Below are 144179 nucleotides of genomic sequence, written 5' to 3'. Positions count from 1 at the left end.
GGCAGTAGCAGGATCCTCTCTCACCTCTGAGGAAGTGCTTAGGACCCCTCGGGGGATGTCCACCAGCCAGCTTAGGCCTGCTCCCCGGGGCGGGCCTAAACTGGCTGGCGGACATCCCCCAAGGGGTCCCAGACTGTGAGAAGGCACAGTGCATGAATGTCAGTGATCCCTGGACTCTTTCCATTGGATGAAGATAAACAGTGCTTCCCAAATGTAAAGCATAATAAAAATCGTTTTTATTATAGTGAATGTTATTGTCTCAGACAAAAGAGAAATCTTTAATAGCCCATTAGTATAACTTCAGATTTTACTCAAAGATGGAAATCAAATACAGGCATTTCTGCAGGATATGCAGAATTGAAATCTTAGGTCAAACTACTGTGTACCTTGGCCAAGAACAGAAAGATGGTTTTGAATTCATTATGGATTTCAAACTATTATTGACTTTGTAAAATGTAAACCATTTAGAACAAATAATAAATCCCTAGTGGTCTAATATTTTGTCCATTATTTGCTTTTCTCCTTTTCTAGGCTTTGGGGAATGCTTCCAGACAGATATCAGCATGGGAAAATGAAAAAATCTGATGGAAAGACACCAAACCACTTTGTTCAAATCACCTCAGGCAGCTGCTGATGAGGTGGCTTAATAAGAAGATGCAGATTTTGCTAACCTGGGTCTCCACTTATTCCATGAAGTAAACAGGAGAAAAACTTGGGTACATGGAATATTTAATTGCTTCAGGCAGAGTCCTAAATGCTTTTTTAAAAAAATATGCAAAGGGAGGAGATAAATAGTGATGGAAGAAAACTTGACTTGGGGTAGTAAGTACACAATACAATTTACAGATGATGTATTACAGAATTGTACCTCTGAAACCTATATACTTTTATTAACCAATATCACCTCAATAAATTAAATTACAAATAAATAAAAGGTATTATTTGGAGTGTTTTTAAAGAGATTTCCCTTTTAAATATATAAGCACATAATTTTAACAAAGGAAAAAAAAGTTTACAGCACAATGTTACTTAACAGAAAATATTCACATCTTCTCTCATGGCCTCCAGTCCAGGCGAGCTCTCATTCTAGCTTTTCCTACTGTGTGTCTTTTCCCCTCTCAGTGAACCTTCTAGACTTTACTTTCTTTTTCTGTTTGCCTACTATGCACCAGGTACTTTATATACACTATCTCATTAAGCCAATGTTGGAAAACAAAATGTTAAGCCCTTTCCTGATCTGTTCATACTTCTTTTTTCTTTCCCCAAGTAGTGAATGAGATTGGGATATACAACCCAATACTTAGGTTTGAATCTCAAATTCACCACTTTTTATCCTTGTGCAAGCTACATAATTATGTATCTGAGTCTCAGTTCCCCCACAAGTGTATAGAAGCAGTATTCCTTGCTTGAGCCTAATTCATTCTCACTCTAGGATGTTTCTGGAAGGATTCACTAGTGGAAGGGGATGATTCTGCATTCAGTAGGCTTCCACCTGACAGACCTCTGGAGGGCAGCTTGGCAAATAGCACAGGGGGTACATTTCTTTCTCTATCACTTTATCTGGAAAAGTGATAGCTGTGCCAATAAAATGCTGAGCAGAGAGATAGGCACTGTCATATGAACTGGAGAAATTTAATGAACTGGCACACTTTTCAGTTAGCTGTAGCAAACATTATTAGCTATTTAACCAACATCCATCCCTTCTAAATACTACCCTGTTTTATGTTTGTCTATGTGGCCATGTGGTTCAGGCAGGTAAACTCTATCTGCTAAAGTGAATGCTGGTTGGTCTCAGCCAGTTATTCAACACTAGCTTAGTGCATGAAATTCGTGCACGAGTAGAGTCCCTAGTGGCTGCCGGCTGCCGGCTGCCAGCTGGGGTCGTCCTTCATTCCGTGCTGCCCCCTGGTGGTCAGCATATATCATAGCGAGTGATGGAACTCACCATCAGTCAAACTCTGGAGGGGACACTTTGCATATTAGGCTTTTATATACACAGATCATACTCTTCACTACTGATGGGTGTGGGCATGAACAAGAGAAAGAATTCAGGCTGATGAGTTATGGGGAGATATCTACTGGGGGCTTCTTCTCATGATAATGATAAGATAAAGACTGGAATAAACATGGTAAAGATGATAGAACGGACTGATGTAAAAACTTAGGTCCCTGAAGCTATCACTATGTTACTTAATCAACTAATCTTATGGGATAACACATGTTCTTTACTGTTTAAGCCACTTGAGTTAGTGTTTTCGGTTATATGCAGCCAAGTGCACCCTAGTTTATACAGAGGGCTTGTGTCTAGTTCCCTCTTTAGCCGTCTCCTGTAGGAATGGAGATGAGATGATTCACTTTTAAGCTCCTAAGAAATCTCTGCTCTTGGCCTGTAGTTGCTGGGAAGGTGAGGAGGTTGGTGATGTGAAATGTAAAGAAAGTGGCTCACATGTGACTAACCCAGAGGTCTATCTATGAGTTTCTTTAGGTGAAATTAGAATACCATTTATATCAGAGAGCGAGCCACCACATTGATCACATGGGGTAAGCTGTGCTTTGAAATAATATTTTATCTCCTCATAGGATTTCAGAATCAGATATACTTGGGTTTAAATTTATTCCATTCTTTTTAGGCAAGTGGCTTAAATTTTTTTGGTTAGTAAAATAATTAATAATATCAACAATAACATTAATAACATCACATAGAATTGCATTGAAGATTGAAATAAAGCAAATAAAGGTAATAGCAAATAGGGTTAAGCCCATAAAAATTCCCAGTATCATCCTAGTTATCATCATTATCACCCCCACTGTTATCATCACCATCGTTATCATCATCCCAAGGCTGAATTTAAACTTATATTCATAAGCAGTTTCTTGAAATGTGGTCAATTTATGGTTCCATTTCTATGGATGATGGTTTATCTTCTTAACAATTAAGACTGGATATACTTTATTAAAAGCTCACTACGTGCTAGACACTGTTCTAAGCCTTGTTTGTACATTATCTCATGAAAACCTCATTACAACTCTGTTATCATGATTACTATTACCACACTTAGTTTAAAGATAAGGAAACAGACACAGAGGTTAATAAACTGTCCCAAGTTTTTATTGTTAGTAGCAGCAGAGCCAGGTTTGAACCTGGGCTGTCAGGCTTCAGAAGTTACACTATACTTGCTGCCTCAGTTAAGAGACGTTATTTACTTAGTGCTTACCATAACTCACTGGTCAAGGGCTTTACAAGTGCTAACCCAGTTAATATCAGTACAGCCATTATGATATAAGTGTTAAGAACTAGGAATGGCCTGAAATTTAACCCTGCTTGTGAGCTAACATGTTAACCTACAACCAATTTTTTTTTTTAATGCTGGTAGAAGATGCTAGATTTCTGACTTAGAGACAAAGAACAATGTATTATTCACAGCAATAGAAGTAGCCAGAATATCAGCATATTTGTGCCAGTTCCCAGAGCAGCACACAGAAGACTAAATGACACCTGAACACGCAGTGAGGTGAGTTACAGGAGATAAACCCTGAGCTTAGGACACTGGAATCCTTTATAATGGACAGTAAATATGCCTACCCTTTGCTCTCTATCATCCAAGGGTATATAAACAGCTTTGAAAAGATAGTCCAAAACAAAGAGTAGTTAGTGTCTGGCTCACAAGATGTGCAGAAACTCAGGAGACCCACAGAGAAACATCTACTGCCAACAGGTACTATTATTTTACAGATGAGAAGATTAAGGCCCACGATTATGTAACTTGCTCAAGGCCACATGGTCAGGCTTGAGTTTCCACTTCACTTCTTCTTTGCTATAGGACCTTGCTTAATGTGTGTATAACCTGCCTATTCCACCTCCTTACTACCTTTACCACAGTGTTTTCCTTCCCCGGCCCACTCTATCTCTTATAACAGCCTATGTGATTTCTCACCTGGATCATTGCACCAGTTTCAAATTGCCTTATTCTTTCTCCCCTGACATCTTTCAGCCATGGTCTCCTTTATAACATGCAAATATGTTTATTTGATTTTCCCATCATTACAATATTTGAATGCCCTCCCCACACAGTGCTTACCATGGCGTGTCAGATCCTTACTCACTGGCCCTTGCCTGTCTTTCTTATGCTCACTCCTGCAGAGTTCATATTCTCTCAAGCTTCCATGTGCTTGCACTGAGGTTCCTTTTCCTGGGCAAGCCCTTCCTCTCCCATGCATCTGGAACTGCTATTGCCATTGTAAGGAATCTCACTATAGCATCTCCTCAATGTAGCTTTGTCAGAATCTCTTCTCAAGAGTCACTGTCCTCCACTTCTGAAGTCTGACTTGGCCTTTCTCAAAATTGAGTGACAAGTTGACTCCTTCAAAAAATGCAGGTAAGAGTGGTTACTTGGGGCAGGGCTAGAGGTGGGAATAGACTGGCATGAGCATAGGGGAAAGTTCCAGGTTGATGGAAATCATTTGTATATTGACTATGATGCTTGGAACAGTTCAGGTCAGTGAGATATAAGCTGAAGTTGTTGGGTGGAACGCCAAGGAAATTTCCTTGAAAAGAGAGTAGACTTAGCTAGAGCATATCCCTTTGCGTCTTGCCTTTTCAAATTATTTCTGCCTGGATATTGAATGCAGTGGTGAAGGTAGAGCAGCCATCTTATCACCAGGAGGCAACAAGCACATGGAAATTGATGGCAGAGCAGAATACAGGAGTCTTGTTCACTGATGGCATCAGAGGGGTCTTTTGAGCATCCTGGAATGGCCTACCTCCAGATGCCACATTTATGCCTAAATTGTTTACGTCATTGCTTTTCAGATTCCAGTCACTTATAGTCAGACACAGTGGCTAACTGACATAACTGAAGTTGTGTGTCTACACTAGTAAAATCCAGAGCATCAGTGAATAATTCCTTCAATCAGTGTACGTCAACCAACTGATTTTCATTCTGAATGATAGCAGTGAAAATCATTTGCTTGCCTAACTCCTGTAATTGACAGAATTTTACCTACCAAACATCCAGGTATTTGCTTTAAGTTTTCTTTTTCCTCTGTTGGTATGCTGCTCAATGGAAATCGGGCCCTCCCCAGTTCCACAGGTGAGACAGGATCTGCTGTAATCAGTTCAGGCCCTGGAGAGTCCCTTTGTTCTTTGTTTTCATATAAAATCTGCCAACTGGAACAAAATAAATCAATAGTGGCTAAACCTGGATGTTCGTCTTTTCAAATTTCTTTGGACCCCTCAAGAAATTTGAAAACAAGAATTAAAGAGATTCTATGAGGAATCCTTATGGGCGCTGAGAGGAGGATTGGAGCTGCCTTGGGCATGGGAGTTGAGAAAAGCATGTTCTTCATTAAGCCTGGCCCTGCCTGCCTCTCCAATTCACCTGCAGGCCCCAGCTCAGTCCCAGGCATGGCAGGAGGGAGGTCTTGGGTCCAGCCAGGTTTGGTGCAGCCCACTTTCATTCCTGGTCAAAAGTCCCACAATCTGCACAACTTGAGATGGGGTCTATTCTGAGGAAAGCTGTTTCCAAATTTCCTCCAAATTAGCAAAGACTCCCGTGCTTTAAAGCCTATCCCTGCTGATTCTGTAAGCAGAGCCTCCTCCTCTCTCTTGCCAACTGGAGGCCACATCAGTTCATTTCTCCTGCCAGCACTGAACCCCTACTCCATGAGGGCCACTCTGCTAAGGCTGGGAACACTGAGAGGAGGGATTCCTGCCCTTTCTTCATAGGCTTCTGGGCTGGTGGAGTGCCCCCAGAGGCCAATCCCAGCCCCACACAGGCAGCTGCTGTGAATCACATTTGTAAAGACTTATGGGGAGACACTGACGCTGATGCTGTCAATCTGGAGGTAGGGAAGGTTGGCATTTTGCGTTTTGACTCCAATCTGAAAGTGAGTCTGATGCAGATCCAGATCTGGGAACCACATTTCTAGGGGACACAGAATCTCCTGGTCTGGCCACATCACTCCAGTCCCTGCTTCCTAAAGCCCACCTTTGTCAGGTCCTCTTCTAGCCTAACTTAAATACAACTATAGCTTCTATTCCTAGAGCCAAATCTGGTCCTAACCATGTTCACAAAGCCCCAGGTGGCAACTGTGGTTTGCAATAAGTCCTCCTTCTCTGTTCTGTTTTATATTGGGCCTTCTCCTCATTTGGGGTAACTCCACCTACCACAGAGATTTCTCTTGTCATGAATATGTTTATCTCATTTATCAAAGAGTGAGCCCTTATAGGCTGCACATCTGTCATATACTTTCTGGTCTTAAAGTTCTTCAGACCAGGTATGACTCGAGCACTGAGTCTGGCACAGTCACTGAAGTTGTCCAAACTGTGGGGTCAGATTTCTAAGTCCTGTGGGGTCAGATTTCTAAGTCCCCTGGGCCTCAGTTGCCACAGTTTCAGTATGAAAAGCTTAGCACAGACCAGGCTTTTAACAATTGTTGACTAAGTAGTAGTTATTGTATTGATAGAATTGGCTATTTCTTTTTTAAATTGTTTTTATTTATTGAATTGAGAGAGAGGGAGAGAGAGAGAAACATCAATTTGTTGTTCCACTTATTTATGCATTCATTGGTTGATTCTCATATGTGCTCTGGGGATAGAATCTGCAACTTTGGTGTATTGGGACAACGTTCTAACCAACTGAGCTACCTGGCCAGGACCTAGAGTTAGTTATTTCTTTTTCTTTTCATCCTTTTTATCTCCTCCCTCTTTGAAAAAAAAAAATCCAGTTGTTGCTGTGAAAAGAATGCAGAGATAGTAATGTGAAGGTGATGTGCAACCTACCGAGGCAGGCATGGTGCAGCCGGCACAGACCACACTCCATGCAATGTCATTACATTTGAAAATGAGACACCATCACAGCATGGGTATGCATTGACATACATGCTTAGATCTTAAGAAGTTATTTGTTTCTCTTTAGCTACAATACAGACAATTTGACTATTCTGATACTATGAACAACGTAGAGGGAGAACTTTACAGCTTCTTTAGAAAGATAACAATATCCATGGTAAATTGAGATAAGCATGTCAAATGGAGATCAATTATGCCGATACTATGCAAATATAAACATATCTAAAACTGCTAAACAGACAGTGGAGCAAGAAGATGTCCCACAGATTTTTGTAACATCAGAACTGGCATCAGCTGGGAGCTTGTCCACAATGCAGAATCCACCTGAGAACTACTGGTTTGAATCTGCATTTGAACAAACCCTGCAGGTGTGCACATTAGCATTTGAAAAGAAGTTGCTATAGAGAACCTTTTAGAAACAATGGCAAGAAGAAGTCTAACATACCGTTTGGCCTCTTTCATAAGCTAACTGTTGTCATGCCCTACTTGGTAGCACTTCCCTCCACACTCAGAAAAGGCTTCCTGTATATCTTGACCTGTGCTTCACCGGTACCCTTAACAAAAGTGGAATCAGTCATTGTTCACATATCCCTGCTCCTTACTATCTTTGGCCACCATGCTTACTTGATTATGAGCTGATATTATGACCATGTGCGATCCATTACCATTTATATCTCCCAATGTAGTAGAAGTAAATAGACTTTCAGCTCATTTGTTCATCAATGATTTCACTGAGTATCCAGGCATTGGGAGATGTCCTGAAGATAAAAAGATGAACAGAAGATGGCCCTTGCTATGCTTGACAAGAAAGGCAGGTGTAAGAAACAGATCATTCCAGTCCAATATGTGGACAAAGTGATGTGGAGCAAAGAGGAGGAAGTGGCTTTAAGCTCCACAGTAAAATTGCTGATGAAGGCCAGCTTTCTTTTCCCTGCTTTGTGGAAAATTAGACCTGAGGAAGCAGCAGATGAAATAAAAAGATCCCCTCTCCTCTGTGTACAACCTTTCTTCTCAGATCAGTACAATTGCTCAACATCTTTATTAACCCTTAGTTCCAGGAACCAAAAGGGATGTCCTTCGGTTTGTTTCCTCCTGAACTGAGATCAATAACTTTCCTGGAATTTATTCTTCCCACAGTTTATCTACTTAACTTTTTCTAAATATGTCACAGCATCTCTATTATAATTAGATCAGAAACAAAGAAATACTGTACACCTTATCGGCAATTTCTGCCAATATTGGGCAATACCGTGGGAGAGATGTTTTGATTAGGCTATTTTCATTACTGAAAACACTGTAGCACAATAAATTAATTCAATGTTGTGCACTTATCTATTAGACACATTACTATAGGAGTATAAAATTGTTAATTATTCATTATCATTGCTCTGATTATTTGTTGTGGCTGATAATTACATTGAATATATTTTATATCAGTAATAACCTTCTGTCTACATTTACAACATGTCGTATCTTGGGGGCTTGTCAAGTTTTTTCCCCAAGCCTTTCCTTTATTAAGACACAGACCTCAGGAGTACATAACCTTTATGTTGAAGGCTGATTTTCTTCTTTCATATAAAGAGCAAATATTATAGATTAATTAATCCAGGATGATTATAATTTAATCACTCTTCCTCTGGCTTCACAAGGGATTCGGCTTTTATTCAGTTGCTCATTCATATTGTTATGATGAATAAGTGCAGTCATAAAATATTTGTGTGCTATGAATTCACAGAACAACTAGCTGCAAACCTGGAGGGGAATGTGTGCCAGTCAGCGCTCACTTGAGTCCCACACCATGTGGCCTCAGCAAATACAAGCTAATGACCCTCAGGTGAGGGGATTTAACCAATGCAGGAGAGCCCGGCCCATAAACCAACTGAATTTGGGGTAGTTCAACTACAACCAAAATATTTCAGTTCCACAAAATTTACCAAGCACCTCTATATACCAGCACTCTGAGAATAAACTGTTTACTAATCATTTGATGTTGGAACCATTATTTAATGTCTTTGTGCCTTGGTTTCCTTATCTGTAAAATGGGATAGTAATAGAACCTCTTTCCCTGGATAGTGAGGACTAAGTGAGTTAACAATAAGTGTTAAGTGCTTTGAATGGAGAGCACTCCATAAACCTAAGCCATGATTATTACTATTACTATTCAGATGCAGTTTCTCTGTAGATGTATAGTGAATAATAACACAATTATTCAGACATAGTGCTCAAAGTCTATTGAAAGGCACAAAGTAGGATGCGGTCAGTTTGCCTGGGGTGGGGCGGATAAGGGAAGACTTTCAAAAGGAGACATTTGGAGATGGCTCACAGAGTGAATATGCTGGGTTGTTTGGGAAGGTCCATGGCGGGAGTCATAGGGGACAGTTAGGAGCTACTCGGAGAAGAGGGAGAGCTGCCCATAAAGGATGAGAAGCTTGTCTTGTATCCATTGGTTATGCTTATATGCATGCATACAAGTCCTTCAGTTGATCTCTTACAGCCCCAAGACACTGTGGCGGGGGGGCAGGTAAAGGCATGTACTGGGAGGTAGGGGAGGCCGGGGGGGTGGGGGAGGTCAATGAGGAAAAAAAAAAAGGAGACACATGTACTACTATTTGTAATACTTCACACAATAAATAAATAAATAAATAAATAAATAAATAAATAAATAAATAAATAAATAAATAGATGAGAAGCTTTTCAGCCACTGCTGGGATGGAGGGAACTGAGTAGTTCACTGGGTCTTCGCTGAACTATTCAGTTCCCTGGAGACTAACCTGGTGGGCTGGCAGCTTGGACTTCATGCTGAAGGCACCGCAGAGCCAGATGCTGGTGAAGGATTTTCAGTAGGGGAGTCACCAATCGGATTAGCATTGTAGGGCTGTCCCTGCAGCAGCCTGGAGTATGGAAGAGAGGGTGGTTGAGAGTCTGTGGAGAGAGAAGCCATGGCAGGATCCAGGCAGGAGCTGCGAGGTCCGAGGGAAGGCAGGGAAGGTGGGCTTGTGGTGAAATTGCACAGAGGCATAACCAACTCCACAGCTGGTCTGAGGATGCCTTCTGAGAAGTCGAGAAGCGTTTGAGTTTGGTTTTAAATAACAGCTATATTACTGGCTGGATGAAGGTGAAGGGCAGGAGGGGAAGGGTTACAGGTGAAAGGTACAGGTGAAAAGAACAACAGCAACAATTCTTATGTGCCCATTGCATGCCAGGTACTACACAAAATATCTACCTCTATTACCTCATTAAGTCCTCACAGAAGCTCAGTGAGGAAAATGCCATTATAACTTCCATATTACAGAGGAAGAAACTGAGGCTCTGGTTACATATCAGGGTCAAAGAGCAAGAACGAGGTAGCTTTGAATCCTGGAACAGTCCCCCTTAATTTCCCTTGTCAGTGAAATGAGTGATGATTCCCAACTCCACAGGGTTTCAGTCCAGGTCTCAGGTGGGAAGCACCAGACCCCCAGACAGGGCTGCTGCCTGGTGGGGAGCTAACTGGAAACCCACTGGGCTTTGGAGCAGCCACGGTTATGGCCCTTTAACTACCGTAGGACGTGACTACTCCTCTGAGGTGAGTGTTCATTCTCCCTAACCAGGAGAAGGCCGGGTCTCTGGCACCAGGGACAGTGCCCTCTGGGCCAGCAGATCGCTGATGCTGATCGGTCTGTGCATTTGAGTGAGAGAGACAGAGGGGACATGAAGGTAGGGTTAAAGGGGGTGGGGATCTCTGGATCATGGTGAGCAAGATCTTTGAGGAGATCTGGGGGCACAAGAAACTCTCCAGCCAAGAAAATATTTGGGGTCCCAGGCTCAGGGCACTGAGGTGAAAGATAGGAGAAGGCAAGTTCAAGTTCCTGCTCTCCCTGGCCCCAGTTTTCTCACATGTCCAGCGGGGTAACTCTTCATTGGACTGTGATGAGGACGAGTGATCACGTTGATTAACTGGTACAGTGACAGGCTGGGGACTCACGTACTGTTAGTTCCCATCTTGGGGAGGGGCTTCGGGCAACCAAGAGCTACCAGGACCTGCACTGGCAGCGAGACCCCCTCCTGCCACACATCCCCCCACCACCACCAGGCAGTGGGGCTGTGACTTGGGCTCCTGGCAAGGGGTGGACCTCCAACAGGAATTTCTACAGGCGTTTGGGGGACACTTTTAAAAGACAGACTGAAAGACATTAATGAGTTTAAAGAGTGCCCTTAACAATCAGCTCTTCACCCTGGCTGCATGCGAGAAATGCCCAGGGAGCTCCTGAACATAGTCATGTCCAGGCTGCACCCCAGAGAGTGGGATTCCTTGCTCTCGAGTGGGCCCAGGCACTGCTATATTTTAAAATCTCCTCAGCAAATTTGAATAACAATAAATAAATAGTCAGTCTGTAAACTATTATTTATTCTAAGAGAGTATGTTTGAATTTGAAGAGGGAAGGTGACATGAAAGAAAGTTCTCTCCTAGAAAAGATGTCACCAATTTTTTAGATCCTTAAGATGGGAAAAATGTAACAAAATATTAGTTATATTGTAGGGTCATTATTATTAGCAACAACACAAAATGTAAAGGCTTTTATGATTTTTGCTTTAGTACTCTTATTAAAACTTAGTATTCTTTTTAAACTGTTCCATGGCACAAAGCACCTGTGGGAAATCTGCCACTGTTCCTTCAGTTATATCTTCTTCTAGCCTGGGTTCTTCATCTGCTTCTTCTTTTTTTTAAATGTATTTTATTAATTTTTTTTACAGAGAGAAAGGGAGAGGGATAGAGAGTTAGAAACATCAATGAGAGAGAAACATCGATCAGCTGCCTCCTGCACACCTCCTACTAGGGATGTGCCCACAACCAAGGCACATGCCCTTGACCGGGATCGAACCTGGGACCCTTCAGTCCACAGGCCAATGCTCTATCCACTGAGCCAAACCTTCTTTGCAGATGCTAATCCTTTTACTGTTTCACTATGAATTAGTAGTAGCAGTGTTTCTGGTGTAGTGTGTTTAAGTAGTTGTGCTATTTCTTTTTTAAAATTTATCTTTATTGTTGAAAGTATTACAGATGTCCCCTTTTACCCCATGGACCACCACCCCCATCTGGAACACTACCCAGCCTTTGACTGCATTAATGTCTGTGTCTATGGGTTATGCATTTGAGTGAGAGGGACTGTTAAGACTGTCAACTGGTTGACCGGTCGCTATGACATACACTGACCACCAGGGGGCAGATGGTCAACACAGGAGCTTTCCCCTGGTGGTCAGTGTGGTCCCACAGCCAACCTCCTGCAGCCAGCCAACCTCCCGTGGTCCCGTCCCCCAGCCGGCTTTATTGACAAAGTGTTATCTTTTTCATTCTCTTCTTAGTTCACTTGTATTTTAGACTGAAAACATAATCCAGCCCCGATTGGGACTGGGTGAGATTGCCTGGATCGGCCCTGATCACTGGCCAGGCTGAGGGACCCCATCTGTGCACAAATTCGTGCACCGGGCCTCTAGTATGCATATAAGTTCTTTGGATAATCTCTTCTTGCCCATCCCACCCCCTGAGATTCATGTGCCATTTCTTTTTACCTTTCTCATGGTTAACCTGAACATGTTTGTATAAATCCTTTATTTATTATATGTAGTTTGGGCTAATCTTTTAGAACCCTTCTTGCTTTTTCTGTCTTCCCTGAGAACTGCATTCTGAGGGCAGAGCATTGCTTACCCATTACTTCTTTGTGGCTCAATAATGCAGAGATGGAGAAAGACAGAGCCTGGTGGCAGTGAAGTGCAGCCCTGGCCAGGAGGTCTGGAGAGCCCTGGCATGACACTCATTGCTTTTCAGAGACCATCTGTTTTTCTTGCCTTGGCCACCACAGAAACTGTCGAGTTTACGTCACAAGAAGGATTCCCTCTCACTGTTTGGTTGCTTTTGGTGAGCTTTTGGCAGGTCTTAACAAAGCAGTTTCAGCTTGTTTCTTTAGGGATTGAGGCACTCTTCTGGGTGAGTCTGTGCTACTGCTTCCTCCATCATCTCAACCTTGGACGAAAAGTCTAGAAGATCTTTAAGGCTCAGGTTAAGAGCCACAGTCCTCACTGGGAGTTGAACTTTAGTCCCAGGGTTCAGGTGAGCAAGGTAGTCTTCCCAGGAAACCAGAGAAAAGGTAAGCAGTGAATAATCATAATTAAAAATTGGGTGAGTATTCAACTTGAGTTTAGCTGTTGGCAGTTATTTAAAATCCTCTAAATTATTAAGTTTGCTATTTTAAAGTAGGAATTATAGTTTAAATAATATTTATGCCTTCACTTTTATGAAGAAATATACTTTAATGGGAAGTACATGTTTGCATAGTTTTTCATCTTGCTTTCTCTCAGTTGCCTGAAGTTAAACTAATCATTTGCATATGAAACTAAAATCAGCCAGCACCTTGTGGAAGCTACCTGAATTGCAACCATATTCCAAACAAACCCTAAATGGTAGTTCCAATGTTTGCTGCACCGTAGAATCACCTTGAGAGCTTTTGAGAAGAACTGTTACCTAGATCCCACTTTAGATTTTTATTTCATTGGTCTGAGGAAACTATCCTCTGGGACTAATTGCTCATGCATTTTTTTAAAATTACAATATAATCCTAAAATGGAACCCACCTGCCTCCTCTTTTTTATTTTTCTCTACTTGACTGGCCTTATTCTCTTCAAACCTCCCCATCCCTCAGTTCTACAGGCTGGCTCTCTCTAACCAGACTCATCTAAAATAGTCAAAGTCCACAATCTTTTTCCCAATCAAAACCCTCATTCTCTTCCAATTTGTGGATCTAATCAGGAATATCTGCATGTTAAATGTGAACACCCAGGAAAAATAGGACCACACATATATGGTCCATTAATTTACAGTCAAAGAGCTAAGAATAGACAATGGGGAAAGGACAGTCCCTTCAATAAATGGTATTAAGAAAAATGGTCAGCCACATACAAAAGAATAAACTGAACAACTATCTTACATAAAAATGAACCACCATACCCCAAAATTAACTCAAAGTAGATTAAAGACTTAACCATAAGGCCTTAAGGCATACAACTGCTAGAAGAATATATGGTAGTAAGCTCATTGACATTGATCTTGGCAATGATTTTTTTGATCAGACACCAAAAGCAAAAGCAACAAAGGCAAAAATAAACCAATGGGACTACATCAAACAAGGAAGTTTCTGCACAGTAAAGGGAATCATCAACAAAATAAAAAATCAACCTACTGAATGGGAGAAAATATTTGAAAATCATAAATCTAAAATATATAAGAAACTCATACTACTCAATAACAATAAAAATCCCAAACAATTCTATTTTTTAAAAAATGGGCAGAAGACCTGAATAGACATTTTTCTAAAGGAGACATACAGATGGCCAACAGGTACATGAAAAGATGCTTAATGTCATTAATCATCAGGGAAATGTAAATGAAAACCACAATGAAAATATCATTTCACACCTGTTAGAATGGCTGCCATAAAAAAGACAAGAAATAGCAAGCATTGGTGAGAATGTGGCAAAAAGCAAACTCTTTGCACTGTTGGTGGGAATGTAATTTGATATAATATGAAATACATTATGGAGATTCCTCAAAAAAATTAAGAATAGAACTACCATATGATATAGCAATTTTACTTCTGGGTATTCATCTGAAGAAAGTAAAAACATTAAGGTAAAACGTTAGATGCATTTCCATTTTCACTGCAATGTGATATATATATATATATATATATATATATATATATATATATATATATGGTGTAATATGCTAATTAGACCGGACAGCTGAGCAGCCTTCTGGAAGTCCTTCCGGACAACCTTTTGGATGAAGCTGAGGCTGCAGCCACCATGGCTGCGAGAAATTGAGGCAGCTGGCAGCTGCCACAGCTGCAAAGGCCTACTCTTACATGAATTTCATGCATTGGGACTCTAGTCCTATCTAATAAAAGAGAAACATGCACATTGACCCTACCTCTGCTGCGCCCACCAGCCAATCAGAGCAAGTATGCAAATTAACCCAACCAAGATGGCGGCAGCCACGGAGCTGGAGTGAGCAGGAGGCTTGGGTTGCCCCCGGCAATGGAGGAAGCCAAGTTTCCCGCCTGCCCTGGTGGGCCCTGGTGGGCCCTGGCCTCCACTCAAGGCTGCAAAGTTTCAATTATAGAAGATAAATAAATCTCAGATACCTGCTTCCAGCTGGCCCTGGCCTCTGCTCAAGGAGGCACTGAAAAAAAAAAGAAAAAAGAAAAAAAGGAGGGGCTGGGAGCTTGGGTAGCCAGGGGCCGTGGCCAGCCTGCAAACAGCCATCAGCCCCTCACCCAAGCTGGCCAGGCACCCCAGTGGGACCCCCACCCTGATCCGGGACACCCTTCAGGGCAAACCAGCCGGCCCCCACCAGGCCTCTATCTATACTAATAAAAGGGTAATATGCTAATTAGACTGGGAAACCTTCCAGGAGACCTTCCAGACATTCTTCTGGACAAAGCCATGGTGGCAGGGCCAAGGTAGAGGTGGTTAGAGGCCAAGAGGGGAGGGCAGTTGTGGGTGATCAGGCTGGTGGGGGGTGGGGCCATTGGGGGTAAGGAGACCAGCAGGGGGGCCAGTTGGGGGTGAGCAGGCTGGCAGGGGAGGCAGTTGGGGGCAAGCACACTGGCACGAGGGGCAGTTGGGGGTGATCAGGCTGGCAGGGGGGATTTGGGGGCAAGCAGGCCGCAGGGGGTGGGGGGGGGGCGAGTAAGCTGGCAGGCAGAGTGGTTAGGGGCAATCAGGCAGGCAGGTGAGCGGTTAGGAGCCAGCAGTCCTGGATTGTGAGAGGGATGTCCAACTGCTGGTTTGGGCCCGATCCCTGTAAACTGGCAGTAGGACATCCTTCAAGGGAGTCTCAGATTGAAGAGGGTACAGGCCAGGCTGAGGAACACCCCCCCCCACCCCCGTGCACAAGTTTCTTGCACAGGGCCACTAGTCTATAAAAATAAAAGTGTAATATGCTAATTAGACCAGACAGCCGAACAACCTTCTGGACGTCCTTCCGGACAAAGCTGTGGTGGCAGGGGCTGAGGCAGAGGCACTAAGGAGTGATCAGGCAGGCAGGCAAGTGGTTAGGGACAATCAGGCAGGCAGGCAGAGGGGTTAGGGGCGATGAGGCAAGCAGGCGAGTGCTTAGGGGCGATCAGGCAGGCAGGCAAGTGGTTAGGCAGGGGTGGGCAAACTTTTTGACTCGAGGGCCACAATGGGTTCTTAAACTGGACCGGAGGGCTGGAACAAAAGCATGGATGGAGTGTTTGTGTGAACTAATATAAATTCAAAGTAAAGGAGCGGAGGGGAGAGCAAGAGAACCCTCCGCTCTTTCGGCTCTGCAAGCTGGATAGAACAGCCGAATGGGCCGGATCTGGCCTGCAGGCCATAGTTTGCCCACGGCTGGGTTAGGGTGATGAGGCAGGCAGGCAGAGTGGTTAAGGGCAATCAGGCAGGCAGGCAGAGTGGTTAGGGGCGATGAGGCAGGCAGGCAAGCAGTCAGAGGCAATCAGGCAGTCAGGAAGAGGAGTTAGGGGTGATGAGGAAGGCAGGCAGAGTGGTTAGGAGCGATGAGGCAGGCAGGCAAGTGGTCAGGGGTAATCAGGCAGGAAGGCAGGCAAGCGGTTAGGAGCCAGCAGTCCCAGATTGCGAGAGGGATGTCCGACTGCTGGTTTAGGTCCGATCCCTAAACTGGCAGTCGGATATTCCCTGAGGGGTCCCTGATTGCAAAAGGGTGCAGATTGGGCTGAGGGACCGCCCCCCATGCATGATTTTCATGCACCAGGCCTCTAATATATATATATATATATATATATATATATATATATATATATATATATATATTCACACACACACAATGGAATATTATTCAGCCATAAAAAATAATAAAATTTTATCATTTTCAACAACATGGATGTTATACTAAGTGAAATAAGTCAGTCAGAATAAAACAAATACCATATGTTCTCTCTTACATGTGAAATTTTCAAACAACAACAACAAAAAAACACAGAGAACAGATTGGAGGTTGCCAGAGGTGTGGGTGGAGATAACAGAAATTAATAAAGGGCATATTAAATATTAAAATAATAGAAATTAAAAATAAAAGTATTCTCAAATTTAAAAAGAAACACATTTGTTTTACCCAGTACTTTCCTAGATTATCAACAGAATCTCCCTTTTCCGAAGCATTTATTAGCACCCTGATAAAAACTGTTTAATAGATAAAAAATGCTTTTCTAGCCCTAGCCAGTTTGGCTCAGTGGATTAAGTGTTGGCCTGTGGACTGAAGGGTCCTGGGTTTGATTCCAGTCAAGAGTATGTACTTAGGTTGCAGGCTCGATCCTAGATATGTGCCTACACTCTCATATCCCGTGGTCCTGCCCATGTGCTGGCCCTGGTCGAGGCGTGTGTTGGAGGCAACCAATCAATGTGTCTCTTTCACATCAATGTGTCTCTTTCTCTGTATCTCCCCCTCCCTTCTATTCTCTCTAAAAATCAGTGGGAAAAAATATCCTTGGATGAGGATTAACAAAAAAAAAGTAAGAAATGCTTTTCTAGATCTTTCACTTGTAAGGCTCTCGTGCCCTGTGGTGCTGCCCATGTGCTGAAAGCAACGCAGAGCCAATGGAATGACAAGGGCTGCGTTCTGGAGTCCTTCCCCCGCACATCCCTGCACATTCACAGGCCTTTCTCTGTCAGGTGTTTTAAATGTTTATTAGTATTTTCAGAGTGAGTGGAGAAGTCATAAAACACACCTAAGCCAGAAAAATCATATAAAAGTTGCTTTACACCCAAGAATGCAGGAATGCAGGCACCTCTGTTTTGAGAAAAATGACTGCTTCTTTTGGCATCATCATCATTGGTCAGTAATAGGGACCTGAGTGTTAGAACTTGTATGACTCGTCACTCATCACGTGATACCTCTCTGTATTTTCCCAAAGAGTTGCTGAGGGTTCCTGAATGAAGAGCAGCTGGAGATGAGAGCCTACTAGTACTGTCTCTTGTCCTTGTTTTCTCCGAGAGAGCAGGTCATGCCTCATCTTTCTTATTCATCCTTCCTTAGCTGTTCTCAGGGCCAAAGGCAGAGCCTGTGCAGACAGGCAACCATCCTATTCTGAGCTTGTCCTCTTTTCTTCTTTCCTATCTTCTCTTTGCCTGAGTACCAACACCAGCACTGGCTTCCCCAACAGGCAACATCAGCACATGCTCTGAGATCTGCAATGCAGAGACCCAAAGGAATGAGGAAAATGCCACTAAAAGTAGAATTTGTTTTTTCAACACCTTAAAAAAATTGTGGGGAAAATCAGAACTGTATTGCATATTTGTACCCTTATTTTATGAGCTAGTATTTTTTAAAATTATTTGTGTGGCACACCATAACCTTTCTTAGTTTTGTCATTGAACACAAGTTGTTAAGACAAAGGAGAGATCAAAGGGGACAAGTGTTACCTAACAAAGACCCCTGAGAGGATACAGATTTGACCATGGCCTTGAGGGATGGGATGAATTTAGACAGAGGCAGAAAAAGCAAATTTAAATCTATCTTCCAACCATTTTGTTTTCCTTTACTTGAAATGCAACTAGAGCAAAATGTGAGGGTCTTACCTGTCAGGCTTGATCTGCTGGCAGCATCACTGCTGTTCTGTGAAGGCCCCAAAGTCCACAACATCTCTCTAGAACTCAGAGAAACATCTGGGCTCTCTGAATTCACATACAGATGAATTCCCCAGCTGATAACAAAGCCCTCATGAAGTCACAGCAGCAAATACTTTGATGCTAATGCATGGGTTGCTTTTAAATCATTAATAACAGTGACAATGCTAATAATGTTCATGGTTGTTTTTTTGGGGGGTGGGGAAAGGGATGGCTCTCAGCTTGCGTCTTCTAATCTGTCATCTGGAGCCTTCTGTTACATATCCCACGGAAGATGATTTTCCCTGCTCCATTTCTCACCTTTGCATCCCAGATGATGGGCATGCTTGCTGGTGGCCCTGGAACCTGGGCCTTGTGGACCTTTCACGCATTGCCTGAGAGCCACAGAAGCTGGGATGGTAGGGAGCTTAGGGGAATAAAAAGATTGTTACAGCGAACACACAAACTGTGATGAAGCAGAGGAGACTGAGCCCCATGCTGATGCTGAAGTGATCATTCTGGGTTAAACCACCATCTACCCAGCCGCAGCCTGAAGCAGAATTAGAAAGCAAGGCAACTTCTTTAGCACTCCTTCCCCAAGCGAACCAGGGCTTCAGTTCCATATGCCATATGCCTTCTCCTGATGGTCTAGACCAGGGGTGAGCAAACTTTTTGATTCAAGGGCCACAATGGGTTCTTAAACTGGACCGGAGGAACGGAACAAAAGCATGGATGGAGTGTTTGTGTGAACTAACATAAATTCAAAGTAAACATCATTACATAAAAGGTATGGTCTTTTTTTATTTCAATAGTTTTATTCATTTCAAACATTTTAACAAGAAGAATGTAAGCACTAATTATTATAATTTGAAACTTCAAAAAAATGGAGGAATCATAGCACAATAACATACCTTATATTGAAGATGGCAAAGGCAAAATAAAATTGCCTAACAAAGGAAAGGTACAAAAGCCTTTCAAATTAAACTTAAATATAATAAAATAATTTAAAACTAAAACAAATAGAAAAGAACAAAATGTGTAAACAGTAAATTAAACATTTTCTTTAGTGCAACTTCCAAATTATGCCCGGGACGTAGATGTAGATGGCAATGTAGACTGGGTTGAAAGGTTTTTGGTCTTTAAAACATCAACTTCAGTGGGAACAGTGTTGTTGGTCTTTTTTTTTAGCTAATGCATCAAAGTCTAGAGTTAGTTTTGTTGTGGCTATTCTCAGGATAGATCTGAGGTGTTCGTCAGTTAAGCTGGATCTGTGAGGGGCTTTGTTGATGTTCATGACGCTAAATGTCTGCTCACAAACATAGGTTGACCCAAACAGCACCAGTATCTTCTGTGCCATCCTCTGGATGTTTGGAAAAGTGGCTTCATTAAGTGAAGCATAAAAGTCTCTTAGTTCAAGAGAGCTGAATTTCTCCTTTAGGACAAAGTCAGACTGAAGATCGATGAGTTCCAATTGCACCTCTTCTGGTGCTGTTTCAGGGTTTTGTGACAAAGGACAGGCCACCAGTTGAAGTGACTAAAAGCTGAAAGTCTTTGTTGTTTTATTAACAAGTCATTGTGATGTACAGAATGTGGGAACAAAAAAAAAATTGTGTTTGAGTAGAGCTCTTAATCTTACCTCAAAAAGGCTCTGATACTGTGCTCTCCAGGGGCGTGTCTCCCTACATCACCATGATAACGTGTCTACACATTCCCAGGGTGATGTCGGGAGACGCGTCCAGGGGCATTACAAGGAGCCTCTGGAAGATTGAGAGGTTGTTCCTTCTACTGAATGGGCGGATATAAATCCACCCACTCAGAAGAAGGAGCTGCGGCCGTGTTTCCATGTTAACACTGCTGCTGGTGAAGGAGCGGAGTGGAGAGCAAGAGAACCCTCCGCTCTTTCAGCTCCGCAGGCCGGATAGAACAGCCGAACGGGCCGGATCCTGCCTACGGGCCGTAGTTTGCCCATGGCTGGTCTAGACTCAGAGTTTTGAGGAGTCCTTCCGGTCATTTAGCTGCAACCTCTCATTACAGGTGGGAGGTACCTTGGTCAAATCAGCACCAAATCCCAGAACTTCCCATCCTGAACTCTTTCCACTATGTCAACTCTATACATTTTTTTTTTTTTTTTTACTTATCTGTAATCTATTTCTAAGGGAAGATAAGTCTTGCAGTTCAAGGTATAATTTACTATTTACTGAGAAATGTAGTTCTTCTGACAACCTTATGTGAAAGGAATTAAGCTCCTATTGTAAAATATGACAAAGCTTCTTAGAGAAGTTATTTCTTGCGCTACATCTTCCATAGGGGGGAACTTTAATGGCAAATGTCAGAAAAATGTGTCACTGACAAAGTGAGCAATTGACAAAGATATAGGCAGCGAAGATGATAAAAAGAATGAAGCCCAGGGAACTTGAGGGGGCCGGGGCACAGAGAGTTGAAGCTGGAAAGTCTGAGAACTAATTCTCACTAAATCATCAGTGAGTTGTTCCACTACACCTGGGGACATTTATCTGGTCTTCTGAAGGGCAGTCCAAAGAAGTCAAAGCTCTACTGGTGGCATCCCAGCCCAGTGGATATCCAGTAAGAAAGATGTTTCCCATAACTCCTTTCTAGCCTGTCTTAGAGCTTCCTCAAGACATGTTTGTTGATACATTTGATCCGAGGCTAAAGGGTCTGGAGATGTCTGATCCTCCGGCAGGTGGGGTGGAGGTCTCAGAGGCCTCCTACCTGTGGATGAATTTTAAGAGACAGCTTAATTGTGGTCAAAGACATAGACTCTAAGGCCAGCTGGTCTGGGTTCAATCTCAGCTCTGTCTTAACAGCCCTGTAGCCTTGGCAAAGCTACTCAGCCACTGTGTGCCTCCATTTCCTCTGCTGCACAGTGGTGACAAAGGGTTTATATATTTAATATAGTGCCTGGTTTATCATAGTGCTAAGTGTGAGCTGCTATTATTATTGTTATTGTTTTTATGTGGTTGATGATGCATTCTCTTTCTTGCTTTCCCACCTCCATCTGCCCATCCCTTTCCTTCCAACCTTTCTTCTCTTCTATACACAGTGAACAAATAATGATCCTTCTATTTAAACAGCATTTTACAGTTTGCTAGTGCTTTTATATACATGATCTCATTTGGCTCTTAGTAGAGGTGTTAACACTTTCCACATTTGAAAATAAGTAAAATAACCCTGAGAAAAATAAATAGACTTACCCAAGTTCACTGTGCCAGCCAGCAGCAAATGAACCAGATCTGGCTTCATACATTCATTTGTTCATTCATTCATTGATATGTTATTCACTCCCGACATTTTTTGAGCATCTGCTCTGTGCGAAGGAATGGGCAAAGTATTGGTGATATGAATATAAGACACATCTTCCTGTCTAGTAGGGAGCGGGGTAATGGCAACAATGTGATGGTGTGAGTCGAAGGCAACACAGGTTACCCTAAAAGCCATATATTAACTAAGGAGGAGGTTGGCAGAGGTTTCAAAGGTATGGGACCCACAAGAGGGTCTGGAAAGATAAGAGAGAAATATCAAACACAGAAGGGAGGAAGGGAACCCCACCTTTCCCTCTCTGCCCTCTCCTGCTCCTCCAACACACATTATACTGTTGGATTGGCAACATCCTTGAGTTAAAAAACAAACAAGCCTGCTGGTACTTGCTGCATACCTCCTAGGTGCCCCGAGTGTTGAGACTCAGTTCACAAGGAGCTCACCATCTACCTCAGGAGTGGAGACCTGAGCAGGGCACGCAATGAGAAAACAAGGGTGCCCAGGATAACAGGTGCTGTGTGCAAGGTGCAGCTGTAAGTGTAAATGGCTCCAGGTGACATGCAAAATTGCCCAAGGGAGAGCAGCCTGCAGAGCATGTCCCTGACTTGTCTCAGGCCCCCATAATGTTACATTAGCTTCCTTTCACACACTACATACTCTGCAAAAGCCCTTTAAACCTGTTATCTGATTTATTTCACCTAAAAATCCTTAAGAGCAGACTGTAGAGAATTAGGAAACTGTGACAAAAAGGGCCAAATAATTTGCCTGACATGACTGAATTAGTTATCAATTGCTGTGCAACAGATTACCTCAAAACTTAGTGCATTGAAACACAATAATCACTTTTATCTCTCGCAGTCTCTGTGGGCCATAGCTCTTTCTGGGCATGGCAGAAATGGCTTATCCCACTCTGCATCACCTGGGGCCTCAAGCTGCAAGACTCAAAGTCCGGGGACCAGATTAATCTGCAGGCCAGCTCACTCACATGTCTGGAGGTGGATCCCACTGCTGGGGCTATTGGTCAGCACATTTATGTGTAGCTTCTCCATGTGGCCTTGGCTCCCTTACAGTACAATGTGGTAACTGGATTCCAAGAGCAAGTGTCCAGACTCCAAAGAGAAAGGCCCAGGTAGAAGCTGTGCCTTTTATGGCTTTCCCTCAGAGGCCAAGTGGCACCACATCAACTACATTCTATTCACTAACACAATTGCGAATGTTCATCCAGGTTCAAGGGAGGAAAACACAGACCCACTTCTCAAGGGTCAATGTGAATTTCACACTAAAGAAGAGCATATAGAATAAAGTATATATTGGACATCTTTGCAAAAACAACCTCCCACAGTGACAAAACTGTCAAATGGCAGGTTGGGGTCCCTTTCTGGATATGGCTGCACAAACAACAACACCAGCTTCCCCTGAAGGAAGACACACTTGTCTGTGGCTGTTTGAGTACCCAGAGGCATGTGCTACAGGCTCTAGAGCTGGGTGATCTACCTCTGATGTGGAGAAGTTAGCCATTCCCTGAGTCTTGTCTTCTTTTGACTTTCTTGTCCCTGAGATTCTGGCCAAAGCTTTCAGATAAATACCCATGACAGAACCCCAAGCTGACAAGGAACAGAAGGATGAGCACTTGGTTTTTCACCTAAACAAGTTTGCCTTTCTGACTTGGTGTTCTTGGGGGACATTCCTAATCTCGTTTCCAGCTGTTTTTGCATTTCTATGCTGCCTATCACCTTTTAGACCCAGATGCGATATGAATTATTCATTTGATTTGGGGCAGGTGCACCCATTTCCTCCCAGGACCCCAGGGGCAAGCATAGGAAATTAATTCACAATGTTTGTAGCTGAAGTCATTTGCAATTTCCACACCAAGGAAGAAATAAACTGAAGATATGGGACTTCAGAAAGCTCAAAGGTGTTGAGAATAGTCATCAGCTTTTCTTCATTGCATTGTACAGATAAAAAGTGGGTACTGATTATCACATGAAAGGTTTATGTTAGGGTTAGGATTAGGAAAGGGCTTCTAAGTCATAGAGGTGGCAAAGCCCCATAATAGTGACTGAGGGGGCCAAAACCGGTTTGGCTCAGTGGATAGAGCGTCGGCCTGAGGACTGAAGGGTCCCGGGTTCGATTCCGGTCAAGGGCATGTACCTTGGTTGCGGGCACATCCCCAGTGGGAGGTGTGCAGGAGGCAGCTGATCGATGTTTCTCTCTCATCGATGTTTCTAACTCTCTATCCCTCTCCCTTCCTCTCTGTAAAATACCAATAAAATATATTTAAAAAAAAAATAGTGACTGAGGGGGTCACAGAAGCTCTTCCTTGGAAATGTAAGACAATGACACAGAGGGGGGTATACCTGTTGAATTCTCAAGGTTCTCCCCAATCTGACTCTTCTATTATTCAATGAGTATTCCAGGATTAATGAGTTGGGGTTCTGACCCTGAAGAGGACAGAGCTGGGGATTTCTTACCCCTGGCCATTATATGAACCAGAAGGGCAAGCATTATAGATGGACATTGACTATAGCACCAACCGTGGACTAACCATCACCATTCTGGATTTCCCAAGAGCCATATGGTTATGAGATGCTCTCTGTATCAGAAACGACATTTATTCTGCCATCATTAACATTTTTGGGAGCTGACTTTCCCTTATTTATTATAAACTTAAAAATATTCTCTAGCATTTCTGACCTTCTAAATGTGACTTCAAACATGGGAAATTTCTCATGAGGGAGGATTGTTCTTGAGTGTAAGAGTAAAATAACTGTAGACTATTAGACCTGGGTGTGGAGAGTAAGTAATTTTTTGATGGTCTCTAGTAAGTCCTCTGAGTTTCCTTAGGATCCCAGGTGCAGGCGAGGGCAGCACATGAATGGGATCCTGCACCAACTAATGTAACTTCTGTTTATCTGTTTTATACACGGAATCAAGGGGTCCTCTTAAAAGAACAAACACTAATCCAATTCCCTTAATATACAGGAGACAAGGTGAATTTGAAAGAGGGCAATTTCTTGTCCACAAAATATAAAATGGATTTTACACAAAGAGAATGATCTAGAAACTCAAAACCTCAGTCAGTCATATTTCCTTCTAGAAAAGTCACCTTCACACTAAATGTTTTCATGCAGTTTTTCCATGACTCAGAAGCCATTGTTTGTGGGGGAGCTATGGAAACGGAAGGTTTACAAGGTGCAAAACTGCCTTTCCAGAATTACCTTGGCAGGACGGCTCTTTTTTACATTTTCTCTTTTACATCCATTTTTGTTATTTCAGTAATTGCTCTACCTGGACTCTTGGGACAGTTAGGCACCTGGCTGAATTGATTCTTTTCACACTTCAATTTGAAAAGAGTCTTATGCCATAAAACACATCTACCCTGTTTCTTTTCTTCATTGTCATTTTATTTGGGAACTGTTTGGCCTTAGTAACCCCTGCTGATTGATAAGTGTGAGCTACAAGGAAGCCATGTAGCTACAATTCTAAGTGGTTATGGTTATTTATGGCATGAAATTTAGCAAATGCATCTGCTGCTAGAAATACTTGACACAAAATTTCCAGAAAAAAATATTCTTTTAACACTGAAGGTTGATTTTTTTTGTTGTTGTTGTTAAGATTCTTTTATGAACATCTCCTAGATAGTAACTGATATGATTATTCATTATTGCTATAATTCTGATTATTAATGTATTTTTGTGGTAATGTTGAGATTGGACACTCAACATAATTGAAATTTTGAGGTAAAAAGAATAAGTAGCTATAATGACTAAATTCCTATTATCTACTAAACACCTTATTTACATAATGCCACTTAATTTAATCTTCACAACCAGCCCATGCTTTAATAGGTAAAGAAATGAGACCCCCACCATGTTTAGCACATCTCCAGTGGCTCACAGCTGGGAATGCAGGGCCTGCATTTGGATCTGGCTTTGTCTGACGCCAAGGTTCATGTCTTTTGTCACCCTACTATATTACTCATCATTCTACATGGCATTAAAAGTCCCTTCAGTTAGAAATCTGCATCCTTTTCTTTTAAAAACAGATTCAGAACATTATTTAAGCTTTTCTTAGTAGCACTGAATTTCAAGTTGCCATAAAAATACAGATATTTCTGTTCACTAAGCATCTATCTACACCACATATGAGCTAAGGGCTTTACATATGTCAGACCTGCACAAGATCCCTACAAAGTGGATATCACTTTATCAACTCCATGGCTGAGTAAATAAAGGATTACAGAAGTGTAGGGTGAACTACCCGTAGGAGATAGAGTTGAGAAATGAACCAGGTCTTTCTGACCCGAGCCTTTGTATCTACAATGCCTTATAGCTTTATGCAATAATTATACACCATGGTGATGTGGAGGCACCTCGTGTATGTATTTAAATTATATAAAACCGACTGTGTGGGTTCAAGATACAGAAAAGAGAGTGAATTAGAATCATGGTGGCAGTTTGCCCACTTTTCAAATTAATGATCAGACAACCAACAGCCTGCCATGGCCTCCAACCTGTCACTTCAGTTCTACCTCTCCCAGTGCCAGCTTCTTTAGATGTAGAGATGACTCTACTGTAGGATGTGTGTCTTCACAGAAATGGACTTTAACTCCAAGCCACTGGTGCCCAACTGTTCCGACTCTGGGGGGAAAGCTGCTGCGTTGGACCTACCATGTCATAGTACCTTAGTCCCCCTGTGGCGCCTTCTTCAAGGATCTAAACTCCATAAGGAAAGAACATTTTACTGTTTTGCTCACTTTTCTAACCTCTGTACCTGGTACATAGAAAGCCCTCAATAAATATTTGTTGATGTATAGTTACACTAAATATAAAATAATAAACATAATTTCAAGTTGTTTAAAAGTTTAAAAGTGAATACTTAAGAACTATAAGAATTTGTGAGGAAGTTTATCTCCACACCAGATAATCCTAAATTAGATATTTAGTGTGTATGCCTTTTTATTTTCAGTAGCTTTTCTGACTTCTTTACCTCTGAACTCTCATTCTGGTTTGGGAAGATAAATTTCTGTGCATGCTACAACTAGGTACAAAGTAAGAGCGAATAGGTCCCCCATCAGAACAACTGGGTTCTGATGTGTGGACACCAGGGAATCTATGCTGGCCACTCAACTCTTTGTTTTCTCTTGGGTCCTCAGCTACATTTTAGATTATTGGTTCTATAGCAAATTGGTTTGAGTTAAATATATTTTATTATAATTACTATGGCTGTTGCCATTATAACTACAAGAATCTTCTTATATCTTGTCAAATATTAAAATGCTACCTAATACCCTTTAAAGGAATGTTTGTTTTCAAAAAACAGAAGACTTTGTTATTTGGTGAGCTTCTTCATACAGTTTCCCATTGCTAGAATACCCAAAGTTGTAACGGTCTCCCCGACTTTGTGATGTTATATAAACATACTACTGGTAGTGTGCAATTATTGGTTCATTTATTTATCAAATATTAATTGAACACCAACTTGATACCAGGTACTTTTTAGGGCCTAAGATATTGCAAAACAAAGTCCCTGTCTTCATGGAACTTATTCTCTCAGAGTTTTCTATTTGGGCTTCAGTTTAAAACTTTGATCACACCTATCATCATGTGACCTTCAGAAAAACTCTGAGACCCAGGCACAACAGGTATAGCTTTTCCCATTTCAGAGATGAAGAGATTCACTTGGATTCTCCCTTTTCTCTCTGGCAGGATCCAGAAAAGACTGGACTTAGGGAACTTTGTCAGGAGAGAAAAGATCAAAAGGGCTGGTGTGTAAGGGAGTGTGTACAGGTGTGCAAGCTTGAGGACTGCATAGCTGTGAAGCCTGAGCCCCCTAGGTGAGTGAGCTGTGGATTCATCCTACTGGATCATCCCTATTCTTGCTTCCATGTATCTTCTCTCTGGCCTCTTGTCCCCACAGGAACATGTAGCGAATACCGAGTAAGGTGTGCTGGGCCTGGAGGGGCCCTCCCTCCCTCAGCTCCAATGCTGGGCATGTGGGATGGACCTGTGAGCATGTCCTGTTAGGAGTGTCTATCCCCATGTGTGAGGGCTTCATGTGAGAGCAGAGCAGTGACACATCAACCTGCAAGAAAGGACGTGCTCATGGCAAACAGGACATTACACTGGCAGAGACTTACTGAAAAAGCATTTACTGCAAGACACAAATTACGTGTTTCTCATCCAGAAGCATCCAAGTGGTGTCGTTTCCTTCCCAGCAGTGGGGAGGAATGCTGTAAGGGGCATGGATAGCAGCAGGCTGTCCTGGCAGTGATTCCGCAGCCTCCAGCTCCCAAAGCCTCCGCCCGGAGGACACTGGCAAGGACTCTCCCTCGTGGAGAGAAGGGCAAAGTGCCCTGCCTTCAGGATGTCTCCAGGGGCCAAGAGAAGTGGGGAAGCTAAGGAAACCCCACAGAAGCCAGTGGTTCCTCACTTGCTTAGGCCAACAACCTTTTGATTCCTGCTCACCCAGGCTATCTCACATTTTCTCCAGGGAATGTTCCAAAATATCCACACACTAAAAACAAAACAAAACAAAAATCATGTTTTATTTTTATGGCTCCTCATTATCTCAACTCTCCAATGGGTGCCACTCTGTCACTTGCTTGGGAGGCTGTGGGGACTGACAGGGCTGCAGGGAGAAGGGCTGTAAGGAGGCGCGGCCGCTGTACCTCCCGCCAGAGCGCTTAGTGTGAGGCACGCGGGGTGCCCAGCAGGGAGGCCAGGCAAGTCTGGTGCACACCTTAGTTCTGCACTAAGCTCCTGCCATTTCAGTTTTCTCACCTACCAACGGGTGAGGACACTGCTAATAGCTACTACACAGGACTGCAGTGTGGACTGAATTAATGTGACACAGTGCTACCCTGCACCAGGACTGGCCCAAGGGAAGTGCTCAAAAAGTTAGAGCTGAAGTTGCTGATGTACAGCTGATTTCAGATCTTTGGTTTTATCCACAGACCACGTGGATTAAAGATAAATTTGTACAGCACATTAGACACATAAAAGGGCAGTCATTTCCATTATTTAATTAGATTAGTATAGTTTTTAATGATAAAGGGCATTCATTTCTTTATAATCCCTTACTCTAACAATCAAAACATTTTCTATGAATATTAACTTAGAAACAAAAGCACTGTGCTCAGTTTTTTCTTCTGTAATCCAGAGAAAGGAGTCACTGATATTGCCACCATTTGAGGATGAGTGACAGGGACACAGGCTGGCTGGTCCCAAGCTGCCCCTTCCTGGCCTGCTGTCCAGAGGACACACCACTCACCTGCGTCCCTGTCACCACCAGCTGCTGCCCAGATCAGCCTGACAGATTCTGTTAGCTGCAAAAACAAAACACAAACAAGAATTAATCTAATCCAGAGTCTTCTGCCTACAAGGAGCAGTATAACGGTGGACAGCTCAGGAACTCTGGTGGGACACTACCTGCTTGATGAGAGCGGCCATGTGCCAAAGGCGTGGTGCTCGCTCACTGAGACCTGGCGACAATCTGCTACCAAAGCAGAGCCGAGCAGCAGTCCCATAACTCGGCCCCTAAGAAAGAACATTCCGGAAAGACATCCGGCCAGAACACAGGAGGGTGACCAGAACACAGGAGAGTGACCAGAATGAATTTGATGTTTGAGACGATTTTGGATTTGCTCTCTGGGTCTTGAACTCAGGACTGGCTAATGGTAAGAGCCCTCCAGGGCGGCAACATCGGGGGGTGCAGAGCTGGAGATGGGAGGCTGGCTGTCCATATTACTGTATTACTGTGAACTGCCCTGAAAGCCCATTTCCCAGCTATCATTCGGACCTCATTGGCTGTAATTTGTTGAAAGGGGGTAGGGGAGGAAACACCCAATACCATCTGCTTCATTGTTTTGTGGGGAATGTTACTGGCCTAGACTGAAGTTCCTGGTGCTCCCCCACAACTATTGGACCTGAATATATTAAATATTGTAATGTTTTGTAACATGTCCCAGGACAAAAGAAAAAAAGCCAGGCTATCACTTATTAGCTTTCTGTTCCGGCTCCTTCTACAGTTGAGTAGATAGCGTGAAAGATAGTGGGAAATCCAAAGGTAAAGGTTAAACTCTGTTTTATTATGTTTACAGGATTTAAAGGGTAAGTCAGGAAGTGCTTACATAACAGCAAGTGAAAGTGGTGGATTAGTAACCAGAGCGGGACTTGAAAGCGGCCTTAATCCTCTGAATCTCCAGGGGTGAAAGGTCAACTTCTAACACCAGGTTGTGTAAAGAATGGAGAAGGCACAAGCTTCTGTTTCATCGTGGCCCTGCTAATCCACTGAGGAAATGAGCAGCCGGGGCCTGGGGAGAGGTACCCGCCTCCTCCCAGGGAAGCCACCTGTGAATTCAGCCAGGGAGTGTGTAATTAAAGTCCGAGGGCCCAGTGCAGGGGGGTAGGCCACAGACAGACACAGCCCCCAGCTGCAGGGTTCGAAGGCGGGGCTTCCACAACCTCTGAGGAGTCGGTGTTTTGGCCCCTGCCAACGCCAGGAAGTGAATCCCCGCTTTCCCCTGACAGGTCTTGTCATCCTGAAAAGTGGGCAAGCAGACCAATGACAGTCACACACACACACACACACACACACACACACACACACACGTGCACGCACATGCACACCCACACACATGCTCACACCAGCCGAATGGTAACTCTATAAGGGGTTACTGCCTGCTGCCAAGAACATGGGCCTCAAACAAATATTAATAAATCAGTCTTCCTCATTTGTTCTCTTATTCACTTGCTCTCTCTCACTCATCAAAAATGAGAGAGAAAAAAAACTTTTCTTACTCATGAATGTAAGTTTTAAATAGATCCTCTAAAATTATAGTCAGTCTTGTCCCCTAGGATTTTAAATACTTTGGAACTAACTGCCTGTAATATATTGAACTATGTTTATTTAGCTACCTGCCCCTCTGACTCATCTACGTATCCATCTTCCTGTCTCATTCCATAGCGTCTGGATGGGTGTATAATACAAAAATAAATCGGAAGGCAAGTATGATATCAGATGGACATAAACCCTTTTTATGAGATGCCTAAGATGAGGATCCTTTTCCCCCTCTGTCTCTCTTGGTAGACATTTCAGGCCAAAAAAGTAGTCAACTTTCTGATCCCCTACCCCTGGCATTGCCCAAGAAAGCATCTTTCCTTAAATTCCTGGTTACGCCAGAGCACGTTACATAGAATGTTTAAAGCCCACGACTTCGTAAACATCTTTCTTCCATGCGTGGACAAAGTGGAATTTGGGATACAATCAATTTATGGAAGAAAGTTCCAACATGTTTCAGCACGAAGCTACCAAAGCTTGCAGAGTAGCCGTTCCATATTTATTCTGAGCTGGCCCTTATTAAATCACTGGTGAGAAATACGAAGATTCGTTTCAGCTGTAGTTTCATCATCTTAAAACAGCAGAAGCATTTATCTTATGAAATTGCAGAAGTCAAGTGCTGTGCAGACGGATGGCTGCGAGGTGCTGCTGGCATTAGTATCTGATTGTCTCGCCTAAGGTGTTTATGACGCGCACAGCTGTTAATAGCCAATGCTGTTCATTTTTTACAGAATTTGTGGTTTAAGCATTATGCCTAGAATATCTAAAATATTTCATTCCTTCTTTTAAAAAATGGTATCAAACTGTTTAATGCGAATGTGAAAAGTGCTTAGTTGCATATATTTGATTCTCTGCCACTTTTTTTTTTTTCCCTTCAGAGCCCTCAACTCTTTCCTTCCTGCTTCAGAACCTGGCTTTTTCCCCAACTCTGTTCTTCATTAAGTCAAAACTAATAACCGAACTGCATCTGGAAAATGAGAGGGAGGATTGAAAAATAGATCAAACCTGAGAGTCAGGTGCACTCCGTGAGGATGGAGCCTAAGCTGTGTGGTACCTCAGGGCAGACACAGAAGAAAGCACCCTATTCACACACACAGTTATCAAAATCCCCCCAACATGGTTCTCAAAGGGTCAAATGTGCCTTTTGATGCAATCATTTGGAATAGTCAAATGTGACGCTAAAGTGGTTCCCTAACGTAGCTCACAACATTCCTCAACCCTACTACTGCATTACCATAGTTGGGGACATAAGGAGGGGTGAAGGTCTTTAAACACTCGAAGTCAAAATAAGAGCAACCTTTAAACTGGAAATTCCACCCACGGGGGAGATTGTTTGGAGTGGACTGAACTGAAGAAGCTGAGAGAAAGAACCGCTTATGATAATAGGAACCGGGTGCAGGGTCAAAAGCCAAGACAATGGTTTATTTCAGAAAAAACAATTTGTAAATTGTGGCCCCCAAACTAACTCTTAGAAAGAATGAGGCACCCAAAGAGGAAGTTGTGTCTAGTGTATTCATGGGACAGAAGCCGGGAGATCTCAGAACACCGTCCTGAGAACCCAACTGGACTTCCTGGTGGCCTGTTGGACAGGAGCAGACAGGACTTACCTGCACTCAGGGTGGAGGAGGGATTACTTCTTCCTAATCACCAGCCCTTCCAACCTCTTTCCTCAACTCCAGGCTTGGAGTCTGCTGTTTAAAACAAGGGCAAGACTGAAGGGAGAGAATTTCTCTATTTTCATTTTGCCTAAATACAATCAAAGGATCTGAAGAGAAAATGGCTTCATCCCATTAAATCCCCAGTATGAGGCAAACGTTGGGAAAATGATAGCACAAAACAGTGTCTTAGACCAGTGGTCGGCAAACTCATTAGTCAACAGAGCCAAATATCAACAGGACAACGATTGAAATTTCTTTTGAGAGCCAAATTCTTTAAACTTAAACTTCTTCTAACGCCACTTCTTCAAAATAGACTTGCCCAGGCCGTGGTATTTTGTGGAAGAGCCACACTCAAGAGGCCAAAGAGCCACATGTGGCTCACGAGCCGCAGTTTGCCGGCCACTGTCTTAAACCAAAGAGCTTTATCCTCACATTTTGAGGTTGTCATAAATGCAAGGAATATACTAGATAGAATTGATACGTAGAATTCAAGAGAATAAGAGCAAGTATAATCCCACGTCTAACAGATGACCCACACATTCTGTGCCAAGCCACAGGGGGAGGTAGACAGCCGAGGCATTAGAACAGCCCGTTTTCCAGGGCTGGAGCCCACAGAGCCTCTCTTTCTCCTAAAGAAGCACCAGGAGCAAGTAGAGGACAGTTCTGATGGCCAGAGCCCTGCGGGGCAGGGCTGCACTCAGGCTCAGGTACCCCTCTGCCCCTTGCTGGCTTGCACATTGGGGCCAGGTACTTTACCTTGCCCTGTCTGTCTGGGAAATGGGGGTGAGGATGGCTCACTGAAGGGCTGCTGTGGGAGATTGAAAGGGATTCTGAGTGGAGAGCATTTAACGCCATGTCAAGCACAGAGTGAGCATTTCTTATCAATTAGCCTGGCAAGCCAAGCATGGTGGTCGGGCTGATTTTCTGGGGTCAGCTCCAGCGTCCTCTGTGAAAGGGACGGTCATGCCACATATTCACGGAGGCCAGCCACATACTAGTACACAGGCCTCTGTCACCCTTTCCGCCTCCCCACAGATGCCCACTAAGGGCCCTCCACTTAGAGTCCCTCCAGCTTCCTGCCCCTTCCAGCAGGCTCGGCCTGGCCTGGAGCTGGGCACTGGCATCTTTGTGGCATGGTGAGCACGGAGTGGGGAGGAGGCTGGAGCGAGGTATGGAACTGTGGAGCAGGTGAGGAGGGAAGAGCTGACTACTCTCCAGAGGTGTAGCAAGTGGTCCAGGAGTTGCATAACATGTGTATTTTAGGAAAAAAGTCTGGAAGCGGGAAACAACACACGCTCATTTCCATGAAGCACTTTTCTTCTTCAAAACAACAAATGATATAACACATACCACAGGAAATAAAGATGTGTCCTTGTACCCTGTAATAGGAGCGACACCTGGAGGTGCAGCTTCCCCCAGATGCTGAGAGCTACCAGGCATGTGCAACCAATATCCAGTTTCTCAAGGGGACAAAATGAAAGATTACGTAATTTAAACTTAGTTTTAACACAGGAGATAACTGCTTTCTTACAATAATTGTTACCGTGGCACCAATCCTCCTTGTTCAGCCCAGTTTCTTTTCCTTTGTCCCAAGAGATACATGGCAAAACGTAAGTATTTTCAAAGCAAACATCTCTAACTGCAATGTCTTGCTTTCAAAAGGCTGGCCTCAATGACAATTACAAATCAAAGCAGATTTCAATAGATGAGCCACAATTACTCTGGCTCCCACATCTTCGTCTTGGTGGTCAATGCTAAAGCCTTTCACTGCCTCACCCTCCTGCTGAGCAGCATTCTTCTGGCAAAACAGGTAGTAAGAAGAATGAACCCTTATTGCCCGGCACCATTCAAACACTTGGCATGTTTGACCTCACTTGATCTTCATGTGATTGGCTGGGGCAGGTCCACTGCTGAGTGCATGGTAAGCAGGCCTGTGGCTTTCTTTGGGTTCACCAGAGGTGCTTACACCCTGACTGAGGTCTAGTCCAGAGCCCTGGGTTCTAGTCCCAGCTTTGTCACCAACAATGGGTGACACTGGCAGGTTACTTGAGCCTCTTAACTTTAATTTGCTCATCAGGTAAATAAAAGACAGGAAGCATATGACTTCTACTGCCTTTTTTGCTCTCTGGATAGTTTCTGCTTCATAGAACCCAAAGGCCAAGAGCCTTGAAAAAGACGAGTGTTTTTTGTTTTTTCAGGGAAGTCATGGCTTGGATTTCAGGCTCTGGTATCTTACTCTTTGGAGAAGTGTTATTCCAATGAGTTGAGGAGAAGTGTTATTCCAATGAGTTAAAGATCCTTGCAAACTAGTTTGCTAGGAGAAAAAGCAAAAAAGCAAAACAAAACAAAAAAAAAAAAAACAAAAAAAAACAAACCTTGGAAAGTGTTGCTTGCCAAATTTTATTTTACCACATGTGGCTCCAGTTATTTCAAGAAGTGTCAAGAGAATTTCAAAGTCAAGTTAATCCATTCACATTTTAAAGTGAGGGGGAGTCATTTTTTTTCTAAGATAGAACAAAAAATAAATATCTGATCCTTCTTTATCAAAGTGGTGTCTGCATTGTTAAGTCTTTTATTTTTACTCTTTCAACATGTTGTTCACTTAAGCTATTAAAAAAATAAGGTTGTTATGTTTATAATGACCCAGGAAGAAGATTACATCCCAGAAGCTTTATAGCTCCTAAAGCATGTCATCCTCTTCAGTACCACACCCTAATAGTGAGGATAATAATTTACTCATAAAGACTGAGAGCTGGCATTTGTATGGAAGTTATTCAGCTATGGCATGAGAATTAAAATAAAATTATCTTCTCACCGAAGGAGGTAGAAATCACCCCAGGCTAATGCTGAGGTAGAGTCAGAAAATATGAGTTCTGAGGATCTTCATTTCTCCACAAAATTAGTAACTTCCTTTCACATTAAATGAATTACACACAACTTTAAATACCTATTTTCAAAACACAGCCCTGCCCAACCAAACCTAAAAATAGATCTTTCCTCTCAAAACACAACCTATTTTGACCAGTGTTGGTTTTTGTCATCGTCAGAAAGATTTCTCCTAAGCCCCAATTGCCTCTTTCCAGCCAACTACCCAGGGATGGTGTTTCTTAGTGGCAAAGCCCCCGGGGCTGGACAACTCCGACATCAGTCAGAGAGGAAGAGCCAGGAGAGGGAAGGTGTGTGTGTGTGTGTGTGTGTGTGTGTGTGTGTGTGTGTGTGTCAGACAGAGAGAGAGAGAGAGAACCCACAATTAGTCTCTGTTGTCCCATTTCTTTCTCTGAGTCCATTTCAGAGAGAGGATGTGTTTTTGATAGAATGTCCTGCCTCTCTCAGTGTCTAACACACCTTTGAACTTGCCAGCACACACTAGGGGTCTATCCTATTCTATTACTCACCAGTCTGGCCATCTGTCCCTCTGCTTCCACAATAACTGCGTTCTGATCCAGTGTGTGTGTGTGTGTGTATGTGTGTGTGATAAGGATATACATGTATGTGATAACCAATACTCAAGGTAAATGATATATCGAGATATTCACACATATACACCCCCAATATTATGTATGCAAAATATGTTCAATATCTCCTGAATTATCAAAGTAGAAAAGGGAAAGGATACTTACACATAAGGTTCTAGAGGTCATAAATATAAACTCCAGGAGTCATTGCTTATTTCCAGGAAATACATTAATGTATATTGTACAATTTAAATTTATAATTTTATTGATTTTCCTTGATAAAAAATGTTTATGGTCATAGAAATTTTGAAAAATCTAGAAAAATAGAACAAAGAGAAGAGAAAAAATAATTCATAAATGGTTTTAAGAATATTTCTACTAATAGTCTGGTGTGTTCTGTCCTAGTCTTTTTTTTTATCTGTAACCCAAACTTGTTTTATTTTATTTTTTAATTATTTATTGTTTAAGTATTATATATGTCTCCTTTTCCCCATTGACCTCTCCCCAGCCATTCCCAACCCCCCTCAACACATGCCCTCACCCCCCTACTGTCTGTGTTCATGGTTCTGCTTATATGTATGCACACAAGTCCTTTGGTTGAACTTTTACCCCCTCTCCCCTACCTTCCCTCTGAGGTTGGATGATCTATTCAATGCTTCTCTGTCTCTGGATCTATTTTAGTTCATCAGTTTATGTGGTTCCTTATATTCCACAAAAGAGTGAGGTCATGTGATATTTATCCTTCTCTGACTGGCTTATTTCACTTAGCATCATGCTCTCCAGATTCATTCATGCTCTTGCAAATGGTAAGAGTTCCTTCTTTTTTACAGCAGTGTAGTATTCCATCGTGTAGATGTACCAGTTTTTTAATCCACTCATCTGCTGATGGGCACTTAGGCTGTTTCCAAATCTTAGCTATGGTAAATCGTGCTGCTATGAACATAGGAGTGCATATTTCCTTTCTGATTGGCTGTTTCAGAAGTTGACCCAAGCCATTATGTTCAATTAATATTTGACAAAGGAGATGCGAGCATACAATAGATCAAGACAGTCTCTTTAATAAATGGTGTTAGGAAAATTGGACAGATACATGCAAAAAAAATGAAACTAGACCACTAACTTACACCATACACAAAAATAAACTCAAAATGGACAAAAGATCTAAACATAAGATGAGAAACCATAAAACTATTAGAAGAATCCATAGGCAGCAAAACATCAGACATATGTCATAGCAATACCTTTACTGACACAGCCCCTAGTACAATGGAAACTAATGAGAAAATAAACAAATGGGACTACATCAAAATAAAAATAAAAATAAAAGACAAAGTAAGGTTTCTACTGCTATAGGGCTTTAATTCTGTGGGACCTTTCACAGCTTTCCTGAGGGTGGCTTTGGTGCTTCCGGAATCTCTGTGCTTTGCTGATAAACCTTGATTGTGCCCCTTCACTTAGGCCCAGTCAGACTGTTGTTCCCTGGGCTCAGAGAGCATCCCAACATGTTTATCTATTACTCCCCATCGGGCTTAGAGGAGGCTTTGCAAACTGTGAGCACTCGGCCCAGCAAGTGCAAGCAGAGCCTCACTCCCTTTAATATGGGTCAATCTCCTGTGTAGTGTGGTCTCTAGCTTAATATTTGTTCCCTCCACATTTACTGAGCACCTATTACACTCCAGGCACCATGCTGGGCATTGTGGGAATAGCAAAACATTATGTAACAATATCCCTGCCCTAATCCCTCATCTAGGAGGGAAAATGAACCAGGTTCAATGGTAACTCTAAATGAGAGTTTGTCAAGCAATAATGATAACAAAATAACAGACACCACTAATAGGTACTTCTCGTGTTCTGTCAAAGTGTGATTTACCACACACAGCTCCTTTCTAGGTCGCGAAGCCAAGACCGGGGGTCTCAGAAACAGCCCAGAGAAAGAACGCACTGGGCAGCAGAGGGAAGAAGAGCAACTTACAATTGGAGAGGATTTCACAGGGTGATGCTACCTGCACTTGGAGGCTCCAAGGTTTTGGAAACCTGGAAGTAGAAGGGAAGGACATTTCAGGTAGAAGAAACCTTATGGGCAAAGGCCTGGAGTCAGAAATATGGGTGTTTCAGAAATGGTGGCCACACATGGTTTGAACAAATGCATTGGTGGGTAATACTTCCAGGTAGGTTAAGAGGACTGGGGAGGGGCGGCCAGGGACATCTGAGCATCTTATGTAAGCCAGTGACCTTATCTGCCTTATCTCATTTTGGCTCGCACACCTCTGTGAGATCAGTATCATTACCTTCATTTGGATAAAGACACTGAGGCTGCCAGAAAGTGACCAGCTCTGGGAACGCACGCGCTCCCCGGGGACAAGAGCACAGGTCTGAGTACCATCCTTCTGCTGGGTAACTGTGACCATGGGACCATTACTTCCTTGTGCCTGTCTCCTCATCTGTGAAATGGTCATGATAGTGGCACATTCCACATAGGGATGCTGTGGAGGCTGATGCGTGTGTGGCCAAGAGGAAGTGCTGGATGCAGTGAGAATAGTGGTCCTTCCCGGCACATCTCTCACCTGGCTCTCCGTCCATCAAATCTTCTGTGGGGTCATCTCCCCACTCCCTGTCTGCTCATGGCACTCGCTGCCGGGGCAAGCACCTAGATTTCGCAAACACTCTGCTTTTTGCTCTATTGGCTTATTTTTGGTTGCATCTAGTACCTGGATCTTTTCTCCCTTCAACTTTTTTGAACTCTTAGAAAACAGTAACAACTCAATTATTTCTCCTATACCCTAGAGCCATGGTCTGCAAACTGTGGTTTGCGAGCCACATGCAGCTCTTTGGCCCCTTGAGTGTGGCTCTTCCACAAAATACCAAGGCCTGGGCGAGTCTATTTTGAAGAAGTGGCATTAGAAGAAGTTTAAGTTTAAAAAATTTGGCTCTCAAAAGAAATTTCAATCGTTGTACTGTTGATATTTGGCTCTGTTGACTAATGAGTTTGCCAACCACTACCCTAGAGCATGCTGCCACTTCAGCCCAATATGAGACAGGTACCAGGCACCAATTCATGCTTATTGATTAACATCCATTTCCCAAAGTCTTCCGTGTAAAGAAGACCCACAGGCTGTACTGCATAAGGAGAGGGGAACATCGCTTTCATCATTTCTCCAGTCTTACAGTGGTCCCTAGGGGGACTGACGAGTGGTCTCTGGGTGGGAGGGTAGAGGGCAGGCTGACGGGAGGTCCCTGGCTTGGCCCCTGTGTCGGGAGGGTGTGCGATCCCTGTGGGGGGCTGATGGATGGTCCCTGGAGAGTCTGGGGGGAAGCTGACTGAGGAGCTGGATTCTCCTGGCCCTATGGGAAAAGATCTTTTTATTGAAAAGGTGGGAAAAGGTGGGAGGACTATCCAGTTAGAGCTCATGGGGATGGAGGTGCCAGCATGAGTGCTCTCCTCAGAGAGCCACAGAGACAGGTGATGATAAAGCAAGTTCCTGCCCAGGGCAGCCCAGCTGGCACCAGGTGGCTGACACCAGGCTGGGAGAGGTGGGAGCAGCCCACACGGGGGCAGACTGCCTGTCTCCCGAGTGGTCCCTCTGCCAGCACGGACTGCACTGGGCTGCAGGCAAGCCGGCCTCCGTCCTGGGGACCTGTGTGCATTGTGGCTTGTTTTATCTCTGTCTTATATCCCTTCTTTGCTTACCAGAGGCTTGCATTTCATGGTTTGTGTATATGTGTTTATTTTATTTTCATTATTTGTCGATTCTATTTTTATGTTTTTAAAATTTGTCTTCTACCTTTTTTTTCATTGAGGTTGGTTGTGTGCATGTATATTTTTAAGTTTTGTTATTTTGGATCCCTTCGATTAGGTTTTTGCCATTCCAACCTTCTGGAATGACCTTCCGGAACGACCTTCCAGAAGGACCAGTGGGCGGGGCCGCAAGGCAGCCGGGCTGTGAGTGAGGCAGCAGGGCTGCAAGGGCCGATCTCTTGCACAAATTTAGTGCATCGGGACTCGAGTAAAGAAATAAGGATAGGCAAACACTACGCTCCCCAAGGGACAGCTTCCAGGAACCCATCAGGCACTGGGGCAGCCACGCTCCCTAGGTCAGGCACCTTGTTTTGGAGCGACAGATTGGGGTGGGCAAACTTTTTGACTCGAGGGCCACAATGGGTTCTTAAACTGGACCGGAGGGCCGGAACAAAAGCATGGATGGAGTGTTTGTGTGAACTAATATAAATTCAAAGTAAAGGAGCGGAGGGGAGAGCAAGAGAACCGGATAGAACAGCCAGATCCGGCCCGCGGGCCGTAGTTTGCCCACGGCTGGATTAACCAATAACCCGACTGCATCTGGGGTCTGTAGCCCTTTGAAGGCTTTCCATTGCTAGGTCTTGTCATAAGTCTAAGTGTCACATTGAGAGGTGACACAGCAGTAGCCTTCCTTCCCCTCTCCCACCAGCCACAAGGAAAGGAAACACAAACTGAGCGGGAAATGAAAAGCTGAGGGCATACACTGTTTCACTGCACATCTGCACAGAGCTGGGGGGAGACGACACCCCCATGTCGCCGCTGAAGGCACTGTGCCTTGGAGAAGTAAAGCAGGGTCACCAGTCCGCAGAGCAGCACCTGCACTTAAACTGACCTCCAAGTCAGGGGCTACCTGGCTGTGCGGCCTCCCTGGGGAGACAGGGGGCAGGAGCTCCCTCGGGGAGGACAGGCGGGGAGGAGGCCGGTGCTGCTCAGGCCCAGGCCAGGCCAGATCTGTGCTGGGGGCCAGAGAAAGGGCGTCGGGAGCCTGGCAGATGCAAGAGACTGAGGCTGGGACCTGAGCTGGAGGCTCAGAAGTGAGGAAGAAAACCTGAAAATGACACCCTGAGCTGTCCTGTTGGGAGGAGTATTGGGGCAAGGGAGCAGTCACAAGCTCAGCCCCATCAGGCATCACAGAATCTGGACAATCAATGCTGAGATTGCGCTGGCTGCTATTGTCACACTGGGTCTTAAAGAAAATGTGCCTCTTTTAAAAACGAGATCTTTTTATTGAAAAAAACCTCACACACACACACACACACACACACACACACACAACAACAACAACAACAGCAACATATCCTTGAGTGAGGATTAATAAAACAACAATAAAGCTAACTTTCAATCTCATAGCCCCAAATAACTGTGATTGGCATAAAGGAAGAATGAAAAGGATACATGTGCCTCTTAGGAAATTCAAAGCACAGAGAAAGGCAGAAAATGGAAGGTAATTTGCCTTCCATTTTCTGATTCTCGGTTCTCAATGATTGCACTACTAACAGTTATTGTTCTTACAAAACAAGTGTGCATTTACCAAACATAGATATACTCCTCTCTATATGTAAATACAATTTATATATGTTGCATAACATGTGTATATAGTATATGTATATAAGACATGTATTTTCACAAGACACCACTCATCTCCATTTGACATTTTCACTCCAATAATGTTCCTTTGAAGATCTTTTCTTTCCCCATCAGCATCTGATCTGGCTCATTTTTCCCACTGGTTGTATTTTCTTTTGTCATGTGGATATATCATGAATGTTCTAAACAGTCCCCTTTTGATGAGCAGTTTTCCCCCCAAATTATAAACAACTAGTGGCCTGGTGCACGAAATTCGTGCACGGGGGGGGGGGGTATCCCTCAGCCTGGCCTGCACCCTCTCCAATCTGGGACCCCTTGGGGGATGTCCACCTGCTGGCAGGCAGACATCCCTTTTGCAATCCGGGACCACTGGCTCCTAACCCTTCAGATGCCTGCCTGCCTGATCTCCCCTAACCACTCTGCCTGCCAGCCTTCTCACCCCCAACTGCCCCCCTGCTGGCCTGCTCGCCCCCACTGCCCCCCCTGCTGGCCTGATCGCCCTCAACTGTCTCCCATTGCAGGCCTGCTTGCCCCCAACTGCCCCCTCGCCAACCTGATCAACCCCAACTGCCCTCCCCTCCTGGCCTGATCGCCCCTAACCACCTCTGCCTTGGCCCTGCCACCATGACTTTGTCCAGAAGGACGTCCAGAAGGTCTCCTGGAAGGTCTCCCAGTCTAATTAGCATATTATCCTTTTATTAGTATAGATACTGTATGAGTAACCTTGTACCTCTACTTCGGCAAATGTTTATAAAAATGTACAACTATTCAAAAGATGGATTCCTGTAAGTGATCTTAGTAGTCAAAGGGAGGGAGCATGCTTTTCTAGTGCAACAGATATTAGCAGATTGTCCTCTAGAAAGGTTAGCCCAACCTAAATGTCTACCAATGGCATGCAAGGCCGATTTCCCCATGCAGTCACCAGCTCCAGGCATTGTCAAATCCTTTATTTTTTGTTTCATCATTTGAGTTACAAGTTATAAAAATTACTGTTAGTTTATTAAATTTATAAGAAGTAAAAAACGTTCATTCTTTTTCTACCGGTTGCCTATTTTCAAACTCGTACATTTTTGGATTGGCTTGTACTCTTTTTTCTTATTGATTTTTATGAGCTATTTGTTAATTTTAAAAATTAGCTCTTTGTGAAATGTGTAACAAGTATTTTTCCTCAGTTTTCTTGTCTTTTTCTCTTTCTTTTGCTTAAAGACATTTATATAATTTTGCTCACAGACACAAAATTTTTAAATCATCAACATCACCATTATATTCTTTTATGATTTCTGAATGATGCATCTGTTTTATAAAAACTTCTTATACTTCTTGTTTCTGAAAGTTATGTAACTGTGTTTTTGCATGTTTAGACCTTTGGTCCAACTATAATATCTTTTGTTAAAAGGAGTTATCCAGCTTATTATTTTCCAACCAATTCTCCCAAATCCATTGAAAAAACAATCTATTTTTCCAACTAACTCTAAATGTAATTTTATCTTCTATTTAGTACCCACTCATACTTCTGTTTTCTCCATTCTATTCCAGTGACTTTTTCCCCCTGAAATTATCTTCAGGTCCAAAGTATGTTATTTATAATAACTACATTTTGATATCTGATAAAACTAGTCTCATTTCATTATTCTTCTTTTTTAGAAATTTGATGTTTATTTTTTAGGATGAATTTTACATAACACTGTCAAGTTATTTTAAAATTTTAATATTTCAATTAACGTTAAAGAGTGGATATTAATTTTTAATTGATAGCTTTATAAAGTTTACATTTCTAAGAACTTAGTGCATCTTTTATTGACATGTAACTATTTTTGTGACTCTTAGTTTTAAAGTTTTCTTCATTAAAACCCTATACATATGTTAAATTAGGTCTACTTATAGATACTATGTATATGTGATTGAATTATTAGCAGACTTCATTCTACTTTATAATGATTCTTGCTTGTCCATAGAAAAAGGTGTTGAATTTTGTACATTCATTTGTTAACCAACACCTTATAAAATTTTCTTCTGTGTTGAATTTTTTTCTAACAGTTTTAACTTATCTTAGATTTTCTTGGTCCAAACTACATTATTTGGAAAAAAAACAAACTTGCTGTCTTCTTTTAAGTATTTATATCTTGGATTGTTTTTCCAATTTCAATGGTTAATACTTGTAGTAAAATATGAAATAATAACCAGCCTTGTTTCATTCCTAGTTTTAAAGAAAACTAAGCAGCATTCTGACTTTTGGTTTGGGACAAACACACACACAAGGATTTAGCCAATCCTGCTTTTCTATAACTTTCTTTTTCTCATAATTAGAAATAAATGTTACGTATGTATTTTATCATATTAAGGACTTACATATTTATGCTTTTTCTAATTATTGTTTTGTTTTCTTTTAGTGTTTGTTTTTTTTAATTGATTTCAGAGAAGAAGGGAGAAGGAGAGAGAGATAACAACATCAATGATGAGAGAGAATCACTGATTGGCTGCCTCTTACACGCCTCCTACTGGGGGGAGCCTGCAACCTGGGCTTGTGCCCTTGATGAGACTAGAACCTGGGACACTTCATTCCGCAGGCTGAGGCTCTATCCACGGAGCCAAACTGGCTAGGGCTTGTTGTTGTTGGTTTTTCCTTTTTAATTTCAGAAGAAAATATTTACTTGGTCAAGTTTCTTTTCAATACATGGTGAAATTATTGATTATTTTTGATATCTTACAAAATTTTTCTGATGTATCATATTTGTAGATCTATGCATTTTGAACTCCCTCTTGCATTTCTGGGTCGAATCTTTATTGGTTGAAGCATATCGCTCTTTTTGTAGTTCTGAATACTTTTCTATGTGTTAACATTTTATTCATTCACATGTCTATGTATATTCAAATTTATAAATGAGATTCATGTACAGTTTGTGTTCGTGCATGTGTGAGTATTTGGGTGAGTGAGTATGTGTGAGTCATCTTGTCAGTATCCAGGTTTATTTTTATTACTTGCTTACATATCTCCACCTTTACTAATCTTTGAACCCCTTAAGGGGAAAAGCTGTGTCTGATTCATGCCTGACTCTTCCATACCACGCAGGCAATGCCTAGCATTGAGATAGCACTCAGTATTTGTTTATAGGGTTGAAGAGGTGGTAGATTTGCCAGGTTAAATAATATTTTAGTACACCCTGTTCAAATATTGTATGGGGCACACTGATCCTAAACAATTATTTGTTAGTTATCTGAATCTAGGTTTAACTGAGTGACTTATACTTTCTTTTTGCTAAATCTGGCAACTCTTGTTTTTGAAAGAAAGAAAGAAATGTGGTCAATACCATACACCAAAATGACAGTGACTGATAGAACAAATCCACACACCTACCAGAGGCACTCTGAAAGGGGAAGTGACCATGGTTTGCCAGGCCTGGGAGCCCCTGGAGATGAGGCTAGAGGGGCTGTAACCAACGTCTCTGGGTACGTGTTCTACGTCTGTCTCACGGATTGTGTGCTTACCTGGCATTGGAATGTTACTAGAATAAGAGAGAAAAAAAGCAGACCACGCTGGGTTTATAGCAATGACTAATGTAATAAAATAGAAAAACAAGTAAATGGGCATGTTTAATGTATGAAAGTAGTGATTTTTTTTTTATTTCTTTCCCCTTTGGCACTTGGCTGAGATGCCCAGAATAAAGCTTCTAGGCCTTGTCACGCTCAGTGAAAACAATAGCAGGCCAACAAAGACTTAAGTGTAGCTGTGTAGACATCAAGTCATCTTTAATTAGACCTGAAGTAAACCATTTGCTGGGTGAGCCTGGTGGAGGCTAACGCTGGTGGCTGCCCCTCTCCTCATGAGCCCCACCCTGGGGAGATGTGAGGCTGCAGCTCCATGTGGCCCCCTCCCATATGCTGATGGGCCAGTCAGCAATGGGGGCGGGGAAGGGCATTTACTCAGGAGATGGGTGGAGACCTGTCATTGGAGGGGATTTCCCAAGCAAGAAAATATTTGGGAACCTTGGGGATGGAAAAGAAGTAAAGAAACCAAAGCTTCCTGTTGGCTGGGGACATTTGGATGTGTTCATTCCTCAGTCTCATTTGCTGTTTTTTAGTAAGAAAAATTCACATTTCTTAGTCCTTCAGAATATGTCCCCTCCCTACTTCTCAGTCTCATCCCTAAACATGATGCAGCTTGCTGAGCACACTCTACCTGTAATGAAGCACTCTCACTTCCCAGGAGGCACCATGGTCCACCTCTTGACCATTGAGCAGGCTTTTGGCTCTTCTGGAAGGTTTTCACAACCATTATTGCCTCAGCAATGATAATCTCTTCAGAGAGATGACCCTGATCTCCTCCATATGCAGTGACACAGATGTGCCTCTAAGCTCCAACAGAAGATGTGCTGTGCCCACAATTCAGCCTTTAGCATTGTAATTGCTTAGATGCCTATTTCTTGTGAAAGGCAAGTAACATGCCCTAGTTGTGTCATACCCCTGGACCTAATCTCTGGTGCAGTAGGGTCTCAATAAATAATAAATTTTAAAAATTCATGAATGACAGCATAGGCTCTCCCCAAATGACAATAAAGAAAGGAAGGATGGGGTACCAATATAAACTGAGTGAGCCAGTCTGAAATGGCTACCATGTTTCTTTAACCAATTGTGAATACTTAGAGCAGTATTCACAGTGCTGGCTACCATGTAATATGCAAAGACAGAGAGGAGGCACCCATGACTTAGAGCACATTGTAATCTACAGTCCAGTAGTATGTACTTCAACATGGAAACAACTAAGGTTAAAATTAAGGTAACCTATTTTTAAAAACTTATAAAGTACTGCATCAACCCAGTTACCAGTTGACAAGAAAATATTCAGTGAAATTGCTAGATATTTTCAAAGGAAATATAGTGTATTGGCAAGAAAACCAATCTAGGTTTGAATACAAGCTCTATTAATTAAAAAAAAAAATGTGTGACTTCGGCAAGTGAAGAAAACTCATTGACCCTTAGTTTCCTAATATACAAAATAGGAATAATGATAACATTTTGTGTGGCAAAATTTGTATTGAAAGATAATTAGGGACATCCAGTCAAGATGGTGGCATAGCTAAACACAGTACTCATATCCTCCCACAACCACATAAGAATTACAACTAAACTACAAAACAACCATCATTTAGAACTGCCTAAAATCTAGTTGAATTCCTACAACTAGGAATTTAAAGAAAAAGCCACATCGAGACACATTGGTAGGAGGGGTGGAGACTTGCAACAGGCTGGCTTCACATCCACATGTGGGGAATAAAAATCAGGAGGGATATCTCAGCTGTAGAAGTCCACCCTGAGGAGCAATGGGGCCCAACCCCACACCAGGCCTCCCAGACCAGGGTTCCAAGGCCAGGAAGAAAAGTCCCCATAGTTTCCAGCTGCAAAAACCAGTGTTGCTTGAGGCTGAGGGAGATGGAGGGCTTCTGGAGTCCCAGCAAATTCCTCTAAAGAGTCTAGGCATTGACTTATTTGGACTCACCCCCTCTGAGCTCTAGCACTGAGGCTGGGGAGAAAACTAGAAAGGAACCAGGAACATACAGAAAGGAACTGAATTGTCTGGCATGATGATGAGAGCAGGGGCGTGGGGAAATGGGGGGAGGGGGAGAGAGCAGCTTTCTGTCAGACAAAAGTCTAGCAGAGGCCATTGTTCCTTTTCTGAGACCCCCACACACAGACCCTGCAGGCTGGCACCATATCTGAGTCTCCATAACCTGGCTCACACTGTTCGCCCTGCCCTAGTGATTTCCTGAGGCCCCACTCCACCCAACATTCAAGCCTATCCAAGCCATTTCCAGTGGCTTTTCCATACAAATGGCCTCTCTTGCCTCATGCTTCAGACTTTCCTAAAGTCTCTCAAACAAGCAGCATCTGTCTTCTGCATCCTGTACCTCTTATTAAGTGGCCTTAGTTGGAAGCTTAGTCCTGCCTGGGCACCTCCAAGCCCAGCACAAGTAGCAGCCTTCTGCAGATCACTTTATATCTCATGCTGAGTGACTTCAGGTAGGGTACAGACAGTGGCTGACTTTGCACCACCCAGGAGGACCCCAAGCCAATGTACTACACTGAATTACTAATGCAAGGGGTGGACTCGTGAGCACTGAAGTCCACTGAAGCAAGTCTCGCTCTGTAGAGTTGACTCCTGTACAGTAGCTCCTCTGCTGTAGTCACAGCAAGTCCTCACAGTTGATTGGCCCAATCATGACAACAACAATCAAGGATCAACTACAACAGGACAGTGCACACGGCCTACACAGGGACTCACCTGGAATGCTCAGCATGGGTGAATGGGGAGGCCATGCCATTGAATCCTACAAGACACCTACTACACAAGACCCCTCTACCATGTCCGGGAGAGATAATAGCTCTACCTAATAAACAGAAGCAAACATAGGGAAGCAGTAAAAATGTGGAGACAAAGAACTAGATCCCAAATGAAAGAATAGGAGAAATCCCCAGAAAAAAAAAAAATGAAATGAATGAACATAAACAAACTACCAAATATGGAGTTCAAAATAATAGTTATAAGAATATTCAAGGAACTTAGTGAGAACATTAACAACATGAAAAGTGACATAGAAACCATAAAAAATAACCAGTCCAAAATGAAGGTTACACTACCTGAAATGAAGAAAGAAATTTAGAGGGAATCAACAGTAGAGTAGATGAAGCTTAAAATTAAATCAGTGATTGATAATATAAGGAAGCAAAAACACCCAATCAGAACAGCAAAAAGAAATAGTAGTAGTAGTAGTAAAGATAGTGTAGAAAGCCTTTAGGATAACTTTAAGCATTCTAACTTTCAGATCATGGGGGTACCGGAAGGAGAAGAGAGGGAGCAAGAAATTGAAAACCTATTTGAAAAATAACCAAAAAACTTCCCCTTCCAGGTGAAAGAAATAGACATACAAGTCCAGGAAGTGCAGAGAGTCCCAAACAAGAGGAACCCAAAGAGGCCCACACCAAGACTTATCATAATTAAAATGCCAAAGGTTAAAGCAAAGAGAGAATCTTAAAAGCAGCAAGACAAAAGCAGTTAGTTACCTACAAAGGAGCTCCCATAAGACTGTCAGTTGATTTCTCAACAGAAACTTTGCAGGCAAGAGGGAGTAGCAAGAAATATTCAAAGTGAAGAAAAGCAAGGACCTACAACCAAGATTACTCTCCCCAGTATAGCTGTCATTTAGAATTGAAGGACATATAAAGATCTTCCAGGACAAGAAAAAGCTAAAGGAGTTCATCACCACCAAACCAGTATTACATAAAATGTTAAAGGGTCTTCTTTAAGAAGAAGAAAATATATAAACAATAAAATGGCAATAAATTCATATATGTCAACAATTGAATTTAAAAAACAAAATACAGGAATAAGCAGAACAGAAACAGACTCATAAATACAGAGAAAATTTTGATGGTTGCCAGTTGGGAAGGAGGTTGAGGGGATGGTTGAAAAAGGTGAAGGGATTAAGAAGTACAAATTGGTCATTACAGAACAGTCATCGGAATGTAAAGTACAGCATAGGGAATAAAGTCAGTAATATTCTAATAACTATGTATGGTGTCAGATGGGTGCAAGATTTATCAGGATTATCACTTAGAAAGTTAGATAATGTCTAATTACCAGGGTGTACACCTGAAACTAATATAATATTGTACATCAGCTGTAATTGAAAAATAAAAACTAATGAAAAAAAAGCGTAATTCTACCAGCACTCAGCATGGATGATGATAGAAACTATCTCTGTGAGGAATAAACAGATAAAGCCCAAGGTGCTTAACAAATGTTATATATTTATTATTATTGTTGCTGATTATTATTAGTAGTATTATAGAGATTTATTTAAGGAGAAATATATTCCTGTTCTGTAGAGCTCACTGCTCATTGTGGTAGCTACCAGCCACATGAAGCTATACAAATTTAAAGTAATTAGAATTAAATTTATTTTTAAGATAAATAATAAGAGTACACATCTGAAAATTCATCAAGGAGGAGTCATTATGCTGGACAATAATAATATGATAGGATTTCTAGGCATGTTTAAAAAGTGTTTCAAAGCATCAGAAAAAAATTAATAAAATAAAAAAAGATAAAATCAAATGAGTTTATGTCTATAAACACTTAAAACAATACTTGCCAAATAGTACTATCTCAAGAAATGGCATCAAATATCATACTACATGATCCCCAATGTCAAGATATTTCATGTTACATAAATGAAAAATTAAGTGTATTTACATTTTCTTTTTTTTCCCCTGGTAGTTTGTTGTTTTTTTAAATCATGGGACACAATATGGGCTTAGGATCCACATTCTTAATGAAAGTGGAGGGTTGTTTTTAGTACTTACTCCTTCTGGATCTTTTAAATTGGTGAGGAACAGCCTAGTTTGATTTCCTAGAGGGTCAAACCAAACCATTGCATGTCTGGATAAATGTTACTGACAGCCATGTTCCAGTTTCCACAGGTTCTATATGCCCATACTTGCTCATCCACCATTGGGGGAGGTGAGGGTAAGAGCATAGGAAGCAGGGAGATTTGATTTTCCAAAGAAGAGCAAAACGTCTGAGCTTCCTGTTGCTGCTTGCTACCAAGATGTAGATTTTCCTCACAGCTCTATATCTCCTTCTCATTCTGTGAAAGAAAGGCTGCTATTCTTCATCTATCCTCAGGGAAAAAATGAAAGGAGCAGCATGCTCTGGTGTCCTGGGTGTGAATTCAGCCCCTCAGCATTCCTGGGTAGAGACATTAACCCCTCCCCCCATCCTGAGGGGAGACATTATGGGTTCCTTCAACTCTTCTTCATGCTTCCTTGTTTACTTGTTTGTTTTCTCCAAAGGGCTGTGAGTCCCTTGAGAACAGGGACTATGTCTTGCTCATCTGTATTTCCAGCCCCCAGCATAGTACCTAGAACTATAAAAAGTATTCAATGGATATTTTAAAACCAAATAATTAAAAAAAGAACAAGTGAATCTATTAGTAAAGAATATTTTATTTTTTTGTAATTCTATGATACATCATCTGTATATTGCATTGTTTTTCCACCACCCAAAGTCACATCTTCTATCACCATATATTTGACCTCCTTTACCCTTTTACTACCCCTCCACCCCACTTCCCTCTGATAACCACCATACTGTTGTCTGTGTCTATGAGTTTTTGTCTTGTTCTTATTTGTTCATTTGTTGCTTTTAGTTTTATAGCCCACATATGTGTGAAATCATATGGTTCTTGACTTTTTCTGCCTGACTTATTTCACTTAGCATGATATTCTTAAGATCCATCCATGTTGTCACAAATGGCAGTATTTCATCTTTTCTTATGGCTGAGTAGTATTCCATTATATCTATGTACCACATCTTCTTTATTCAATCATATATAGAAGGACACTTTGGTTGTTTCCATGTTTAGGCCACCATGAATAATGCTGCAAAGAACACAGGGATGCATATATCTTTTCAAATAAATGTTTTCAAGTTTTTGGGCAGATACTCAGAAGAGTGGTTGCTATGTCATATAGTGACTCTATTCTTAATTTTTTGAAGAGCTTCCATATTATTTTCCATAGCAGCTGTACCAGTTTACATTCCCACCAGCAGTGAAAAAGAGTTCCTTTTTCTCCACAACTTCTCTAGCACTTGTTATCACTTGTCTTGTTGATAATATCCATTCTAACAGGTGTGAGGTAGTATCTCACTGTAGTTTTGATTTGCATTTCACTGATAGCTAGTGAAGTTGAGCATCATTTCATATATCTGTTAGCCACTATATGTCTTTTTGGGAGAAGTGATTGTTTAGGTCCTCTGTCATTTTTAAATTGGATTATTTGGTGTTGAGTTGTATGTGTTCTTTATATATTTCAAATACTAACTCATAGTCAAAGTTGTTGTTTGCAACTATCTTATCCCATTTGGGTGGTTACATTTTTATTGGCAATTTCTTTTGCTTTGCAGAAGCTTTTTAGTAGTTTGATATAGTCCCATTAATTTTTTTTTTTTTTTTTTGCCTTTACATCCCTTCCCTTTGAGGTCAAATTTATCAAATCCTCTCTAAGACTAAGGTCCATAAGTTTAGTACCTGTGATTTCTTCTATGTAATTTGTTTTCTGGGTCTTATATTTAGCTATTTGATCCATTTTGAATTAATTTTTCTATATGGACAGACAGTGGCCTATTTTCTTTGTTTTGCATGTAACTTTCCAATTTTCCCAGCACCATGTATTGAAGAGGCTTTCTTTTCTCCATTGTATGTTTTTGGGCTCTTTGTCAAGAATTATTTACCCAAATAAATGTGGGTTTACTTTTGAGCTCTTAATTTTGTTCCATTTGTCTGTGTGTCTGTTTTTGTTTTTGTTTTTTTAAGCTTGTTTTTATTGTTTCTGGGAGATCATTTGCATTTGGGAGCAGTTAACTCAGAACTGTTCCCATTTCCATATTTTAAGAAACTTTGGAATATACCTCCTTCTATACCAGAACTAGTACCCATAAAGTGTGCATGGAATTCCTGAAATATTCCCATGTTCATGCCAGAGCCAGGCATCAGGGGAGAAGCTGGAGGAGTTGAACATCCCAGCCGTCCCGGTGCTGAGAGTCCCAGAGCCTGGACACCTGCACCTGTGTGGGGCATCTCCACACACATATCGGTACACATGTGAGGCTGTATTCAGGGACTCCAGGCCAGAAAGATTCCTCTGAAAACTGTACATTTCCTTAACTTTTCATCTTAGAATCCTCCTCCTCCACAACCTAGATGTTTTTTCCCCTCTCTGCCACAGCCGAGTAGATCTCACCATCTCCTGGGATCCCAAGGCCTCTCTGTGTCTGACAAATACCCTACTCCGATGTCTCACTCTCAGGTTTGCTTCTATTCCAACCAAATAAAGATTAAACACATCTCTTCCAATGTATTATGGCTATTAGACTTTTTAAATAATCCAGTAGGATATTTGACTATAAAAAGATTTTTTTTCCCAAAAGGAAGTGATAATGGACATTTCCTACTAGTCAAAAAAGAGATATTGGGGAGGTATTTTGGGGGAAGTAGCATGACAGTTTCCTGAGGTCTCGCTGCCAGTGTGCAAGGGAGACACGTCCAGATCATAGTGCTATGCTCAGTAAATGCATGATCAGTGAAGATAAGTGACCCAAGGGCAGATATAAAAATTAAAGATATCTGAAAATTTTACCAATTGCCTAAAGATAGAAAGAAATTTAACTTACTTGAGGATGGCCTTTCACTTGTTGATGACAAAGGCTGAAAGAAATCTGGTCCAATGCTTGCTATGTAATATATGAGACATACATCACCATTGGTTGAGGGCACATACAAGGCTTCATTTAAACCTTTCTTTTGTTCCAAAAATCTGTCCCATTAATTACCTACTTTTGTGGAATTAAAAACTACATTCTGAAAAAGTGACTGATCCTGGCCTGCTTGTTATTTATAAGATAAGTAGAGAGAGAGGCCTTGGGTTCCCAGGAGATGGTGAGAGGACACTACTCGACTGTGGCAGAGAGGAGAAAAAACACTTAGGTTGAGGAGGAGGCTTCTAAGAGAAAAAGTTGAGGAAATGTACAGTTTTGCAGAGGAATCTTTCTGACCTGGAGTCTTTGAATACAGCCTCTCGTGCATACAGATATGTGTATGGAGATGCCCACACAGGTGTAGGTGTCCAGGCTCTGATCCTGAGGTAGGTGTTGGATCCAAGAGAAGATTATATGTATTAGATATAAAAAATAAAACAAACAAGAAAACACACACATGGCTCAAAAAGTCTCAGGTTCAACTTTTGGAGGAAATTGCATTGTACAATTATGCTTTGAACATGGCTATTTCTCAACTCAAATGGCTAAGAAAATAAAATACTATAAAAATAAAAATTGAAGATGCTCAAAAAACATGACAGGCATCTCCATATAATAACACAGAAACAGAAATACAAATTAAAAAGCAGGTGTGAAACAGGAGACCTGCTGGACCCTAGGTCTAGACAAAGATAAAGGTGGGAAGGCATTCATAACTTGTGGCTAGAAGGCTGAAACTACAACTCCCCTCCCCCAATATTCACACACACGCACACACACACACACAAACACACACACGAAGAAAGATAGCAGAGAAAAGCTCACTTGTTAGAACCAGAAAACTAAGTAGGGTCATCCCTGCCCCTACCAGAAAACTGAAGAAGTGGTTGTTCACATTGTTCTAGAATGAAGAGGAAGTTTAAAACCAAGAGAAGCATCCTGTTGGCTTCTTATTCCCATGGAAATGGGAACCCCAAACCACCATTGCAAAACACTGCCCTGATCTGGGGGTGCTAGGAGGAAAAGGGGAGGAAACTACATAACCACTAGACACTAAGTGATAAGCACAGGGAGAGGGAAAGCAAAAGAGAAAAGTCTTATTCAAGATGAACCTGCAAACCAAAATTCCAACAGACATGAGAAAAATAATAATGAAAAATGGCAGGTAAAATAAGTCAAGTTAGATTTTTTTTTTACCCCAAATGAAATGAAAATAAAAGAGAAATATTAAAATGACATTAAAATATAATTATGGTTCTGGGGAAAATGTTGTGGTGGTAGACCACTGATTTCACTGCATTGACTTAAAAATCGGATGAATTGCAAAAGATTGGAGAGTTGTAGAAACAAAGCATTACATGAACTATAATTTCCGAGAAGAGAGAGTCCTCTGATGTGAGTACAGAAGTCAGTTATTGGTGGCTTTTTCCTCTGGGCACATTTGCCGATTTGGAATTTGGTTGAGAATTCCACCTAGTGAACACAAGGAGATTTGTTAGAGGAAAGAGAAATGAGCAAAGCTATTAGACTTTGCATAGGACTAGCATGACAATTTGGAAACTTCAGGAGATATTGAAGCACAACTGGCTTTCTTCATGGTTCATTTTCAAAATTTAGGGAGTGGAGGATAGGGGGAAGGGAGGGGAGTAAAGGAGGGGGATATGGGTAGAGAAGAGGAGAGAGGAGGGGGCAAGTAGGAGAAGGGGAAGGAGGGGATAGGGGAGGGAGAAAAAGAAAACAGGGATGTTTTTATGAAATAGTAGCAGCATTTTGTTAAAGATCAGGAACAGCACAAAGATACCTACCATCATCCTCTACCTTGCACAGTATTATTGATGGGGGAAAATAGAGTAATTGCTATAAGATTCCTTCCTTACAGATTTACTGAAGTATAAGTGACATCTAATAAATTGCACATATTTAAAGTGTAAAATTTGCTAAAGTTTGACATATGCTGGTACTTGGAAAACCATCACCACAATAAAAATAATAAATGGGTCTATCACTCCCAAAAGTTTCCTCATATCCCTTTGTAATCCCTCCCTTTTTCCCTCCCAAACTCAAGACCCAGCCCCATGTAATCACTGATTTGATTTCAGCCATTATAGATTATGTTGCAGTTTCTAGATTTTATATAAATGAAATCATACAGCACACACTTTTTTTTTATAAATTCTTTGTCAGCATAATGATTTTTTATATTCATTCACGTTTTTACATGTATCAAAAGTTCATTCCTTTTTATGGTTGAGTAGCATTCCATCATATGGATATATCCCAATTTGTTTGTTCGCTACCTTTTGATAGACATTTGGGTTGTATACAGTTTTAGACTATTACAGCAAAGGCTGCTATGATCTATATCTATATAATAAAAACCCAGTGGTCAAAACGCTGTAACGACCAAAGGCCGGTAGCTATGATGCCCACTGCAGCCAGCAAACCCAGCCCCTCCCCTGGCCTCAGCCCAGATCTGGCTTCTCCCACCCAGATTGAGGGTGGGGTGGCTAACCAACCCCCCTCCCCCACAGCCCCTCGCCCAGTCCAGCCCAGTGCCCCATAGGGGACCCCCGCCATGATTGGGGGCGTGCCAGCCTGCAAACTGCCTACAGCCACTTGCCCAAAACGGCTTCGCTCCCCAGCAGGGATCCCTGCCTGGATCTGGGGCATGGCCGGCCTGAAAACCACTGGCAGCCCCTCAACCAGGCCGGACAAGCACCCCAGAGGGGACCCTCACCAGGATTGGGGGCATAGCTGGCCTGCAAACCACTGGTGGCCCTAGCCCAGGCCAGGGCAGCACTGGGGGCCAGGTGTGTGTGGCGCAGTCTTTTAAAAATAAAGAAAGACCCACTGGCTCTCTGAGGCACCTCCCAGGACTGGCTGCCCCGCCCCTACCTCCACCCTTCCCAGAACCTCAGGCGGAGCAGCTCAGGTGGGTGTGGGCCGCGCGGTCCCAGCCCCCAGGCCCCAGGCCCTAGGCCCTGTGGGGGTAGAGAGGTTCGCACCACAGCCATTGTAGCGACGCCGGTCAACTCTGCTGCTCGGCCAGCAGGGCTCCCATGTGTTCAGGGGCAGCCTGTTTATGCCGGGACGGGTGCGTGGCCACAAACGTGGTGGACATGTGCTGGTTGGGTGGCGCAGGCATCGTATGGACATTTGTGCGTGAAAAGGTGTGCACACACCTTTGTGTGCATAAATACATCTGTTTCTCAGAAGTGTACATGGAAAGGTACTTTATCTGTAATAGGCAGTTTTCAAAATGTAATCCAGAGCAAGGGATCTGTAGCGAAAACATGCACAGAAGAAAAGGTTTTTGATACTAAACACAAAGCTGTAACTGAAGTGTTTATGCCCAAATGTACTGTGAATCAAACATATGGTGATATTTATCGTCTGGTGGATCTGTTTGAAAGGTTTCGTCAATCACTTCTCATTTCAGAAAAATAAAATAATGTAACTAAGTGGTTACTAAATATATACTTCTAAGGCAAAGTAGTTTACCCACTTTGTGTACTTTTTGCACGTGTGTAGCACATCAAGGCTGTTTATAAAATATAACTTGGATGATGTGACAATATGGTTGAGGAAGGGGGTGTGGCCGGTTGTTTTTAAAAATTAGGCACCTCACAATTTTTAAGACAAATGTGTTAACCTAAAATCTTCAGAAGGCAGGGTCAGGGGTCTTTTAAGACTTTTGTATAGGCCTAAGACACAAAAAACAGCTAACTTTTTAGGATGTGGCCTTAAAGAAACCTGTTGTTTTCAGTTTTTACTGTCTTCAAAGTAAAATAACATTTTTGTAGCCTTTTTATGTGAGGGTTTTTTTTTTTCATACTTTCATTATAATATTTGAAATAGGTATTGCCATTATTTTAAAGCAATAGTCTTTTCCTCTCGATATCAGAGACCTAAATTTTTACACACACCCCAAAAATGTTTATTTGAAGTAACTTATGCATCTGGACTCCGGGGGGCTAATAAGCTCAGTGATTAGACAGGTGCTTTCATAGCCAAGGTCAAAGGTTCTTTCCCATGATTAGCCATTGAAAGGGGAGCAGCCAGAGGTTCTCCTGACCAGCATAGGGAAAAGGGGAGGGGCAGGAAAACCATTAGAGGAAAAGGAGTGGGTTTGGAAACTCCCTCCCAACCACCCTTAAGAGAGTTTAAATGCTGTGAGCAGTGGCGGGCAGGTGGGTGGGGCTGCTAGCACAGTGGGGCAACGGGCAGGTGGGCAGGGCGGCGTACTACCGCATGATTTCACTCACTGGGTCTCTAGTATTAAATAGAATCCCAATCAAAATCTTAGCAAGCTTATTTTTACACAAATAGACAAGCTGATTATAAAATTTATATGGAAATGCAAGTAACCTAAAATAGTCAAAACAACATTTAAAAAAAGAAATTTGGAGGACTAACTAACTGATGTCAAAATCCTATCTAATAAAAGAGTAATATGCAAATTGACCATACCTCTGCTACACCCACAAGCCACGCCCACCAGCCAATGAGGAGCGAATATGCAAATTAACCCAACCAAGATGGCTGCAGCCACGGAACAAGCAGGAGGCTTGGGTTTCCCCGGTAATGGAGGAAGCCAAGCTTCCCACACACCCTGGCCGGTCCTGGACTCCACTCAAGGCTACAAAGTTTCAATTATAGAAGATAAATAAATCCCAACAAAAATGGCTGCGGCCCCGGTGATGGAGGAAGCCAAGCTTCCTGGCCTGCCTTGGCTCCGCTCAAGGCTACAAAGTTTCAATTATAGAAGATAAATAAATCCCAACAAAAGTGGCGGCAGCCACAGAGCTGGAGAGAGCAGGAGGCTTGGGTTTCCCCAGCTATGAAGGAAGTCAAGCTTTCCGCCCGCCCTGGCCTGCCCTGGCCTCCGCTCAAGGCTACAAAGTTTCAATTATAGAAGATAAATAAATCCCAGATACCAGGGCCTCTGCTTGGGTTGCCGGGGGGCATGGCCGGCCTGCAAACCACCACAGGACCCTCACCCAGGCCACCCCACACCCCAAGGGAAACCCCACCCTGATCTGGGACACCCTTCAGGGCAAACCAGCTGGCCCACACCCGTGCACCAGGCCTCTATCCTATGTAATAAAAGAGTAATATGCAAATTGACCATCACTCCAACACACAAAATGGCTGCCCCCATGTGGTCAAAGATAGCTGCCCCCATGTGGACACATGATGGCCACCACAAGATGGCCAGCAGTGGAGGGCAATTAGGGGTGACCAGGCCTGCATGGGAGGGCAGTTAGGGGTGACCAGGCCTGCAGGGGAGGGCAGTTAGGGGCAATCAGGCTGGCAGGGGAGCAGTTAGGCATCAATCAGGCTGGCAGGGGAGTGGTTAGGGGGTGGTCAGGCTGGCAGGCAGAAGTGGTTAGGGGCAATCAGGAAGGCAGGCAGACGAGCAGTTGGGAGCCAGCAGTCCTGGATTGTGAGAAGGATGTCCGACTGCCCGTTTAGGCCAGATCCTATCAGGATCGGGCCTAAACGGGCAGTCGGACATCCCTAGAGGGGTCCCAGATTGGAGAGGGTGCAGGCTGGGCTGAGGAACACACACACTCCCGTGCACGAATTTCGTGCACCGGGCCTCTAGTTAATTATAAAACTACAGTAATCAAGCCAATGCAGCTTTGATAAAAGATAGGCATGTAGATCAATGGAACAGAATTGTGTGTTCAGAAACAGATCTCACATGTGTGGTCAACTTTTCAACAAAAGTGCCCAAGCAATCTAATGGGGGGAAAGATCATTTTTTCAGTAAATGGTACTAGAAGAATTGAATAGACACATGAAAAAGAAAACAAAAAGGCTTCTTAACTGATGGCAAAAATTAACTCAAAATGAATCATAGGCTTAAATGTAAGAGCTAAAATTATAAAATAAAGCTTCAAAAAGAAAACAGTAGAATAACACTGATAACCTTAGGTTTGCAAAGATTTCTTAAGTAGAACATAAAGTATGAACTATAAAAGAAAATATCAATGCATAAGTCTTCATTAAATTAGAATTTTTCTTCTCTTCAGAAAACAAACACTAAGGAAAGGAAAAAGTAGCCACCGAGTTGAAGAAAACAGTTGCTAAACGTCCATCTAACAAAGGACCTTTTAAAAAATATTTTTTTAATTTTTATAGAGAGAGGAAAGGAGAGGGAGAGAGAAAAAGAAACATTAATGTGAGAGCAACACATGGATCAGCTGCCTCCTGCATACCCCACACTGAGAATTGAGCCCCCAACACAGGCATGTGACCTAACCAGGAGTCAAACTGGCAACCTTCACTTCCAGTGCACTGGACAACACCCGACCACACTGGCCATAGCACAAAGGACTTTTATCTTATATATATCACCTTTTATTTATTTTATCACCTTTCTCACCCATTCCTCTAGCCCCCCTCCCATCTAGCCATTGTCAGTTTGTCAAAGCAAATATTTGTACATAAATAATTACAAGTTTTATTTGCAATAGAGGAACACTGTAAGAATTTGATAGTAATGAAGTAGTCTTTATATGTATAATGTATCTAGTTAGAAAATCAAAGCAAAGTTTTTAAGCAGTATGAGAGCTCATAAGGATTTCTAGATTGACATGCAAAAATCAAGGGCATTCCTCTATGCCAAAATAACTAGAAAATGTTATGGAAAAAAGATAATATTATGTTAATAAAATGAATAAATTATTTAGGAATAAGTCTAACAAGATATTTTCAATACTTAATGGAGAAAAATAATAAAATATTATTAAGGCAATAAAAAATAACCTGAATAAAGATAAAGACCTTATTATAAACTATTTGAAAAATTCCAAAATATGATAGTCCTAACCAATGTAGCCTATAAATTCAACATAATTCAATTCAAATACCAACAAAGCTTTATAGAGCTTTAAAAAATATATTAAAACTCAGTGAGAGGAATTAAGGACCAAGAGTAGGCAAATACATTTGAAGAAAAAGAGGGAAAGTTTAGCTCCTATATATTAAAACCCATTTATAAAATGATAATAATTAAAACAGTATGGAATTTCTACAAAGATAAATAAATAAGACAATAATTGAGAGAAATCTTAGAAAGAGACCTATGCATTGATAAAAAAAAGAAAAAAACTTTGTACAATGATAGGAATGGTACAGTAAGTTAGAGGGACCATTTAACATATGATTTCGGAACAATTGGGGAAAAATTATTGCAATTCCTACCTTTTCACATATTGCAGAACAATATTTGTTATTTATATAACTAATAAATGCTTAATATACACATGTTTGGTATACAGAAGATACAAAAAATAATACAAATCCTATATAATAAAAGGGTAATATGCAAATCAACCGAATGGCAGAACGACCGGTCGCTATGATGCACACTGACCACCAGGGGCAGATGCTCAATACAGGAGCTGCCCCCTGGTGGTCAGTGCACTCCCACAGCCGGGCTCATAGCTGGCGAGCACAGCAATGGTGGCAGGATACTCTCCTGCCTCTGCGGCAGCGCTAAGGAGCAGCGAGCAGGCAGGCAGTAAGGAGCAAGGGGTCCCGGACTGCAAGAGGGTGCATGCTGGGCTGAGGGACCCCCCTGAGAGCATGAATTTCATGCACTGGACCGCTAGTTAACAATAAAATACTTGATAGGAAAATAGACCAAAAATATAAAAAGTCATTTCACATACACGAAAGTCTAATAGATCTACATATGTCAGATAAACGTTGTATTTCATTAATAATTATGAAAATAAAATTTTGAACAATTTCACATCAGATTAGCAAAAATTGTAAGTTTCACAATACCAATGTTACCAGCCAAGCACATGGGGACTGGGGACTCTCCTGCACTGCTGCTGGGAAGGTAAACTAGTGTAAGCTTTTTGGGAGTAATTGGGCAACATCAAGTAAAGCTGAAGGCACACACAGCCTATGACCAAGCACATGAGTCATAGACCAGGAAATCATGTGGATTGACATGTTGCTAACTTCATACTTTAATCTCTTCCCAAAAGCATTTCTCAAAAGCAGGATACAAAGAAAGGAAGAAAGAAAAACATATAGGGACGGAGGGAGAGGATTTTAAAAAGGAAAGGAAAGGAATGAGAAAAGAGCCCTACCTGGGTAGCTCACTTGGTGAGAGCATCATCCTGACGTGCCAAGGTTGCAGGTTCAATCTCCCATCAGGGCACAGACAAGAATCAACCAGTGAATGCATAAATAAGTGGAGCAACAAATCAATGTTTCTCTCCCTCTCTTCCTCTCCCTCTCTTCCTCTTTCTCTAAAGTCAATAAATTTTTTTTAATTAATTAAAGAATGAAAAGAGAAAGTGTGCGTCCTTCACTTAAAAGCATTATAACTTACTGTTTTTCAAACTTCTAGTCTCAGCAGTTTGTGTTAAAATTAATTTAGTATTATACAATTAGCATCTTTTAAAAACATTGTTTAGGAATAGTTTTTCTTTCATATTTTGTTCATTTTCACTTTTTATCATACTTAGCAAAAGTATTATTTTGTGACATTTTGGGTTTAACTCTCAGAATAAAGGCCAGAGATAAAGAGATTCGATTGGCATTATTAAAATCCAAAGGGCTTAGCCACTCACTCCCTGAGTTCTGGAGTCACAGTTCTCCCCACTAACATCACAGGGAAAATAAAGACCTATTTGTCAACATGAGCTAAACAAAGAGAACCTCACCTAAAGATGACACAGAAATGCAATACTTCGAAAAGATCTGGAAGAATGCGTGAGCAAAAAATCCACCTCTAGTTTATAAGGGAAAAGGAGAGCTTTTTGAGCCACGTCCTTAAAGATGAATTCTTTTCCTTGGTGGTCCTCCTTGGGGAAAAAAATCCTGGCCCGGTGAACATGGTTGTTTAACCTTATAAGATGCTTCTAAGATTCTTAATACCTAACAAGAAAATTATTCAGACCAAGGACATCAAGCCACTAAACAGTCAAAACCCACTACTTTTCTCTAAGTTCTGGACAAGGGCCAATCTCATCCTTATCCCCCTGACTCCAGCAGTACTGGCCCTTCTCATTGCTCTCCTTTCCCTTCCCCCAACAAATTCCTGAAGGCCTACCAAGACCAGATGTGAAAAGAGGTGAGACACAGATGTGAGCATAAATTCTTTCCCCGTTACAGTGATTGCTTGGCCATGCACGCCCCCACCCATGTCGAATGCACGGTTCAGTCAGAAAAATCAAGGGCACATGGTGCTGATGTTGCTCAGGCTCCAGAAATGGAGCTGAGGATGCAGGTAATAAGTTTGGGATGCCCATTCAGGTGGTGTGGTTCAAGGAATGGAGTTGGTTTGCTTGTGAGACTTTATGGGAATTTATTTTAATTTCTATTCATAATCTGAATAGAGGGCAATAAGGATATAAAGGAAAGTCAGGGAAGGTAATAATACTGAGTGAGGGAGACACGAGTTTACCTACTGATTCTATCATAACTGCATGGCTTGAGGCCAGACACTTGACCTCTTAGAACTCACTTTTCTCCACTGTTAAAAGACAGAGTGGGAAGACTCTGACTACCACAAGACACCATGATTCAGCTCATGCTTATCATCAGATGAAAATGCTGCAGCAAAAGCCAGTGTGTATATGCCCAATCTGGTTCAATTGTTACTGGATCCAGATGCACCATCCAGAAACATGATTGGCTGTTTCTCTCAGGCGCTGTTGGTGCGGTGCTCCTGTCTCATGGTATCAGTCTTATTACTTTGCTTGCTTCTCCTGGTCCTTCCTCCACCATCCCCACTCCCAGTGTGATTAGCAATTCCTCAACTGGTCTCTCTGCATCTCCCAGTGACCTCCCTGAAGGCAACTATGACTGTCCCAAGACCAGGCTTCTTGGAGCACAGAGTGGTCCTGATGCCACTTTCTGTCATGTTCCTATTCCCTTAGTGTTGAATTCAAAGCAAAACCTTGGGAGAGAACCAACAAAGCAAGGTCTTGCCAAGCAACCCAAGCCTTCACATTCCATCTCAACAGCAAAAAATTCATATTTACATTTTAAAGGATAAACTCAATTGGCTCTTTAAAAACTTTCCCTAGACTAATCTAACTATATGACAAGAGAAAAACAAAATTGTTTTCAGTATTTTTTTAATCAAGAAAGTTGGGTTCTTAGTTCTAAAAATGATATGGTTAGAATTCATGCTAAGATTAACATAATCACTCTCTGACTAGTGCAAATGAGACCCAAACAGCCAGTCAACAATAGAAGAATTACACAATCAAGATTCAATGGTTATGATGATGATGTGATTTACTGAGTAATAACCATGTACTCTTCTAAGCACTTTACATGCACTAACTTATTTGTCTTCTCCCCAACCCTATGAAATAGCTACTATTATCCTCATTTCATACATGAGTAATGTTTGGGGCTCAGATAGGTTAAGCAACATGCTTAATATAACACAGCTAGTAAATGGTAAAGCTGTTTCTAACATAGAAAGCTCAAGAAAGTTCTGACAGCTCAAGAAAGTTTCTTTGCCTTTGGTGTATTTATTTCTTTTTGGCATGTACCTAATTATCAAATATTTATTGAGCTCTTTCTATGTGCTAGGCACTTACCTCATAAAGCATTTTGTCTGGCAGGAGAGATACAAATTAAGCAAATGATTACACAAATAAGTATTTCAATTATAATGATAATTAGTGCTATACAGAAGAAGTTCTATGTGCTTCTTGGAGAAACTATAATGGAGAGAATGAATCTCTGCCACGCGGTCAGGGCAGGCTCCCCGAGAAAGAGTTGTACATGCTGAGAGTTGAAGGTAAAAAGGAGGGAAAGAAACAAGAAAAAGCATGTTCAGGACAAATACTCTGAGTCAGGAACTAACTCAACATTTGGAAACCAAAAGGATGAGATGGTGGGGTCAGGTGAAAGGGGGATGAGAGGAGAGCATGGCAGGAGCCCAGTTGTGTAGACCTTCATGTGTCAAAATCAATGTTTGGCCCTTTATCCTAAGAGCTCTGGGGGGTGCTCTTGGTTATTCTCCATCTGCCCCTCCAAATCCACTCTCTACCTTCCCCTTCCTGCCCCAGGCCCTAGAAGGCTGAACTGGGTGGTCTATGTCAAAAAGCTCCGTTATGCTCTGGCTTCCAGGTGGGCTCAGCCCGTGGAGAGCAGGTGCAGATGATCAGAGGACTGGCGAGGAGTGAGGTCAGGGTATGACTTCCTGCTCCCTCTGTGTAGGTTGTGGCCACCATATTCTCCTATATACAGCCATAGATTTTGTTAGGTGGCACAATCTTTCAACCACAACAGTGTTTCTCAACTTTTGTTCACCATCACCCCTGCTAAGAAATATCTTAAAGCATTTTATTTTCCTAATCACTAGTGAATTTGTTTATGGGTTCTGTGTGTATGGGTTGATGTTCTTTATGTAGATCTGTACTCTCTATATAAAAAGAGAATTTTTTTCATACCCTATCTTGAACCAATTTTCTCCCCCTTGGGAACAACGTCAACCCTATTGACAATGCCTGAGTTACAGCCACTCCTTCCCTTTGGCCCTTCAACCTACAGGTGGTGATGGCTCCACTATTGCTAAACTGGGGGTGCACCACCATCCCTTGCTGATTTTCCTTACCCCTATTCTGACTTTTGTAAATAATCCCCATATAACTCCCTGTTTACCATTTCCATGAGCCATCTTTTTCCTACCAGGACACTGACTGGTACAGCAGTCATTATAAATCTCTAAGAAGGAGAATAACATTGTCAGATATGCACACTAAAAAATGTGGAAATTGTGTGAAGAATGCATTGAAATGGGGTAGGAGTAGGTGACCAATTTCAAGGCCTTAGCATGGTGGCAATGGCAGGCAATAGCATTCTAGTTACTGGATAGTCTTCAATTTTATCCAAATGTTTGGTGTCACTACATTAAACTCAAACCTCTGCATCAGTACCAACATAAATGACCACTTGAAGGAAAACCGCGATGAGAGAATCTGCCAAGTCATTTTATTATATAAGTGTTTCTAAAAATTAGGAGAAGGTTGAGGAAGGAAGCAGATGAAGTTTCCTCACCATTTGAGAGTCAGACCCAAAGAGGGACAGGTTTAAGCTTGATTCTGACTCGCTGCAGAGCCATAACCAAATGGATTCTCAAGCCTGTTAGGGCTTATAACCAGTCGTAGTAGGAGGCACAATTTACTGAATGTCCCCTGTACTCCACTAGGCACTTTAAATACATAATCTCATCAATAACTCCAGGAATCCTGCAAGATTAGTCATTTCTCCACTTCAGAGATGAGTAAACCAAAATTCAAAAAATTAGGTAACATTCCTAAAGTTGATCATATAGTGTATAGATAGTGCTTTTCATCATTTAAAAATTGACTCATTTTATCTGTCAAACAATACTAAACTCAACATAATCTTGTCTACAAAAGAACATAGTTGGCAAATAAATTTCATTCCTCATTCCAACTCCATCAGATTGGAGGTGACTGCCTCGAGCAGTGCATTGAGAATTCTGAGACGAACCAGGCAAGGTGGGAAACATGAATATAATTGATTAGTGATGTCTGTCACAGGCAAGAGAATGGGAAATAGGGACATAAATGGCACTTACCTTTCATCCCTCACAGATGTCTGCTACCCAAGGAGATATAAAGTCAATAGCTCCCACCTCATGCTCACCCCCACCCTGTAGACACAGCTTGCCCAGACTGTGCTCATGGTGCAAGGTCTACCTGGAAGTGTGAAGCTATATTTCCAAACAGGATTTTTATTTCTGTTAATCCATAACTTGAGCCAATGAGCCCATAAAAATAATGTGTGGGAACAATCCTCTTTCGATACCTGTCAAGCACTCAGCATGCTGACATCGCCAAGACTCGAGGAGCTATTTTCACATGCTATCACTGGGCCAAGGAGATGGGAACTGACTACTCTGGCACTCTCCCTGCAGTCCTCCCCAGCACAGGCTCCAGGGTCTTTCATGGAATAAAGTTTAGAAAGACAAACACTAAAATGTACTGTTACCCAGACAAGCATGCTAGGATCCTAGAGGGTGGTAATAATTTTTCTGGGAGAGGGACATGAAACCACTGATAAAATAGAACAGAACCGTTAGCTCCCCTGGCAGAGATGGCTCTTGAGAATGGAAATCACAAACATTTCATTTAAGCTAAATGAAGTGATCTATGAACAGATCTAGTAAGTCATGAAATGATCTCTGATATACTATATATTCATCCACCAAGGGCTTACTTGATGAAGACAAATAATATGAGACAGAGTGTCCATTACAGATTGCAACTGGGCCAACAGGTCATCCACAAGCAGGAAAGAAGCAGGAAGAAAATACAGAGCAATGACAACCACGCCTGGTCCTGGCCAGCTGAGTTACAACAATCAGAGTAAGTGGGGATAAGTGGGGGTTGTGGCAGGTGAAGCTGGTCACAGGGGGCTCCACAGAGGAAACAAGGGCTACTCTGAGCTCTGAGGGTAGGCAGATATTGAGTTCATTCTGCTACAAAATGCCTCCTAAAAGGTGAAAGATTTATGTGATCTGAAGAGAAACCAGCTGGCTTGGCTCAGTGGATGGAGCTTTGGCCTGTGAACTGAAAGGTCCCGGGTTCCATTCCAGTCAGGGGCATGTACCCCTGTTACAGCCTCGATCCCCAGTCAGGGGGTGTGCAGGAGGCAGCCAATCAGTGATTCTCTCTCATCGTTGATGTTTCTATCTCTTTCTCCCTTTTCCTTCCTCTCTGAAATCAATATATTTAAATGCCTCCTAAATCTCAAAATGTATCATGGGTGCACAAAACCCGCAGTGGTCAACAAGTTCTGAAAACACCAGGGCTCAGACTGATTTATCAGTAAAATGAGTATAGCGCAGAGGCTGATGTAAATGACAAAAGAAGTGGATACACTGCCTACAACCTGGTAAACACACAATAAACATTACCTATTATTACTATTATTATTTTTCTTGTAATATTTCGAGGCAGATGATATTCACAATGATGATTAGTCAACTCATAGTGATATTAAATACTGGAGCAACTCAGATTATGAAATGTGCTGCCTTCAACTGCATTTTCTTAGTTCTTCCTCACAACAGCTCCTGGCGGAGAGCTATCCCCATTCTACAGATGAGAAAAGTGAAGCTCACAGAGTGTAAGTGGACTCAAGTCTGGGTATCCCTGCCACCGGAGCCTTTTCTACTTGGTGGAAAAGCAGGGTATCACTAAAGTCTGCAGCCCCAGCCCCGACTCCTGGGTGGGGGGCGAGGGGGGAACGGGAGCAAGGGTATTTCCTCACAGCCTTATATTTCCCAGGATAACCCTGGCAGAATTTAGAGTTTTAAATGCTGCATCTTGGCGTTCTGGATTCTTCCTGACTTCTCCAACCTCACATGGCACTCAGGGCAGTGGATCAGACTGCTGGAGCTCAAATCCTGACTCTGGCCTTTAGTAACTGTGTGAGTTTGAGCAAGTGACTGGATTCTCACTGCCTCGGTTCCCTCACCTCTAGAGAGAAGAATAACAGTAACAATGAAAGCCACCACACCAGCTTGTTGAGAGGGGTGAGTTGTTCAGGTGTGACACTCTCTGGGACTACTTTCTACAAGGTGGGGGTGGAGGGCTTCTCTGTGCCAGCCACATGGTTTCCCCTGTTATTCCCTTCTTGACCCCCACCCCTCATTGCTTCAGCATCACTCCAACTTTAACCCCCCACTGGCCCAGGAGACCCACATCACTCCCGCCCACAGCTCCTTTTGGCCACATATAAGTGGCCCTGTCCCCATCCCACTGTGGCTATCTCCCTGTCCTCCCAGTGAGATGGAAAGTTGGGAACAGCCACCACAACAATTTCTGCAGCCTCCCAGTTGCATTTATTACCTTTTTAGTTTATTCCAAAACCGTGGAGATTTTTTATTTCTGGCTCTTGTCCTGGCCCCTCGGAACCTCGTTACCTTCCTGTCCATCCCTTCACCCCACAGCAGTTTTCCTCTCCTCCTGGATGGGTTGTGCTTCACCTCTTATCTGCTTCAACCCTCTCTGGCTTCTGACTTTATCTCTCCAAGGTGTGCACCAGGGACACTGGGCTGGTGGGCAGTGGAGGCACTTGGTGGGAGTGGATTTGGGGTCACATTGCTCACATCTACATACCTGTGAGCACCTGGGGCAAGTTGAGAGGAGGATTGTGCAAGTGCAGAGCAGGTTCTATCTTTATTTACAATTTTTAAAATGTGATCACCATGAGTTATTTTACTTTTAATATTTTAAAATCTTATACTTATTTATTTTATTTTTTAATAAATCTTTATTGTTCAGATTATTACAGGTGTTCCTCTTTTTTTCCCCCCATAACTCCCTTCCACCTGATTCCCCACCCCACCCCATGCCCTTACCCCCCGCCACTGACTTCATCCATAGGTATAAGATTTTTGTCCAATCTCTTCCTGCACCCCTCACACCCTCTTCTCCCTGAGAATTGTCAGTCCACTCCCTTTCTATGTCCCTGATTCTATTATATTCACCAGTCTATTCTGTTCTTCAGATTTTTTATTCACTTGATTTTTAGATTCACTTGTTGGTAGGTATGTATTTGATGTCATTTTGTTGTTCATAATTTTTATCTTTACCTTGTTCTTCTTCTTCCTCTTCTTAAAGAATACCCTTCAGCATTTCATGTAATCATGGTTTGGTGGTGATGAACTCCTTTAGCTTTTTCTTGTCTGTGAAGCTCTTTATCTGACCTTCAACTCTGAATGATAGCTTTGCTAGGTAGAGTAATCTTGGTTGTAGGTTCTTGCTGTTCATCACTTTGAATATTTCTTGCCACTCCCTTCTGGCCTGCATAGTTTCTGCCAAGAAATCGGCTGACAGTCGTATGGGTACTCCCTTATAGGTAACTAACCGTTTTTCTCTTGCTGCTTTCAAGATTCTCTCTTTGTCTTTTGCCCTTGGCATTTTAATTATGATGTGTCTTGGTGTGGTCCTCTTTGGATTCCTCTTGTATGGGGTTCTGTGCACTTCCTGAACTTGTAAGTCTATTTCTTTCACCAGATAGGGAAAGTTTTCTGTCATTATTTCTTCTAATAGTTTTCAATATTTTGCTCTCTCTCTTCTTCTGGCACCCCAAAAATTCAGATGTTGATACACTTAAAGTTGTCCCAGAGGCTGCTTACACTATTTTCATATTTTTGGATTCTTTTTTCTTTTTGTTTTTCTGGTTGGGTGTTTTTTGTTTCCTCATATTTCAGATCTTTGGTTTGATTCTTGGGGTACGTTGATCTACAGTTGAGTATCTGTATATTCTTTATTTTAGACAGTGTATGCTTAATTTCTGACTGGTCCTTTTCCATTTTTTTGGCATTCTCATTAAGATCCTTAAAGGTCTCACTAAGTTCCTCAGAGGTTTTTAGAAGATTCTTGGGTAACCTTATAAATGTGGTTCTAAACTCTATGGTGGCATAGGTAAACACCTGCTGCCTCGCACAACAATTTCAAAACTACAACTAAAAGACAAAACATCTATCACCCAGAACCATGGGGAAGCTGGCTGAGTGGAAGTTCTACAACTAGAAGGAAAGAGAAAAGAGCACTGAGACGTGCACAAGCGCTGAAAAGCTGAGGTACGGAAGCGTGCAAATTGGGCTGGCGGCGGGCAACTGGGAGCACTGCTTTTTCAATCCAAAGGGAGACAAGCTCCCGATTACTCCAAACTCCAGTTTCTGGGGAGACGCAGGGGACCCAAACTCCTCTGGGGAGAAGCTGGACTGTCTGCCATCGGGTCGGAAAGTGAGGGTGGCTTGCTTGCAGAGCTGTACGCAGGAATAATTGTTTACTGCGCTGGGGCGCAAGGCGCGGGGACACGGTCGGAGACGCAGAGCCGGCTGACTGGCAGCCATCACTGTTTGCCATGCCCTAGCCTAGTGATGCCCTGAGACCCCGCCCTGCACAACCTACAAACCCACCCAAGCTCCAAGCAGCGGCTTTAGCATATGAATGGCCTGCCCTATCCCAGCTTTACCTAGCAAACTTGCAACCTGGGTCAGACAGCTCCAAAACCTCCAAACCCCAAGCAAAGAGGAGAAAACTGTAGTTCTTGCTATAGCTCCTGCTGGGTGGCCTCAGACAGTAGCTGACCTGCACCCCATTGGAGATGCAGAAGCCAGTGTACCTAGTGGTCAGTGTGAGACACCAGATTTCAACTCCTCACATCCATAAGTGACACATTCAAGAGGCAGACTCAGTGAGCACCAAAGCCTCACTGAAACAAGTCCTGCACCATAAGCGTGTCTCTAGTGCAGCAGTTCTTCCATTATAGACACAGCAGGTCCTCACAGCCAATTGGCCTGGAGGTCAATTCCTCCCAGTGTACCAACAGCAATCAAGGCTTAACTACACCAAGACTTTGCACTCAGCCCACAAAGGGGTGTACCAAGAGCGTCCACCTCAGGTAATTGGGGAGGCTGAGCTACTGGCCCCTATAGGTCACCTACCACACAAAGCCACTCCATCAACACAGGGAAGCAGCCAAAATGTGGAGACAAAGAAACATGTCACGAATGAAAGAAATGGAGGAAAGCAAACTAAAATCTTATATTTAAATATAATTTATCTGGATAATTTGAGGACGCCCTCTTAAATTTTGCACCTGAGAAGCTGGGCATCTCATTTGCCTCACCCTAGTCCTCCTGTGTACTGCTGCCCTTGTAAACATAACCAGGTGATTCATCTCGGGCTTCGGGTTCCCGTCTGCAAAATGGGCATCATACACTCTCCCTTCACAGGTTACTCTTGGGGCTAAATGAGGGGACACAACTGGAAACAGCCCAGCACCCAGAGCACAGTCAGCACCCCAGAAATGTGATTGTTTTCATGCGTGGAAGTAGAACAAGCAGCCACACTTTGCTCACATTGAGATGATCCTCAGAAGACCCCTTGGCAAGCTTCTCTCCTTCCCTCCTGTACTCTACCTCGGGGCACCTCGCCCAAGATCCCACTGCAGTGACCCAGCAACATGTCACAGAACTGAAAACTCTCCAAATGAAATTTCTAAATGTTTCACATTAACTAAAATAGCCATGCATGTGATGCCTATGGCAGAGCCTGAAACAGTAAACCTAAGAAAAGATGATGCTTAACTTTGAACATTACACAGTTTTCATCTATATCTTTGAAAAAAATTACCATTAAAATCAGTGTGTTGAAAATTCATTGAAACTAAAAAGTTTACAGCAATGGCAGCCAAAGGACCATAAAAAAGACCTCACAGGGAAGACATGGCAGTGGAGGTGGAGGCTGCAGAAGGGATGGGAAGTGAATCCCCAACACCATCATCTTGGGAATAAAAAAAGCAGTTCGATGATCAGCTTTCAATGTAACTTCCCATCATGGGAAGACCTTTCACCTGTCAGTCAGCTGGGATAGTTTTCAACGATTGTTTCCCACTATTTTCCCCACTTGAAGGGAAGTTTAATCCATATGTTTCTGATTCCTTTACACCTAACTCGTCACAATGCTATACTGAGAAAGTTTTTGAAGAGTCAGGAAAATTCCCGTCTTTCTTTCATTTTCTTGTTCCGCCTCCTCAGTTCCCACCTCCCTCGCTGTGTGGACCTGGGCTTTTCCTTCGGCCATAAATCACCCTCCACCCCAAAGGCCGCAGCTGAACTCCGCTCCCAGCCCAGGATATTTCAATGGGTTTGCAATTTGGCGAACACAGGTTCTTTCATCCCTATAAAATGGAAATCCAAACATATCTTTTGTAGAAACCCCACACCTATCGACCCCTCCTGCTTGCTACCCCTGCCCTGCTACAGCCAGTAGACTGCTATGAAATAAACCAGATGTGCTCAGAAAGGCACCATACTCGCTTGTCCTTCACCACCCAGCCTCCTCCAGCACCCACGCCAGCTCAGTGACTTTGAGATGCAGATAAGCAAACCCTGGGCTTGGGTCCTCTCCACCACTGGGTCCTGCTGGAAGTCTACTGGCGGTACGAAGCCTACCTTGGGTTGCAGGGTCAAATGACAGCTGCCAAAAGGTTAAAAAAAAAAAAAAGTTGAGACCTACAGCTCTTAGAGTAGTTGGGATAGGAGGGTCAAGGGGAGAGAGACATAAGAACACCTTAAAATGGACATTTTAAAGCCTGCAATTTATGGCAGTCAGAGCTCATTTACTCAGCTAATGTCTTATTTAAAACTATTTGAGTGTGTGTGTGTGTGTGTGTGCATGCATGAGCGCATGTGTTTGTTTTTTAAACCTGTTCTCAAGGACCCATTAACATATCATACACATACCCTTCCAGGAATAAGTTATCAATTTCATGGTTTGACCATTAAACTGAGAAAAACAAGTCATTTGTAAACCCAATACAATTCATAAGTTCCCAGTTATAAAGTAATCCCTGATATCCACTCCAAAGCCCCAGGGACAGCTCAGCACAGCCAGTTTTTGGTGATTTGGTGATGAAAGATGTATTATTGAAATCCAGGAAACCTTGGGAAAAAATGTAGAGCAAAACCCTAAATCGAAATGAAATGCAGATCGCTTGGCTGCCATCAGAAGTTTTTCTTCCTTCCCCCTTTCCTTTCCCCCCCAAACAATTCCACATAAATGTCTGAAGGCTTAGGACATGCAATTAAAAGATTTATATGTGGACTAGAAGCAAAACAATTGCATGGGTTTCAGGGTCTGTGGCATTTCTGAGATGGATTGGAGAGGCTTGTGGAGGACACACACTGACATATGACCCATTCCCTCTGCCCCACCAGCCAGCCGTTCTCTGGGTGCCACTCTCAGGATTCATTTTCCCAAGCCATCTAAGCCTGTCCTGCTCTCCCATATGACTAGAATTACTAGAATGTCCACCATGGACGGTGGCTGGTGAAAGTTACCTCGTCCTGAGTGACATTTTTCATTAAGTAACACCATTTGAGGCATGTTTGGGGAAAGAAACCCTATGGGAAAGTCAGATAGCTTAAGAAGACAAAAGAGGCTCTGTCTGGCACAATGATCCAATTATTGTAGGATTTCACACTTTCAGCCCCACTCCCTAGTCCTTCTGCAAGCCAGACATGATCGCAGTCTGACTGTCCCTCTTCCAACGCAAACAGGAAGGGCTCCAGATTCAGGAAGGATTTCACTTGCAGTCACAGAACTTTGCCTGTGAAAGGGACTAACGGCTATCAGGGAAGACTCTATAATTCATTAGGATCACCAAGCCAGCAACAAGGGCAGTAGTTTCTCTCATAATTGCTTCCCTTTCCTCCTCTGCAAGAATTAGAATTTCAAATATGTTAGCTCTTTCTCCCTGGCCATTCTTTCCCTCGTCACCGCCTCCATGATCAACAGATCCCCAGAATTTAGTAATGAAACACTGTGTGGACTAGATCCTTCTGAAAGGAGATGTTATTAACAGAGAAATGGACCCTGACTAGTTCAGTGTCTGCAGAAAGAGAAGTCGAATGTGATTCAGTGGCCATATTTTCAGAACACTCTGTCAATGACAGTTGGGAACATATGCTTTTTATAAATTTCTCATTCCAAAACAAAGACTGACAGTAAAGCCCCAGGCTTTGATATTTATATAAATTGTTAAGTGGTTCACTGGGGAAAGTACATTTCAATTAGTATGTCTCTTCTCATCACGTGGGCCTCAAGAAAGGCGTTCTGATTAAGCTGCTGTTTAGCAATACATCAAAGGTTGGGGCTTACCTTCGAGCTGTTTTCTTCAAGGCCAATGGTGTCACTTGATGCTAGCTTGAATTTTCTGAGTTTTTATTTAAAATCAAATTAGACATTCAAGATCCTACTTTACATCACCTCAATTAAAGAAACCACTTTGTTTTAGCCTAATAGAAATTAACTAAGCAACTGCTAGGTAGCAGGCCTCGGGTTAAGTAACATAAAGAAGTACCATGAGCAAGGCCATAGTAAGTCCTATCTTCTCAAAGGCTATGATCTGGAATGATTGTTGGTGCAAATGATACTGTTTACCAAAGTTTTAAAAAAATCTATTTCTGGTTACCTCTTCTTATGGGGGAAGAAGAAATGAGCTATGGTTAAAACCAAATGAAAATAAACTTTGCCTTTGTTTGTGGCTTTATAAAACTACAATTCTACATCTTCAAATAAAAGATACCTTTTCTCACAACTTCTTTGTCATTCATCTTTTTAAGCTGAGATTATGTTCGTAAACTATAGATAAACCAACAACTCATCACTCAAGTCACACAGTTAGCTGAGTTTCCCCCTCCTTTTGTGTACTCTGCTGCCGCCCTTAGGACAACATTATAAATTATGAGATTTTTGAGTTATGCTCTTTTTCTTTTCTTTTTTTTTTTAATATGTCACTCTTTGCATCTCATTAGCTTATGCAGACATCCTTAAGACTGATGGTACAATTTTGTGCAATTCAATCCAGGGGAACATGCTGAGCTCTCCCAGCCTAAAGAGTCCAGGAAAGACAAGGACACCAAATTTGTTCTCCTTATCTACCCAATTTAGTAGCCATTTGTCACCTTCAATTAAGTGTGAAATAATTACCCATGGCTTGAGTTAGGGAACAAAGTCTGAATGGCAGCAAAAAAAGGGAACAGTTGGTTCATTGGGAAATGTGAGGTAACTAGGTGGTATGGTTAGAAGACACAGGGCAAGTCTATACCCAAAATATCTCTGACTCATGTCTGAAATTCTGCCATTGTGATTCATCCTTTTGTGTTATTAAACATCACTTTCTTCCTGAGGTTGTTTTTAAAATATCCACAGTTCAAGAAAGGGCAACAAAATAAGTCCCTGATTCAACCAACAACATATGTTTATTGAGCCTTTTCTATAAACCAAGCTTGATATTTCAAAGAAACAAGAGATTGTCATTGCCTGCAAGGAGCTCACCATCTAACTCTACACAAGAAGTTTCATTCTTTAGAAGACACTCCCTTGATACCCGCCCCTTTAATTACTGTTCTCCTCACTCCTATTTCTTACTCAAGTTTATTAAAAGTTGAGTTTACTTTCACTAACTCAATTCCCATGCATACATGTATCCCCCACCTCCAGGCTCCTGCCCCCACCAGTCCTGAGAATAAGGTCACCCAGGACCTCCTTTTAACCAAATTCAAAAATCTTCTTTTTTGCTGTTCATATTTTATATAACTTTTCTAGAAAGGTTGACTTTTCCAAACATGTCTTTCTTGGAACTCTAGTCTCTTAATTATTTATACTAACTCCTCTTCCTCTGCCTTTCTTCAAATATTGGTGGACTTTAGGGTTCAGTCCTTCGGCCTTTGGCCTTTACTCTAACCAGTGCTTCTCAACCAGGGGCAATTGTGTCCCTCGGGGACATTCTGCAATCTCTGGAAATATTTTTGATAGTTACAACTGGATAGGGGGGTTGCTAATGGCACTGGATAGAAGCCAGGCATACTGCCAACCATCCTACAATGCATAGAAAAGTCCCCTGAAGCAAGCAAACAAAAAACATGTTCCACCAAAAATGTCAATAATGTGAAAACCAGGAACCCCTGTTCTATATTATCCCTGGGTAATATCACTTACACACATGGCTTCCACTACTAACTCCTTTGTAGAAATTACTAAAATCTTTTTTTTTAAAGGAAGGATAGAACAGAAGTCCAGAGTTACACACCCAATGGACCAGAGTCATCTGTACCTGTGGGTTCCACAGCACCTAGAAGGAAATAGGACCATACTGAGCTCAGCTTTTTCTTTCACAAAACACCTCTTAGCTGATGACACTATCCAGTCTCCCAGACTTGAGTCCTAGAAGTTAGCCTTAATTTTTCTCTTCCTCACAACCAAGTCCTTCTGATTCTACCTCCTAAAGAAATCTCAAAACTATCCTATCCTAACCACTTCCATAACCACTGCCTTAAGTCAGACCCTCCTCTTTATCATTTACACCCAAAATATACTTAGAATAGACCTTCTATATGCAAACCCACATCCCAGCAGACCTTTTTTTAAAAAAAATTATTATATTATTATATTTGTTTCATGTAATTAGAAGTTATATAACCCTGGTGATTAGATATTATATAACTTACTAAGTGATCATCCTAATAGATCTAGTACTCACCTGACATGATAGTTACTAAAATAGTATTGACTATATTCCCCATGCTGTATTGACTATATTCCACATGATTATTTTGTAACTACCAATTTGTGCTTCTTAACTTCTCCACCTTTTTCACCCATCTCCCCAACCTGGTAACTGTCAAAATGTTCTATGTATCTATGAGTCTGTTTCTGTTCTGCTTATTCATTTGTTTTTTTGGTTTTTTTTTTGTTTTTTAGATTCAATTATATATATATATATATATATATATATATATATATATATATATATATATATGTATATATATATTCCATTTTATTGTTCGTATTTTTTATCTTTTTTTCTTCTTCTTAAAGAAGACCCTTTAACATTTCATGTAATACTGGTTTGGTGGTGAGGAACTCCTTTAGCTTTTTCTCGTCTTGGAAGCTCTTTATATGTCCTTCTGTTCTAAATGACAGCTTTTCTGGGTAAAGTATCTTGGTTGTAGGTCCCTGCTTTTTATTGTTTCAAATATTTCTTGGCACTCCCTTCTGGCCTGCAAAGTTTCTGTTGAGAAATCAGCTGATAGTCCTAGGGGAGCTCCATTGTAGGTAACTACAGTCAAACCTCAGTTCTTGAATGTCTCCCATCTTGAACAATTTACTTCTCTACCTGACAACCCTTTCATGCTAATAGCTGTATGACCAGTCCTGCATCTCTCAGCCAATAAACAAATGAGAGAATGCACTAGTATGAATCAGTTAACTGCCAAACTTCATGTTAACATCTCGGGAAATTGTGCTGTGAATATTTTCTTGCATTTTTGCTTTTGGTGCTGCTTATTACTATTAAATATTTTACTGTACATTTATTTCCTTTTTAAAAATTTTCATTTATATTTCATGTCCTTTTTATTTTTAAAATGCTTATTTATAGAATAAACAGTACATTATACATGTACTGTATATTAAAATGGTTAAAACAGGGAATCCTTTGGGGGTCCGGAATGGATTAATTCAATTTACATTATTTCTAATGGGAAAAAAATGATTTGATTTTTAAACAGCCTACTGGAACAAATTAAGTTTGAGAATTCACTGAACTGCTTTTCTCTTGCTGCTTTTAAGATTCTCTCTCTTTAACCTTTGGCATCTTAATTATGATTTGTCTTGGTGTGGATCACTTTGAGTTTACCTTGTTTGGGATTCTCTGATCTTCCTGGACTTGTACGTTGATTTTCTTCACCAGGTTAGGGAAATTTTTTGTCATTATTTTTTCAAATAGGTTTTCAATTTCTTGCTCTCTCTCTACTCTTTCTGGCACCCCCATGATGCAAATGTTGGAATACTTGAAGTTGTCCCAAAGGTTTCCTACACAATCTTCATTTTTTTTTTATTCTTTTGTTTGTTTTTACTGTTCTGGATGGCTGTGTTTTGCTTCCTTATATTTCAAATTGTTGTTTTGATTCTTGAATTCATCTATTCTACTATTGATTCCTGTAAAGTATACTTTATTTCAATTAGTGTATTCTTCATTTCTGACTGGTTCTTTTTTATGGTTTCCATGTCCTTTTTTAGGCTGCTGAAGTTCTCTCTAGCTCATGTACTATTCCTCTAAATTCACTGAAGATCCTTATAACCAGTATTTTGAACTCTGCATCTATTGGATTGCTTGTCTTCATTTTTTTTTTTTTTTGAGTTTAGTTTTGTTCTTTCATTTGGGACATGTTTCTTTGTCTCCTCATTTATGCAGCCTCCTTGTGTCTGTTTCTACGTATTAGGGAGAAGTCCTGCATCTTCCAGGCTTAGTAGAATGGTCTGATGTAGTAGGTGGTCTGTAGGATCCAGTGGCACAGCCTCTCTATTCACCTGAGCTGCCCCCACCCCCTGTGTGGGCTATGTACACCCTCCTTTTATAGTTGAACTTTGATTGCTGTTGGCACATCAATGAGAGGAATTTACCCTCAGGTTGATCGGCTGTAAGGACTGGCTGTGATCACTGTGGAGGATCAGCTGTGCAGGAGCCCATCACATGGAGCAGGGCTCTGGTGCCCGTTGAGTCTTCCCCTTGAGTATGTCACTGGTGGAGGTGGTTGGATTATGCTTTGATGTGGTCTGAATCTATCCATTGGGTGTGCTGGCTCTGGAACCTCCTGGGAGGTGCAGGCCAAGGTCAGCTGCTGCCTGTGTTGAAACTAGGGCCACCCAGGATGAGCTACAAAGTGATCTGTAGATAGCTGCTTCTTGTGCTGGGGTTGGAGGTGCCCAGGAGATGCCATCTGTGAACCAAGGCCAGCTGCCACTAGTGCATGGACTCAGTGAGAGGTATGGGGCTTGCCAACACCAGATGCTGTCTGGTTGAGAGATTTTAGAAAAATGTGAATCATGAGCTAAGACAGGCTCTTGGTATAGAAAAGCCACTGGAAGCAGCTTGAGTGGGCCCAAGAATTGGGTGAGGTGGGGTCTCAGGGAATCACCAGGGCCAGCCAACAGTGTTAGCCAGGTTGATGGAGACTCAGATATGGCTCCTGCCTGCCAGTTCTATGGGGGAAGGGTTCAGAAAAGGAACAATGGCCCCTGCCAGCACTTCTTTGTGGGAGAAAGTTGCCCCTCCAGCCCTCACATTGATGCCATGGTATCTTTTGAGCTACTGCCCCAATAGATTTCTGTTCAGCTAGATCAGGAAGTTCTGAATTATTTATAATTTTAATGTGGTAGTGGGACAATGCCAGTACCACATATATCTACACTGTCTTCTTGACCGGAAGCCCTGTAGACCATTCTTTAAACAACTGACTGAAAGGCTTTCTTATATTATCTTCTCTGAGTCTTCCACCCTTTGATAACTACCCCCACATTGTCTTCACATCAAGTTAAATCCTATCTAATGAAAGAGTAATATGTAAATTGACTGTCACTCCAAGACACAAGATGGCCGCCCGCCCCCATGTGGTCAAAGATGGCTGCCCCCATGTGGACACAAGATGGCTGCCACAAGATGGCTGGCAGGGGAGGGCAGTTATGGGCAGTTGGGGGTGACCAGGCCAGCAAGGGAGGGCAGTTGGGGGGGACCCAGGCCTGCAGGGGAGGGCAGTTGCGGGGAACCGGTGACCAGGCCGGCAGGGGTGGGCAGTTAGGTGCAATCAGGCCGGCCGGGGAGCAGTTAGGCATCGATCAGGCTGGCAGGGGAGTGGTTAGGGGGTGATCAGGCTGGCAGGCAAAAGTGGTTAGGGGCAATCAGGCAGAGACAGGCGAGCGGTTGGGAGCCAGGCCTAAATGAGCAGTTGGACATCTCTCAAGGGGTCCCAGATTGGAGAGGGTGCAGGCTGGGCTGAGGGACACCACACCGCCCCCCCGGCATGAATTTTGTGCACCAGGCCTCTAGTATAATAATAACAATGACTAATATTCATTTAGCATTATTCCAGGTGCTTTTACATAAAATCTGACTTTATCTCTCTTACAGATGGGGATCTTATCATATTCATTTTACATATGGCAAAGTTGAAACTGCAGTAAGTTAATTAAGTTTACCATGGTCACTGAGCTATAAGTGGCAAAATAGAGTTTTAAGCCTAAGAGTAGTGGGTTCCAAACCTAATACTCATGTGCTACTATATCCATTGTCCTCACATTTACAGAGGACAGATCTTCCTATAGTGGAAAATTAGTTGAACATATAGCATATAATGGAGGACTACTTTAACATAGACTATTTTATTCTCGGGTATAAGTAGTCCTTGTTTAAACTTCTGTTAAAGCCCTTACAATGCTGCATTTTTGTTTGATTACCTCAAGTCAATTTCACAAATATTTGATAATAATACATGTACATATAAATATATTTATATACATAATATTTCACTTCAAATATATTATCTGTGGTTGATATCAAGAGCATGTAGCAAAGTAAATATTCAGAGAAGTAGATGACTGGCCTGAGTCTAGACGCAGGGATTTTGAGTGACAGCTAAAGTTCTTACCCTGGTGGAGTGGTCAGTCCCCAGACAAACTTCTGCAACTCCTCAGTGTTTCTGAGGACCACTTCCGGCTCTACACAAACAGTCCTAACCTCAGCTTTTTTATTTGTAAAATGAAAATATTACTTGTTTATATCTTTAATTATTCTCCTCGTTTTGTCTCTTGATTCTATTCCAAGCAGGCTTTCATCCTCTCTCTCCACCAACAAAGCCATGTTATTAACAATAAGGCCATGTTATTAATCCAATAGTCTGCATTTTACTGGATTTAGCAGCAGCATTTGATTTAAATGTCACATGTCCTAAGTGGTAGAGATACAAGATAGAGGAAAACTGCATTATACTCACTAGGCTTTGCATGAACAAGAAACAAACTTTTATTGGGTACATCACTGAGATTTCAGGTTAGGGTAAGCAGGCCAAAAATGACCACACCCTAATCCCCTGAACCCTGTGAATATATTTCCTGACACAACAAAAGGAATTTTACAGATGTGATTAAGGATATGAACTTTGAGATGGGGAGACTATTCTGGGTTATCTGATAGGGTCCAGCCTAATCACATGAGCCATTAAAACCAGAGAACTTTTCCCAGGTAGGTCAGAGAGATGCAATGTGGGAAGGATGCAACAAACCATTGGTGGTTTAAAGACGAAGACAAGATGCCATGAGCCAAGGAATGAAGTCAGCTGCAAAAATGGAACCTGGGACCGACAACCATAAGGAACTCAATTTTACCAGCAATATTAAAAGGTAAGGAAATTCTGCCTTCAAGCCTCCCCAAATGGCCACAGCTCTGCTGACACCTCAATTTTAGACTGGTGAAAACCATAGCATACTTCTGAACTACAAAACTGAAAGATAATACATTTGTGCTGTTTTAAGCCATTAAATTTGTAGTAATTTATTATGACAGAATAAATAACTGATATACAAGGTAATTTTCTCACAGTAGCATATCCTTGCCTATGTTGACTAATACATACATGTAAATCATTGAAGCACATAGTTAAACACTCAATAAGCCTTATCTGTACCAATTATTTTTACTGAATGGGATAACTGTTTCATGTGACCAGCCCCCTCATGAGAAACCACTGTGGGTTTCACTGAATAGATATTTCAGATATTTTAGGATAATTTTGATGTTGATTGAATGGCAAAAGGTGATTCTTTAATTTTCAGTGAAGACTAAGTGCAGTGGCTCTTGTTACTCCATCAGTATCGCAGTTGACAAGTTAGGATGCGTACAAGCTGCCCCATATCAACATAGACCACCTTATATACTCTCTCCACAGCCCCTCACTCTCAGCAAGTATTTGTAGCACTGATGCCCTGGAGACCACAGACAATAAAAAGTAAACGAACAATACATATATACTATAACAATGTCAATTTTGTCTTGGAATTACTAAGGAGAGAGTTATATTACACATGCAAAGCCTTATTTCTCTGAAGTGCTGGGAAAATATGTCCTACAGCACTAGAAAGAAATCCAAGACTGCTTCAGATGCTGGTGATGACAGAGGCCAGGTGCAATTGATCTTGGCTACCTGGCCAACACCACACCTCCTGTGGGCTGAAGATTTAGGATACCTCTTCCACCAAAACCTTGTCCTTACTTGAATAAATGGCAAGGAAGACACAACCCTGAGAAAGGGTTACCAGTCCTGACTCAGACACCGCCTCACCACAGGATGTTCTGGTGAGGAAAATGTTCTGGGCCCAAGTCAGGGCACCAGGATTCTGCTGCTGGCTCTACCACTAAACCCTATGTACCTTTCCTTTGCCAATGCTTCTTTATACCTTCATCTGTGAAATGGACATAATTTTAGTCTCTTCCCCACCAACCATATTAGTTATTATGAAGAGCTGATGAGAAAATCAGTGTTTGCACCATCGGCATAATATTAGTCTCTTCTTGACCAGCTGCACTCATCATTGTGAAGATCCAATGAGAAAATGTTTGCAGCTTTCTGGTTCTAAGAAAGAAAAAATACTGAAGTACGAGTTGTTAGGAGGAGAATTCTACGAGCACTGAGGTAAGAACAAGGGTAGGCATAATGAAGTGACCAAATTTATAGTACAACTCTAGGACCTGGCGTGAGTCTAATGTTCCTCAAATTCTTCCCTTCCCTATTGGCTGCCAATGAGAGAAATACCTTCTCCATAGTGACAGATTAGGCTTAAAGAATTAATCCAGGTGGGGAAGGAACACAGTGATTACATTCCTGCTAAAACGTAAATGACAGACAAAGGCTGATTTCCTAAAATCAATGCTGGATTGGGCAGGAGTACCTCAATGGGCATGGGTATTTAGGATTAGGTGTACCAGCCAGAAGTGGATGAAGGGGTGGACTTTAATACAAACACTCTGGCTCCTGTATGAGAGCCAGTTCTGCCAAACTATCCGGGCTGAGATCCATCAGATTATGTCAACCATCCCACCCACCTGCTGGGGCCAGCTGAGTAGGTGTGTCCTTCCTCCATCATCCCACAAAGCTGGGCCCTTGAAAAGCACCCATTTTTGGTCTGGGCTAGTCAAGTATCTCTGCTCCTCTGTGCAAATCTCCGAACCAGTTCTGAAGATTCAATACTATCCCTAATAGAACCAAAGATTGTCCTCAAAACGTAAGTCAGAAGACTTAGGGTACTTCTTAGAATTCATTAACAGTAACTGTCACTTCTTAGAAATATCAGCTATTTCAGCAAACAAGGTTTTGATCCAGCCTTAGCTAAGGTTTTCAATATGCTACCATAACAATAATAAATAACCTCATACCTTCTCCATCTTGTTCTATAATTATTTTGGGGGGATATACCATATGCCTAGACCTATGTTTGTAAAGTGAGAGGGTTATAAAATGAATAAATTGTAATCTTTCCCCCTGGGGCTTTTGCTGTCTGGCTGGAGAAGCAGGAGTGCTCCACAGTATAACCAGAGACCACTCTAGACAACAGGAGAGATCAAGTCCAGTTTTGAGCCACTCATTATACTTGTGTTTACAGGTGCCTTCCTCTGGGTTGGTATTAGTAGCAAATTCACACCTATGTGCATGATTTTTCTTTCTTTTACCTGTGTCAGAAAAAGACTAAAAGGAAACATACCAAATTTTAACTACTGCTTCCATTACTGTTTCAACAAGAATGCTTTTTCTTCTCTCTTCTACTTTTTTATTCTTTTCAAATTGTTTTAACATATAACAGAAAAGATATGGTCAATTTTATTTTTAAAAGTACAAACAAAATGCAGTTGCCCACGTAAGATTTTAATGTAGCAAGCCAGTATATACTCGACAGCAATGTGTTCCTTTACATACAATAGTTGTAATGAGGCTAAGTCCTGTTATAATCTCCATTTTATCATACATAAAGGTTTTGAGGCATAGATAGGTTACATTTTGTCCAAGTCCACACTGTTGATAAACAATGAGATGATAGGTAAAGCCAGGTAGGCTGCCCTAAAACTTGTCCCCTGGGTCATTCTGTTCTACTCTGTGCTTCCTCAATAAATAAGTGATCACTTTTTCCCCTCAAAGCTTGTGATTCCTAAAAAATCTTCCAAATCTTTCCTGAAATTCTTTTAAAAGGGAAAAGAAAGGAACCCACAGAGGAAACTGGTTCAGCTTCAACATAGTCTTTGGCCACTTTCACTATGGTCGTGCTTTGGACGATGGGAGTATGTCCTGAATGACACATTCTCCCAGAATGTGAAATTGTGATCCTAGAGGGCTCTGAACTGTGAAAGCTGGTCAGGCTGCCAAAGCAGACACAGGCTCCCCAGGAATCCAGGCACTAAAGTCAAGGTTTAGAGTGAGGGATGAATGCCAGCCAGTGTTCTGACCTAAACATAGCTTTTGTGAAATTCATACTCCAATATCTTAAAATGCTTCATGCATGAAGTGCATATTTCTCTTATTTTATAATTATTTTTTAAAACACATGGGCCAAGGGCTTAAACACTTCTTTCATTTTCCATAACAGCTTTTTTAAAAAGGGGGGGCGGGATTGAGACAGTTTGACGTGATGAAATTTTTTCAACATAGTTTCTACCCCCACTTTTTCTTCCCAGACTCAACAGGGCATTATGAAATGGTGAGAGAAGGAAATAAGCTTCTCTTTTGCATGGCTACCTTGTCTTGACATGAGTCTGTCCAATACAGAGACCAAAAGAGATTTTTAGGTAACAGATGTTAACTCTTATCCCACCAGAGATTTCCTATGAATGGAGCCTGCCCGGCTCTCTGAGGCAGCAACCTGTGTTGATTTGGAGTTTAAGATTAAGCTAACCTTCTCTAGCTGGAGAAGTCTTGTTTCCCACCTCTGGAATTCTCTCTCTGTTCCTGTTGAAATGCTCCCAGTATCTGTCAAGAATGGACCTCTTGGTGCTGAGATACCTGCTCCAGCTCTTCTCCATCACTCCTGATGTTGGCAATTCATTTTAGAGCCACCGGATATATATATATATATTTTTTTTTTTTTTTTTTTTTTTTTTGGCCAGAGAGCTCCAAGTTATAACAGAACCATAAGGAGAAAGGGGGGTAGAGATAGAGATAGAGATAGAGATAGAGATAGAGATAGAGATAATTTCTTGACTTAATTTTGAAATTGCCTTGTGAGAAGGTGGATTGCCTACCTGTGAACTAATATTTCATGTATTAATGAAACCAACTCTCTGATGGGAGAAATATATGACCAGAGATATGCAGAAGTGAGGTCAGAGACTCCAGAGTGCAATGGTTCATATGCCAGAGGGAACAGTTCTGAAGATGTAAAAATACAAGAAACTTTATTCATAAAATAAATCTTCATTCATCCAAGTGTGCAATAAAGACAGCACTTCTGCTAGGGTGGGTCAGCAGGCTATCAAGGTGGCTGCTTTTGTTTTCCAAGATCCTCATTGCTCTTGGAGCCCTCTCAAATTACCCCTGTCCACATAGCACTGACCTCAGGGAAGAGAAGGGACTGCTGTCTGCTAACACCCTCCTCCTAGGCAGGATTATGACCCTTCCCATGACACCCTGTGCAGAACTAAAATAAACTTCATAAGTGGTAAGATCTCAAAGGGACAATCAATTCAGACCTCAGATCGTGGCTCACAAGGTGGAACTTCTTCATCTTCATTCAGCTTGCAGCCAACCAACAGTGTCTCCTGCTGCTCCTCCAGCCTATCTCCTACAGTGGTGCTGCCTCATTATTCTTCATCCTTCCATCCCAACAGCCCTCCCAGTAGCACTTGTCAAGATGTCTGCCCTGCTAAGGTTTAAACCCAATAGAGGCAGAGGGCTCAGAGTTGCTACCGTTGCCCTCTCTGCCTCCCTCTCCATTCCACTTCTTCCCTGGAAGACGGACTATAAATGAAGATCTGTTCTGAGGAGACGAGCCAGATCACAATATGATAAGAAATACACAGAGAGCAAGGGTCCTTTTTAAAATGGGATTAGAGTGTATTCTTTGTATTTTTCACAGAGAATCAAAGTCATTAGAATGTCCTGACTGTAATGTAGAATTTTTCTTACCTAGACTGTAGGTTTGGTTCCTCCACTTACTTCATGCATTACTCTACTAAGTCTCTTCATCTCTCAGAAATGAAATCATATCATCTAGAAAGTTCTCTGCAGGGCCTCCTTTGTATGAGTTAAATTATAAAGACAACCAGCATTTATTATTTATAAACAGATTGCTTCTTTCTCTTCAAAAGATTATAGTAGTAGAGAGTTCTGGTCAATGTACAGACAACTTTAAAAAAAAAAAAAAGTCTATACTAAGGGAAAATGAGCCAGGAAAGAGGAGGAGAGTGTGGGAATCTGGGGCAATAGAAGTGGATTCTGGGAGAAGAAAGTATTTAAAGGAAGAGTAATGTTAGTGTTGGTCTTTTCCGGGGCTATCTATTTTTTTTCTTGAGTATGCCAATATGTCTTAATTACTTATGCCATTTTCTTAATTACTATAGTTTTATATTGTCTTGATATCTGTCAGTATAAGAACTACATCTTTGTTGCTCTTCTTCAAGCTTGTCTTGATTATTATTCTATTCCTCTACACATTTTCTTTTTTTATTATTATTAATTTCTTTATTGATTAAGGTATCACATATTTGTCCTCATCCCCCCATTCCCATCCCAAACCCCTCCCCACGCATGCCCCCACCCCCCTGTTGTCCGTGACCACTGGTTAGGCTTATATGCATGCATACAAGTCCTTTGGTTGATCTCTCCCCCTTACCCCCACCCTCCTCTACCTTCCCTCTGAGGTTTGACAGTCTGATCGATGCTTCCCTGTCTCCGGGTCTGTTCCTGTTCATCAGTCTATGTTGTTCATTATTTCCCCTAGATGAGTGAGATCATGTGATACTAGAAATACACTTATAAGAACCGAAAATGAGACAAGCAATAATGGTTATGCTGAGAGGCAAATAAATCAGTCTGTAGTGAGTTTCTTTCTGGGCCAACAGTTCTTTTGAGTCCCAATTTCAATGTCAAACAGTTCCTTATGTGTACATGTCAGCGATGATATTTCAGTTCTGGATGGTGAACAAATGGTGGTAATGCAGGTCCGACCCTCTCTGGTTTGGTCCTGGGCAAGCTGCCGCGATGCACAGCTGCTGACTGCTAGTATGGCAAGGCGTCCTCAGCGTCTTTCATCTCTGGACTGTTCCTCTTCTGTCTTCATGGCTGGAGCAGTCCTGTCAATTCCTCTGTTGCAGGAATCCACATGGTCTTGGAGTTGTTTTCTGAAAATATACTAACATATTCTCGACCAAAAGTTAATAAAAGAATCTTTTCCATCTTTTTGGTGCTTGGAGACAAAGGTAACACATCTCTTGATATTTTAGAATTACAACAGCATAATGTACAATTATCCCAAACAAACTTACAAATTAATTATTTGAATGTCTGGCAGCAATTTAAAAAGGACATGAAAGGATTTAATCCCTTCAACTGTGTAGAGGGCACCCTGGGAAGGCACCTGAGCATTCTATATTGGCCCCTCTTGCCCTTTTGGCCAAGAGGGACCCTCTTCTCACAATCCAATTGCCCACAGCTGTTGCCTGTGCTTTCTGTTCATGCTGAGGTTGAAGCCTCGTGGTGGCTCGTACCATGGACCTGTCTCTCGCCCAGTGGGGTGAGCTGGGCCCTCCCTGGAGAAGAAACCTGGGTTCCCCAAGATATGTGATTAGTGCCGGGGCCCCGCCAGCAGGTGAGGGGATCCCAAGGCAGGTGCTGGGCGTGGAGGCCACGGGGGCATAGGCTACCAAGGAGACAGAACTGAACCTCACATCACCCTGCTTGGCCCTGGAGGATGGCTGGTTAGCCAGAGACGGGTAAGATTCCTCAAGGAAGGAACAACCTAAGACAGGCACAGTCACAGAGGGGCCATCAGGAGAGAACTTGGGGGTCAGCAGAGGTGGGGCACAGACCCTCACCCCACCAACTTTGCAGGAGGCTGAACCCTCACCCCGTCTGAGGGAGGTCTCCTGCCCCCATGGCTGCTTTGCTTCCCATGCCCAGCTCAAATCGGGACCCAGGTAACAGACAGAGACTTGGCCAACAGCAGCTGCCCTCTCACTGCAATAAGACTTGTTTGAGTTGTCTTGTACCCATGGTGTGGGGAAGTGGGTTTTTGATATCTAAATCCAACCTAGCACCAAGAATGCTCAGGGCCTACTCAAGAAGGCAAATAATCCTTTCCACTAATATTTACAGGGCAAAATAAGAATGTTGTTAGAGTATTAAATTTGACAGTAAAATAGTAGTCAAGTTCTCAGACTAATTTAAATTGGCTAAGTGAAATAAGCGAATATTCTAGAAAAATTAATGGTACTGGACAAAAAGCTGTGCCTAAAGTGTTAACTAAAATTTTTATTGGTAGTTCATCTCATGGTAAAATTGAGTAACATGTAATGAACCTAAAGCAGTCATATTTTAGTGCAAAAAAATTAAAATTTAAAAGCTATCAAGACTACATTATAAAATTTCCAAAAGCCTCCTAATATTTAAATCAAAAAAGGGGTGATAGTAGAAGAATATCATGTAAGGGAAAATATCCTGTAAGTAAATTACATCTAGAAAATTTTTACTTTAGAAAATTAACTTTCATTTGTAATGCTAACAGCAAGACACCCATGAAAAACACACATGGTGTCAAAACAAGCCAAAGGAAAATCGTTTGGGCAAAAAATGAAAAAGGATCCTCCACACATTTTCATATCAGCTCATCAATTTCCATTTTAAAAAGCAATGAAAGTTTTTATTTAGATTACCTTGAATCTATTGATCAACTTAGAGAGATATGACTTCTTTACAGTATTGAATATTTCAGTCTGTAACATGAACTATCCCTCTAGTTACTTAGGTTTTCTCCAATTTCTTCTAAAATTATTGTAGTTTTTACTGTACAAGTGTTGTACATCATGTGTTTGATTTATTTCTAGGTTTTTAGTAGATTTCTATACTTTTGTTTAAGGTACCTTTTTAAAACTTTATTCTATTCTTGTTTATTGATTGTATATTAAATACAATAAATTTGAAAACAGTGCTTTGTATCTAGTAATCTTAGTAAATTTATTTATCTTAAAGTTTATATAGTCTTTTATACTATGATTTATAAAATCATGTTGTCTATAAATAATTATAATTTTATGTATTTATTTTCCATCTGTAATAGATGGCTACTCAAAGATGTCTAATCTTAATCACTGAAGCTTATAAACATTATTTTATTTAGAAAAAGACCATTTGCAGATACAATTAAATAAAGAATCTTGAGCTAAGGAAATTGCCCTGTATTATCTATGTGGGCCCTAAATGACATCAGGAATCTATATATACAAAAGGCTAAGGGAATGGCTGACTGACCAACTGGCCGGTAGGCATGACGTGCACTGACCACCAAGGGGAAGACGCTCAACACAGGAGCTGCTGAGCAACAGCAACTTTGCAGAGTGCCCTCTCGCACTCTGGGACCCCTCGGGAGATGTTGGACTGCCAGTTTCTGCCCAATCCCTGCAGGCCAGGCAGAGGGACCCCACCTGCCAGACAGACCCCACTCACTCCACAGACACCCTTCGAGCCCCAGCACCACCCCAGGTGCGGCTGGCTGGGGAGGGACTGTGGGAGGTTGGCTCCAGGGCATGTCTGGCCCATCTGCCCAGTCCCACCCCACCAGCCACCTTCTAATTAATTTCCTTTCAATGTGCATGAATGAGTGCACTGGGCCTCTAGTGTTCTTATAAGCGAGAAGAAAAGGTATATAATACAGACACACAGAGGAGAAGATGATATGAACATGGAGGCAGAGATTGGAGTGAAGCACATACCTAGGAATGCTGAGTCAACCACCAGAAGCTAGAAGAGACAGTAATAACTTCTTTGCAAGAGTAGAGGGAACATGATCCTGTCAAATTTGGGGCTCCTAGTCTCCAAACCTGTAAAGAGAAGACATTTTTGTTGTTTAAACAATCAAATTTGTAAAAGTTTATTACAGCAGTCAGAGAAAACTGATGTATTATTCTAATGGCTTTTATTTCTTCTTCTTGCTTTCTTGCTTTGGCTATCACTTCAGAACAATGTGAATAGAAGTATATAGCAAATATCTTCATCTTGCTATTCAGTGGTAAGACTGTAAATATTTTAGCATTGATTATGTTAGCTGAAAGGTTTATAATAAATCCATTAATTAGATTAGGGCAATTCTTATCTATTCCTGGTTGCTAAACTGATATTATATTTGATCAAATTATTTTTCTGCAATTATTGAGATGATGACAGAGTTTTTGTCCACCATTCCAATTATGTGACAAATATGCTGATTCTTTTTTTTTTTTTTTGGAGTGCTTATAATCTTATAGGTACCATTTTATTTTTTAATTTATATTTATTGTTAAAACTATTACAGGTGTCCCTTTTTTTCTCTCATTGACCTCCCTCTACCTCATACCTCTCCCTCCCCAGGCCTTCACTGCATTATTGTCTGGGTCCATAGATTATGCATATATGTGTATGTAAGTTCTTTGGTTAATCTCTTCCTGCACCCTCCCTTCCTCCCCGTCCCCCTTCCCTCTGAGATCCATCAGTCTGTTCTATGCTTTTATGTCTCTGGATCTATTTTGTTCGTCAGTTTATTTTGTTAATTAGATTCCACATATAAGTGAGATTATGTGATACTTGTCTTTCTCTGACTACGTAGCTTATTTCACTTAGCATATTACTCTCCAGGTCCCTCCATGTTGTCTCAAAGGGTAAGTGATCCTTCTTTTTTATAGTTGCTCTAGAGGCCTGATGCACAAAATTCATGCAAGGGGCTCAGCCCTCGCAACCCCAGCTTCGTCTGGAAGATCATCTGGACAGTCATTCTGCTGTTCAGTCTAATTAGCATATTAGCTCTTTATTATATAGGATAGTATTCCATTGTGTAAATATACCAAATTTTTTTTATCCACTCATCTATTGATGGGCACTTGGGCTAAATAAGCATTGCATTCCAGGAACAAACACAATTATCCTTCTATGTCTCTCTGGATTTGATTTGCTAATATTTATTGAGAATTTTTCTATCTATGGTCATAAAAAAGATTAGACTATAATTTTCCTTTCCTATAATGCCCTTGATAAGTTTCTAAAATCAAAGTTAGCCTGACTTCATGCTACTAGTTGAGAAAAGTGTCTTCTTCTATTTTATGAAATAGTTTCTGTGAGATTGGTTTTATTTCTCCCTTCAATGTTTAGAATAATTCATATGAATTAATGGGGGCATGGAGTTTCATTACAGTAGGTTTTTAATAATAGATTAAATTTAGTTGACAAAACAAAATTATTTAGACTCATTTTTTTTCTAGTGTCAGTTTTCATGAGCTGTATTTTTCAATAAATGTGTCTATTTTATCTTTCTTGTCAAATATACTAACATATAGTGGTTGATAGCTTTTTCTTTTAATTACCTGTAGGATCTGTAGTGCTGTCCTCTTTTGAATTCTTTATATTGATAATGTGTGCTTCTCTCCTTATCTTGTTCAGTATTATTAGGGATTTTCAATTTTATTAATCTTCATGGAGAATTTTGTTTAATAATTTTTCTACTATATATTCATTTGCTATGTCATTAGTAGCTGTTCTTTATTATTTTTTCTTCCATTTTCTTTGGGTTTAATTTTATATTTTTTTCTGATTTCTTGAGATGAATACTTCAATCAACAATTTTGGCCTCCTTTTTCTAATAGATGCATTTATGACTAAAAAAAATCAATTTAAGAATAGCTTTAGCTGCATCCCAAATTTTATTTATATTATATTTTTATTATCATTCAAAAAATTCTCTTTTTCATTATAGGTATTTCTTTGATCCAGGGATTGTTCAGAAGTACATTTTAATTTCAAGACATCTATTTTCCAGTATTTTTGAAAATGGATTGCTAGCTTAAATCCATGAGATCAGAGAAGGTACTATATTATTTTAATCATTTGAAATTTTTTGAGATTATCTCCATACTGATAATGAGGTCAGTTTGATAAATGCTTATCTTACACTTGAAAAAAAAATTGTATTCTATAGATTTGGGGTATAATATCATGTAAATATTTTAAAAAGGTGAAGTATGTTAAAGGTATTATTCAAAATAAAATATTTGTTATCCCCATTTACTTCTCTCCAACATGTTGTGCTATTATATTTGCATACCTAAATTCTACATATATTTCAGCCACATAAGACTTCCCACTATTGTTTTATTCTTCCTCACCTTATTTCTATCGGAGACATTGTCTTCAGTTTAAGTTTCATGCAAAACTATTAACAGTTATCTCTATGTATGATAGAAACCACATTAGTTTCACTTGCAAATTTGAATACGTTAATTGGGTATGAATTCCAAGTTAGCTGATATTTTCTTTCCACACTTTAAAAGTGGCATTCTAATGTCACCTTACTTTCACAAATTCTGTTTAGAAATCAACATTAAGGCATTTTGTTGCTTCTTTGTAGGAAATGAGTCCTTTTTCTCTGGTCTTTAAATTTTGTTTGTTTTTTGCTTTCAGTTTTCAGGAGTTTTTCTTAGTATGATGTGCTCAGGTATGGGTTTCTTTGTATTTATTCTGCTTGGACTTCATTAAGATCCTTGAATCTTTGGAAAATTTTTAGCTGTTATCTCTTCCAATACTGCTTCTGCCCAATTTTTGCTCCCTTCTCTTTTTGTAATTCTAATTAAACACACACAGGTTCTTTCTCATATTTTCCATATTTTTTTATCTCCATGCTTTTATTTGATTATTTTATGATGACATATCTTCCCATTCATGAATCCTCTTCTGCTGTCCCTAATTTGTTGTTATTGAATTAATCATTTCAGTTATTGTATTGTTCAATTGTGGTGTTCTCACTTATTTATAATAGCAAACCTCCATTTTTTCCTCCCTACCTTTGTGCTATTATCATCATACATTTTACCTCTCCATATGTTATACAATTTACAGTATAGTGTTACTCTTTTTTTTGCCTTAGTCAGTTTTTTTCTTTTAATTTTAACAATTGTATTGATACGTAATTTATATACCATATAATTCATCCATTTAGCAGGGGTCCTCAAACTACGGCCCACAGGCCACATGTGGCCCGCCGAGGACATTTATCCGCCCGCCGGGTGCCGCTGCCTGTCCTGCTTAGCAGCCGACTCATCCCGGGCCCGCAGTGCACATAGGAATTTGTTCATAGTTTTTTTTTTTAACTATAGTCTGGCCCTCCAATGGTCTGAGGGACAGTGAACTGTCCCCCTGTTTAAAAAGTTTGAGGACCCCTGAATTTTAAAGTATTAAATTCAATGTTTTTTTAGTGTACTAATCTACCACTATAGATTTGACTATTAAAGGAAATTCATATAGATGGAATTACATAATATGTGATCTTTTGTGACTGGCTTCTTTCACTAAGAATATATTTTTTAAATGTACCTTTGGTATAGTATATATTAGGGCTTCATTTGTTTTTATTGCTGAGTAATATCCTATCGTATAGACATACCACATTTGCTTATCCATTTATCAGATGATGAACATTTAAACTGATTTCAACTTTTGGATATTAATGAATAATGTTGTCATTAACATTTATGTATAATATTTTGTGTAAACACATGTGGTTTTGTTTCTTTTGGGTATTTACATAAGAATGGAATTGTTGGTTCATATGACAATTTTATGTTTAATTACTTGAGGGACTGCTAGACTGTTTTCCAGAGTGAATGCACCCTTTTTCATTTCCACCCTTAGTGTATAAAGGTTCTGATTTCCCTATATCCTCACAATACACGTTAATATCTACCTTTTTGATAGCCATCTTAGTGGCTGTGAAACAGTGTTTCACTGTGGTTTTATTGAGCATGTCCTCAATGACTAATGATGTCAAGCATCTTTTCATGTGCTTTCAATGATTCTTTAGGACAATTAAAAATAAAAGAAAATACATTTTGTATTTTTTTCATTTTATCATTTTAAATGTATTTTATTTCTCTGTGTAAAACCAAATTTTCATATAGTATTATATTTCATCTGCTTGAAGTATTTCTCCCATTCAAGTATTATCCAGACCAATCCTACCTAGTTTCCAAGATCAGCTGAGACCAGGCCCATTCAGGAAGGAATGGCCATAGACATCATTTAATTTTTTTTAATGTGTACTGCAGGTTAGCTGGCAATAAATTATTTCAGCTTTTGTTTGTGTGTGGGAAAAATTTCTTTTCTCTGTATTTTTTATAAAGATACTTTTTACTCAGTAGAAAAATCCAAGTTAATTATTTTTTCCTTGCCGCCCCTCCCTCCCCCTGGCCCCGCCCCTCCAGTGCTTTAAAAATGTCACACTATTGTCTTCTGGCTTGCATAGTTTTCATCTGCTAACATTTCTTGTTGCCTTATTTTTAATATTTCTTTTATCTCTATGTACCTTCAATATTGTCTCTATATCGTTAATTTTCAGCAGTTTTATTATAAGCTGTCAATCTGTCTCAGTGTGTGGGCTGTCAATCTGTCTCAGTGTGTGGGTCCTCTCTCTCTCTCTCATTTTGCATGTGTATATGTGTTTATTCTGCTTAGGATCCTCTGAACTGCTTGGATCTGCAGTTTGTTGTCTTTCAATAGGTGAAATTCTCATCCATTATATCCTTAATTATATATATTTGGCTCTTTTCCTTCTAGTTTTTTGGTGACTCATATGTTTGACCACTTAATATTCTTGGATGCTTTGTTTGTTTTATGTCTCCTGATGTTTCAGTTTGGATAATTTCTATTAACTTATCTTTAAGATTACTAATTCTTTGCTCATGTATATCCTATCTTATTATAAGAACATCATGGGAATTATTTACTTCTGATATCCTGCTTTTTTCCCCTACTATTTCTATTTGTCTCCTTTTTATAACTCATTTCTCTGCTAAAATTCTCCATTTTTATGTTGTTTATGGGTTTTACTAGATGTTTTAATATAAATTATTGCAGTTATTTTAAAGTCTCTCTCTCTGATAGCTCTAACATCTGCAGTATCTCTGAATTTCTGAGTACAGATCTGTCAATGGTCTTATTTTTTGACAACGTGGTAGTATTATTTTTTGCTTGCTTCTATGTATGTCTCATAATTTTTTATTATGTGCCAGACTCAATGTGTAGAAAGACAGGAAAGGCAAAGGCAAATAGTATTTTCGGCTAGAAATAGCAATGCCTTTTCTTGTCTCAGTCCATTACAGGGATAGGTGAGGGTGTGATCTGCATTTGTGTTTTGATATTGCAAACTGACCACAAACTTAAAGTTTCTCTCTTGTGGGCTGTTGTTAACTTGTGCTCGGAATGTGGTCTGGGGTATGGAAAGATTTTTCTCAATGTACCTGCTCCACTCACCTCTCAGCAGTCTCTGCATACATGTGCTATACCCCTGCCTCTCCTGTAGGAGTAGATGCGTATTGCTTGTTACGCACTGCCAAACTAATGGTTGTGACCAGAGGATTCTTTCTTCCTCTAGTTCAGCCTTAGCCTTACATACACTCTGTGCACCTGGGCCTCAGGAGTGGAGCATTTTCTGTGTTGCTGCCTCTCCCCATTCGTGACACTCAAACTCTTCCTTTTATCTATGTAGGCTTTTGGACAAAAAGATAATTTCTTGTCCCTCCCTCAATGATGGTGGATTTCTGCTTTGTATCCATGTAGGATCCTAGGACTAAAAATGCTTTCTGCCCCTCTCTCAGGAAAGATGGCTTTTCCTGCCACACTTTTTTTCAGAAGTTATGGATTTTGCCTGAGCCCTGGGCAGAAAGATTTTCCACCTCTCCTCCCATGGCTTAAGCCTTTGCTTCATATGAGAAAGGATTTCAGGGAATTGCATGGTGTTTCATGCCTATCTTCCCACCCCACAGCTATCAATGGTCTCCTACATGCCTGCAGCATAGAGATCCTCTTGTTCTCTTGGTCTGCCCCCAATCTATGCTGGGAACACCCAGTGGAGGTTCATAAACTATTGCTTGCAATTCATTACAGATTCCTCTTGGGTCTGGAGCTTTCAGTTCTTCTAAATTGTCACACTAACTCACACTTGGCCTTTAAGAATTTATTGCAATAATGGAGACCATCTTTTTCTTTCATGCTCTATCAAGCTCAGTTTATGTGTCTCATCTTCCTTTTAAGAGATTTATCACATTTTAGAACTTAATTTGTTTATTGTCTTGTGACCTCAGTCTGTGATGGGCTCAAAGAAAGTTTGGTTTGTGGATTATCCAGCTATTTCTTACTGCCAGGTTCTTACTGTTCTTCTATGGTTGCCTACATTTTCAAAGCCTACTTTGTGCCAGGCTTTCTTCTGGAAATACTGGTAAGACCTATTCTTTTGAGGATTTTATAATCTAATAGAGAGACAGACAATAAACACATAAATAAATAAATTAAACAAATAAGAGATACATAGTGATATATAGCTGAACTTTAATCAGTGAAAGAAGCTATAAGAGGAAGTAAAGCACAGTCCATAACTGAGAATGACTTTGAAACACTACTTTCCAATAATTATTGAGAAGAGACTTGAGAATTAACCAGCTATGAAAAGATGTGGGAGAATATTCCAGGCATAGGAAACTAAGAAGTGGAAATTACATAAGTGAAGTAAGACATGGACTTGATATTTTCAAAGAATTAACAGAGAACTGATCTGGATGGAACACAGAGAATGATGGAGAGAGTGGTAGGAGATAAGATGGGAAAAACTGGTGGGAGCATGATGTAAGACTTTGCAGTCCTTAGTGAGATGTATGGATTCTATTCTAAGTAAATTGATATTCGCTTGAGTGGTTTAAGTCAATTATACATGATGTTCAGTCAGTTGACTAGATATAGTACTCCTAGTCATTGGGAATTATATAAAGTTGGTTCTTTTCTATTACCAGATTCCCTAGCACATGTTGACCATTAATTCACATTCTATTCAAAAATTTTGAGGTGAAAAGAATGGTAGAGATTAGCTAGTCTCACCTTATTAGTAGTGTTTCTTATCATGCCCCTTCTTATGAGGAATACTGGCTTCTTTATTCCACCCAGGAAGTTTTATGCATTTCCTTGTGAAAGGAAGAAATTTATTCTGTAATTTTGAATTCAGAATTCTTAGAAATCTAGATGAATCGCATATCTGAGAAGAAATTATTCTAGCTTAATTGCACTGCTTTCCAGATTAGTTTCATAAACACCTCCCACAAAATTCATACTCATAGTTCAATAATATGTATCATGTTTTAAAATGGTAATGCATTTTTACCCTACCCCAACCTAGAGACTCTACAGGATTGTGCATTTTCCAAGAGACTGCCCAATTTTTCTGTCATTTGAATGAGGGGGAAAAGGGCATCATTATTTATGTTTTATTTTCAAAACCACTGAGACTGAAATGCCAACCATCTGACCTTTTAAATGTAGCTAACAGCATTAGACACAGGGCAACCCTTCAGGGCAAACCAGCTGACCCCCACCCGTGCAGCAGGCCTCTATCCTATCTAATAAAAGAGTAATATGCAAATTGACCATCATGCAAACACACAAGATGGCTGCCCCCATGTGGTCAAAGATGGCTGCCCCTATGTGGACACAAGATGACCACCACAAAATGGCCAGCAGGGGAGGGCAGTTGGGAGGGACCAGGCCTGCAAGGGAGGGCAGTTGGGGGCAATCAAGCTTGCAGGGGAGGGCAGTTAGGGGTGACCAGGCCAGCAGAGGAGGGAAGTTGGGGGCAACCGGGCCTGCAGGGAAGGGCAGTTGGGGAGACCCAGGCCTGCAGGGGAGAGCAGTTGGAGGGGATCAGGCCTGCAGGAAAGGGCAGTTAGGGGTGACCAGGCCTGCAGGGGAGGGCAGTTAGGAGTGACCAGGCCTGCAGGGGAGGGCAGTTAAGGGCAATCAGGCTGGTAGGGGAGCAGTTAGGCATCAATCAGGCTGGCAGGGGAGTGGTTAGGGGGTGATCAGGCTGGCAGGCAGAAGTGGTTAGGGCAGCCGTGGGCAAACTACGGCCCGCGGGCCGGATCCGGCTGTTCTATCCGGTTCTCTTGCTCTCCCCTCTCCTCCTTTACTTTGAATTTGTATTAGTTCACACAAACACTCCATCCATGCTTTTGTTCCGGCCCTCCGGTCCAGTTTAAGAACCCATTGTGGCCCTCAAGTCAAAAAGTTTGCCCACCCCTGGGTTAGGGGCAATCAGGAAGGCAGGCAGGCGAGCATGTTGGGAGCCATCAGTCCCGGATTGTGAGAGGGATGTCCGATTGCCTGTTTAGGCCTGGTCCTCGGGCCTAAACGGGCAATCGGACATCCCTCGAGGGGTCCCAGATTGGAGAGGGTACAGGCTGGGCTGAGGGACACCCCCCTTCCGCATGAATTTCATGCACCGGGCCACTAGTATATGTATAATTTCAGAGGGGAGGGAGAGAGAGAGATAGAAACATCAATGATGAAAATCATTGATCAGGTGCTTCCTGCACGCCCCCTATTGGGGGGTCGAGTCTGCAACCCTGGCATGTGCCCTACCAGGAATTGAGCCAGAGACCTCTTGGTTCATGGGTTAACACTCAACCACTGAGCCACACCAGCTGGGCTTAGGGCTACTTTTTAATGTGAGAGTTTCTTCTCTTTAAAGTCACTATTTACAAAAGAGAGTTGAGAGGAAAGGTAGTTTTTGGTGGTGATAGGAGTTATGTGCTTGGGTAACTGGGACAGTGGAAATGTAGTAGACAGCTGATGTGGGCTCAGCATCTCCACAGATAGCCAGAGACACAACATTTAACTCTGGAAAGCTGTTCACACTGAGGTAGCATTTCAAGTCAGGAGGCCAGATGAGCCCTGAGACAGAGAGAGTATAAAATGAAAACACTACGAGTGGGTCCTGGAGCTCTGGGAAACACAAATTCTTGCATGGCAGGGTCCTGCCTGCATGGCAATTACACCCAGAGCCCAGAAGCCATTAACTAAGTGCACTTGTGCCTGGTATAGACAAAGCCCCAGAAAGCCATACGCACCATTGACTCCAGGCTGCATGTTTACCTGAAGACTGCACATGGATCCTAGGTTATTTAATTTGAACTTTTATGTTTCAAACCCCTGTCTCAAAGGTTTACTGTTTGTTTTTATTTAGTGTAAAGCAGAGGCCCCATTGTAAGGACCTCTCCTTCTTACTTTTCACTCCTAGGTAACTTGATCCTCCTGCTCCTCTGAGGAATCACCAGGTAAATTGACAAAGCCCTTGAACCCAAACTGCCTGAGTCAAGTTTTGGTTTCTGTTCTTTCTTCAATTTTAAGCAGTTGTCTCAGGGGATCCTGGGGCTCAGATGACAGATAGAATTTATCTAACTGCTGCCAGAATGTAATTAAAATGAGTCCAAGAGGAAAAGAGCCATCCCAAATATTCCCACTCTGGGACGATGGATGGGAGGGTGTTGGCTGGTGCCAGGTGTGATGGGTGAGGCCTTTTAGAAACTTTATAAAAGTAGCTAATAATACTAACAATATCTTCTGCCCTTCTTTCTTAAACAGTGAGTTCTTTCTCCCAAACTTACTCTATAGTATCTGATGTACATTTAGTTCAAATTGTGCAGGATTTTGCAATTTACAAACAGATCTGGTTGGATTTAGAGACAGGCATGGTTTTAGCACAACTCTTGTGAACAGATTTAGTAAACCACATCTACAAAGACTTCCCACCTGCTCTGGGACTGTGCCAGGACTTCAATCCAGGCTTACACCTTTTCCAGAGCTCAGCAGCTTGGCTCTGAGCAACTTGAAGCCTTTGACATAGACTTTGTGTCATAGAGCATGCAAATCGCTGGCAGGAGAGTGGCTAAAAGTCATTTATTATTTCTCTAGGCCACTGAGGGGCCAGAGATAGGAAACAGAAATTAGCCAGGAGGAAAGTAGAAAGGCTAGGGAGAGAACAGAAGGAGAGAGCAAGAGGGAGGTGTCATGCCTAAATCCCTGAGGAGGGACCTCGAAGAGTACTAATGCCTGAACATGTGTGCTCTCCATAATGGGGTGGAATTTGGATCATCCTGCAGCATGAGGCCCAGTGATGCTGTGAACCAGGCGAGAGGCTCCTCCTCAGGTCATGGAGAAATTTATTAAGCCAGAGCTGCTCAGAAAGAAGGAATTGACAGTGAGATTTGCCCACCTCATTCTGCCTCACACTGGAGGCAACCCAAATAGGGAGGAGGAAAGGGGCGGCCATCCTAATGGCTTGCTGGAGAAGAAGAGATCAACCTGTCCAACAAACAAAATCAAACCTGCCCTCTAGACTTTCCCTTGAGGCTGAGGGTTGCTCAAACCAGCCAAAATAGAACTCAGAAAGAGGTAAGTTCCCCCTCACCCATCCTCTATGTGTGGGGAATGAGAATGTGTTTTGAAGCTCCTCTGAAAGTTTGCTCCTAGAATTGTGTGATGGGGCACACACATTCCCACAGATGCCCCCAGGCATGTATTCATTCAATAACACACAGGGATACCTGGCACTAGGAAAACCTAATGAGAAGAGGAGGAGAGTATAGAGAGGCATTTCATATTAGAGTAATTCTGGTTTAGAGGCAAATTTATACTTATAAGTATATGGTCTTTTTATCCTCCATAAAACATGCAGCAATCTCTTACCTAGAAGGTGAGTCTTTGTTCTATTTTTAAGGAGAGACACTTTCCAATTGAAAGTGATGGATACAGGAAGTGTTAGTACTTATATATGGACCATATATTTGACTACAGTTTGTAAAGTTTTTAAAAGATAGTGATTGATCGCTAATATATTTGGAACTGGTTGATAAGGAAATCTATTAAAATTACCTTTGAAATGAAAAAAAAAACAGTGGAGGAATATACAAACAGTAAAATAAGTTTGCTAACTGTCTTATAGATATTAACAGGGAGTACAATATTTGCTAGGATAGGAAGACAGAGGGAATAAGACATTTTAATACTGTTCATAATAAGAAATGAATAGTATCTAATGAAGAGGGTATTAAAGGTATTGCATAAAGATACTCATTGAAAAGTAATGAGAAAACAAAAAATATTAACCTTCTCAAATAGCAAGAGAAATATCAAAAAGAAAGTGAAAAAAACAAATAGACCACTTAGTGTAATACATACACACACACACACACACACACACACACACACACACACAATGCAAGCCAAGGAGCATTTTTTTGAAAATACACTTAAAACTCATACAGTTAAATCCAAGGGCCCACAATGTCAAAAATCACTTTTTATCACTTGGTCTAGCTCTTGTTTGTTTTAATTTGATTCTCAAGCATGTGTTTTCCAAGAGGTGCAAAACAAAAAATAAAAGCTCTGGCTTGCATTGAGCTGATAATTAAGGATTGAGCCTCTGTCCTCTAATATCCATATCAGTCTCTAAACAGAACTCTGATATGTCCTTTACTCAGTACCCATCCCAGCTGAATCATTGGAGATGAGGTACTCCAGTTATCCAATCAGGGTCATATATTAAAAACGAGATAAATCCACATGATTGAAGGCCCCTCTAGCATCATATGAACTATGACAGGAGGCTCCTAAAAGCAAAACCGTGGCCTTCAAATGATGAGAGAAAAAGTTGGGCAAAAAATAAATAAATGAGTTCTCTGCCTTACTTACAATACAACTAGAGGCCCAGTGCATGAAATACATGCATTGGCGGGGGGGGGGGGGGGGAGGGTGTCCCTCAACCTGGCCTGCAATGTCTCCAATCTGGGACATCCCTCTCACAATCCAGGACTGCTGGCTCCTAACCGCTCACCTGCCTGCCTGCCTGATTGCCCCTAACTGCTTCTGCCTGCCAGCCTCATCACCCCCTAACTGCTCTCCTGCCATCCTGATTGATGCCTAACTGTTCTCCTGCCAGCCTGATCGCCCGCAACTGCCCTCCCCTGCTGGCCTGATCACCCACAACTGCCCTCCCCTGCCAGCCTGATCACCCACAACTGCCCTCCCCTACCGTAACCCAGGACCGGCCTCCTCTGCGCAGCGCAGAGCCACGGGACCCCCAGGCCTCACCGCACAGAGTGGCCACCAGGCCCCACCTCCACTGTGCATGTGGCCATCTTGTGGCAGCCATCTGTGGCAGCCACCTTGTGGTGGCCATCTTGTGATGATGTCATGCGAGGGCATCGCATGAGGGCATGACGCCACCTAAGCTTTTATTACATAGGATCTGATGAATATTATAATAAAGAAACAGGATGCAGGGGTAGAACACATAAAGGAGTGATCAACTATATCACTGAGAGGTCTAAGGAAAAATTTAACACAGAAAATAGTGAGGTGGGCTTTGAAGGATAAATATGTTTTCTAATCAGACCAAGGGGAGGCTATTATAAGTGGAAGAAATAGAATGTGTCAATTTACCTACAATAAAAGAGAATGAAACTCAGTAGTTCAATATTGCTAGAGAAAGAGGAAAAGTTTGGAAAATGGTGAAACATGAGGATAAAGCTGTTAAACCACAAAAATCTTATAAGTTACTAGAGGCCCGGTGCACGAATTTGTACATGGGTGGGGTCTGGTCAGCCCGCCCCGGATTGGGGCCAATCAGGCCGGGCCGGCCCAGGGGAGGGGCCTGGAGAAGACCCACTGAGCTGGAGCTGATCATGGGCCTCAGGCTTCCCAGGGAGGACAGCCTCAGCAAGGAAACAGAAACTTCCAGAAGGCTCTGCAAACAGGCCCTGAGCTCCCTTTGGCCAGGTGGACTCAGAGCTGGTGTCTGTGTGTACATTAGACACAGCCTAGCACTCACCTTTGTCTATTGGTCAAATCCATTGCATCGAAAAATGTGTTCCCCTTCTTCTCTTTGGGCCCTTACAAAAAATATAGGACAATTGGAAGATGTGGGCCCCAGTGACAGAGCCAGGCCCCACAATCAGTTGGAATTTAGGCCTAAGACAACTGGGTAGCAATCTCCATGGAACAGAACACACTGTTTTAGAGTCTTAATTCTCCCCTAAAAATGTACCCAGCTGCTCCTCTTTAGCCAGGATAGATTGAACTAAGGAACCAAAGACCAAGTTTCCTTCAAGGTGGGATCCACTGGGAGCCGCCGGTGGCAAGGCCCTTCATAGGTGGCTGCCTTCCCCCCCAAGCTTGGTGTGCTCTGAGCTGGTCCATTTCTGGCAGTACTGAGTCCTGGGCTGCTGGTCGGGTGACAGGTCCATAGGTTTCTCTCTGCCACCTTCCTGGGTGGCTGTCACTAGAGCCAGGACTCAGACAGCGAAGCTGAGAGGGATGCGCAGGTGGCCAGGCCATGCACCCCACCCCACTTCTCAGTCTCGCTTGTGTGGATTGGGCCAAAGCCATTGCTCAAGACTGATGCCAAGTAGGGAGGGTCGCAGAGGGCAGAGGGGTGCCCTGACATGCCAGCCTTGGTGACGATCATCTTGGTACCCAGTTGATTGAATTCATCCCACAGAGCCTTCATCTCAAGCTTCACGATCATACTGGCCACCTTCGCATTATTCTTTACTAGGGCCTTGGTGGCAGCCAGCCATGCAACTGGCCCCAGGCCCCTCGGGCTCAGCAGCTACGCTGGTGGCGGCCCCTGGGGCCAGCATGTCATAGAAACCAGTTGTTCAGGTCATTGGGCCGTAATGGTCGCTGGGCTTTCATTTATAGATTGTGCTAGTTATTACCCTCTTTGCTTTCAGTTCTATTTCCACCTTTCCTCAGCTCTGCCAGGAACTACAGAGTAAGGTCCTTTGCCAATTGGATTTTTTGGAAAGTTTAAGTAATGCAAGGCATAAGTAAAAAATAGGAAGGTGGAAGCAGGGCATAATCCAGGGTATTACTGCCATGCTCTACATTCAATGGCCTCTCCCAGCATCAGCTCAATTATTTCAATTCCTGAAGATCCTGCAAGAGCCCGCCTCTCAATGACCTCATCTTCCATTTCTAAGTCCCACCTACTTCTTGCTAATGTCTGCATTGCCTTATCACCCACCCTCTGTTTGGTTTCTTAGCTTTTCCATTGGCTGTGTAACCAATTTCTTCTATTGAGTCCTGAAAACCTAGAATAGTTGCTCTTTACCTCATTGGTCTATGACTAATATAGTAATATTATAGAATTTAGACTTTATCCTGTGCACAGTAAGAAGGGTCTTATTCAGAAGAGTGCTATGTTTGATTTCTACCTTAAAAAACCCTCAGGCAATCATTGGGGAGAAATTGGAAAAAGGAAGATTAGTCAAAAAGCAAGTGTTATATAAGAGGAAGATGCTGAGTGTCTGAGCTAGAGTAGTGATTGAAAGAATGTATTTGGATTAATGATATATATAGGAGGTGGCATTGTCAAGTTCTAATGACTAATTGGATTAGAGAGCATTTGCACATCAGCATCAGCCAATTTAATGTGAGCCTGTGAGGATTGTGAGGGAGTGGCACATTCTCTCTCTTCTTCCACATCTTTAACTTCACATCAAAGCTTAGAATCAAATGATTTGTGTTTGGATTCAGTTGGAGGGCAACCTGGGAGTACAGTAAGTGGGAAGATCCTAGAACTTGCCAAGTGAGGAGTTTATTCCTGGTGAATACATTCTTTTGGTGTCACATGTATGGAAGGAAGAACCTAGATGGAGAAACTGGAAGATTAGTCAGAGGTAAAAATAAGGTAACCACTGGATCACTAGAATACCACTGGGTGGTCCTGAGTACACTGAATGTAAAATCTTAAAGGAAATGAATCAAGTACCTGGGGTTTTATGATCTCTTCGTAACTTACTATAATGTTGCACTCTTTCCATAGTGCTGATAATTGAGCTTTAGTGGGGAGATAGAGTAATATGACTCACTTTCAAATACAACAGTTTTAGAATTGATTGGATATCAAGCACAACTCCTTTGACCCTTTAAGCAATGAATTTCCTACTGCTTTTCTCCCCATAGGCAAAAGGACATCAATTCTTCCCTCTGTTTTATCTAACCCATGAAGCATCAGACCCTTGTGGTAGGAGGGTCTGGTTGATTCCTTGATGTCTGCATTAGAAGACTTAGGTCCATGAGCAAAGTTGGTTGTTCTGTATCAGCCTAGTGCATCCATATACTAAGCAGCACATCCTGTAAGGTATGACCCCGGAAAATGTTCTTGCTTCCAACTTGCTCTTGTTCTGATCACACTTTTGCTTAATGTTAAACCAATGTCTATATTTATCATACCTAATTAAAATGATGATCGCTGGGTGTTCCCTACTCTAAGATTTCTCTAATGGGCTCTGGCCATTCTAGCTTTAAAATATCTCAGAGAAGGCACTCAAGTTTCTCTTCCACACCTAAGAACTCAACTATCCCTGTCCTGGTCACCTATTGCTATGTAACAAAGTAATCCAAAATCTAGAGGGTTAAACAACTATTTTAGTAGTCTCATGATTTTGTGGGTTAGGAATTCAAGATTCAAGCAGATCTTAGCTGGGCAATCCTTCTAGTCCAATGCCTTCAATTGAGGTCCCTTGGTGGTATTCAGCCAATTCATAAGCTGGGTCTGTAGGGTCCAAGATGACTTTACTTACATGCTGGCACCTTGGAGGGGATGGCTGGACAGCTGGGCTTCTAGCTCATCATCACTGTAGTCTCTGTATAGACATCTTACATGTGGCTTAGGGCGCCAAATGTGGCATGATAGAAGCTACATGGACATGTATGACCTATGAACAAAGCATACTTCTGCTGTTCTTCATTGGTTAAAGCTGTCACAATCCCACCCAGATTGAAAGGGAGTGGACATAGACACCCAACTCTTGAAGAAAGAAATGTCAAAAATTTGAGGACATATTTTAAAATGACCACACTTTCTTTAGATACAAATCCTCTATCTAAGTTCAATCCTAAAAATAACTTAAACACTTGTGCCAAACCTACCATCCAGGGGGAAATGTGAGCTTGGCAAAACCTAGTTACAAAATTTTACAGTTTGCTTAACTCTCTATGATTCTCAGAGCCTTTAATAGGATGATATACATTAGGGATCTCCAAGGGTAGGATATGGTATGTGTCATTTTGCAAAGTATTTTGACATTAGGATTTCCTATGACAAGTCTTCTTTAAAAGATAACTTGAAAAGGCTGACTTAGACAATGATTGAAACAAAAAGAAAAGAAACAGACATCTTCTCTCACATTCTAGAAGTTTTAGGGGGACAGAAGCAAGAATAAAACTTTAAAGAATAAAGCAGACATGGTTTTCTAAGATGACTTAAGTAACTGGAAAGCACTTAAAGCTGAGTGGGCAGCAAGAGTGTTACATGGGTTAAAGAAGCAAGCTCATAGATGTCCTGATTAATAGGTAAAATAAGTACTTGCTTCAGGAAATATTAGTCATAAACTACCCAGAATCTTTTATAGGCTTTTATTCTTTCTAAACATCTTAATTAAAATTTAAAATGACTGACAATGTTAGCTTCCTTGAGAACTAAAGGAACATCCACAGAAGTCCATGGAATGTGCAATGTCTTGCAATCATTGCTGAGGGCAAAGCAACCGCATAAAACAGTAGATGTTAATTATTTATTATAGGGCTATGGAAGAGGCCAAAATATAGGGCTTCTTTCACTTTGGGGATTGGGGTTTGCAAGTTACAGGACAGAAGGGAAATAACTTTGAAATTACAGGATATCAGAGACAGGAAATTTTGGTTTTGGTCAAAAGCCATAATGTCTTTTGGTGAACTCCATATAATGAACCTCAACAATAACTGAAGGGGGATGGGAGTCCATTAAGCTGTTTTAGGACCTGGATTCATGTGGAAAGATATATGACTTCATATTACTTTCAGAATATTAAGATGCCATTCATAAACAAGATGATCTATGGCATTCATCATTCACAACTCACTTCCATACAGATTGGGCACAGTACCCCCCAAAAGATCCCACCATCTAGCTAAAACTCAAACACAAAGACCTGAGGGGTCTGGTTTTTTATTTGGGAACAGGAAGAGGCCATAGGAAGCTGCTTCAACACCCAGAGGATCTCTGGGCTCTTACTGTGTCTTGTTGGAGACAACCATGGAGGGTGAGAGGAGAGCCAGCCCAGGCAAGGTTGGCAGGCAGTATGGTGAGATGCACAGACCCTTAATCCCTTTCTTTCTTTATCCTCATGATGTGGACACTTTTGTGTTGCTGTTCCCATTCAAATAATGAGGAAAAGGAAAGTAGGAATGCTGGGACAAGGAACCAGTTGGCACTTGCAAAGCAAAGTCTTTGTTTCACATATTTCTCTTTGCTGAAGGAAGTGACTTCTACAAGCCTTCTTCATCATTTGTCCACTTCTCTACCTCTTTCAAACCAGGTCCTAAGGGGATCCCTGGGCCAGCATTTCCCAAATGTAGGACAGTATCTCCTCCAGGCCTGTGCAGGATGCTTATAGATAGTATGCAGACAAGGCATGTAATAGCATTGGCTTACACAGTGAGAAAGTGAGTCCCTTTTGTTTTTTGTTTTTGTTGTTGTTGTTGTTTTTTGTTTTTGTTTTTTTAATGTATATATATATATATGTTTTTATTGATTTTTAGAGGGAGAGAAAGGGAGAGAGATATAAACATCAATGATAAGAGAGAATCATCGCTCAGCCTCCTCCTGCAAGCCCCCTACTGGGTATTTTTTTTAAAAATAAATCTTTATTGTTCAGATTATTACAGGTGTTCCTCTTTTTTTCCCCCTAGCTCCCCTCACCTGATTCCCCACCCCACCCCATGCCCTTACCCCCCGCCACTGTCTTCATCCATAGGTGTAAGCTTTTTGTCCAGTCTCTTCCCGTACCCCTCACACCCCCTCCCCCCTGAGAATTGTCAGTCCACTCCCTTTCTATGTCCCTGATTCTATTATATTCACCAGTCCATTCTGTTCTTCAGATTTTTTATTCACTTGATTTTTAGATTCACTTGTTGGTAGGTATGCATTTGATGTCATATTGTTGTTCATAATTTTTATCTTTACCTTTTTCTTCTTCTTCCTCTTCTTAAAGAACACCCTTCAGCATTTCATGTAATCCTGGTTTGGTGGTGATGAACTCCTTTAGCTTTTTCTTGTCTGTGAAGCTCTTTATCTGACCTTCAACTCTGAATGATAGCTTTGCTGGGTAGAGTAATCTTGGTTGTAGGTTCTTGCTGTTCATCACTTTGAATATTTCTTGCCACTCCCTTCTGGCCTGCATAGTTTCTGCCGAGAAATCAGCTGATAGTCGTATGGGTGCTCCCTTGTAGGTAACTAACCGTTTTTCTCTTGCTGCTTTCAAGATTCTCTCTTTGTCTTTTGCCCTTGGCATTTTAATTATGATGTGTCTTGGTGTGGTCCTCTTTGGATTCCTCTTGTATGGGGTTCTGTGCACTTCCTGAACTTGTAAGTCTATTTCTTTCACCAGATAGGGAAAGTTTTCTGTCATTATTTCTTCTAATAGGTTTTCAATATTTTGCTCTTTCTCTTCTTCTGGCACCCCAAAAATTCGGATGTTGGTACGCTTAAAGTTGTCCCAGAGGCTCCTTACACTATCTTCATATTTTTGGATTTTTTCTTTTTGTTTTTCTGGTTGGGTGTTTTTTGTTTCCTCATATTTCAGATCTTTGGTTTGATTCTTGGGGTACGTTGATCTACAGTTGAGTTTCTGTATATTCTTTATTTCAGACAGTGTATGCTTAATTTCTGACTGGTCCTTTTCCATTTTTTTTGGCATTCTCATTAAGGTCCTTGAAGGTCTCACTAAGCTCCTCGGAGGTCTCATCAAGTTTCTCGGTGGTTTTTAGAAGATTCTTGAGTAACTTATAAATGTGGTTCTGAACTCTATGTTGTCCATTAGTTTGCTTTCCTCCATTTCTCTCATTCGTGACATGTTTCTTTGTCTCCGCATTTTGTTGCTTCCTTATGTTGATGGAGTGGCTTTGCATGGTAGGTGACCTATAGGGGCCAAGTAGCTCAGCCTCCCCAATTACCTGAGGTGGACGCCTTTGGTACACCCCTTTGTGGGCTGAGTGCAAAGTCTTGGTGTAGTTAAGCCTTGATTGCTGTTGGTACACTGGGAGGAATTGACCTCCAGGCCAATTGGCTGTGAGGACCCGCTGTGTCTATTATGGAAGAACTGCTGCGCTGGAGACACGCTTATGGTGCAGGACTTGTTTCAGTGGGGCTTTGGTGCTCACTGAGTCTGCCTCTTGAATGTATCACTTATGGATGTGAGGAGTTGAAATCTGGTGTCTCACACTGACCACTAGGTACACTGGCTTCTGGATCTCCAATGGGGTGCAGGTCAGCTACTGTCTGAGGCCACCCAGCAGGAGCTACAGCAAGAACTACAGTTTTCTCCTCTTTGTTTGGAGTTTGGAGGTTTTGGAGCTGTCTATCCCGGGCTGCAAGTTTGCTAGGTTAAGCTGCGATAGGGCAGGCCATTCATATGCTAAAGCCGCTGCTTGGAGCTTGGGTGGGTTTGTAGATTGTGCAGGGCGGGGTCTCAGGGCGTGACTAAGCTAGGGCGTGGCAAACAGTGATGGCTGCCAGTAAGCCGGCTCTGCAGCTCTGCATCTCCGACCATGTCCGCGTCCTGCCCCCAGCACAATAAACAATTGTTCCTGCGCACAGCCCTGCAAGCAAGCCTCCCTCACTTTCCGACCCCACGGCAGACAGTCCAGCTTTTCCCCGTAGGAGTTTGGGTCCCCCGCGTCTCCCCAGAAACGAGTTCGGAGTAATAGGGAGCTTATCTCCCTTTGGGTTGAAAACAGCAGCGCTTTCAGTCACCCGTCGCCAGCCCGATTCCCGCGTCTCTGTACCTCAGCTTTTCAGCGCTTGTGCACCCCTCAATGCTGTTTGCTCTTTCCTTCTAGTTGTAGAACTTCCACACAGCCAGCTTTCCCGTGGTTCTGGGTGATAGACGTTCTGTCTTTTAGTTGTAGTTTTGAAATTGTTGTGCGAGGCAGCAGTTTAGGTGCTTACCTATGCCGCCATCTTGGTTTCTCTCCCCCTCTACTCAGTGAGTCCCTTTTGAATATTCTTTAACATTGATTACATCAAGGGGGTCTGTAGCACTTGCTAATCTCCCTTATGGTTTTCACACTCCACAGGATCATATTAACATTATTTTATTTACATTGTATTTATTTTTACAGTTACCTTTTTTATATAGTTATCTTCTTTAAAATAACTCTTATTTTAATTTAGAGTAATGGTGTTTCTTATAAAATAAATTTAAGTTTGAAAAAGAGAATCAATTTAAATACAAATTACGTAGTGAAGTTCAGGTGGCATGTTTATACAGTCATGCATTGCTTAATGATGGGGTATGTTTTGAGAAATGCACTGTTAGACAATGTCATCATTGTGCAAACATCAGAGTGCACTTTACACAAACCTAGACAGTACAACCTACTACACACCTGGGCTATGTGGTCTAGTCCAGCGACTTTCAACCAGTGTGCCACAACAACTTTTAAAACATGCAATACATGACTATTTAGTCAGTGGCACTGACCTCTTTTCCCTTAGATTCTCAAATTAAAAGAATGAAAACAGCCAACACAACAATAGCTGTCTGGTGTGAATGAATCAAAATTATACTTTTTTTTCAAAATTATACTTTTATGGTAAATTAATATTTGACAAAGGAGGCAAAAGCATACAATAGAGTAAAAACAGTCTCTTCAATAAGTGGTATTAGAAACCTGGACAGGTACATGTAAAAATATGAAAGTAGACCACCAACTTACACAATATGTAAGAATAAACTAAAAATTAGTAAAATACTTAAATGTAAGTCATGAAACCATAAAAACCCTAGAAGAAAATATAGGCAGTAAAATCTCAGACATCTCCCTTAGCAATATTTTTGCTGATACATCTCCTTAGGGCAATGAAACAAAGGAAAAAATAAACAATGGAACTATGTCAAACTAAAAAGTTTTGCACAGCAAAAGAAACTATCAACAAAATGAAAAGGGAACCCACTACAGTAGGTCCTTGGGTTACGTCAGAGATCCGTTCCTACAGTGTGATGTAATGCAATTTTCGCCATAAATTGGAACCCACCTACATAAGCACCTACATCACTCACATGGAGCACAAACATAGCAGTAATGAAGTGAAACAGTAAAACAAAATTTAAAAGAAAGATAACAATTCCTGACCTTTACTTGTGGTAAATAAATAATAAAAAACATAAAGCACATATGTACATACATCGAAATGACAGGACTTTTATTTTTATAAATAAATGGGAGACGGTGACGTAACCATGAGATGACGTATGTCGAGTCCGAGGTAACCCAAGGACTGCCTGTATATGGGAGAACATATTTGCCTATGATACATCTGATAAAGGGTTAATATCCAAAATATATAAGGAACTCATACAACTCAACACTAGGAAGACAAACAAGCCAATAAAAAAATGGGCAAAAGACCTGAGTAGACACTTCTCCAAAAAAGACATACAGATGGCCAATAGACATATGAAAAAATGCTCAAGGTCGCTATCATCAGAAAATGCAAATTAAAACAACAATAAGATATCATCTCACAATTGGCAGAATGTCTACCATCAGTAAATTAACAAACAACAAGTGCTAGAAAGGATGTGGAGAAAAGGGAACCCTGGTACACTGCTGGCGGAAATGCAGGCTGGTACATCCACTATGGAAACAGTATGGAGTTTCCTCAAAAAATTAAAGATGGAAATACTGTTTAACCCAGCAATCCCACTTCTGGGAATATATCCTAAGAATCCAAAACACCAATCAGAAAGGATATATGCACCCCTATATTCACAACAACATTATTTACAATAGCCAATCTGGAAACAGCCCAAATGCCCATCAGTAGATGAGTGGACAAAAAATGCCGTGGTACATTTACACAATGGAATACTATGTGGCTATAAAAAAGAAGGATCTTTTACCATTTGTAACAACATGGATGGACCTGGAGAGCATTATACTAAGTGAAATAAGCCAGTCAGAGAAAGACAAATACCATGTGATCTCACTTATATATTGAATCTAATGGACAAAATAAACTGATGAACAAAATAGGACCAGGGTCATGGATACATGAAACAGACTGACAAATCTCAGAGCAAAGGGGGGTTGGGGGGACTGCGAGAGTTTAGCCAAAGAACATACAGTATATGCATGTGTGCATAGCCTATGAATACAAACAACAATGTGGTAAAGCCGGGGGTGGGGGGAGGGCAGGGGCTGGATAATGGTGGGCAAAAGGGGGAAGAACGGGAGACATCTGTAATAATGTCAACAATAAAAAATAGTTATGGGGTATATAATACAGGGTAATGAAGGGATTTTTGACCTGTTAAAAAGTTATTCCTATTTTTTTTTGTCAGATGGGCAAAAATATATTTTTTATGTGCCGCAAAATTTTAGTAATTAGTTTATGTGTGCCATGAGATGAAAATTTTTGGAAATTGGCTAGTTTAGCCTATTGCTCCTAAGCTACTATCTGTGCAGCATGTTACTGTACTGAATACTGTAGGCAATTGTGACACAAGGGTAACTATTTGTATATTTAACATATCTAAACACAGAAAGGGTACAGTAGAAATCTGGTATGAAAGTATTTAAAATGGTACACGATGAATAGACTTGCAGGGCTAGAAGTTGCTCTGGGTGAGTCATGAGTGAGTAGTGAGTGACCATGAAGGCCTAGGCCCTAGGACATCACTGTACACTACTGTAGACTTCAAAAACACTGTCCCGCCCTAACCGGTTTGGCTCAGTGGATAGAGAGTCGGCCTGCGGACTCAAGGGTCCCAGGTTCGATTCTGGTCAAGGGCAGGTACTTTGGTTGCAGGCACATACCCAGTAGGGAGTGTGCAGAAGGCAGCTGATCGATGTTTCTCTCTCATCGATGTTTCTAACTCTCTATCCCTCTCCCTTCCTCTCTGTAAAAAATCAATAAAATATATTTTTTTAAAAACACTGTCCCACAAGCCCTCCCCCCACTTTTTTTCAGTAGACTAGAACATCGAAGCTGTCAACGCTATTCCATGAACACGTGGGCTGGACTGATTGGAAATATGGCGGAGAAACTAGTTAGGTTAGGTGTAGATCACCATGATAGTGACAGTCAGTAGGGAGTGAACCATAGCCTGAGAATCAGTAGGAATGAGAAACCAAGTTGGAGAGATAAAGGATCATCAGGGATTATCATGGCAATGTGGTTTGATTTATTGCATGTTGAAGAAGTGGTCAGATTAAGGCATTTTTTTAGTATTCATAAAAATAAAAAGAGAGTTTAACATGGAGCTGAGGACTCAATATTTTGATCATTACAACCTGAAAATATTTCCATAGTAGAGGGACAGGCTAGCCCCGCACTGTCACAGAAAGCACTTACTAAAGTGGCAGTGGCACTTAATACTTGTTAAGGTAGACCTTTGTCCTTGTACAGGGTCCTCAATGAAGATACTACAGCAGTGTTCTCTGAGGACCATCAAGCTAGACGTGGGATGCTGTAGCACTCCCTGACTATGTACTGCTGGGGGATAGGTTGCTGGGTGCTGAAACAGGTCATTGCTGACTGGTTGGGATGTCATCTGTGCACTCAGAAGTGAGGTTCTGTGGGTGAAAGGGGATCTCTTGCCAACCCACACAGATACTGCTCCTACCAGAGAAAAACAATTCCTCCTGAGCCATATATCCTTCCATTTCTTACAGGAAATTCAGCTCCATTATAACCTTTTGGGACCACCATTGGATGTGCCGTCGGTAGTTAACTGAAATGCTTTTTTGAGGCTTGTGTCTGTGTAACAAAAATCAAGACAATAGAAAGCAAGTGATTGAAATACTAAACTAGTGTGTCCCTCAAAGTTCACATGTAAGGAAACTGAAGCCCTCAGAGTCCAGATAACCTGCCCACGATTACCTAAATATATTTTTATCTCTTCATTCACCCATTTGTTTATTTGCATTTCTTGCTTGTTTATTTGTTTTAATAGAAAGGTTTGACACTATGCTACACAGATGTTAGACCTCAGGTCTCTTGCCTCCCTGTCTGGGATCATCTGCCTGCTCAGAAGACTACCACCCCTTGTACAAGGAAATAAAGACCGAAGGGGAAGTGGCTGCTATTTCTATGCAGAACTGCATACCCATGTGAGAATGTCTGAGCTGCAAGTAACAAAATAACTATCTAAAAGTCTCTCAAATAATATGGGCTTATTGTTTTATCATCTAACAAAAAGCCTTAAGCAAGGAATCTGGTACAGAGAGAGAGGTAATTACTTTGAGTAAGACAGAGTGAGAGATCATCTGTGGCATCTTAGGCATTACATCAAATAAAGTAGAAGGAAGCATATTTTCCCCTCATGTTCCAATGATATTGTGCATTAAGAGTCAGGGGCAGGGAGTAATACTCAGTATAGACAGGAAGTGGGGTAATTCAAGGAATTGGAGAGAGGAACAGTCAGTAGGGAGTGTCTGCTGGCCAGCGTCCAAGCATGTGACCTGGACAGCAGGCAGCTGGACAGGGGGAAACAGAACATAGGAGCAGGGACAGGGCCAACCTGCATGTAGTCAGGTAATCAAAGGTAAATACACGGACAGAACAGCAAGGCCAAGTGCCTGGGGGAGAGGCACAAGCAGGTTGAAACTCAAAACCAAGATGAGCTATAAGGTCCCTGCCTGCCTGCTAGCCTCATTTTTTAACTTTTATTTAAGTATAACATACACATATTAAATGTCATAAATTATAAATGTATAGCTTAATGAATTTTCCCAAACTGAAGACACCCATGTAACCAGCACCCAGATCAAGAAACAGAATATTGCCAGCACCCTAGATGCCTTCTAATGATTAACCTTCCAAAGCTTTTGCATCTCCTATAAGCATAATCACAGTGTACTTGCTTGTGTTTGATTTCTCTCACCAAACCTTATGTTTGGAAGACTGCACCACACTGTTGTGTGTAGCTGTGGTTCAGTCGTTCTCACAGCTGAATAGTTTTCCAGTGCAAATGTACCATAATTCATGTATCCATTCTTCTGTTGGTAGGCATTTGGGTAGTTTCCGGTTTGGGGATATTACCAACACTGCCATTATGAACCTTCAGGTCCATGTTTTTGATGTACTAATGTATGTTTTCTTGAGAGGTATATACCTAGGAGGAGAATGGCTGGGTCTTAGGATCCAGCCTCATTTACACTATTCTCACCCTTACTCACTGTTTTTCTCCTCTGGGTCTTCCCATACATGCCATTTTCTTCTCCTGGTGCACTTTCCCCTACCCTTCACCTGGGTAATCCCCACTTGTCAATGAGATTGGGCATGAAATGCAGTTCTTTAGGGAGCCCTTCCCAGACCTCCTGTTCTGCACACTCCATGCCCTATTGGGCTTCTGTTGTGCTTCATGTAGCACAACCACTGTGATCCCACTTCCTGCCACCTCCCTGTGTATACTGTAAGTTCTATGGAGAGGATGCATGAGTGTTCTACTGGGTCCCTAGGACCTAGAATAGTGGGTGGCATAATCGTGGGAACTAAATAATTATTTACTCAGTAAGTGCTCAAGGCCAGAACCCATTAGGCTTCAGCTAATGGAACTGCACCCTGCTGATGCCAAGCTCCATGCTGATTAGCTAGTTCCTCAAATCCCACTGACAATGAACAGGTTTGCTTCCAGGGCCCAGGAAGAGCTGTATCTGAGGGTGGGAGTCAAGTATCCTCTGTGGGAGGACTGTGAGGGGAGGAGCAATCTGGGCCTGGGACACGGAAGTCACAAATACCTTCAAAGCAGGACCTGCCTCTGAGGTGAGTTGGATTTTATCCAACGGAGGTGGTCTCCAACCCTCTGCCTCCAACTTCTCCATTTTCTCTTAAGACACCTCTCTTTCTTTTTTTGCACCCCTTCTGTGGACTATAACAGTTGGGGGAGCCAACATACTGGCAAGTATTATCCGTCCCCTTCTGCCAGGTCATGGCCAGCTTCCATTCCTTCTTGGTGTTCAGACACTAATCCATAAAGACATGTTAATGCTTAATAGCTCCTTCATGTGTACAGAAACCAAAATGCAATTTCAGAAATGCCTTTTCAGAATTATAATCCAACTTCATTTTTAATAGATGTCAGTGACTAGTATAAACAGCAACCACAGTAAAAGCACACTATATAAATGTTAACTAAAATGTTTATTTATTAACACATTGTATGTCCTTAGACAATCATAGCAGCCATTCTTTTATCACAAGACTTCCCAGTGTGCATGGAAGCTGAAGCTCCAGAAAAGGAAGTAGTGGAAGATAGTGCTTATTAGTCTGACACACTGTTCTTGCCAACACACAAAGCCTAGAAGTGTGGACAGAGCCAGATGCTGCGGTTGGAGTGTTTAAGGAATGAGAATGCTGTAGGGCAGCCTCTTCATCATCTCTTTCCAACAATGATTTTCTTACAATGGAGGAGGAGCCATTCTGCTCCCACCATTAACTGTGAAGAAGGAATCAGCATCATGGAGGAGGATAAAAGCTCAGTCAAAATAAGTTTCTATTTTATAGGAAAACATAGGGTTTAAGCTAAGAAATTAAATAATGTATGCATTTAGAATAAATGTGTATATATTTAAATGCTGAAAATTTATTATTTTTAAGTTAGACATCAATCCACCAAAGATAATCCTATCTAATAAAGAGGGAATATGCTAATTGACCCTCACCCCATTGCAAAGATGGTGGCGCCCACAGCCAATAAGGAGGGAATATGCTAATTGACTGCCCACCCTCAAAGATGGTGGCACCCAGAGCCAATAAGAAGGGAATATGCTAATTGCTGCCACACCCTCAAAGATGGTGGTGCCCACAGCCACAAAATGGCAGCACCCAGTCCCCTCAGCCCCTTGCTGCACGCCTGCCTCCAGAGTCTCTCAGTCCCCTCAGCCCCCCAGCCGCCCAGGACTGGCCCAAGGTGCAGGCAAGCCTCAGATGGCAGCTGCCCAGCTGCCCAGGGCCAGCACAGGCAAGCCTTGGCTGTCGGCTGCCCAGCCGCCCAGGGCCACCCAAGGCTCAGGTAACCAGGGCCAGCCGAGGCTTGTGCTGCCGGCAGTGGCAGCAGCAGAGGTGTGATGGGGACGTCACCTTCCCCTGATTGCCAGGTCGCCTTCCACCCCTGAGGGCTCCTGGACTGTGAGAGGGGGCAGGCTGGGCTGAGGAACCCACCCTCCAGTGCATGAATTTTCATGCACCGGGCCTCTAGTAGAGAGAATAAAGAAGAAATTTAACTTTGAAGAATAAAGAAAGATTCAGAACATACTGACAAAGATGTGTCTTTGTGCTTCTAGCTCAGTAAATCTGTGTGGATGGATTTATTGGTTCTTGCAAAAATTAGAATATAGAAGACAAACTATTCCTTCTTCCCCATACTTAAGAGTGTATATCCACTTCCCAATGAACGTGCTAACCCATAATTTGACTATCTACCCCTTTCTAGCCTTCCACTGAAACAGAACAAGTAAAAAGGGGTCATTTCTGAGCCACTTCACAGTGAAGTTTTCTGAATCACATGTATGGTTTTTAAGTCCATTTTCAAGGTTCTCTTATTTCCATGTGTCCCTCCTGACTTCAGCAAAAAGAAAGACATACCCATCTTAAACTTAGGAAGTTTGATAAATGTCTGATATAAGAAAAAAATAATTTATCGATAGAGAAATACTGGCTCACCAAAATTGGAATTTTTTTATTGATGAGTAGACTTATACAACCACCACAGAATTTGACATATGGTGGGCACTCAATGACAGTTCTTTCTCCTCCCCTACTATTAACTAATATACTCACTTGCCCATGTATTTACATATTTCTTAGTTTGCTCTTCCATTCTACCCACATTTATTGGGTATTTACTCTACACCTGTTAGTCCTGCTATCAAGAACCTGAGATAAAGAGATGAGTTTGAGTTTTATCCCTAGGTTGCTCACAATCTCTTCCTTTTGATACTTACTTTTGCCTTATATAATTTCTCTACCTAAATCAGTCAAATGGAGCTGAACTTCCCAAATTGATAATGGGTCCATCTGGCTCTTGAGTTCAGCCTGGTCAGTAAATGTACCGTGAACCCTACCCTATTGCACCTGTCTGCCTTCTGAGATGGTATCAGTCTCATACCTCAAAATCAAAAGAACACATATGAAATTGAACATGAGAAAGTAAATACAAATAGCCAAAAAAAGAAGAAAAAACAACAAGAAAAGAACGCATGAGCCATTGAAAGGTGAGAAGAGGGCAAGAACATGTCTCATTTGACTTTCTTTTCCAAAGATCTGGCCCTTTGGCCTAATACAGACTTGTCGCTGAACTGATTTTTTTATTGAATGAAGGGACAAATTCATCAGCATTGGAAGGTGTGAAAAATGAACGAGTAATTGAATAAGTAAATGAATGGTTGAAGGAGTGAATGAGGAGTGATTCATGCCATTTGAAGCTAGAGGAGCTCTTATGATGGTTAACATGAAGAAGGTGATTTTGCTATGAATAGTCCCTTTCCAAATTCCTTTTTGTTTATTTACTTGTTTGTAAAATCAAGTGGAGGGCCTTTTTTGGCTGGAAATGTCATTGTGGGGAGGTGCACGGGTACATACTGGAAGCTGTACCTCAGGAAGGGATACCCAGGCCAAGACTAGTGTCCTCCATAGAACCAGACTGGGATGCATTAATTTAAATTACTAAAATATAAAAATAGTAAAATATTTTAGACCTGAATGGAAATAGTAACACATTTACTAAGTTCAAGGGCTAGGATGTTATAGATCCATAGTCCTCTATTAAATATTCCACAACTAGAAAAACTCTGAAAATCAAGTTTTATCACAGCTCATTTGGTGACATGAGATTATCTGTATTCGTACTGACCCCACTTAGTGGAAAATAGTTATGTTTTGCTGCAGAAATGCTTCCACATTTGATTGTGGGTGCTGACCAGATCTTGCTTCAGGCTTTACTTAATATGAAATATATGATAGTATAACATTTCTAAAATTCAAAGCTGATTTCTGAAACACAAAAGGATTTTAGGCAAGGACTGTGTGTGTTTGTTTTATATCCAGGATCCAAGGAATCAAAGCCCAACTGATACCCAAAATTAAGAAGTTCCAAACAGAATGGATAAAAAACCCAGAATCATCCCAAGAGGTTGATGCCAGGAGAGAGAGAAGGACATAGAAGCCCCAAACCAGAATACTGCCTTCTTGTGAATGGACACAGGTACATGCAAAGATTTCCCCAGGACACTAACAAAAATGGTTGTCTAAACACCAACTTCCAGGTGACCACCATGGCCAGGATCCTTATATGGCCCCACACCCTCATCACCACTGCCAGGCTTGTTCATCTTCCAACATTTGCTGATTGTTAATATACTGATGAGACTATTAGGAGTGGGCACTGTATATTAGGTGCCTATACCCTCAGAGCCTAGCTCAAGGCCTAGCATAGAATAAACACTCAATAAACAGTCTCAATAAATCTTTAATGAATGTGTACAGTATGTTTCTCTTCATAATTTGTTTTTATATGCATTATATCATTTAATCTCCAAAATGACCCTGTGAGTCAAGCAAGTGAAATGAGTCCCAAGGAGGTTAAAATACTTGCCCAAGATCATAGCAAGCAAACAGTTCTGCTGGGACTTGCACGAGAGCTGTCTAGTTAAAAAGGCTTCTCCTCTTTCTTTGGCATCATGTCCTTACATAGGCTGAACCCTCGGAATCAAAGATGGTCTGGTAAAAATTCTAGGTCATGGGAAAAGCCTCAGAATAAGAGAAGCTGCTGATGAACTATTAGCGGGGGTCTCATGAACTTTAAGGCCATCAGGAGATAAAGCCCTTACCTATGTCTGTCCGCTTGAGTGATTAATCTGGTGAGAAGCCCAGGACTGCCAGGGAGAAGGAAGTGGGTGACATGAATTCATAGATGGAGACCAACCCCTGTTCTGGGCACCCCAGGTCCTAGCACTGCTGCGCCTCTCAACTGCCTATGTGTGAAGCTGACCTTGGGACTAATGAAGGGATGGAGATTTTTGAGAAAGCAGGGACTACTTGACAGGGAGACAATTGAGACTGTGGGACCAGCATCCACTTCAGGTAATGAGAAGCTCAACTTGCTGCAAGAACCCCATAAACACCTTTGGCAAATAAACCTGCCTGTGAGGATGCCCCTTCCCCCTTGTGAGAACAAGTCTCCAAGGGAAGTGCTAATTCTGTATGAAGTCACCCCGACTCTCTTCTAAGGGAAGGATGATTCAACTTGGGTCTCCATCCCTCCTCCACAACCTCTTTCTGACCTCTGGGAATAGGTACTAGGTCTGCAGGGATTGAAACATGGTGGGCAGGGCAGGCCCTATGTCTCAGGATCCTGCACATTCCTCAGGAGTGAGCAGAGTCCTGAGAGCCGCCCTGCCCCTCGACATCAACACCAGGGAAGAGAAGAGGTATTCCACACTCAGTATGTCTATTTTTCAGAGACATCACATGAACCCTTCTTCTCTCCAGGCACCTCAAAAGCTGGTCAGAAATACACTGTGTGAACTCCAGGCCAGGCCTCTTATTTTTTGCGGAAGCACCTGAGAAAGTAGGTGCTAGGCCTTGGTCTCATTCTTACCTCTGAGTCCTGGTCTGGCCCAGGCCATCCATCAGGAGACACTCCTGGAATCCTCTTGTTTCTCCTCTGCTTACCAATCCTTGGCCTGAACTCTGGGTCATGTTTGCCTAGTGGTGCCGTGCCCATCACAGGGCTGTATGTTCCAGACAGGTGATACTTAGGATTTGGTGAATGTCAAAATCATCTGCTCTACCAGGGAATTTGTCAAATGCACAGTCCTCTTCTATTGGGTCTACTCTAGACTCACTAAAGTAGGACATTGGGACCTACATTTTAACAAACCTCCCAGTGGATTCTGATGCAGATGCACAGAACATTTTTTGTGAAACACCTTTATAAGCTTTGGGAGTCAAACCTAAGCTCAAATGCTAGTCCCATTGGATGACCTTGGGTGAATGAATTTCTGTGAGTCTCAGGCTTCTTGTGTAAAAAGATGCTAATATCTACTTTCCATGATCATGTAAACTAAAGGGAATATGAACATAAGGTGACCGGCAGAGACTTAGCAATACACAGCAACTACACCAGTTCTGGGCTGTGGGCCAATTTGCCTGACCCAGTGGCCTTCCTTAAACCCTCCTTTTTGCAGTGGCTCCCAAGTGCTGAACTCTGCTTCCAGGCTTTAACTCAGTGTATGTCTGTGGTAGCCAAAGTAATGCCCCTCCCAAATGCCCATGTCCTAATCCACAGAACTGAGGGAATTAAAGGTGCAGATGGGATTAAAATCACTAATCAACTGACCTTAAGATGGGGAAATTATCCTGGATTATTCAGATACACCCAGTATAATCACAAGGGTCCTTAAAAGTGGAGGAAGGGGACAAAAGAGGCCACAGCATGATGCAATGTGAGAAGGACTCAACCTGCTATGTTGGCTTTGATGCTGGAGGAAGGTGGCCAGGAGCCAGAGAATGCAGGAGCCTCTGGAAGCTGGAAAAGGCTAGGAAACCAACTCTCCCTGGAGCCTCCAGGAAAGAGTACAGCTCTGCCGACACCTGGGTTTTAGCCCAGTGAGACCCACATCAGATTTCTGACCCACAGAACAGTAAGATAATAAATCTCTGTTGTTTTAAGCCACTAAGTTTGTGGTAATTTGTTACAGCAGCCATAGGAAACCAATATAATACCAAAGACTGGGCTGCCAAGTTCCGGAAATGTCACTCAGTTCCATACTAGGAGGCTTTATGACATTACAGTGGTATCAGTATTTCTGCCAACTTTGGGGGTCACATGACTGAGGCCAAAGACACTAATGGGGTCTCCAGAGAACCTTCCAGCCCACCTGGTGATAATAATATTAATAATCATAATGGCTAGGATGTATTGACTGCTTGCTATGTGTTGAGTGCTTTAGATCTCATTTAATTATCAAAAACATCTATGCAGTGTGTTTTATTAGCAAACAAATTTTACATGGGGAAACAGGTTGGGAGAGGTACCTCACCCAAGGTCACCAGAATCAGAGCCTGGATTGAAAGCTAGGTTTGCTGTCCTCAGAGCCCAAGCCCCTAACTGCATCATTAAACAGCCTCCTTCCATCCTATGGCCAATGGAGGAGGTAGTGTTTCTCACTAAATCTCAGGTTGAGCCATCTGTTAAACTTACTCATACATGAAAACAAGCCTCCCACTGACCTGGCAGCCCATGACCTCCAAGGTTTTGTGATGAAGTCTGGGAGGGTTAGACATAATGGGAGACTGCTTTGGGGCCACACTCTTGCCATGATTGATGGCATTAGAAAGAAAGAAATGTTTAGAGAACCAATCTTCGAATTCTATCGCCAGGCACAGGGGCAGTTGTGTCTGTCCCAAATGCTCTGGAAAAGATGAGGGGCTATTCTGGTTGGGGTCCAGACTCTTCCTCTCTATCAGCCACGGATATAGACTGTGTGACCTTGAGCAAGACACCAGACCTCTTCCCATCTCACCTGAAAATGGGACCAATTGCCCCAACACTTCCACTGCTGTGGAAATCCAGTGAGATCATGTTTGTGAGTATGCTCTGGGAATTACAAAAGCAGCACACCCTTACAGAATCTAATGAAGGCTATTATTTACTTTTTATAACTCGAGGTGAGTGTGGTTCATTATTGCTCTGATTAGTAATAACTATTATACTAAACCACACCAGAGAAGAAAATGTTGTCTTACTGCCTTCTTCAGCAGAATCTGTTGTGCAAGCATTTCTAAAAGGAAAAAAAAAAAAAAGACAACAAAGCTATAATGTTCTAGCACATCAATGTGCAGAATGTTCTTTTTTCCCATTTTTAAAAAATGAACATTTGAAAAGATGACACCTTGAACATTTGGTTAAAATCTGCTTCAGCACAGAAAAGAATTTCTTAAGTGGAGAAATGCCCTTTCCAAGTGGCTTTTCATCAGGGACATGGAAGCAAGCTCGCATGGCTGCCATGATGACTCCAACTGGAAATGAAGGTCAGGCACACCCCAGAGATCAAGGTCAGAGGCACCCAAGGAGCACCTCACATGGAGCAGGGCTTACCACTACCCAGAGGGTGCAGGCTATTGACACTGTCCCAGAGTCACCAGGAGCCCCTGAGACCCACGACAAAGCTGCAAACGCTAGGAAGGGTGGTCTTCTGTGCAGCCATGGGGTTGCTCCCCACCAGTCTCTCCTGGAGACTCCTCTACTCACCTCTGCACACGATTAACTCAGAACTGTGGCAGATCACCTGCCGTCACAGGCAAGGACCTGAAGCAATGCTACATAAGGTTACAGTGGTCGTCAGTGCCCCAAGGCAAATTACGAGACCAGATTCAAGTCCATTGTTCCTCCCTTCATCCACCCCTTCCCTTCTTTCTCACCTCCCTCTCCCGTTCCCTACTGACCTTTTGTGAGCAACATTTAATGCAAACCTATTATCACACCAGACACTGCACACAGATGCCTCAAGTCCCAGTCTCACTGTCAGGAAGTGCGCAGACTCGTGTGGAGACTGACATTGGGACACTCGACCACGGAGTGGCTTTGTTATTATCGCAGTGTTCGTTGCGGTGCAAACAGAAGACAAGGAGCCACTGCACCAGCCATGTCAGCCGGGAGGTCTTCAACAACCTGAGGAGTGATGGTCAAACCAAGAGTAGGCAGAACGCAAGCACTGAGTCGGACTCATTGGATTCAAGTCTCAGGTCTGCTAACTCACTCACCAGCTAGCTGGGGCCTCAGTGAACTCATCAGTGACAGGACACTGCCTCACACAGCACAGCAACAACAGATAACACCCAGATACTGACACTTTGAGTTAATGCAGGTTTGCAAATTGTGTAACTGTGGATTGGTTCCCTGCAGCCTCACTGGCTTGCTGGGTCATTTCACAAACCTCATACTGGATTGGATTAAATCAGATATTTACAGCTTCATCCCTGGCACTGTCACCGCTAGGAATGGGAGAAATAATACTGTAGTAGAGCAGTAGTGATATAGCGCCCAAATCACATTGTCCTCAATTGTTATGAATTAATAGTTGGAGACGAATATCTCCTATTTTTCGGCCCAGTGCCTGGACAAATGTTCCCTTTATCTATGAGTCCTTGGGTAGTCAAGAACTCGTGAACGTTCTTTTTTTTTTTTTAATCCTCACCCACGGTTATGTTTATTGATTTTTTTTTTTTTTTAGGGAGAGAGAAAGAGAAAGAGAGAGAGAGAGAGAGACATAAATGTGACAGAAACATCAATCTGTTGTCTCCCATAGGTGCCCAGACTGGGGATCAAACCTGCAACATTTTGGTGTATGGGACGACACTCCAACCAAGCAAGCCAAAGTCCAGGGTCCTTGTGAATATTCTTATTGAACATGATCATGCTTTCCACCATGCTTTCCTTAGGGAGGTTTTAATGAATCATCCACAAAGTCCACATTTAATTCGAAACCTAAGAACTAACAATGATTATAAAACTTTTAATACTAATTCTAATGTTGATGAATGTGCAGAGAAATGAGTGTCCGCATGGAAGGAGGTTTGGTACAAGCTCTCTGGAGAGCAATTTGCCAATGCATGTCAAAGCCTTATCGACGCTTTTGGAAATTAAATTTGAATTTTATAAATTAAACTACTTGTAAAAATTTATTCTAATAATTATAGATGTGAAAAAATATTTGTCTTCAAGTATGTTTTTTGAATGACCCTTTATAATAGAGAAAATGTGAAAACAACATAAATGTACAATAATAAAGTCTCACTAAATATATTATGATATAATAAAAAAATGAGATGTACTTGTGACCCTTAAAAAATACCTTGTAGAGGAGTATGTAACAATATAAAAAGTGTTTATGATATATACTATATACTAGAGGGTGAGAGATAATGCAGTCCCCCCTTTATCCATAGGGAATATGTTCTGAGACCCCCCCCCCCAGTGGATGCCTGAATCTATGGATAGTTCTAAACCTTATATATACATACAGGGTGGGGCAAAATATGTTTATAGTTATTCATATGGAATGTGATATAATAATTAATAAACAAGAAAAGAATAAACTCTATTTTGCATACTCATAACTGTAAACCTACTTTTGCCTCACCCTGTATGTTAGGATTTTTTCCTATAAATACATACCTATGTTAAAGTTTAATTTGTAAATTAAGCACAGTAAGAAATTAACAACAATGACTAATAATAAAGTAGAATAATTATAATAATACACTGTAATAAAATTATGTGAATGTGGTTCCTATCTCTCTGATAACCAATCTGATAACTGAGACAGCTTCTAAGGGCAGGGTGCGTGCACTGTGTGGATACTGGAAAAAGGGATGATTCACATCTCGGGCAGGATGGAGTGGGACAGCATGAGATTTCATCATGCTAGTCAGAACAGAGCACAATTTACAAGTTATGAATTGTTTATTTCTGGAATTTCCCTTTTAATATTTTTGGACGGTGGTTAACCACAGATAACCAAAACTGTAGAAAGTGAAACCATGCAAAGGGGTGAGTCCTGCAGTTTAAAAAGTTCTATAGTCTTATTTAATTTTTTTATTGTTTAAAGTATTACATATGTCTCCTTTTTCCCCCATCAACCCCTCCCTGACCACTCTCACCCACCAGGACAAGCCCCCACCGCCCCAGTGTCCCTGTCCATTGGTTATGCTAATATGCATGCATACAAGTCCTTTGGTTGATTCCTTACCTCCCCTGCCTCCCCTGGCTTCCCTCTGAGGTTTAACGGTCTGTTTGGTGTTTCTCTGTTTCTGGATCTGTTTTTGTTCATCAGTTTATGTTGTTCATTATATTCCACAAGTGGGTGAGATCATGTGATATTTATCTTTCTCTGACTGACTTATTTCTCTTAGCATAATGCTCTCCAGGTCCATCCATGCTGTTGCAAATGGCAAAAGTTCCTTCTTTTTTATAGCAGCATAGTATTCCATTGTGTAGATGTACCACTGCTTTTTAATCCACTCATCTGCTGATGGGTACTTAGGCTGTTTCCAAATCTTAGCTATTGTAAATTGTGCTGCTATGAACATAGGGGTGCATATGTCCTTTCTGATTGGTGTTTCTAGTTTCTTGGGATATATTCCTAGAAGTGGGATCACTGGGCCAAATGGAAGTTCCATTTTTAACTTTTTGAGGAAACTCCATACTGTCTTCCACAGTGGCTGCACCAGTCTGCATTCTCACCAGCAGTGCATGAGGATTCCTTTTTCTCCACATCCTCGCCAGCACTTGTCATTTGTTGATTTGTTGATGATAGCCATTCTGACAGGTGTGAGGTGGTACCTCATTGTCATTTTGATTTGCATCTCTTGGATGATTAGTAACTGTGAGCATGTTTTCATATGTCTTTTGGCTTTCTGTATGTCCTCTTTTGAAAAGTGTCTATTTAGGCCCTTTGCCTACTTTTTGATTGGATCGTTTATCTTCCTTTTGTTAAGTTGTATGAGTTCCCTGTAAATGTTAGAGATTAAACCCTTATCAGAGATAACATTGTTCTCCCATGTAGTGAGCTTTCTTGTTGTTTTGTTGATGGTTTCTTTTGCTGTGCAGAACTTTTTATTTTGATGTAGTCCCATTTGTTTACTTTTGCCTTAGTTTCCATTGCCCTAGGAGCTGTACTGGTAAAGATATTGCTACAACATATGTCTGGTATGTTGCTGCCTATGGAGTCTTCTAAGATTTTTATGGTTTCCTGTCTTATGTTTAAGTCCTTTATCCATTTTGAGTTTACTTTTGTGTATGGTGTAAGTTGGTGGTCTAGTTTCATTTTTTTTGCATGTTTCTGTCCAATTTTCCCAACACCATTTATTGAAGAGACTGTCTTGACTCCATTGTATGCTCTTGCCTCCTTTGTCAAATATTAATTGAGCATGATGGCTTGGGTCAATTTCTGGGTTCTCTGTTCTGTTCCATTGGTTTAGATGTCTGTTCTTGTGCCAGTACCAGGCAGTTTTGAGAACAGTGGCTTTGTAATATAACTTGATGTCTGGTATTGTGATCCCTTCAACTTTGTTCTTCTTTCTCAGGATTGCTGTGGCTGTTCGGGGTCTTTTTTATTGCATATGAATTTTTGGAGAGTTTGTTCTAGGTCTATGAAATATGCCGTTGGTATTTTAATGGGGATTGCATTGAATCTATAAATTGCTTTGGATACTATGGACATTTTAATGATGTTTATTCTACCAATCCATGAACATGGTATATTTTTCTATTTGTTTATGTCTTTATCTCTTTTTCAATGTCCTGTGGTTTACTGAGTACAGGTCTTTTACCTCATTAGTTAAGTTTATTCCTAGGTATCTTAATTTTTTTTGTTGCAATGGTAAATGGGATTTTTTTTTTTATTTTTTTTTTAGTTTCTCTTTCTGTGAGTTCATTATTGGTATATAAAAAAGCCATAAATTTCTGAGTGTTAATTTTGTATCCTGCTACATTGCTGAATTCATTTAAGTCTACTAGTTTTTTTATGGAGTCTTTGAGGTTTTCTATGTATAATATCATGTCATCTGCGAATAATGACAGTTTTACTTCTTCTTTTCCAATTTGGCTGCCTTTTATTTCTTCTTCTTGTCTGATCACTATGGCTAATACTTCCAGTACTATGTTGAACAGGAGTGGTGAAAGTGGGCATCCCTATCTTGTTCCTGTTCTTAGGAGAAATGGTTTTAGTTTTTCCCATTGAGTATGATGTTGGCTGTAGGTTTGTCATATGAGGCTTTAATTATGTTGAGATATGATCCCTCTATTCCCACTTTGCTGAGAGTTTTTATCAAGAAAGGGTGTTGGATTTTGTCAAATGCTTTTTCTGCACCAATTGATATGATTATGTGATTTTTGTCTCTCAATTTGTTTATGTGATGTATTACATATATTGATTTGCAGATATTGTACTAGCCTTGCAGCCCCGAATAAATTCCACTTGATCATGGTGCTAATTTAATTTTATAAATTGAAAAAGAAAAGCTTTAAAATGGCATTAGACATATCTACCTAAAATGTTAGCAGAGGTTATCTACAAATTGTGGATTACTGATAATTTTTGTATGTATATTTCTAAACTTTCCAAGTTTTCCACAATCAATATTTTAAAGAGTAAACAAAGAAAAACAGAAAATTTTAAACTAAAGCTTAAATTCAAAGAATCATTTTGCTATGTTAAACTACTTAATCATTCTGAGCTGCGTATTTTTCTATCTATAAAAAGTAAGACCTAGCCCACCAGGTTGTAGGAAGGTACAGTGGATAATGCATATAAATAGCTGTGCCAACAATATGAACTCAATAAATTTATGTTCCCCTTGCTTTCTCCTTCATAAGTTCAGTAACAAGAGGAATGTTAAATACTTAATGTCGGAGGTAGGACCAGTTCTAGATGATAGCTAAATGCTAACTGCTCGTCCTTAATAATTCTGTGGAAACCTTTTTACTACTGTACTTGTTATCTGTGTAACCAATTACTCTAAGATTTAGTGGATTAAGCTAGCAATAAGCATGTATTATCACATGGTTTCTGGGGATCAGGGATCAGAGTGTGGCTTAGCTGCATGGCTCTGGCTGGGGTATCTCTCATGAGACTGCAGTGAAGATATATAACAGGCTGCAGTCTCTGAAGGTTTGAGGATCTAATTCCAAGATGCCTCACATATATGGTTGGCAAGTCAGTACTGGCTGTTGGTAGGAAGCCGCAGTTCCTGGCTGTATACACACACAACTAAGAAGCATATATGCCCCTACTTCTCCCCTCATTGAATTGATTGAATGCCCTCATAACATGGCAACCCAGGTCCCCAAAGTGAGTGAGGAGGAATCTCTAATGCCTTTTACAACATAACCTGGGGGTTCACACTGTCATGTGCACAATGTTCTACTGGTTTACAGGTCAGCTCTATTCAATGTGGAGAGGACTCCACTGGGAAGGGATACCATCAGGCAAGAGTCTTCAAGGGTCATCTTTGAGGCTGGCTATTCCAATTATCCTTATGGTCACTCTGCCTGATATGTTTTTCCCCCAGATGCCAGCACAGCTCTCACCCATACTTCATCCAGGTCTCTGCTCAAAAGTCGCCCTACTCAAGAGGCTTTTTCTCAACTCTCTCCTATTATGGCACCCCTCCCACCATTCTATCACTTTTTCTTCTCCTAGCCTATTTCATTTTTCCTTAGAGTACATATTACAAACTTATTTGTTTCTAATCAGTTCCCTGCCACCCACATCCACTAGTGAACTATAAACACCACAAAAGGCCTGCCATGTTCCTTACTTTCCTTAAACTGCTGTGTATATCACCCAATAATTCCATCATTGGTGCCACCACCCTAGCTTTTAAGTCCTTCTGAAATTACTGGATCTGGCTTTCTGAATGCCATGCTATTGTTTTATATCTCTCCTAATCCAGCCCCATGAGCCACCCTTACCTGCCCTGTTCTTCCTAGTGCTTTGCCTTCTCAATATAGACCCCACTATCCAGATTTCCCTCTTCCCTGGTCTCCTCAGTGTCCTTCCCCTGACACCTACACTGTTAGCATGCCCTTATTCTGGGCCTTACCATCTAAAGGCCTACAGAAAAAAATGACAGCTCAGAGGCTATGTGCCCCTATTTCTCCTCTCATACCCATAGCAAATGTTTCTAAGAGATCAGGGCTTCTCTGACTATATCTGAGCCAATGAACTACCAATACTTTGCTGGGGAGATAATTGGTCTCTGTTGCTTAGCACTGTCAATTCTCACAGCATCCACTGTGACAGGCAAATAATGGAGATATTTAGATGTGGGAGGTACAAATGAAACCATAGAGGTAACATATACTGACATCTATCACATACCAAGCATTAATCTTAAGCAATTAATGCGAATTATTACTAATATTTAATCTTCACAACCACCTAAAGGAAATTACTACTATTATATTCATTTTATAGGTGAGGAAACTGGGGCTTAATGAGGCAAGTAACTTAACACAGGACCATGTAGCTAAGAATTGTTACACTAGTCCAAGAATAGGCAGTTGGGTCTGGAGTCTTCTCTTTAACCATCTATACTAATAAAAGGATAATATGCTAATTAGATCTAGACAACCAGACATCTTCTGGTCGTCCAGTCCTCCGTACAAAGCCACGGTGGCGGGGGCCGAGGCAGAGGCGGTTAGGGGTGATCAGGCCGGCAGGGGAGGGCAGTTAGGGATGATCAGGCCGGCAGGGGAGGGTGGTTAGGGACAATCAGGCAGGCAGGCAGAGGCGGTTAGGGGTGATCAGACAGGCAGGCAGAGGGGTTAGGGGCAATCAGGCAGGCAGGCAGAGGCAGTTAGGGGCAAACAGGCAGGCAGGCAGAGGGGCTAGGGGAGATCAGGCAGGCAGGTAGGTGAGTGGTTAGGAGCCAGCAGTCCCAGATTGCAAGAGGGATGTCCGGTTGCCAGTTTAAACTGGCAGTTGGACATTCTCCAAGGGGTTCCAGATTGGAGAGGGTACAGGCCAGGCTGAGGGACCCCCCTCCCCCATGCAGAATTTCGTGCACCAGGCCTCTAGTTATATGATATTGCCTTAAGGTCTTCAATGACCAACTGGCTTTGTGGAGTCTTGGGAATAAATTCTAGTCATTAGGTCTAAGTAAAGTTCCTAGGAAATTTCCTCTATTGGAAATTGTCCCCAGAGAACTCTCACTCACACTTAGAGATCCAGTTCAGCTCATACCTCCTCTATGAAGTTTTCATTGACATACACACACTTTGAATAATTATAAAGGCAGTGTTTATTAAAATACATTTCATTTTCAAAATTGAACTATCAGCTGTTAAAGTGTGTATACATTTTTTGGGACATCCTGTCTTCATGCCAGTACTGCTTGTACATCTTCCTATTATTTCACTTTCCAGCCAGGAGTGCAAATCTGTGTTTTCTTATAGGTGTTCTTTACTGCACCATGACTACCTTGAGAGTAAAGTCCCTTAACTTTCTCATTTCTTAATCCTCACAATTTGGCAAAGTATATGGCCTATGACAAGTCAGGTAGATAGATAAATACTGTCTCTACTTTGATAATATGCTTTCCCAGGCTAATTTTCAAAACCTAGCACTTCTCAAAGATAGGCTAAGTTGTACTTTGTTTATTGAATGGATAGTTATATAGTAGGAACTGTTTTCACATCCAAGTGACAAAGTTGAGAAAATTACAGCTTCCCAGTAATTACAGCACTGAAATCTCCTCTAGGAGTATACTTTATGAAGAGTCCTAGCCCAGAAGAATGAGTGGAAGCATTCTAAAGCAGTCTGAGTAAGTAATGAGACACTGCATTTAAATATCATTCACTATGCCCTCCCCAAGCAGAGTTTCTCTGCTACTGAGCTTTTGAATCACCTGTCTCCAGCCCTTCTAGTTGCTTTGATAAAAGAAGATTTAGGGAGGCTCTCTTTGGGAGGTAACAAAACTGAAACTGCAGCAAGAAATCAGCATTAACTTCCACCAGCCCTTTCTACCCACAGGGCTCTGCAGAACTTAGAACTGCTCATGGGCTTGCTAGGAGAGGTGGACAGCCACAGTAATGTGATGGAAAGCCATGAGGGATGAGCATCACATTATTTTAGAAAGGGGGGAAATCTTCCAGACTTACTAGAAGAGGGTTGACTTAATGCATAAATAAATATGGAATTAGTGCCAGCCTGCCCAGGAGGGTCATCAGGAGGCATGATACGGTGTCCTTTAAGTTGACACCTATGTGGAATAAAAAATGCTGTGGCCTGAAGGACAAGAGATGTCACCCTTTCATAATGCCCTCCTTGTCTCAGGACCTTCATTCCTTCATTGTGAATGGAAAGGATGGAAGCATGTGATCACCTCTCAAATGTTCTAATGGATTTGGCTCCTGTCTGGGTGACAATATCCACATGGCTATGGTCTGCTTATCTCTGTTCTAGGATAGGTGTTTGACCACCTCTGTATGTAGCCCTGGTTGTACCTTGGATAGTACTTGGCATAAGATAGATCCTTAGTAGATGAATAATGAAGTGCATTGGATTGAATTGAACTCCATTTTGAAATACTATTTTCTGTTAGACACCCCACTGAATTTCAGATGGGCTTAAAATATTTTTACTAACATAAGCTTGCTCTCAATCAAGCTTAGATCTTCTTTTTCATCTAAAAAAAAGATTGAAAGAGTTCTGTTTGCCCAGAAATGTCTGTAGAAATAGATCAGTAAGAGTACCTAGCTTTCCTAAGGTAAATGAGAGAACAAAATAAAAAACAGTTGTTATACCCCAAAACCTGTGGTTTTCTACTACACAAAGATACTCTTTCCCAGTTGTAGACATTCCAATGTTCTAAGTGCAAATAAAGTCCACAGAGCAATTTGAAGATGTCTAATGTTTGAGTGACTCTGTAAACAAGTTCTCCATTAAAATGTAGAAGGGCATTTGGCAATACTAAAATGATAATGGGGGACAGAGACTTGGAACCACAAAGAACTTTCTTGGCCACCCTAATGTGAATAAAATGGACAGCCATCTCCTCTACACATGCTCCATTCTTTCTCTAGTCTCCCTCGTGAAACAGACAGGGAGACCAAATAGACAGCCTTCCCAATGGCTATTGATCAGCTATGATGTCAGCACAATGACCTGTGGATTCTGTTGTCTTTTCTGTGAGGCTACTAGTGGGATGCCGATTAAAGTTCTGGATTGGGGCATGATGAATAAAGCTGTGGTACCCAAGCATGTGGCACTGAGGACTCTAAAACTACAACCTTTGAACATCCTTGTTATCACTTAAATTTGGCTTAAAAATGGTTTCCAACGTTTTTATATAAAATGTTAATACAACCCCAATATATAAAACAGATACTAGCAGACTTGATTGAAACTTAGATGTGGAATCTTGGTTCCACCTCCTCACTGATTCCTTCCCTCAAGATAAGCTCAGGCATTTTCCTGGAAAACACAGTATAAAAACCCCTCACCCAAAAGATACAGCTCTAAAATGACTTTTTTCCAAATCAAAATGTAATTCTCTTTTGATTATCATTATAAAATTAGAGATGCACTCTTTGGTAAACAAATTGACATTAATATGGAAAGAATGGACTAAGTCTTTTCAACACATTGAAAAAGGACAACATGAAATATTTTTCAAAACTTTTTTTAAGCATTGCAAACTGCCTGGGGATATTTTCTGGTGTCCAACAGTCTACAGGTCTAAGGGAGACACAACAATGTCAGCTTGGCTGAAGCATGCGCATAAGACAGGAGAGTGCTGCGGCTCTCACCATCCCTCTGCCCAGCGTTCAACAGGACAACATAGAAAGTCATCCAGTAGAGTGTTAACAGAATCAAGCAGACTTCACTTTCACTTTCCAGCTTTTTTTTCTTTCTCTCCCTGGGCTAAGAAATTAGAAGGCTCTGACCAAATCAGACACACTGAGATTTCCCCAGAAACACAGTTCTCCTGGGAAAATAAGGCTAATGAAAGGAGAGGTTAACTGTGTTTGATTTCCTCAAAGCCCACTGTCTAATTTTATGTGAACTGTCTGATGTCTTTCAGACCTTAACATGTGGCTCAGTGACATTGCCCTGCTCAGAGAGGACAGAGGAAGAACATTGTGAATAAACTGAAACAACGGTGTGCAGATGCTTTACCCATGGACAGCACTCATCCAACATCAAAGCCCTTTCACAGGTTATTGCAATAATTAGTAATCAATATCTACTGTTCACTAAATTTTATCTCCAATCCACATCATGACAGGTGAATTAGATATCCCTCAATTTCACAGAAGAGGAAACTGAGCCAGAACAAGAATGGATGACTTGCCCATAAATGGCAGGCTTTGATTTTGAATTCAGGACTTAGCCCTGAGTCTGACTGCCTCTTCAGGCTGCTTTTCCAATCTCAGTCCTTCTGGTCGGGCATGAGGCAGCATTATAAGGTTACCTCCAGGCTGTAGGTTTGGACCAAGACAAGTCACATGCTCTTCAAAGAGAGACTGAAGCAGTGTGTGATCTCCAGAGCTCAGAGCTGGCAGCAGGCATCATCCCTGCCCCAGGTGGGGAAACTGGCAAGTTTAAGCTTTTGGGGTGTTGGGGAGGGATAGTGGTCGGCATAGCATAGTTCAATTTTAGGTCTGATTCTGCAAACAGTGTTAAGAATGAATTAGACAAGAAAGGTACAGAATTGGAGAAACCAGGAATGAGAAAGGCCCGGTAAGAGTTCTGTGATTCAGGCAGAGGAAGTGGCTCAGGAGAAGGACGGTGCTGGAGATAGGTGGGGGTGGGCAGGAGCAGTAGGCAAAAGATACACTTTCCCTCAGTGAGCCCCACCTGGTGACAGAAGTGATGGAGGAAATGGATCCAGACAAGAGAGAATAATGTGGGCTTCCGTGAGGTCCGCAAGAGCAGGGAGGCACAGGCAAGGGGCCGCTGGGTCTTTGGGAGGCTGGGGAGGCAAGTTAGGGAAGGTGCTGTCAGTGACAAAGCCAGAGTAGTCTTGAAGGAAAACGTAAGGGACTGGCCAAGAAAGAGGCTGGGAGAGCAGGAGCAGGCAGCGTGCTCCCTGGGGGCTCCAGGAGGCTGCTGTGAGGGCCCCGAGGCTATGGGAGGTGGAGATGGGAAGCAAACAGGACCTGGATCACAGGGTGCCATGAAGAAGCTGGTCCATTTGCTAAAGGCAAAAGGGAGGAACTGCATCATCAGTAACATTTCCGGCAGTAGGACATCCCTCTAGCAATCCAGGACCGCTGGCTCCTAACTGCTCACCTGCCTGCCTGCCTGATTGCCCCTAACTGCCTCTGCCTGCCTGCCTGCCTGCCTGAGGCCCCTAACCCCTCTGCCTGCTGGCCTGGGAGGTGGGACTCTGAGGCCCGTAAAGGCTTTGGTCTCAGCCCTGGCCTCACCTGTGGTCCACACTCCTACAGCGTCAGCATCGGCCAGTTAGAAATGCAGACGCTCAGGCCCAGACCACGGCGTCAGGAACCGGTTTGAACTGGACCCCCAGGTGATTCGGAGCTGCTCTAAAATAATGTGCGCGTTCTAGAATGCCGGGCCTCTGGCTGCTGCAAATATCTGCATATCTGGGCTTCTTGCAAGTCAGAGGGGCCTATGGGTGGTGGGAGGGGATCTGTGGGCTTACTTAGGGTGGCTGTGTCCACGCCCTACCTCCAGGCTCCGCCCCCAACCACTGAACAATTATCAGCTCCCGAGCAGGTGGACCCCGAGCCCCCCAGATTGGCCCGCTGGTGTTACAATACACGTTTGATTAATCACTGTTTCCAGAGGTGCCTCATCAATCATCACCTCCCGGCACCGATGCGAAAGGGGTCCTGGCGGATGGGCACTGGCGCTGAGAAGGACCGAGGCTCCGGATCTCCGATAAGGATGGGCGCGTGGAGTTGGGACGAAGAAGGTGGGGACTAGGGAGCATTAGGCATTCACCCTGGCTGCTCTGATTGGTAATTAAGTGACTCGTCTACTGGCGGACAGTCCTGCATGTTCCCCCAGGCATCTGTTAGTTCTTGGAAAACCACTACTGACAAAATGAGGTTTGCCCTTGGTACACAGATAATGAGACTGAGCTTGACAGGTGTGGCGCGATTAGAAAATTTCTACATGAAGCTCATTCTGCTAGCCACTCCACAGTAAACAGACTCATTAGGACTTGCAGGTCCCTGGAGGCAAAGCATGTTTGACATTATTAATTGGCTTTTCTGTATAAGGAGTCAAATAGATGAAAAGGTTTATCAAGCTGAAATAATTAATTTTGCCTGAATTCGCTGACAGTTCATTTCTCCTGTAAAAGACCATTTTAAGGTCCCCCCTTTTTTTTCAAATTTCAAAGTTCAAAAGACATAATAGTGGCAAAAGTGAAGCTTTTTAGTAAATTATAATTAAAAGGAATTTAATTAACTTAGACCTGGGGAAGAGAAAAAAAATGGAATTGCTATCTGTGTCTATACAGAGGTCTAGATGGTTGAACATATCATGACTTAATAATGCATTAATTTTAATCTAATCAAAGTATAATAAAAGAGGTAATTATATGTTTAAAAATTACCAGGCTCCAATAGTAAGATTTTTAAATACTTAATAGTTACCCAGCTTCTCGTTAGCAAAGTTATAATTGTTGTTCTCAGATTCTGGTTATTTAAAAAGGGGGGCTTCCAGGCAAGAGGTTAATTGAATAAATCATTGTAAGAACCCATGTTGAAACTATGATAAACTACAAAGTTTGCATTCCCTGGCTGCAAAAGAGTTTTCTTCCTTTTTTCTCTGTCTTTCTGTGTCTCTAAAAATAACAAATTATTTCCAGCATTCCTTCACATGTCCTCCTGAATGCTCCCACGCCCACTCTTTGCCCCACAAAGTCAAAATACAATTCACATGAGATTTTACAAAGTGTTCTCTCATCTTCCAAATGTACCACTTTCATCTTCAGCAAGGCATTTTGTAGTCCTACTGCAAGACTTCCCGGCCTAAAACAATGGATGATAAAGGGAACAGTATTTCTCTGATTGCTGAGGTTGGGTACTTGGTGAAAAGAACTGTAATCTCTCCACATGGTCATAAAACAATGAGATTTTGATTTCAGAAAAGGCCAATGTTTCTGGCCATTTTATTGATAAAAGACTGAGAGTTCTTAGAAATGACTTAAAGGATATAGCTGTTTTGCCGCAAAGAAGCATCTTGTCACATAAGCCAACATATTAATCTGGTAGTTCAAAGAATATCCAGTATTTCCAAAGTCTCTCTGACCATGATGAAATAAAAAACCTGGTGGGGGAGGAGCACTGGGTAGATAGTTATGGAGAGTGGCCCTCCCGTACCCAGTAGTATGCCTTGGACTATTTCCTCAAGGCCTTCACCTTCTTCCAGCACAGGCTCAGCTCCGGCAGCCTGAACACCCTCAGCCAACCTCCCTCACCCCATAATGACTGGCCCCCTGAACACCTATGACAACATGGTTCTTTTTAGCTTTCATGGATGTTTTTCTACTCCAGAAATGCCTGTTGGCTTCATCCCTTAAGCAGCTAGAGCATTTATGGAGCCTTATAGGGTCCTGGAAAAAGTGACTTCATTCAAGTGAAAATCAGCACAGAGAAATTCACACCCTATTGCATTATTCTGAAAAACACAAGGTCACTTCTGCCCTTTGCCAAAACATCCTGAGGTGCCCTCTTCCAAGAGAGGGAGGAGAGGGGTGGGGTCACATGGTGGCCACTTTACACCTGCCACCCATTCTCAGAACAGCTAAGTGAGAATGTCCTCGTGTTACAGATGAAAACAATGAGACTCAGAGTTAGGAAGAAAGTTCCGTAAGGTCGCACACTTCAGCAGCAGAGCTTGTCTGCCTGACCTCAAGGCCCATGAAATTTCCATTAGAAAGGAGTGCCCCCAATAGTAACAGACATCAAATTCCCAAACTGTAAACACTCGTAACATTTACCAGAGAGTTAACATTTAGGAAGAAATGTCATAACCCAAAAAGCAAATAGCTATTTCCTTGCATGAAGGAATACTCAAAAAATGTATTAAAAAATCCTGGGAAACTTGAGACCTTCCAGTTCAACACTCACAAACTTATTGCTCATCATATTTCCCACTCCTGCTTCCTTCTATTAGCTCCTTAATTAACCATATTAATGTCCAGGGACCATTACAATTAAATAAAGGGGGAAGCATGGCCGGGCGGGAAGGGGAGGAGGTTATAAGTGCCAAGATTCAGGGCTTAAGCTGCCATCACTCACCAGCATGTTTTCTTCTGAAGTCAATACTTGTTCCATTGCAAACATGCTTAAAAGAAAACACAAATTGATTTATTTACAATTCTGAACTACTTATCAAAGGGTAATGATCACTGCCTGATAACACCGGCTGAAAACCCGCCATGCGATGCTCAGTCATTCTGTTGATGGAACTAATAGTTCTTCCCCACTCCTCTCATTCCCGTGTCCTACCCTCTCTGGGTCTCTCTTTCTTTCTATAATGCTGCCTAATGAGACTTAGCAACGCAGAGGCGTCCTGTTGGAGTGGTCAGTCCAGAGAAAGCCCACATCTCCCCAGCACCTCCCTTTCATTAACCCACCAGGGGCCACAACTAATTAGATCAGCCTGCTCATTTTGAGCTGATAATTGATTTAAATAGGTTGCTCATTTAAAATAGAAGAAACGCCTGCTAAACATTTGGTGCTGGGATCTTTTTTTCTTCTTTCCTTGCAACTTTCAATTGCTTGTGCAATGTAGCATAAAATGTAGAGGTCTCCCTTTTCTTTTCTCTTGCTTTTTTTTAAAGGGGCCATAAAATTAATTACAATAAGTAGGCACCAGGCAGGGGCAGGGGGTTAACTGATGGCTCTAATGAGCAGCCGAGCTCTGGGAAAGCTGGCCCACTCATGCTGTGTGTTGGCTGCCAGGGGGTCCGTGACTTCCAAGAGGAGCACAGTATACAAAGGTCCTTGGTGCTCATTCTGTCTTCATGGCAACCAACGGAGCTCAGCTAAGCTTCAAACAAAAGGGTCTTCCTTTCCCAAGGTGAGGACGTTCTGGAATCGTTTCCTTACAATTAAGCAAGAAAAGACTTTCAAGAGTTCGTTCTGTGATCTCCACCCCACCCTGCCGCTGGTTTTTACACAATTTGGGGGTGGGAAAGTTAAGGGGAGACGGCCCCCCTCTGTATTCCGAAGACCTTTCCTTTCTCAAAGGGTCTTTCATGACCCGTCCTGTACCATATTGATTTATTTCAAGTGTGAATCAAAAAAGTTTAGACTGGGCTACTCTTTGGAAACTAAATGGTCCTGCTAGTTTACACTGTTCAGCTGACTGTATCCCTTTGACACAATGAAAAGAGCTTTTGTCTGTAGCCTGGAGGGCAAAAGGTGGAAGCCACACTTGTAATTTGCTCTGTAATACTTTATTTTTTGTGGTGTTTCCTAATACTGGAAAGTGGCAGTGTAGGGCCTGGTGAGGGGAGCTGGGGAGCATGGCAAAATCTTTAAAGGTAAGTAAAATATTAGACATGGAAAAGTTACCACCAAACTACATGTGCGGCATTTCAGATTTTCCTAAGTCCCAACTCTGCAAAGTGACACGATTCACATGAGAAGCACGGGCTCTGGAGTCAGACAGACACCCTGGGCTTTGGCCCCAAGTCAGTCAGGTAGAAGCTCCGTGTAAGTCACCCACCTCTAAACCTCAGTCTCCCTACCTGGAAAATGGAGACTTTGGAGTCAGATCATGTCAGAGCCTTGTACGGGGCTTAGTTCCAATAAGTTCACAAGAAATAGTATCTCTAATGCAAAACTGGTTTCCTAATAACCAACAAGGGCCACTGATCTCTTCTGTTGTCCGATGCTGGGCAGTTAGGGAGCACATAAGCAGGGTATTGCACACAGGGCCGGCTTCAGTGGTGTGTAGCCTGGGCGGTGGGGCAGGGTATCACCCTGGGTAGGGCACCACTGTTGCTCTCTTGAAATTCTTTATTTTTGAATTGGTAGCCCTGCATTTTCATTTTGCACTGGGTCCCACACAGTAGGTGGCTCATCCTGATGACACATCCCCTCCGTGAATGCTGTAGAGGCCATTCTTGGTATCTCGAAGAGCCTAGTTATAGGAGGCCCTATCTGTGTTGGTGGCACAATGCTTTCACATTTAAAAATCACATTCTTTCTGCCTCTTGCGCAAATTAGAACCAGAGGTGTAGCCTCCCAGTTCCTGTGGGCAGGGCCGACTCCAGGAAAAACTATTCAAGAGCACATGCTAGTGGCCGATGGTCAGAATGGCACCTCTGCAGGCCCATCCGGCCACAGAGAGAGCTCACATCTCTCAGGTGATGACGGAGTCTGAAGCCAGGAGATGACAAGCACACAGAGCAACACCTTGATAATCAGCATGCAGGTGGCAGGTCGTTCTCACCGTTAATGACATACAAATTTAATCCCAGGTAATTTTTTTCAAAGCAACCAGTTGTGAAATGTATTGAGAAAACACTGCCAATTCCAGTCCTAATGACAGGGACGCTGAAGGTAAATAAGATGAATATTTATAGGATACCTGATTGCCTAAATGAGTTCTCTAAGGTATGAATAATTGAACGTGTGTATGCTAATTAATTGGAAAAAGCCAGGAGGTAACTTCTTTTTATTTAAGTTGGCCTCATTTTATTGCATGTCTTAGAACTATTACAGTTCCCAGTTATTGCCTATGCTTCAGTAAAGTTTAGCATCATTGAGAGAATTTTTAATAGACATCATGATTTTTAATTTCAATAACTGTAGAAACCAAGATAGAATAAGTAAAGATGGTTCTTAGGAAATAGCTATTTGGATTTCCCTAACAGAAACTCTCACTCCTGGGTGTCTACTGCTGGCTGGTTTTTTATGTAGCTCTCCTCTATTTAATCCCTACAGTACCCTGATGGGGTTAGAGAACAACAATGATCTTCATTTTAGAGATCAGGAAGCTGAGACACACAGTTATGTGAGCTGCTCATGGCCTGTAAGTTTGGGATCCCAGATTTGCATTTGTCCTGCTTAAAAGCCATAAAGGGTTTCTAGAAAGGAAACCCAATCTTTTAGCTGGAATAGAGTGTTTGAAAAACACAGTCCTCTCTTTGTCATGTTGCAAACATGGTCCACCAGAATGTCACCCTGGTGGCATCTGTCATCCTTCTCAAATGATGACAGTCAAACCCAGTCGATGTGATGATTTTTTTAGAGTCCATGCTTTTTAAATAGATTTTATTTTTTACAGCAGTTTTAGGTTAACAGAAAAACTGAAAGTATAAAAGTAAGTAGAGTTCCCCTATGCTGCCCTGCTTTTCTTCACCCATGTTCTCCTATTATTAACATGTTTCATTCCTGTGGCAATTTTGGTATCATTGGTGAACCACTATTGATACATTCCTATTAAGCAAAGTCCAGAGTTTAGAGCTCACTCTTTGCCTTGTACATGCTATGGATTTTGACAAATGCGTGCCATGTAGCTATCATTAGGGTGTCATACAGAATGGTGTCGCTGCTCAAAAAATGTGTTGTGCTCCACCTGTTCATTTCTCCACCCAACTTCCCTCCCATCTGAAACTCTGCAACCACCGATTTTTTACTGTCTCTGCAGTTCTGCCTTTTCTAGAACGTCATGGAATTGGAATCCTACATCATGCAGCCTTCCCAGATTGTCTTCTCTCACTTGCAAAATGCATTTAAGTTTTCTTCATTTTTTGGAGGCTTGATAGCGTATTTATTTTCATCACAATAATATTTCATTGTATAGATTACCATAGATGATTTATACTATCATGTATAGAAGGACATCTTGGTTGCTTTCAAGTTTAGGCAATTATAAGTAAAGCTTCTATAAACATTCATGCACATGTTTTTGTGTGGACATAACTTTTTACCTCATTTAAGTAAACACCTAGGAGCATGATTTAAGGATCATATGATAAGCCTATGTTTAGTTCGTTGAAAACTGTCAATTTGTCTTCCAAAGTGGCAATACTATTTTGATAGTAGATAGTGGTATCTCATTGTTGTTTTAATCAACCATTTATTTATGTTCAATTAAGAGTAAGCAGTGAACTCCAAAGCAGAATGTGTATATCCCATCATGTGGACAAGATAATCCATTGGAATATGCAGAGAAAATATTGGCAACCACTATTTTTATTCATTCATTAAATAACCTTCTATCCTTTGTATGTATTCTTAATTTATCGAATATATTACTACCATAGAAATTTTGTATGTTTTATAAATAAAAGTAGTTATCTTGTTAAGATTCATGCCCCCCCCATTTTTTAACTGATGCAAGTATTCCATCAAAAGAGGACCCCACTACTGCAGAGTACCCTGGATCTATGAAGACATCAAAGACAGAGACCTAATATTTCTTCTAAAAAGTAAAGATTGATTTCCATTAAGTATTGAAATTAATGTTTTAAAAGTCTAAATTATGTCTAGGATGAAGTTTATCCATGCTATTTTGAACTGGATATATCTAGTATTGTGACATATTGGGTTTTTTCACCGAATAGTAATGGTCTGAATTAATCCACAGAAAGGATACATGTAGGTATGTTTTTAGAACACAGTGAGTGGTCTTAGCTTTTCATAACCCTTTCACCTATACCATTTTACTTCACACATTAACACAGTGACTATGCTGTTTTAGACTTTATTCCAAAATCAGTTTTTTAGTATGGGTGTGAGGACCAAGATTGAACTGACAACCCTTATAAAGTTGGTTCTATTGTTACCCTCATTTTATAGATGAGGAAACTGAAACCTAGAAAATTTAAATAACCTGACAAATGCCCCCTGATTTCATAAGTGGCAGAACCATCATTCACACTCAGGTTCAGACACCAGAGCCTGAGCTGTCCCCCTTTAGGTTATCCCATCTAAAACATCTATATGCTTTATGAAGAGACCTGTGTCTACATAACCTAGAAATAACCTGCCCATTTTAGTAAAAGGAAAAAACAAATTGTGGATCATTGTTTTAAAATGCAAATATATGCTTTTTTCCAAAACATTGTATCTGCAGGGCAGACACTGTCAGAAATTCTAATTGCTAGACATTCTCTGTATTTGATGGGGAATACTAAATATTGTCTGTGTCTATAAACTGGATCTGAACTAAGAAGACCATATTTTTAAAAACAACTCTTGTCACTTCATGGAGGCAGTGTGAGAACCTGTCAAAAACACCAACTAACAAGTTTATGTAACCAATAGAAGATGAAATGTAAGTTTGGAAATCATGAATAGGCCTGTCCTTAAAAACACAATACTGAAAATAGTTATCTTAAGTGTAACAATTGGAACTCCAGAATTCTTTGAGAACAAAAATAAAAAAACTTTAGGTAGGAATTTCCCTCCCTTATTCCTTACTTCTTTTCCTCTTTCTTTTTTTCCTCTCCCTCTCTCCCTTCCTCCTTTTTAAAATAAGAAAGGTTAGTGAGGATTGCATAAATAAAATAATCAAGTCTAGAACCATTGCTTAAGAATAACAGTTCTAAAGTCAAGGAGAAAGGTACCTTCATAAAGTACAGGAGAACCTTTTCCCCTGAGATCTGTAGTTGATAGATGGGCTAGTCATTATTTCAGATTCGGACCTACTCTAGAAAACTCAATGAAGCATGATGGTGGTGTATCAGTATAGTTTCTAATAATTTAGTATTTGCTAGTATCCTCTCCTTTGTGTATTCTCCTAGAGGCCTGCTGTTATGACCAACAGAATATGGGGAAGGGATGGATTGATTCCCAGACCCATGGTGGGCAAACTGCGGCTCGCGAGCTACATGCGACTCTTTGGCCCCTTGAGTGTGGCTCTTCCACAAAATACCACAGCCTGGGCGAGTCTATTTTGAAGAAGTGGCGTTAAAAGAAGTTTAAGTTTAAAAAATTTGGCTCTCAAAAGAAATTTCAATCGTTGTACTGTTGATATTTGGCTCTTTTGACTAATGAGTTTGCCGACCACTGCCCTAGACTAGGTCATAGCAGGTATTGAAGCTTCTGCCCTACTCTTTTGGATTTTTTGCTCTGGGAGAAATCAGTCACCATGTTGTTAGAAAACTCACAAGCTCTGTGGAAAGGCCCACATGCTAAGCAGCTGAGGCCTCTTATTAATAACCAATACCAAATTGTCAGCCACATGAGTGAGCCACTTTGGAATTGGAGCCTCCAGCTCCAGTCGAACCTCCAGATGATGATAGCCCAACTGACATCTGACTGTAACCTCATGAGAGATCCCAACTCAGAACAACCCCAATCATGCTCCTGAATTTCTAACCCTCCCAAACCGTGGTATAATAAATAATTATTGTTGTGTTATTAAACATTTGGATGGTTTGTTATGCAGCAGTAGATAACTACTTCTCTTGGTACACCTAAAAAATGGCCTGGAAGTACAAAGGATCTAAGGGTACCACTGAGCAAAAGACACCCAGGTTACTTTGCAGAGGGGGAGACATAAGACATGTGAAACTCTGACCACAGGGCAAAAGAGTAAAGTCAAGGATGAAGACTGTAGAAGTCTGAAACCCTCCATGTCAAAAGTCATATGTCAGCATGAAACCAACACTCAAAAGATGCCTGAACTAAAAAATAAGTGACTAAATTTAGGTAAAGCAAAATATTTTGTTTTTAAAATACTCCTTAAAAATGGTTGGTTATCAAGTTAGTGAAAAGAGAAAAAGGGAAGTGAAGAAAAGTAAGAAATTCCTAGGAACATTTTAGTTTTAGCAATCAAACATTTCTCCAAACCTACCTCTTTAGGCAATCCTAATATATAAAAAGCCAGGGGCCGTCATGACCGAAACAAATAAACAGACAACTGAATAGCAGGCTGTGTGGGGCAACAAGGCTGGCAGGGGGGTTAGTGAGGGACAACCAAACGACTGAACAACAGGCTGTGTGGGGCAACCAGGCCAGCAGGGGGGGGGGGCAGTTTGGGGCAAGATCAGGCTGGCAGGGGGGCAGTTAGGGGCGACTAGGCCTGCAGGAGGGGCAGTGAGGGGCAACCAGGCCAGCAGGGGGGCAGTTGGGGGTGACCAGGCCAGCAGGGGAGTAGTGAGGGGCAACTAGGCCAGCAGAGGGGGGCAATTGGAGGCGACCAGGCCAGCAGAGGGGAAGTAAGGGGGTCCAGGTTGGCTGGGGGGCAGTTGGGGGCAACCAGGTTGGCAGGGGGCAGTTGGGGGTGACAAAGACTAGAGGGGGGGCAGTAAGGGGCAACCAGGCTGGCGGGGGGGGGGGCAGTTGGGGACGACCAGGCTGGCAGGGGGCAGTAAGAGGCAACCAGGCCAGCGGGGGTGGGGAGGGCAGTTAGGGGTGATCAGGCTGACAGGCAGAGGTGGTTAGGGGTGATCAGGCTGGCAAGGGGAAGGCATTTAGGGGTGCTCAGGCAGGAAGGCAGGTGAGCAGTTAAGAGCCAGCTGTCCCGCATTGTGAGAGGGATGTCCTGGATTGAACAGGGTGCAGGCTGGGCTGAGGGAACCCCCTCATGCACAAATTTTGTACACCAGGCCTCTAGTAATAATAATAATAAAGCCATTTGATTACTCCAAAGAGCAAAATCTTCTAAAGTAGAGAGGAAGCAGTGCAAATTGAGAATGCCAGAATAAAACAGATGCATCTGTTGGGCATGGGATCCAAGTTGTGGTATTATTGGTGTCCCCTGAGGAAGAGAATAGTCCCA

Source organism: Plecotus auritus, assembly GCF_963455305.1.
Source record: "Plecotus auritus genome assembly, chromosome: 5".
Classification (NCBI taxonomy): Eukaryota; Metazoa; Chordata; class Mammalia; order Chiroptera; family Vespertilionidae; genus Plecotus; species Plecotus auritus.
The sequence above is the reverse complement of the archived record's forward strand: the minus strand, read 5'-3'. Positions refer to the sequence as shown.